This window comes from Ceratotherium simum, chromosome 19 (assembly GCF_057802395.1).
Source record: "Ceratotherium simum simum isolate JZ-2026a chromosome 19, ASM5780239v1, whole genome shotgun sequence".
Lineage (NCBI taxonomy): Eukaryota > Metazoa > Chordata > Mammalia > Perissodactyla > Rhinocerotidae > Ceratotherium > Ceratotherium simum.
The window spans coordinates 37,700,683-37,841,018 of NC_141918.1; the positions used below are offsets into that span (position 1 = coordinate 37,700,683).

The 140,336-nt window shown below is 39.2% G+C and overlaps 2 protein-coding genes, 1 long non-coding RNA gene and 1 pseudogene across 5 annotated transcripts; 3 read left to right on the forward strand and 1 right to left on the reverse strand.

Annotated features, from left to right (window-relative positions):
* Positions 1-3,838: 3,838 nt before the first annotated feature.
* Positions 3,839-74,088, forward strand: DSE (dermatan sulfate epimerase). 3 transcript variants are annotated; one of them, XM_004422241.3, is made up of 6 exons: positions 3,839-4,114; positions 30,096-30,564; positions 62,986-63,239; positions 65,964-66,203; positions 69,068-69,275; positions 71,407-74,088. In XM_004422241.3, the coding sequence occupies exons 2-6, from the start codon at positions 30,149-30,151 to the stop codon at positions 73,166-73,168; spliced, it is 2,880 nt and encodes a 959-aa protein (XP_004422298.1). In that variant the 5' UTR covers positions 3,839-4,114; positions 30,096-30,148; the 3' UTR covers positions 73,169-74,088. The 3 variants fall into 3 exon arrangements, with proteins under 3 accessions (XP_004422298.1, XP_087300152.1, XP_014636670.1); XM_087444026.1 differs by lacking the exon at positions 3,839-4,114 and adding an exon at positions 12,955-13,058; XM_014781184.2 differs by lacking the exon at positions 3,839-4,114 and having other exon boundaries at positions 30,469-30,560.
* Positions 74,089-81,800: 7,712 nt separating this feature from the next.
* Positions 81,801-95,642, reverse strand: LOC147914532 (uncharacterized). Its single transcript, XR_015555184.1, has 3 exons — positions 95,454-95,642; positions 92,400-92,639; positions 81,801-82,054 (listed from the first exon to the last, which is right to left on the reverse strand). It is a non-coding gene; the product is annotated as an uncharacterized LOC147914532 (long non-coding RNA).
* On the forward strand, positions 95,459-97,173 carry CALHM6 (calcium homeostasis modulator family member 6). The gene is made up of 2 exons (XM_004422386.3): positions 95,459-96,008; positions 96,688-97,173. The coding sequence occupies exons 1-2, from the start codon at positions 95,460-95,462 to the stop codon at positions 97,102-97,104; spliced, it is 966 nt and encodes a 321-aa protein (XP_004422443.1). The 5' UTR covers position 95,459; the 3' UTR covers positions 97,105-97,173.
* Positions 97,174-118,165: 20,992 nt separating this feature from the next.
* Positions 118,166-120,082, forward strand: LOC101400755 (calcium homeostasis modulator protein 6 pseudogene; annotated as a pseudogene).
* The last annotated feature ends 20,254 nt before the right edge of the window (positions 120,083-140,336 follow it).

The window sequence follows — 140,336 nt, forward strand, 5'->3', positions numbered from 1 at the left end:
CTAAAATCAGCACAGAGGGAGAGGAACACTAAATGACTGGAGATGGACAAATGGAATCCCAGTTTCCAAGAAAGAATCAGCTTGATTCCTGAAACCAAGACAAGGAGCTTTTCACAGATCCTGAGCAAAATTAATAAACCTATTATTAAAGTACTATCTGTGCACTTAGAAAAGGAAGAAATTCAGAAGTTAAGAATTCAATAATCAAAAAATCAAGGTTAGAACTACCATATGATCCAGCTATTCCACTGTTGGATATTTATCCAAAGAACTTGAAAACACTAATTTGTAAAGGTACATGCACCCCGGTGTTCATTGCAGCGTTATTCACAATAGCCAAGACTTGGAAGCAACCTAAGCGCCCGTCAAGGGACGAATGGATAAAGAAGCTGTGGTATATATACACAATGGAATACTACTCAGCCATAAGAAACGATGAAATCCAGCCATTTGTGACAACATGGATGGACATTGAGGGTATAATGCAAAGTGAAATAAGTCAGAGGGAGAAGGTCAAATACCGTATGATTTCCTTCATTAAGTAGTAGATAATAACAACAATAAACAAACACATAGGGACAGAGATTGATTGGTGGTTGCCAGGGGGGAAGGGGGGGGAGGGGGGTGAAGGGGATGGTTCGGTACATGTGTGTGGTGATGGGTTGTAGTTGGTGTTTTGGTGGTGGACATGATGTAATCTGTGCAGAAGTGGAGGTGTAGTGATGTACACCTGAAATTTTTACAATGTTGTAAACCAATGTTACTGCAATAAACAAAAAATTAAAAAAAAAAAAAAAAAGAATTCACTAAGTAGTCATTTCCTTTTTTTGGGCAGTGTTGCTATACCAGTAGGGCAAGCACGTCAAACAGACAAGGCACATCTGGTGTTTAGGGCTGTATCTGCAAGGAAGAGGTTGCGTTTTCCTAATCCCTCAGCCTGGATAAGGATGGTGTACCTTTTCTAATTTCTACAAAGATGCCTACACCCACGTCTATTAGCTGCTGCTCTGGGACAAGGAGAGAAAATATGACTAAGTAACACGTGAGTCCTAAGTTGATGAGAATATTCATCAACAGCATGCTAATTCAGTGTCAGTTGGCAGTGGAAAGCCTCTGACAACGAGAACTTGAATGATGACATGGCATACAGAGAAAATTAGCATAAGACATGAACTTGGGTGGTAGCATTACTCAGTCACATCAATAATATCCAACATGTTGACAAGCTAAAAGAAGAGGCCTAACTTAGCACAATAAAATTTAATCGAATTGTATGTTAAGTGCTGAATACTAAGTGTAATGAGTGTAGGTTGGGAAGGCATGTTTTGGAGCAGTTGTGGAAAAGGCTTTCCTGCTTCAGAGTTTCAGTAGATTGTAACATAGGAGTCAATAGGGTAGTATTGCTGCCATAATAGCTCCCAGGATTTACTTGGGGAAATACAGTAATTAGAACAAAGTCATTAAACATCCTTTCCTCTGTGTTATTTGGATGAAACCTTGAATTCAGTTACTGGGATCAGATTTTGAGAGGGATGATGGCAAAGTAAATCACCTCCCAAGGGCTTTCAGAAAGGATGAGGAAAAGCTGATGGAGTTGGTAGGTACTCAGCAAATTGAAGCACTCTTCTGTGGAATCAAAGCTAGATGCATCCTGGAAGACTCCAGAGGTCAGAACTGACCATCTTTTTTTTTTTGCTGAGGAAGATTAGCCCTGAGCTAACATCTGCGCCAATCTTCCTCTATTTTATATGTGGGTTGCTGCCACAACATGGCTGACAGGTAGTGTAGGTCTGCATGTCCAGGATCTGGGCCTGCAAACCCGGGCGACCGAAGTAGAGCATGCTGAACTGAACCACTAGGCCACAGGGCCAGCCCCCAGAACTGCAGATCTTTGAGGCTTACTGTATGAGGGCCGTTTGCAAGAGGTGGATGTTATCCAGAAGCATATTTTTAGGTCAATCGAAGGCAAAACTGAGGGCGAAGCAGAGCAAATGACAATGGGTACCGTCTCCTTTGAAGAGTTCTCAATCCTGGTTGCACATTATGATCCCCTGGGAAGAAATTTTAAAATGCTGATGCTTAGATTCTAGCCCTAGAGATTCTGAGTTATTGGTCTGGTGTGGGGTCCCCATTAAAAAGTATTTTATCAAAGTTCCCCTACTAATGTAATGTTCTAGGTTGGAAAATCACTGAGCTAGATGACTACTTGTTGGGAGGTAAGATAAATCAAACCAGATGCTTTTTCTCAAGTCTCTTCCAAATTTGAGAAGATAAATGGAAATCAACACCTATGGGTTACATACTACAGCTAGGCACTTTCACAATTAATTTTCTCTAATAATTGAATTAATACATGTAAATCCCTTAGCACAGTGTCTGGCACGTAATAACTCAAATATTAGCTATTTTTATTTTATCCTCTATAACTGTTCAATGGAGGTATTGTGTCTCTACATTACAGATGGGGAAACCGAGGCTCTAAAGTTAGTTTTCCAAGACCCCTAGTAGTAACTTGCAAAATAAGGATTTAAACCAGATTAAAGCTAGTTCTAAACTCTAGAACCCCCTCTCCTCTCTTCCACAGGCCACCTCTAAAACACTGCTAAACATCCAGTTTATGCAATCAGTGGTTTACCTGGGTGAACATTAAAAAAAATTTAATAAAACCACTTCCTCTTGACTTATTTATTTGTAAGGAGTCTCTCTTCAAACGCAATTTCTGAAAAAGAGAAGCATAAAAGTAGACATCCACATTTTTTTCTAACGTGGCCTGATAGCAACTCCTCTGTAAGTCTTGAGAACCGCTGAGGACAGGCGAAATGGATGGAGGGGGGCCCTTAGAACTCAAACAAAGCACTTTGAAGCAAATGGAGAAAAGCCCTGCTCTCAGGTAAAACATGTCCAATCCTAAGGAATGGGTAAACATCTGTCACTTCTGTACCAGGGCGAGCTCTGGTAGGTTAATTACATGCTAACACAAAGGGAGGTGAAGTTAGCCCTCAGGTGATGGCCCTGGCCACCTCTGACACCTCCCTGGAGCCAGGTTGGACCCTGCTGTGTGCAGTGGCTGCTTTAAGAGAACGGAGGAAACTTCTCCAAGGCGACTGTGACTACTAAGGTTGCAGATCCTCCACCTGAAGAACTCAGATGGATGAGGGGTCTCTTCCTTCTCCCTCTGCCTCCCACCCACACAGGCCTAGGAGATAAAGTAATGAAATTTCCTCTTGTAAGCTGCAAACATCAAATGCTCTGTGCCTGACCATTTCCTTTGATGATTAAAATCCGTTCAGATTGCAGGGTTTAGTGCTTTTGGATTTAGTGTATTTCGTTAGTACAGCTGAGGCTAGAACTGCTTCTAAATAGGTGATTTCCTCCCTTCTCTCTGAGGAGAGAGTAAAACCGAATGTGAGAGAAAAGGAGTAACTATCTTGGAGAAGGCGAGGGGAGTGGGCAACAGCCCCGGTTGTAAGGTTCTCCACGTTTTCCTTCCCCGGGCTGTACAAAAGCATCAGCTCCTCCCCCTGGGCCTCCAAAAGTATCTTCTGATTGGGGGCGATTCCAGAGTTGAACCTGAAGCGAATGGGTCACTAGAAACTAGAGCAAGTTAGAGCCAAAGAGGCCTGGCAGGGCAGGGGTGCGTGGAGTCGGGGCCCGAGTGGAGAAGGCCGAACGCAACTCCGAGCCGCGAGCCGCGAGCCCCGGGAGAGGAGGAGGGGGAGACAGCCGGGCGGGCCAGAGGTCGGGGTCGGGCAGGGGGAGAGGGTCCCGGTTTCCCCCTCCCATCCTCGCCTCCCCGGGCTCTGGTGACGTTGCGGTTTCCTCCTCTCTCCAGCCGAGCCTCAGCGCCCGCCGCGTCCCGCCCTCCTCCCCTCTGCCCACACCCCACCCGCCCGCGCCGGCCCGGCTCGCAGTAGCGCCGCCCGAGGCTGCAGCGGCGCATCCCGAGGCGCGGCGCCCACCGGCACCCATGGCGCGGCGGGCGCGCTGAGGGCTGGGCTCCGAGGGCGCCGGGGGCCCGGGCGCCCTGGAGTGAGGGGGGCCGGGAAGGGGCTCCAGAGCCTGGGCCGAGGCTGGGGAGGCAACGCCCGAGAGGACGAAGCCGCGGCGGGGAGCGGTAAGCCGAGGGGCGCGCGGTGGGCGCCGCTCTGGGCCCCACACGGCGCAACTTTCTTCCGGAGACTCGGGCGGGTCGCCGGCCGGGCGCGGGCGGGAGGCGGAGAGCCACGTCCCCCGCCGGGTGCGGAGCGCCGCGCGCCCGGGCCCGGCTCGGCTGGGCTCCTGCACGGCGCGCGAGGCGTGAAGCCGGAGCCGTGGGGGCCAGCTTTTAGTCCCTTCCCAGCCCTGGAGCGCCCAGCCCAGAGCCCGGCGCACCGCGAGAACCCGGAGGTCGCTTTCGGTGCGTCGGGTCTGGCCGGCCCGGCCGCGATTTCCCGGACGGCCCGCGGGGCTCTGGCTTCCCTCTGCCCGGTTGGGTGCCACGGCCTCGCGCTCTCCTTTCCCTGCGTCCCCGCACTGATTGGGGTGGTGGTGGTCGTGTGTGCCGATCCCGGCGCTGGCAGCCAGCCTCTGCGGCTGCGGCAGTCCGGGAAGCACGTCCCGAGCCTCCCCCAGACGCTGGATTCCAGCGCCGCTTGGCTCCACCGACACTCGGAGAAAGTGTGGGTATACCTCCCTCCGAGGCAGTCCCTGGTGGTGGTGGGGGGGGGGGGGGGCGGGGGCGCTTGACTCACAGGCTGGGAAGCTCTGTAAGCAATGCCACATGGATGGGCTCGAGATCTGTCGCGGCTGGAATCTGAGCTAAGTTTGTGACCCGAGAACTTGCTCATTTTCATCGCTCATGTAAGGCAGCAGCCTCCGTTTAGGCCGGCTGGCATTAAAGGTTGAAACCGAATCCATTGCTTAAAAGCAGGGGATCAACCTCATTCACCTGGAATTCCTTAGATCAGGAAATGACACTTCTAGTTTCTGGGGATCTTCATGTAATAAAGGTCTTTACATTTTTTTTCGTTAGTCATGGTTTAGAAAGTCATGGTTTAGTTAATGTTACGTTAAATTTGAAAATGGACATTTTCACTTAGAATTAGTTTCAAAATAGTTTTCAGTATTTTGTTTTTCACATTATAGAATTTAATCTTTAAGGAATTCTCTTTTCTTCAGTTTTTTTGATTTCCCAATAAATGATAACCTCTATGAAATGATGAGCAATATTTTGTAGAATATTCAGACAGTACTACTAAAATGGGATCACAGAAATGTTTGTATTGTGCATGGAAGAAATAAAATACAGGATTATCTGAGTATTTGTCTATCATGTGCCACTTTTTCTTTTCAAGTCACCATACAGATATAAGTTCTTCTATGAGGTGTGTAGATAAGATGTGTTCTAGTAAAAATGGATGAGGAAAGGTTGAATCTGATGCCTCCATCCTCTGGTGACCCCTCTGTGTGGGTTCAGCAAAAAGAGCAAGACAGTGCTGGTTACTGAGGAGACATGTAGAGGTGTAAGCAACTGCCCGAGCTCCTTGGAGCTGCTCATGTAGAAAGGGAGAAAACATGAATAAGCAACACCTGAGAGTTTGAGTTGGGAAGCATCATATTTCATTGATATATGATGTTAGTATATGATGTTAGTTTCATCAAGTTTTAATTAAATAAAAACAGTGGCCTACAAAGTACATTTTTACATTCAGGTTAAAAAATGTTGATAGTACAGTCACCAAGCAAAAGGGAGTTCTTGAAAAAAGGAACTTGGACCAAGAGTTCCAAGTTGCAAATTTCTGTTGCAAATTTCAACAGAACACAGGATAGGCCTTTGCCATGGAGCGGATTAGGACCCTCCTGGTCCTGCTGGGTAGAGGCTGCTTCAGGTTCCTGCCTCTGAGGTTAGGGGCCTGGTTGTGGGAAGACCTCTTGTAAGCGGTCAGCTAGGTTGGCCACATGAGGTCAAGACCATGATTTGTGTGAGCATCTACTTTAGTATTCATAAAATTAGTCCACAAATTAGCTGACACAGAGTTTCAGTGAGATTTGTGGTCTTTCCAGTCCCGTATCCTACAGTACTGCTTTGAGAGGACTGGTGGTTATCCACCAGGTGAGGTTCTTAACTTCACTGATGTTGCCCTGCCTTTCCCAATGGCTCATTATAAAGATTTTTTAATCTCTGGAAAAGTGTTTTAAAGTCATAGATGAAAATGCACTCTGCAGTTAAACAATAAAATATTTGTGGATACATTTTTAGATGTTATTTGTGATAGATTAGTTTGGTATTTATTTCTACTGCCTTGGTTCACACTGTATGGTGTGAAAGAAATTATGTGATTCTCATTCAGTATTATGATTTCAACAAATGACTGGAGGGGAATAAAGGAAGATAAAATATTTAAATTTGGGTTTTTATATATCACTAATCTTTGTTTTCAAAAGGGATAAAGAAACTAGTAATAAAAGACTAGCATTTTGTAGTTGCAGCGTATATTGAATATTACTTAACCATTAGCGTGTTTGAGTCCTAAATATAGTAAATATTCTTATCCTTTTTCACCCCCCTCCCAATAAAAAGAGAAATATCGTTACTATCCTGCCATGTGCTTGTGGCAGGCCTTTGAGGAGGTCCAGGACTTGTGTAGAGGGAACTTCATTATTATAGTGGATATTGTTAGTCCATTTACTGAGAGGGCCGGGATCTTTACTATTCTGAAGGAATGGGGCAGGCAGCTGCTGAGATTTGATGAACAGCAGCCTTCTGAAAGAATGTGTCCAAGCAGAGGACAGGACAGTTCTTATTACTAATGCCTTAGGGTTTTCTCATCTTGGAATTACGTTATCTTCCCTTATAGTGATTTATAGAATAAAACTCTTTGGGGATTCATAAGATTACCAGCAGATGTTTGGATGACACAATAAAATCCTCTAAACCTAAAGTCGGTGCCCAACATGGGAAATAGGCAAGTGTATAAACCCAGAGTACCAAAAAGAAAAATTGTTTCCCCGTGGAATTCATATGGTGGATTAGTGGCCGAATGGAAGGTAGAGATTAAAATCCCAGATTCTCGTGCCACTGATTCAGGCTTCCATTTGGTGATAGCAATAAGTAGAAATGGATGAGTTTCATAAAGTCGTGCCAACTCTAATGCCCAATTCTAATAGGAAATTCCCTCCACCCTTTTTTTTTGTGAGGAAGATTAGCCCTGAGCTGATACCTGTTGCCAATCCTCCTCTTTTTTGTGGCAAAGATTTGCCCTGGGCTAACATCCATGCCCATCTTCCTCTACTTTATGTGGGACGCCTGCCACAGGCGTGGCTTGTTGAGTGGTGTGTAGGTCTGCGCCTGGGATCCAAACCTGTGAACTCTGGGCCACCAGAAGTGGAGCGTGTGAACTTAACCACTACGCCACTGGGCCAGCCCCAGGAAATTCCCTTTTAAAAGTTCAAGTTTGCGTTAAGTGGATACTATTTTTAATTTAAATAATTGTTCTTTAAAGAAAATCTTTTTATATAAGTTGGTAAATAAATATAGTCCCAAATTCTGACCCACCTAAATTTAGTGTTTCACAACTTCTAGTTATGTATAGAAGAGTGGCTTGGTTAGCTGATGGTGAAGTGTTGCGGTAAAGAATCGAACTAGAAAGAGAAATAGAAAATATTGTGGATAGGATAAAGGGAGGTCATTAGGATTAATAAACTCTTGCTTACAAATTGATATGTATTTAGACGATTGAAGAAAAGGAAAAGTCCCTGATACCCAGCTACATGAATACTTGCATTTTAAAATTGCCTAGTACTTTTTAATTTTTTCAAATTATTCTAATATTTCCATATTGTAGCCTAGAGGAAATGGAGAGTGATGTAGAACTGGTGTCTTATTTTCATTTTAGGGGTGTGGAAATGGAACTACTGTGAAGGTAAGTGACTTGTTTATCAGTTTACGAGTAAGTGCTGGCCTACCTTAAATATGAGATGAACCTAAACTGCATATTTAATTTTACTTTTCTCCTTCATGGCTCCAAATTCATGTTATTAAAGACTCTTATGTTTCATTTTCCTACAGATCTAGTGTCTTATCCCTTTTACTACTCACTCCTGTCCATGAACTGTCAGCTCCCTAGAATGTTATGTGCTTCCCAGGCTGCTGTAAACTGGCCATTTACAGACACCCTTCCCCCCAGCTCCCTCCCCTTCCACTCTGCTGTATCTCCTCCCAGGCCCTGTAAGGATTCCATTGTGGGGCCTCTTCTAATTCCTGCCGAGTCCTAGGCTCCTTACTCAGTTCTCATTAGCTGGCTTCAGGTCTTGGATGCTTTAGCTTACTTCTGCCTGTGTAGGCAAGCTCCAGCCTGTTAAGGGTGTGGATTCCAGATCCTCTTTCAGATGCCCAGGAGAGTATAAACCTGCAGGAGGCAGAGTGTTCAGAGAGCCTGTTGGAAATCACAACGAAGAAAAGAGAGTGATTTTAATTTGGAAAGGGAAGACACGATTGTTGAGGCCATCTGTTTATTTCTTGAATGGAGTGGTTTGTTCAGTCCTTAATTCAGAATAATACTGTGAATTTTAATGTGCATTAAGGTTACCACTGGATTTCCTTCTATGTGTTTCAACTCTCTTGGGATATTCCATAAACTTGATCTTGGTAAGCGTTGTCATCAAATGTTAGTAAACAACTCCTGAAAGAACAGAAATTTTCTCTTCGGTAACACATAGAAGCTGTAAACATATTGATAATAAGCATGATTTGTTTTGGCGTTTCATGTTTGGGCATAGTTATAACCATTAGCTAAGTGTAGTCTGTTTTGTATGTAACAAAAGACATATATGCAGTTATCTCTCAATTCCGCATATGTGATATATCCATTGTAGGTTATTTAAATCCATTTGGTTTGTCCTAGACAAGGTCAGAGAGTTTGCAAGCAAGGGTATGTGTCTACTGTCATGATTTTTTTGGTGTTGTTTACGGAATAAATAGTGCCTCTCTTCTCTCCAATTAATGTGAAAAATAGCAGGATAATCATAGTAAAATTCCCTGTGTGTGTTTAAATTAGCGTACATGCTCTTTTAGTAGAAATGGAATAGTTCCACAGTCAGTTAAAAAGCTGTCATTTAAATCTTTCCATTTGAAATATTTTTTGCATTCCCAGATGCCATAAAGTTGTAAATTTGTACTTGTTGGTTAAATCAGTGCTTTTGCATTTTTTTCATGTGTAACAAACTTAGCTACTAAAGCAATAGGCATTTAAGCCTTGCGGATGTTACACCACAACAAAGTTGAATCAGCATTTCATAACTATTAAAAGGAATTTGTAAAGGAAATGGGCTCACCAAGCTTGTGGGTCTATAATGTTTTTATTGACGAAATATGCAGGCAATATACTGGCTTTACTGTTGGAGTCTAATGGCTATTGCAAGAAAAATGAGAATATTTGTTAGCAATTCCTGAAGTGGGAGGTAACAACATTAGGTTGGTAATACAAATTTTGGTGTAAAATGTAGTAATTTGCAGATTATGCTGTGAATCTAGTAGAGATTATTCATTTAAAGAAATAACAGAGTAGAAATGAACCCTTTCATTTAAAGCAGTCTTTTTAGATTAAAGTATTGAAAGGGTTATTGCATTTCTAAAGTTAGCTTACATCCAGAAAGTTGCGTCAGTGACAAAAAACTCAAGAATTGCATGATAAAAATCACTAAGTAGTGTAAAAATGTTGCATGCCAAGATGCACTCAACGTGCTGATGCAAAGCATAGAGCAGTAGTGAAGACCAAGAGGGCCTGGCTGCGAGACAACACTGCTTACCTTCTTTACAGTTCTGACTGTAAACTTTTCTTCTTGAAACTGTGCTATTTTTGTTGTTTGAGTATATCTGAGGACAGACTATAAGCAATGGATTTCTAGAATTCCACAAATACTGGTAAAGAACTTTCCTTGGGGCCTTTGCAGTTTAATGATATCATTCTAGGAAGTAGGAATGGGGCCAGGCTCCCTAGCGCCATGGATAATCAGCATGGGCCAGCTGGATTTTGGAATCACCTGCAGTGTTTACACTTCTCCCATGGGGGGAGTGAGCCTGGCAGGAAGGAAAAAGTAGCCTGAAAGGGAATGTTGAACAGCTGTTTTCCATCTTCCCTGAAGAAAAAGAAGAGGAAATCGACTTACAGCAAGCATCAAGGGGGATTTATACTAAATACAGGGAAGTTTTTCTGAATGTTTTAACCTTTAGAATGGATTTCTGAAGGAGGCCTTCGAGTTCTTCTCTGTTTAGAAAGGTTTAAGTGAGGATGTCTTGAAGGGATGTTAGCATTTGTCTTCTGGGGCTCTAATTTTATGACTTCTGCTCATCTGGATTTGAAAGTCTTAGAAATTAAAAATGATTTAATTGTATGAATGTAGAAGAAATGGCCAGTTTTAGTGTTTGAAATACACACTGCCTTTATAGTTTCTACTTAGCATTTTAATTTATTAGAACAGAGTATTTGCTAACTGGTTAAATATTGACCATATATAGGATTACTCCAACCTTTCATTCAGGTACACATTGCAATATCTGAAAACTCCTCTCCTCTATGCTTTATCTGTTTCTCCCCAAACAGGTCACTTTTCTCCACTTTTTTTTTTTTTTTTTTTTTCTAGAAAATCTTAAAGAAAAGGTCTTGGCACCAGACTATGGCGTTCCATTGGACTTTGAATAATATCTTTTACATTTCTCTGTTCCATTTTTTATAGTAGAACTAGACTAGCAACAGTGGTCACATGAACATATGGGGCATTCATCAGCCATGTGGTCAAAATATAGAGGTTGCCCGTGTCAGAAAGAGTCTGGAAATTTCTCTCATATACCAAACTTCTTGTAACAATATTTATGGCTAATAATGGTGTTTATAGAAACAGAATGTGAACTTTGTTTCATTTTTGTTTAGGAAGATAGAATCTCCAGGAGAACTGATTCTGTGGTTTCAGGCCAGTGGTTCTGTTTTTTCTCAATATTAAAATTAGGCAGTACTCACGATGTAATTATCTTAAAAGCAGGTTTATTTTGATGCTGCAGAAGATGTTGGAAAATTCACTTTAGGCCAATAATATTGGGTCACTGGGCTTAGAAGATGCCAGGAAGTGGTGCCCAGCAAAGTCAGTGTCTTAGGCCATTGGAATTAAGTGTTTTGACTTAGTTTTACAGCCCATAGTTTTAAAGTAGTTGTGAAATGTTTTTCACAGTTACTTTTCTCAAAGGAAATTGGTTCTTGGAAGCACTGAAAAACCTGCAGAGTTATCTTAGGTAAGAGTGTCTTTTGCTGGCCCCTTCAGTTGTGAGGTTAATTTCTTCTTTTCTTCCTCTATCTTTACCATAAGTTTTCTACAAATTAGAGCCTATTGGTTCTAATGAAAACCCAGGAGAAGTAGAGAGTGAAATAATCGATCTGTTGCTTTTATGCAATACTTCACTTTTTCCTTTTTTAAACACTAGTGGGAAATTTTAAGATCTACTTTTTTTCCCTAAGGAAACCAATATTGTTCAGATCGGATTTATCTTGTTGACTATGTGTTATGTTAGGGTTCTAAGATTTTCACCGTTAAAATTTTTAGGCTAATTGTGACTTGCGTAGAATTATCCTATATAAAATTCAAATTAGCAAATGGTATTTGAGTATCTGCTTTGGAAACTCTAAAAATTCAGTTTCACCTTTACTTGTTAAATTTCATCTTACAAGTTTTAGGTTAAGTTGGACCACTTCCAATATCTCTTTCTTGGGGAAGAAATGTGTGGGAGTATTTACACTACTAAGTTGCCATAAAATGATAAATCCTGTGCCTAAAGAAGTTGAACTGAGCTAGCAGTGTTAGGGTGGTTATATAACAGATCCTTCTTTGTGTGCTTTGCATCTTTTTTTTCTTGTTGGTGAAGCCACTGCAGTTTGGTTTAGTGATTGCAAGTTTTAGCAAAGATAAATCTGTGTTACTTGGGAATGAATGCTTTGATATTTAACTTTTTCCAATGTCCTTTTGAACCTGGAGAGTCAGATGAAAGAACGTTATACTTTAGTGATACAAATACTGAAAGGATTTAGTCATTCAGTGAGTATTTGCCAGGTACTTCTGTGTTTGAGGGAACTTCTGAGTGGAGGTGAAGAGGGGAGGCATGCAAAATAAATATGACGTGGTTTCCAGTCTTGAGGAGCCATAAAATCTGGTTGGAGAAGGATAACTGAGTATGAAACCTCATGAAAACAGTTAAGTGTGAACGCTGAACGGAGACCAATGCATACAGTAGGATTGCAGGAAGGAAGAGATCTGTGAGGGTTCCATGGGCAGAGAATACTCAACCAGGAGGGGAGAATGGATTGGACCTCAGAGGATTTTATGCCAAAAAGGGGAGGGGAAAAAGAATTGCAAGTAAGCAGCCACCTGAGCAAAGGCACAGGAAGAGGCACGAGCAGAGAAATACAGCGGCTGCCAGGTTGAGGAGAACTTCTTGGAAAAATCATAGGAATTCACATACCTCCTTTTATGATATTCTCTTTTCTTTCTTCCTTCCTTTCTTCACATATTCTTTCATATTTTCCACAAGTATTTTTTGAAGCCCTGTAATTGCATGTAATCAGTGGTACATGACACCGTAGGACAAGATGAGACCTCAGCCTACCAGCGGCTTATACCCAAGTAGGTGAAACAAGTGTGAGAAAGTCAGATAACATACACCCTCAAATAACTGGTGTTAATTAGCACTGAATGCCAATTAGTACTAAATTAGTAGAGACAGTTAATGCTGTAAACATAAACATGCTTATTGACCCCTTTTTAAGGCCTAATTCAGTTACCACTTCCTCAGTGCATCCTTCCTTCTTGACTCCAGCCAGAAGTGTTAACTTCTGTAAATTTTAATAGTACTTTGTCATTCTCATGCAAACTTCCTTCCTTTTATTTTGTGTAAGTATTTTCTTTCTTCTGCAGTCTTATAAAATGGTATAAGCACCTTCTTGGCCGGCATCTTCCCTGCGTTCTCAAAGAAAAGTGAGCTTATATGTGACCCCAAGGAGACCATTTATGGATAGAGTTTGTGTTTTTTGAAAAAGGTAAGAGGTTGGGTGTGGAGTAGGTAGAGGGAACCCCAGGGAAGGGAGTAACCATGGGAATAAAGGACAGAAATGTGAGTTGTGCTCAGGTGAGGATGAGCAGATAAGTGCGAAGGGGGAGTTTGTATAGGGAGGAAATGAGTGGTAAAATGGAAAAGGTAGGCCAGAGCTAGACTGTGAAAGCTCTTGGATGTGGAAAGTTGTCCATTTTGCTGTGGGAAGTAGAGGCTCTTGAGTAGGAAAGTGATATGATGATGGTGATTTCTTTATTTTGTGAGGAACTTTATGGTTTATAAAGATAGTTATTTCATGGGTAGTATTAGTTAGAATGCTAGGTTTGTATCTTTGCTCCTTCACTTTCTGTGTGACTTCAGGTAACTTGCTTAATCCATCTATGCCTCAGTTTCCTCAGCTGTCAAAAGGAGATGAGATTACTACCTACATTATGAAAATGTAGGTGCTGTGAAAAGGAGATGAGATTAGTACCTACATTACGAAGCTATGGTGAATATTAAATGAGTTAATCCATGTGAAGTACTTAGCATAGTTCCTGGCTTCTGGTAAGCATGAAATTTATTGTTTACAGCAGCCTCTGATGTAGATATAATAAGAATTACAATCCCTACTTTAGCAATGAGAAAAATATAGAAGGAGGACTCTCTATTAGTTTGGTAGGGCTGCTGTAACAAAGTGCCTCAAACTGGGTGGCTTAAACAACAGAAATTTATTGTCCCACAGTTCTGGAGGCTAGAAGTCCAAGATTAAGGTGTCAGCAGGGTTGGTTTCTTCTAAGGCCATGAAGAAGAATCTATTCCATGCCTTTCACCTAGCTTCTGGTGGTTCCTGTCAATCTTTGGCATTCCTTGTCTTGTAGGTACTTCACTCTGATCTCTACCTTCGTCTTCACATGGGATTCTCCCTATGTGTGTGTGTCTCTTCAAATTTTTCCTTTTTATAAAGATACCAGTCATATTGGATTAGGGGACCATTTTACTCCATTATGACCTTGTCTTAACTTAACTATATCTGTGCTGACTCTATTTCTAAATAAGTTCACGTTCTGAGGTATTGAGGATTAGGACATATGAATCTTTGCAGGACACAATTCAGCCCAAAACAGACTCTAGGTCAGATCTTTAGAGTCTACCACACTATGGCCATGGTGTGCCAAAAGGATTTTAGAAAAGAGGAGGAACCTGTAGGTTTATATGAGAAACATTTAATGAGCTGTCCTTGGCTCTTCTCTCTCCTGTTTGCCTGGACCTGCACCATTCTCTGAAGAGCCACAGAGATGGGCATGTCACAGAGGGCCTTGGGATATTGGTGTGCTCTCTGTCTCCTGAAAGGATCTTTGGCCTTTCTTCCTTCTTTCCAGCATGGCACTCTTGGTGACTTCTTTCTATTTGGGATTGGAGGTAAAAATATTAAGATAAGTTTAAGACATTATACTTGTACTGGATAATTTCAGTATTCTCTATAAAGTTGGATGATATATCACTCTTCCAATGTATAGGTAATAAGGGAAGAATTCAATGCTTTTGGAAAGAGAAAAATCTAAAGTATCAATAGTAAGGATTTTACTAAGGAGTCAATTGGAGATGAATAAGTGGGCAGCTGTGCAGCTGTGAGGTGAGATAGAAGTTGATGTCTCCTAGGTTTATAGTAGGGATTGAGGTGGATGGGCAAATATGATTGAGGTTCCTAAATCACGGAGGAAGTTAGAAATATCCCCAAAGCAATAGAAATTACCTGTGAAGCTTAAAAAGAGTACGTAGACAAATGGTGACTTTAAGTCATGAAAATGCCAGGAGAGTCAGTCCTAGAGAGCCACTGAGAGAATGAAGGTGGCCCAGGAATTGAAGAGGCTGGCTCCATCTTGCTTGTGGGTTGGGGAGAATGTGAGATTCGGCCTCCATGGGAGAGCACAGCAAGAGCTAATGTGTCACTGAAAGAGTCCAAGTTTCTTCTGGAAATCTTTAATTTGGAAGGATCCTAAGTGACATCTGGTATCTCTCCCCTGCCCCATTTAACTCAGAAATCACATGACAGGTACTCATCTAAGTCTCCACATCCATTTAGGACAAGACATAGGAAGAGAGTTTAAAAGATAAGATTACTACAAAAGGAGTTTTCTCCTGCATGGATGAAGAAGCATTCCACCAGTTTTGACCAAAAGAAGGTGGAATCTGGCTGTGAGCAGAGATGGGGTGAAATGGGTAGGGTGGATATGAGAGGTGTATGCCTAGATGAGGAGATGCACGGAGTGGGGCTAACACCCCCATGTAGGATACTGTGAAAGACAGAGTGAAATATAGACAGTGGATTCACTAAGACAAGGATATAGACACTGAGTTAAACACTCCTGACCTTGGACACACACACAGACATAAACATGAAATATCTGGCCATGTTTCAGGCCCTGAATTGGAGTATTTCTGGCAGGAACATGTTTTTTGTCCTGTGGATCTGTGGCCAACAATTCAGAAATCATTCTCTTGTTCTGCACAGCGTGCGTAGTCTCCAGCAGTCTAGTAAAGCTTTTCCTCAAAAATTGTTTCCTGACCAGTAACACTTTATAGATAGATCTATAAAAACTCCCATAATAAGTTTTTTAGTACAAAATAACAGGAATGATATAGGTATAAAATAAATAATAATTCATTAGAAAGCATCCTTATTTTTTTGAATTCTCTAGATAAATGCCAGCAGTATAGAAAGATTTTTTAAAATTTGCAAATAGTAGTGCTAATAAAGTCCTTATACCAAACCTTCAAATAATACTAATCCTTGGGAATATAGATAAAGGTGGGGACCTGAAGAGAATCACTTTCAATTTCAAAAAAGAATAACCTCAATAAAAATCTTAGCGTCGAAACAATCATCCAGCAGAAAGGGAGACCTGGCTGGACTGGGCATGAGTAGATGGGAGGAGTAGCAAGGTGTCTAATCCTATGTGAAATGGGCTGAAAGTTTTGAGGTGGCATTTAGGAAAAGACCCTAAGAAAATCCATGAAAACCAGCTGTGGAATGTTGAGAAACAACAAGGGATGCTCAGGGAGTGGACTGCGGTCAGAGGCGGGCCAGGCACGTTAATGAGGGCTGGGGGAGATTTGGGGTGCAGCAGCCAGCCAGCACCCTGGGGCGGAGATAGAGCTTTGTGTCTGAGAGAAGGTTGGGAGAACGCTGGCTATGGCGGCAGCTCTCAGTAACAGTAAACTCTGGTAATCGCCCTGAGCAACCTTGAAAGTTGCAAGCATTGTAGCACATTTTACCTCCAAATGGTTTGTCTTAGTGCATGAAAATTTTTTTTGCTTCTTTCTATGTAGTTATATTTATGTAGCTATATAATTATGTGTATAGTTATCTCTGAGTTTTTGAAGGTTTACATCTTGACACCTTAGTTAAATTCATCTATTCAGTTAATATTCTCTGAATGTTGATTAAAAGCTGGGCACTCTTCTGGGTGTTAGGAGATAGCAGAAAGTAGGGTGCCCTCATGGAGCTTATGTTCTAGAGTGGGGAGCCAGGCACACAAAAGAAATAAGTAAACTATATAGTAGATGAGAAGGTTATAAGTGCTACGAGGAAAAATAAAACCTGAAAGGGAGTTAGGGAATGGTGATGGTTGTGTGTGGTAAGGATGTAATTTAAATAAGACACTTGGTCACGGCTGGCCTCACTGAGAAAGTGACATGTGAGCAAACACTTAAAGGAGGTGAGGGAGCAAGCCATGTGGATGTCTGGGGGGGAAGCATTCTAGGCAGAAAGAACAAGCACACAAGCGCTGAGGAGGGAGCATACCCCATGTGTAAAAGAGTAGCACGGAGGCCACATGGCTCGAATGGGGATAGAGTTGGGAGAGTTATAGGACGCGAAGGCAGAGAGGTACATGGCCAGGCCTTGTAGTGCCCTGAGAGCTATTGTCAGCACTTTGGTTTCTACTAGGAATGAGATGGGAAGGCATTGGAGGGTTTTAAGCAGAGTGGTGACATAATCTGAATTATGATTGAATAGGATGGCTCTGGCTCCTGTGTTGAAAATGACCATCAGGAGGTAAGGGTGAAGGCAGGGAGATTAGGTTAAAGGCTATTGCAGTAATTCAGGCAAGACATGGTGTGGCTTAGGCCATCTTGGTCGTGGTGAAAGTGGCTGGATTCTGGATGGATTTTGAGGGTAGAGCCAACAGAATTTGCAGATGGTTTGGATATGGAGACAGGGGGGAAGAGAGGGAGGGGGAGTTTCGGCCTGAATTGCTAGCAGGAGTGGTTGCCAGTAGCAGAGATGGGGAAGTCTGAGAAGGCAATGCCTGCATCTTTGGGTTAGTTATGTCTGTGCATCATTGTTTTACCAACCAAGTCTGTGGTATTCTGAGTTTTCATTATGATTCATAAGAGGACATTTGGAAAGTAGTCAGGGCTTTTGTTGCTAAAGACCTATGATGTGTGAGACAAAAATGAGAATCATAAAAAGTGCGTATAAAAATGTTTGAGAAAGTGAAAGGCAGCAAAAAAAGTAAATTTTATCATTGGTATTTGAAGATTGAAAAAACGGAAGAATGCTTGAATATGCATAATGAATGAAAAAGAGCTGCATGTTTAGTGGTGAAAACATCACTCCATATATATTCATCCAATAAATGAAATTTCCATTTCAATCAAATGAACTGGAATTGTAGGTTTAATGCCAGCAAATTACTTTCCCATGAAATTCTTTTAAGCTTTTTGCCTAACATCTATGTATTTCATTTTTAGACGATATCTAAAGCTTTTAAACAATCTGTAAGTCCAGTATATTCAGCTGTGTCCTTTGCTTCAACTGTAGCATCCTTGGACAAAATTGTTTTTTCTGAGTGTAAGAGAAAAATAGCAAAAGTTATGTAAAGAGAAAGATTTGGTGAAAAGTATCATAACATTTTCTTTTCTAATGGGACAAAGTATTATGGCAAGACTCTCGTAATTCTAACAGGAACTTAGATGATTGGACTAAAATGAAGGTTGGGGATCCTCAAGACCATTGTCAGGCTCAGTGATTCACTAGAAGGCCTCAAAAAAGCTGCTATAATCAGGGTTATGGTTTAGTACGGCCAAAGGATACAGATTAAAATCAGCAAAGGGAAAAGGGGCAAGGGGTGAAGGCCAGGAGAGACCAAGCACAGGCTTCCAGGAGTGCTTTCCTAGTGGGGTCCCCCCCCCATAACAATATGCGACAACGTGTACAAAGTGTTGCCAGCCAGGGACGCTCACCTGAGCCTTGGTGTGCAGGGCTTCCATTGGGGTTCTGTCACGTAGACATGCATGACTGACTTCAGCTATTCCGACTAGCCCCCCAGAGCAAAGACAGAAGTTCATCATAAGTCACATTGTTAGTATAAACTGTCTGATCAAACTGGTACCACATGGCCCAAGGCCTCAGCCATACAAAAAACTCTTGTCAGGTGGAATATTACAAGGGCTCAGAGCTCATCTCCTATGAGTCAGGCAAGGGGCAGTCCTAAAGACAGGCCTTTCTTGGAAATGTGTAGGGTTTGAGCAATAGGTCTGCTGAGTTAACCCTTTCCTGCATAGCATGGCAGGGCCTTAAACATGGTATTAGTGCTTCTTTGAGTCATTATTATTAGAGGGTGAACTTATAGGACCTGATCCTGGAGGAGATGATATAAGCACATAGTCAAAATATGCCTAGTTTTAGCTAAATTCGTGAGAGAACCATAGTAGGTTACACACAAGAGGTTAAGCATGTTTTGTGGTGCTTTACCTGAAAATCTGTAATTGATGTCAGGACTCATCCCATAGAAGTTTGCAGATACTGGGCTAGAAGAACAGGGACACTGACCTGCAAGTATATGTGATATTGATTGGAATCAGGAAAGAGGTGGAAAGGAGGAAAGGTAGCCTGGAAGTTGATGTTGAGGCAGAGGAATTGGCTTATGTGACTATGGAGGCTGAGAAGTCCCATGATCTGCTGTCTGCAAGCTGGAGCCCAGGAAAACTGGTGGTGTAGGACCCAGTCCAAGGGTGGGAGAAGACTGTGCCCCAGCTCATGCAGTGAGACAGAGAGAGAGATTGAGAGAGAGAGAGAATGGATTCTCCCTTCCTCTGCCTTTTTGTTCTATTTAGACCCTCAATGGATTGAAAGAGGCTCACCCACATCAGAGAGAGCGATCTGCTTTACTCAGTCTACCGATTCAAATGCTAACCTCTTCTGGAAACCCCTTCACAGACACATCCAGAAATAATGTTTAACCACATATCTGGACACCCAGTGGCGAGTCGGGTTGACACATAAAATTACCATCACCACTGGTAAGAAAAGAAGGCGCAGATCTAAAAATCAAAGGGGGAGAGTTGGTTACAGAATTAGAAATAGTTTTATCCACAAATTCAAGGAGTTCCATTACCAACTGAAAGTTAACATATATTGCCATTTATAGGAAGTAGAAAATGTATTTCGATCAAACATCAAATTTTATAAAATTATATTTAAATTCAGAAGTAATTTTTTCATCTTTTAAATTTCATCAAGACTGATGTTTCTATATTTAGGACATTTTTATGTTTAAGCAGATATATATCAGTATGGTGTATCAGTAAGCTTTATATCTCTCTATAAATTTTGGTTGATGAAGAAATAGTATTAGATTTAAAGACTTCTTTTCTCCTCAGATGTGTTCAGTTACTTGGAACATGTAGCCTGAAAGTTATAAATGTGTAGTTGAGCAGGAAGAAGGAGAAGCCTCTTGGCATCAAATACTTTATATTTGTCAAAAGATTTGATATTTTTAGGATCTTAGGTCTGCAAGGTTATGGACACACAGTGCATTGTACCTAAAAAATCACTTAATGTGAGTCATGGTTTTGTGAGCACTTCCTCCTGGTGTCATGGCACACTTCCTCTCAGTGGGACTGACCTGGAAGTTCTCCTTGAGAAGGTGATGATGCCTGCTAGCATTTATTGAACACCTTTTAAATCCTAGGCACCCTTTTAATGCTTTAAAGATATCAGCTAATTTAAGATCACAGAGACCCTGTGAGGAAGCTATTCTTATTTTATCTATTTTACAGAGGAGGAAGCAGGTACATCACTAAGGATGTGGTGACACTGGGATTCAAACCCAGGAAGTCTGGCTCCAGCTTGTACCCTCAACCACTAACTGTGTTCTGAGGTGAACAGTACTAACTAGCATTTTTGGGGGACACTTACCAGGAAGTGGTAAGTGCTTTATAGGTGTTATCTCAATCTCCCAACTAGTCTATGAGCCAGATACCATTTTATCTTCATTTTAAATGAGGGACTGAGTTTAGATAATTAGTTTGTTCAAAGTCATAGAGTGGTGAAAAAAGCCACTCTGTCCCCGGGGCCAGCCCTCTAAACCATCTCACCTCACCGGTCTGCCCTCGTAAATCCATGGCAAACAGAAAAATTTTACTTTAGATTTTCATGAGCATTTCATGGTTTAGTTTAACTGTTATTTGAAACTGTCTGAGGTTATATTTAGCTATTGGCTTCATTATCTTTATTCATCTTCTTTTCTGTGCTTTATTTTTTTAGTTAGTAATACCAGAAAAGAGTGTTTTCATGGTTAAAGCTATAGCTGGTTTTTCAGAAAATCTTTGGTTACTTACTGTTGAGAATAACGTTGAAAGAAAAGATTGCTAATTTTCTTTGGGGGCCAGGTGCAGTAAGTTAAATAAATTGCTTTGGTCTAAGGGAGAATTCCTATTTATCTTTATAGTCAGACAAAGTAATACAAGTACTGCAGTTAAAAAAAAAAACCTCAGAAACTCCAGCTTCTTAGATTTTTATCCTATAGTTGTTTAGGGCAGAGCATAGATTTTCTTGTTTGCTTTGTATCCCCATGCCTACCATATTTCTTGGATTTAATAGTTGCTCAATGTGTAGCTGAATTAATTTATTAGTATTTATAAGAAATTCTTACCCCCAACATGGATAGGGAATTGATACTCCGATTCTGGGAAACAATGCATTGGAAAACTTAATACACATAAATTTCTACTTTTTAAAAGATTTAGAATACCAAAAACAAATACACTTAATTGTACTCAACAGTAAATTATTCTGAAAATAATATCAGAATAAAAAATTCTAAATATACTTTAGGATATTGTATTCCAAAACCATCATTAAGAACATCAATTAAACTTATAATAGAGAAGTACCAATCAGAAGATATCCAACTATTAGACTGCTAAATAAACTAGAATTTACTTATAGCTTATCTTAGTATAGTATAACCATTTCATTTTCTCTTTTAGCCTTTTTGTAAGCAAAATTAAGTACTCCAGTATTCTCATCAGTGACTTTATAGACCCACCTCTACCCTGCTTTCTCTTTGCCTCCATGAAAATGATACAGATTTTACTTCCTTTCTACATTCTATGAGACAACCACTCTCTCAGAAGCTGGGTCTTAGTTTTGTAGTCATGTGCACTAGGGAAAACTCTACTACTAAATTATGCCTTAGTTTGATAGCCACTAAATTACTCATTCAACTAGTCTCTGATGAACAGGAGACTTGACATCAGAAAATAACTATGGCCATTTTATTTGTTGAGGAAGATTCACCCTGAGCTAACATCCATTGCCAGTCATACTCTTTTTTTTTTTGCTTGAGGAGAATTATCCCTGAGCTAATATCTGTGCCCATCTTCCTCTACTTTGTATGTGGAACACTGCCAAAGCAGGGCTGGTGAGTGGCCTAGGTCTGCTCCCGGGATCTGAACGCATGAACCCGGGCCACCGAAGCGGAGCGTGCGGAACTTTAACCCCTCTGCCACGGGGCCGGGCACTCTATGGCCATTTTAAACATAATTTAGATTAATTTAAACATAATTAAGATTAATTATGCTTCTCATATAAGGAAGTTGTACAATTATCATTGTTGATATAGGAAAGAAATGAGCTTCAGATTATATTATGAGAAAATGTATCTTCTCAGAAACTTTCCTAGGGACAATGTAGAAATGTTCTTTGCACAGACCTGCACTTAACTTACAAACCTAACCTAGAGTTTCTCCAGTGTTGAGCATGAAGATGGTGAACACCATTATTATACACAATGTGGTTTTGCTCTGTGGGTTCAGAGTTATAATTACTCCCTCAGTAGTGTGTATAAATTCTTGGGAGTTCAATATGCTATAATTTCATATTGTGGATTTTTGTTTGGAAATGACTTTTTGGGGAGATATTTTTCATTTCACCCTTAAATAAGGAAACAATAAGTCTTCAGTAAAAGAAACTTTTATTTTCATTAAGAGCCCTTGGTTTTTAAAATTTTCTTTTTTGGCTGAGTCCACAGGCTTTACACATCAGGGAATATAATTTTAGGGAATGATGGTATAGTACCAAAACCATGTTTTCTTAGGATTTGATGTATTTAAGAATAATGTTAGATTTATTTCACTACAAAAATTTACCAAGGACATGTAAGGTTTTAATTTAATAGTAAGGAAAAATTACTTTTCAAAAAATCAACCTAATTATATGTTTAATAAAGTTGAAATAGAAAAATAAAGAGAATTCTAAAAATATGTACATTCCAGTAGTTAAAATATGTGGAAATAGTGAAGTAGTTAGGTGTGAGACCATGGCAAGATGTTTCTCAAATACTTGGAAATAGGTTTCTCTGAGAGTTAAATCCTAAAATAGACCAAAGAAGGAAATGTACAACTCTGTTAGGATATGTTAGTGCTCTCAGGGCATCAGAGTTTGCCTAAATCCTGACTGGAGGCCTAAAGAGGCAGGAAACTTGAGTTTCAATTGAAGCATGAACAAGGAAGGGTCGTAGTTGCTAACTTCTGCAGTGTCTGCACATTTTTCAGGGGAGGGAGTACGACGTCAGGGGCATCCAGTTGTCTGGTCTGCGGGACTGTTTAAGCCCTCCGTGAATATGGGCACATCCACTTCTAGTGTGGGAGGTATTTAACTGTCCTAATCATATAACTAACTACTGGGCCCATCCATTGGGTTGGGCAAACTGGAACAGCTACTCTTGGGCTGAGCTTGGGGGTGGTGGTGGCAGGAACTGTGGGGGATGTACATTTTTGCTCTTCTTTCCTAAATATTACAATTCAATTAAAAAAAATTTTTCATGCTATCCCAAGGGCATCTGTGACAGAGACTGACAACACAGCCTCCTCTCAAGTGCAGTTATGGCGATGATCTTGACTGGTTGAGTTGCCCCAAGCTCAGGGCCCTTCCTCCTCCCTTTGTTCTGATTCCTTGTGCACCAGGCAATTATCTAATAATTTTACTTTCCTGTGTAGTTTTCCGATGAAGCCAGAAAATGTTTCCCAATCTACTTGATAGTTGTATTTCTTGTAAATGAATGCACTGACATTCTGGTTTTATATATGTTGGGGGAGGAGGGTTTTAGTTTTATTAACATCAGATAGCATCTCCCAGGATGATCAGCTGAGATACTGATGACATTGAGCCAAGACTAGACCCCGGACCGAGGTTAACTCATCAACTCTGGCAGTGGCAGCAGATGTCCCCTCCAGCAGAAGGGGTGTATCTTGTACCCCTTCCATAATATAAATTTGTTCCTAGGAAACAGCACCCAAGCCAGAGATTGTATTTCCCAGCCCCTATTCTATCACCTGGCCTTTCTTTTGAAAGAATAGTAAGAAGGAGTCACCTTTTGTACACCAAGAATTACTGGCCTTGGGAAGCAACCAAATTCATATAATAGTTTATTTAATCATTATTCTTTTCTTTTGGGGCACAACCTCCAACGAATACTTGAAAAATTTCAAGGGTCATATGCTTTTCTTTCCAGTGCGTGTTGAGCATACTATGAATGTTGTGTCAAAGAGTCAGGAGCCTTATATTTCCAGGTTCAGCTAAATCTCTAACAAGTGGCTTGACCTTACCCTAGTCAGTTAATGTCTCTGGTTCTCATTCTTTTGCTTGTAATATTTAGTTTTGTTCAAATAAAATATTTTATGGATAGATTAATATAATCTTGCATGTCTGAAACTTCGCTTTTATTAAAAATAAATATTTAATGAGCTCTTACTTCATGTCAGGTTCTATGCTGAGTGCATCACATAATGTTTAATCACCCCACGATGTTGGGACCATTTTTTTGTGTGTATGTGTGGATGATTAGCCCTGAGCTAACGTCCGATGACAATCCTCCTCTTTTTGCTGAGGAAGATCGGCCCTGGGGTAACATCCATGCCCATCTTCCTCTACTTTATATGGGACGCCACCACAGCATGGCTTGACAAGCAGTGCATCGTGCCAGGGATCCGAACTCCGCGAACCCCAGGCTGCCACGCTGCTGAAGTGGAGCGCGCGCACTTAACCACTATGCCACTAGGCTGGCCGAAATTGGGACCATTTTATGGATGAGAGAATGGAGGCTTTGAGAGCAGAAGTCAGTTGGTCAAAACTAGTAGACAACAGCTGGGACTTATACTCATGTCTGCCCAACTCCACACCCATGATATTAATCATTATTCTGTGCTCCTGAGACTTGGCACATATTCTAAGAGAGTTTTTAATCCATCTTAATTTGGGACATGTTTTACTTTCTACAGGGTGATTTCTCTCTTCCAGACTTACACTTTCTATATTTTCTAAAGCCAGAGGGATTGAAAGAACTTTTGTACGACCATGTGTTTCATTTATAAACAGTCTCAGACCATTTGGAGACCCACTTCGTTTTTGAACCTCAGTGTGCTAGTATAGTTTTCAATTCTTTTTCTTTTCAGCCAGCTTACTCTTTCTGTGCTTTCTTTGTGTAGGGATGGCAAAAATGGAAACTTTATTGTTGTTAAAAATTTGGCTGAAAGGTGGCTGGCCTGGTGGCATAGTGATTGGGTTTGCACGCTCTGCTTTGGTGGTGCATGGTGCGTGGGTTCGGATCCCAAGCGTGGACCTACACACCGCTCATCAAGCCGTACTGTGGCAGCATCCCACATACAAAGTGGAAGAAGATAGGCACGGATGTTAGCTCGGAGCTAATGTTTGTTCCTCAGCAAAAAGAGGAAGAGTGGCAACAGATGTTAACTCAGGGCCAATTTTCCTTACCAAAAAAAAAAAATGGTTAAAGGAAAAAAATTTAGCTGAGGATTTAGGAGATTCGAGTTCTAGTTCTGCCTCTGAAGTTTACTCTAAGATACTGTGAGAGTAACAGTATCAATAACTCTTGATACTGTTTTTGCCACATTAAGTTACTGTAAATAAAAGATCAAATATGTGAAAAGCATTTCATACAAAATATCTCTGTGTGTCAGCAATCATAATAGTTGGAGTGGATTGCTGAAATCAGAATTAAGGCAAAATAATTTTAGGCTTATTATTGCTTTGTGAGAATCTACTTAAGATAATTAGAATTCAGGCATCTTATTAAATGCTTTTTGTATCATTTGTTTTGGCCTAAGAATAATGCCAAACTTGGACTGCTGCAGATATAAGTAGGGCATAGAGGCAGAGAGATGATCAAATTGCTGTTTGAATTATCTTGTGGTGACAGGTTATATCTTGTATCTTGTAGTGACAAATTTATACTTGACACTAAATGACTATACTTTTCTTAATGACTACACTTGTCTTAAATGACTATATTGTATTCATTGATTATGTCAAAATTTAGGCATGTTTTGCTCTCTAAGCTGTGCAGAGTGAGACAAAAGAATGAGAAGGAAGACTGGATTAGGCAAGTTAGTGTATTACAGTGGAGGAGAAGAAGAAAGACAGACTTTTAGGGGAAATGAGGCTCAATAGAGTCATTGAGAAACATCCTGAGAATTGAATTACAGGGAACTGTGTATTATTAGGGGCAGCTGCTGAGGGTAGCCCGTGATTTTGCCATATTGAAAATGCCATGCTCTTGAACTGGGCCAGGTGCAACTTAGAGATTTAAGGGAGCTGGCAGTGCTCTGCTGTGTCTGCAACACAATGAGCTAGGGGAGAATGGCTTGGGAGATCATCCACGGACGTCTGAAAGCACTGACTTATTTGCCTAAGGTGTGTGTGTGTGTGTTTTGTGATGGGGGAGTGGGAGAGTCAGAGACGGCCATTCTAGTAAACTCATTAGCCTTTAGTGGCCATTGTTTCCCTTAGCATTTTCAGCATCTCCCAAACTTTAGTCATTTAGGCACTGCCTTCAACAATTTTTGTGTTATCCACTTACTTTTTTTTAAAACTTACTTCTAAACTTAAATGTATTTTATTTTATTTATTTATTTATTTATTTTTGTGGGGGAAGATCAGCCCTGAGCTAACATCCACACCAATCCTCCTCTTTTTGCTGAGGAAGACTGACCGTGAGGTAACATCCGTGCCAATCTTCCTCCACTTTATGTGGGACGCTGCCACAGCATGGCTTGGCAAGCGGTGCGTTGGTCCGTGCCTGGGATCCGAACCCAGGCCGCCAGTAGCCGAGAGCGCACACTTAGCCGCTACGCCACGGGGCCAGCCCCTAAAGTTACATGTATTTTAAATGGGAACTTTACATATTTGTTGAAATCTCAGGTTTGATGTGCTAGTTATATTTTTTCCTAACGTACATTGAAATAAATACATAAAATTAGCATAAAATTCGTATCTATTGTCCACCTAAAATTATCTTGAGAAATGGTCCTTTCATCTAATTTTAGCTCTTCTCTTTGCAGAGATGCGGAAGGTGGAAGGTGAAAGGGGAAACCCAAAGACTGGAAATAGAGGCTTTTTGGTGAAATTTTCTAGACAGATTTAAGATAGTAGATGGGAATTAGGTCTCCCTTTAGATTATCAGCTGAAAGCAAGGTCGGATTAGACTTCAGTTAAGTTTAATTTCTTTCTTTCTTTTTTTGGAAAAACTACCAAATAGTTTTTAGGCTACAGGAGTTTCTAGGCCTTGTCAGTGTTTTCCTCCATTAGTTTCCTAGCAGAAATTTTTTCTGAAAAATTATAAACTTGCTTTGGCTTCAAGTAAGGTTTCTCCTTGCTCATTTCAGTGATGGTATCTGCCAGCTCCTAAGCCCGAGAGGTAGTTCAGTGCTCAGAGGAGCATCTCTGAGCTGCTTGCTATATGTCAGGCACAGTATGAAGCCCTGTGATGGGAAGAGGAAGCTATGGTCCCACCTTCTGTGAGGCATGGCATATAAACAGCCGAAACAGTCCAGTGTGATACAGGTATGAGCCAGATACAGGAGAAATGAACTCGGGGTAGATCAACAAAGGCCTCAATTAACAGCTGGGAGAGCAGTAGGGGCTGAGCACATTGAGTGTGATATAAGGAAAACAACACACAATTTGTGCCACTGTGAATGCCGTGGTCCTTTCTCCTCCGGCGTCCTTGTAGATGATTGTTCTGCAGAATTTCTGTGGGTCCTGCATTGGCCCACATGGTGTTCCAATAAGAATTAATGTTTTAAATGTGTGGTAACGCACGGCCTTGCTGCCCTGACACCCTCACATGAATTTGAAGCAATAACTAGGGAACCTTCAATAACAGTTGGCGTATTGGGATGGCATCATTCCCAAAACAACATCTTAATGAGGTTCTGTGCTTGAGGAGCAACCTTTCTTGTTTAAATACACTCAGGCACATCCGACGTAACTGGAAGCAATTTGGCAGAAGTGCCTGGGATCGTAGGATGAGTCCCACATTATGAGGGGCGCTCTGGAGCAGCCCTGACCAACTCCGTGACTCCAGACCTGGGCAGGAGGATTCAAAGGAAGAGAAAAAGAGTAAAACAAATCAGCCTTAGCCACCTTTGGGGAACGTTTACACAGAATCTGAGGTAGAGAAATTCTAGTCTTCACGTAGCTTTTTACCCATCCCCCCATAACCCGAGCCACCCCCTACCCACCTAGAACTTGAGCTACATATTCAAAAACCAATAGTGGAGAGAAGATCTTCAGTTCTATGTATGTAGGGGTCAATTAAAGGAGAAACTTCCAACCTATCCTCACTCTGGGTACCTAAAATTCCCTCAGTGTTAATTGCATTGATGGCTGCATCCATCTTAGATTTTTGAGGATTCAATATGTACAGGCTTTTTTTTTTTTTTTGGTGAGGAAGATTGGCCCTGAGCTAACATCTGTTGCCAATCTTCGTCTTTTTTTGCTTGAGGAAGATTGTCCTTGAGCTAACATCTGTGCCAGTCTTCCTCTATTTTGTATGTGGGTCGCTGCCACAGCGTGGGTGATGAGTGGTGTAGGTCTGCGCCCTGGATCCAAACCCAGGAACCTGGGCCTCCAAAGCAGAGCATGCAGAACTTAACCGCTTCGCCGGGGGGCCAGCCCCTATACAGGCTTTTTAAAAAGAAATTTTTAGCACAATTGTTCTCTGAAAAGAGCAAGCAATAAACCCCGGGGATTAGGGGGTGACTGAACATTACTTCAGACCCAGCCACGTCTCTGCATTGCCAGAGACCACACCTCTCCCCAGATATAACCACAGAAGACTATTTCTTTTGGCCAAGTCTCTGACCTTGAAGGATCTAGCCAGCCGCCTTGAAGCTTTGGGTGCTAGACAAAATATGAGTAGAGCCCAAGAGTTATTTCTATTTTATATAGTTTATTTAGCATGGATATACTAATTATTTTTATTCATCACAAGTTCTACTCTTGAAGTAAATCTAAAATCCTTCATAAAATGGCTGCCATTGAGTTTCATATATATGGTCTAAGACACATTCAGAAATATAAAGAATACAAGAATTTATGGCAGCATCCACAGTGATGCCACATTGCCGTTCCCTTGGAGATACCGCAAGTTGAGAATGTGGATTGATCTCCAATGTGTGTGAAATCCTTAGTTTTCTTTCTTCTAAATGAGGTGAGACAGTTTTTCCTTGGAAAAATAGTTTGTGTTCAGCTGGGGAGGTTGATTTTTCTCCATAGTTTCTCCCTTTAATAATTGAAAACTACTGTTCATTATTTACATAAAACTGTCTTTTTCTGGTCTGCTTTCTATAACCTTTCCCCTCTGAAGAATTTTAAGAATTCCCTGACTTTCCTCTGGGGGATTTTATGCCTGCTTTATCCCAGATGTGGGACATAGACTCGGCTGTGGTTTTTTTTTTTTTTTAATGTTCCTACATTTGAAAGACATTCTTTTAACCTGTGAGCAAAGCTGCCACTGCAAAAAGGATTTTTGAGAAAGTTAAGTAGTTAAGAAAATATGTGAGCTTGGTTTAAATGTCTGACTTACTGAATGACACCAAAATCCCATATGCAAAATGAAAAAGTAGACAGTAGTTTCAAATAAAAAGGGGAAAATGCACATGTGTTATTTCAGCCTTTTGATTCAGAGATTTTATTTTTTGAATGAAGGCATGTCAGTTTCTAGTCCCAGCAGCCAGTGTGTGATCTCGCACTGCATGCTTGCTGATGTCAGCCAAGGGATCGCTCGGGCTTGGCAGATCTTTACCCTGCTTTTGTCTTCTCTGTCCCCACCTTCTGCTGACACAAAGCAGATATTTAGCTTAATTCATAATGTTTTGTTTGCTTACATTCCTATGGATGTATTGATCCCAACCCCTCGTTCAGAATGTAGAATGTTAGGGGAGAAGTGAGCGTGAAGGAGGCTATTTAAGAAAGACAGGATTTTCTTTTCTTTCCTAATATCCATTCAGATTCCCAGTCGACATTTCACCAGCAGCTTTTGGCTATTGTGGTTTTCATATTAATGTCTAAAAAAATACCTAATGACTAAAATGTCTAAAAAGTAAAATCGAAACATTTTTGTGTGATGAAATATGAGAAGGCAGCCAAGGGCAGATTTTCTTCCCTACTTGAGCAAATATTACACTGTTTCCCCAAGTCTGAAGTTCTATTTTCCACAATGAATTTGTGTCTGATGTATCATGTTTAATTAATTAGTCAATTAATTAATTAAATTATTAGGTTTTAGTAAGTTTCTTCCTGGTTCAAATTTTTGTTATATTTTTAAAAAATCGAAATTCATAAGCTGTATTTTTCAATATATAGGCCTTTTCCTAGTAAGTGAGGTTGCTACATACCATGTGTCCTACTTTGCCACGTTCCCTTGGTTGACATATCCTTTTCCTCCTGTAGGATCTTTCGAAGATGGTTTGGCTGCCTTGGAGATTTGGAGATCTGATGCCACGATGAAGACTCACACACGGGGGGCTCCCAGTGTGTTTTTCATATGTTTGTTTTGCTTTGCATCAGCCTACATCACCGACGAGAATCCGGAAGTCATGATTCCCTTCACCAACGCCAACTATGACAGCCACCCGATGCTGTACTTCTCCAGGGCCGAGGTGGCGGAGCTCCAGCTCAGGGCCGCCAGCTCACACGAGCACATTGCCGCCCGGCTCACCGAGGCGGTGCACACCATGCTGTCCAGCCCCTTGGAGTACCTCCCTCCCTGGGATGCCAAGGACTACAGCGCCCGCTGGAATGAGATTTACGGCAACAACTTGGGTGCCTTGGCGATGTTCTGTGTGCTGTATCCTGAGAACATTGAAGCCCGAGACATGGCGAAAGACTACATGGAGAGAATGGCAGCTCAGCCTAGTTGGTAGATTTTTGTCTTTTTCTTCTTACTGTATGAACTCTGCAATTTAAAGAAATGAATTCATATCTCGATGAAATCTCAGAGGCCAGATTTTCATATACTGGTGTGTATGTGTGTGTGTGTGTGAGAGTAAGTGAGTAAGTGAGTGAAGGGGAGGGGTTATTTGTTATTTGTGTTCCCAGTGGCTTATGAATGGTCCATAGTTTGAAAAGACCTAGTAACTTCCATGTTTAGCTTTAGAAGGAAAATATTTAGATACAACCTAACCAAAAAAAAAAAAAAAAAATTTGCTGAATTGAGTAAATAGTATCATCTTGATTGTTGAGAATTCTTTCCCCTTGTTTAATAAGCATGTATTACCATCATCTGGTGTTAGGTTCTGATTGACCCCCAAGTGGCGAAAACCTTTTGCCAGCAAGAGATTTCAGTCAATTAAGACTTATTTGCATCTTATGACAGTAAGGAGCTAAAAGTAAAGTGATGGGATTAACTGGCAATTTATAAACAGGAGCCTATCCAATAAACAGCAAACTGCCCAAACCTGTAGGAAAACCAATGTTGTAATGTAATTGTGTGAGGAATTCTAATTATGTAATAATTTACTTCCAGAAGTTCAAGATTTGAGAACAAAATTCCTGTCTCTTTTTGATTAGCTTAAATTTATCTTATTTGTTTATAATTAATGTGTCTACCTGCTTCCAGAAAGATATGGGATGGATTGATTAAATTAGGGATCCTATGGGTATTCTTGCTTAAACTGTGTTTAAATACACATTCATGGTTCAGTTGCACTAAAAAAATTTACAAACTATGTGAAATATCCTTTTAAAATTACATAAGCTGCTACTTGTCATAGGGCTAGAGAAGAGCTCATTTTTAAATGCTTAGAAAATTCAGTGAATGCATTTAATGCTGTGATGAATTACATCTCGCATGAATTACATCTCCCATATAGCGGTGAAGAATTGTAGTTTGCAAGCTTCCTGAATTCTGCCACTGTGGTAAAGAAGTTTAATTCTTCCTAAATTTCTGCCAATATGGTAAAGAATGCTGTTCGCTTATAGAGTGTGAAGCGTTTTCTGGAATTTCTTAATGAAAAAGATCATGAGAGAGTTGGCATTAAATTCATATCAGAGCTGATCTTTAAGGCTTATTGTTAGGTATGTATAATCATTTTGAAGCTTATAATATTGTAGGTTGAAAAGAACCTTTTTATTTTGTTTATCTCAAAGCTGAGCCATGTATACAGTAGTTTCTGACTTTGACTCTATTTAATGGATATTATTCTCTCTGACACCAAGAAAGAAAATAAAAGACAGATGAAAATTTATTTGATATTTGAACTACAAGATTATGTTATCAAATGTTACAATTACTCACTTGACATTGTGCAATTAGTTAAAAATGGCAACCATATTTACTTTATTTAGAAAAAAACCTTTGTTGTCTATAAGAGTGCTTTTTCTTTTAAAGCCCTTTTTGTATTAGATAGATAAGTGAAATTTGACAGGTTAAGATACTGATGAAAATGTTCCATGGAGATAGTTACTATAAAAAGCCATCTATTTCATCTCTTAAAAGCACAGCTGACTGTGAAGTAATATTTTTTCATGGAGATTTTTTAAGCACAAATACAATAACATTAAGAGAATTGCACAAGACTGGTATAATTTTATTATTAAAATATAAAACATTCAGGCGTATAAATACCAACTTGAATAATGCTGTCATTAGAGAGAAATAGTCTCCTATGATAAAAGAAGGAAAATAAATAACTTGAAATAAAAATGATTAATTTTCAGTTTCTACAAGTTCGGATTTACTGGTTATTGGAGATGTGTATAAATTTGTGGGAGGACAGTACTTTATCTGTGGCAGTATTGATAAAAATAGCTATAACTCTGTGTCATTATCCAGTAACCCAGAAGACAGTCTGTGACTTAATAGGGCTGGACAGTTGACTTTTTTTCTCCTGACCTCCTAGAAGCTGAAGGTCAGAAATTAAGAATTTACCTTTTCATCTGGTTTCTAGTTCGAGAAGTGATCCCAGCATAAAAAGTTGAGCTACTGGAACATTTTGTCTTGGCAAGTACTGTTTCTAGGTGTGCTTTTCAATGATTTTATGGAAATTTTAACTTTTTAAAAGCCACCACACCGAATCCCTAGACTCTTAAATTTTCATTTAGGTTTGTAGTTGAACATAATGACTTTTTGACAATTTAAAACACTATTAAATGTTTTTATAGTTCAACTATCTCGGTTTAAATCAACTAAATCATATGTCCCCACTATGCACAAGGAAGTATATTTTGGGTGTTGTCATTGTCTTAGGATATAGCTCACCTATATTTGGTTTCAGAGGGGGAAAAAAAGACTAGCTTTTATTTACAAAAATAGATAAATAATTAATATGATGGAATTAAAAAAAAAAGCTTCCTACAGTGGCTTCATCAGGCTGATAGATTTGCCATTTTCCTTGAAGAGTAGTTCTGCTCTTTTGAAAACCAGTAACTAAACTGTGTTCATTCACTTATTCAATCAACAAACATTTTATTGAGCATCTATTGCCTGTCATGCACTGTGCTAGAGATTCAAAGATGAAATAGCCCAGTAATTTTATAATTTACACCTAGGGTAAAAGGTGCAAACATTGGATGTTTGAAACCTCAGCTAGGAATATGCCTCAGCTCAGAAATGAGTGTAAGGATCACTTAATAAGGGGTTTCATTAGTTTTCGTTCATAACTTACTTAAAGGTTTGTATCATGCTGCTCTTTAGTGCAGTAGAAAAGTGCTAACTTTGGAGTCATACTGCATGGATTTGAATCCCAGCTCCCAACTCTTTTGTGTTACTTCAGACTAATTTACTTAATTTGTCTGAGTCTTAGCGTCCTGGAGTATAAAGTGGCAGTAACAGCAGTATGTACCTCATAGGGTTGTTAAGAGGATTAAATGAGATTATGTGAAGTACTTAGCACAGTTCCTGTCACTTAGTCTTCAGTAAATAAAAATAATAATTATTGTTACTGTTATTTACCTAGTACTTTGACTCTGGTTTATAATTTGGTATTTGTAGGCTCTAAGGAAATAGTATTTGTTTGAAGTTTATTTGGAGGTTTTACTCATCTTTGTTCAAATTGCTCTCAAAACTAGAACATCTGTTTAACTCATTAAATTTTACTTTTGGCTTTGTTCCATTAAAACTTTCAGTGATGCTCCCTGGGCCGTTTTTTCTGCATTCAAGAATCTGATGATAACACCAACGAAGGAGGCCTGAGGGAAAGTAAAAATGATGTGTCTTTCGTCTGGTGTTAAAAAGATGTACATCTGAGATATAGATGCATACAAATTTATTAATGTGGTTCATTTCATTTGAGTATTTTATAAATGAATAACAAAAAATCGCATCTATAGATTCACTTATTTAAGAATCTTGAGCCATTTTAAAAGGAAAGTTAAGTGGAAAATATTATGTAATTCTACTGATCTTGTTATGTGTCCATCTGATAAAACAGACTTACAAAGTAGAAAGGGGATCTGATAGATAATGTTACAGTGGTGATTGAAAAATCGCAGCATACAAGCACCTTTCTTCCTTTTGCATTATGATTGTGTGTGTTTCCTATTGCCTGATTGGGCACCACAGAAAGATGAGACATATCTACGCGCTTTATCTGCCTTTGCAGAAATGCCACATCCGTCCTCAGAAGCTCTCTCTCCTTTGTTCTCCTCCCTTCTATGAATGCTCATACAGTCTTTATAATAGTGAAAGTAACAGAATAATTTAAGCTTGTTGGTAACTTAGTTCTAAAAATCAAATTAAAAAAATATTATTTTGGGGCCGGCCCCGTGGCCTGGCTTAGTGGTTCAGTTCGGTGCGCTCAGCTTCAGTGGTTCTGTTCATTGGTGGACATCCTGTGGCGGTGACCCACATACAAAATAGAGGAAGACTGGCACAGATGTTAGCTCAGGGCCAATCTTCCTCACCAAAACAAACAAACAAAAAAGATATTATTTTAACCTATATATATAAAATGGCAGATTATTTTCAGCATCACCAATAATGTTTTTAAGCTTTGAATTAACCCTTTTTTTCCCTATAGATCTCATCCTCCAAATGAGAGCTAGGATTTGGGTTGTGGTTGGCTCTGTATTGTATAAAAGCTTGATTAGAACTTAATATTCAACCACTTTAAGATGGCTTGATGAGCTGAGATCATAAATCTAGGGCTGGTAACAATAGAAAATGCATTTTATTACACTTCAGGTGAAATCATTTTTTAGATGATATCACCTAGTCACTAGAGCAGGTTCTATGTATGCCAATTGGTATACACAGAATACATGGGGTATTCTCATTTATAAATGGTTGCTTTCTGCATTCAATCCTTACATAGTTTAAAAAAAAAAAAAACACAATTGGACCCCAAATAACTAAAAATTCTTCATCAGTTGTTTTTTTCCTCAAGAGCTTAAACTTCAACGTAGGAAAAATAATAAAAGCAGTTCTTAGTGGAGATTTAAAAGATTTCCAAAAAGTCAATTTTTAGGATGTGTTTTTGGAGTCACCGCATATTGCTCTACTTTCCTAAAATTTTCATGATATGTAAGTATATTTTTATTTATTTATACTTAATTCTACTATACCTTTTCCCCAAAAGATTAAGGAAACATAAAATACAAGATTCAGATTAAAAGTAGTTGAGAGGGGCTGGCCCCGTGGCTTAGTGGTTAAGTGCGCACGCTCCGCTACTGGCAGCCCCGGTTCGGATCCCGGGCGCGCACTGACGCACCGCTTGTCCGGCCATGCTGAGGCGGCATCCCACTTACAGCAACTAGAAGGATGTGCAACTATGACATACAACTATCTACTGGGGCTTTGGAGAGAAAAAGGGAAAAAAAGGAGGACGATTGGCAATAGATGTTAGCTCAGAGCCGGTCTTCCTCAGCAAAAAAAGAGGAGGATTGGCATGGATGTTAGCTTGGGGCTGATCTTCCTCACAAAAAAAAAAAAAGTAGTTGAGAAAGTAAAGATCCGAGAAAAAGATTGGGGACATCAACTGTACTAGGAATGAGAGAATTGCTGAAATGCATCTTATACATCACGAGTGGGCCACACGTGGACCCAGAGTTTTTTCGCAGCAAAGAAGGTAGGCTCAGTCCGTTTGGAAGTATACGGTGTCCCTGAGATCAAATACAGATCAGTTACTCTGTTGAACTACTACCCTTGACCTGGGATCAGAAAGAAATTTCTCCTGGGGTTTTCATGAAGAACCTTCACAATACTCATGAACATCCTTATAGTTCACATGTGATGATTTGCACAGTGCCATTTTTTTATACCAGGCTGGGCTGAGGGCAGGACTGTGTCTGTTTTGCTCAAGTGTGTACCACCAGCACTTAGCAGGGCATCAAGTAGATTTTCGTGGAATGTATGAATGATTGATACCGGAGCATACCTGGATGGAGGAACTCCAAAGCCAAGTTCACTAAAACCGTGGTGGAGGTGGAGGGTGTGCACAGAGGGTTTATCCCCAGGCCACGTTTTCTTTCCTAATCTAGCTTAATCCTTCGGTAGCATTTTGTATATGTAGAAAAAATGAAATGACTGCATATCAGGCAGCCTCCCTATACATGTGTATCTCAGTCGAGCTCAGGATAGGTGGGTTGTGGTGACCCTGACATTACACTCCTCTGCAAGTTCTTACAGTGATCTTCTGTAGCTCAAAGCAAACAAAAAACTCTTTCACTGGTTATTGGAAAACACTACAGATCTGAGTCACTTAAGAAAGGTTCAGTTGAGTTGACCATATTTTACATAGTAATATGAAGAGATGAATACATTTAAGAGATTTAAGATCCGACTGTAACAGAAAGGATTTGTTGTTCAAGCTCTAGTGGATGGCATAGTTTTCCTGTGTGCATTTCTGAGCAGCAGGCTTTTTGTGGCTTTTGTCTAAGCATTGTAAACCCTGGGAACGGGCCTAGCATAGTGGTCTTTGGAGGCAGAGCTGCGCTTGTATCTTGACTCTGCCATTTTCTTAGCTATGCGCCCTCTGGCAGGTTCCTTAACCTCTATAAACCTCAGTTTCTTCATCTATAAAATGTGGATAATTCTTCCTCTGCAAACAAGGTTGTTCCAAGGATTAAATGAGACAATGCATGTAAAGCTCTTAGCACTATGTGCTTGACACATAGTTTTACTAAAAAGTTTACTATTATTACACAGAAATAGTTATGAACATGTAGCTTTATTCTTAAGTTTCTTGATACACAGTACTCCATTTTACCTACTCTGTCACTCTGGAGTTGTGTTTGTGAGAAGTATTCGTTGTGAATCATTCTTTCACCATTTCTTTATAGTATTTTTTGCTTACTTATCGTCAGAAAATAAATCACAGAGAAAAGAAATTACTTCACTCTTGGCGTTGGAGCCAGTTAACTACAGGAAATCAGAATTGGTGAGGGAAACAAAGAAAATTGAACTTTTGGACAGAGAAGTAATTGTAATTCTTTTCGCAGCAGACTGTATTAAATCCTTGCCTGTGGATTGCAAACTTCTGGAGAGTGACATCTGAGGATGTATTTGCAAAATAAAATATAATAAAATAATGAAATAAAGAGAAGAAAAGAAAAAAGAAAGAAAAGCCTCTGGCATGATGAATGATCAGTCTCATTCCCATACTTTCCAAAATGAAGAGTTTGCCTGTCTTTCTCAGCAAGGCCTGCTGGGCTCCAAATACAGTTCCCTACGGCTATTTTGCAGGCTTTTTACTTTTCTAAATTGCACGTGAAGGCTGGGAATTAAAGGGGGGAGAATGTGACTGGACCCCCACATGTGGAGCCACAGCACTGTGAATAAAAAGATCAGGTTTTCCTCATGACCTTACAGTGGTGAAGACTGGGAGGCCTAGCCCAGAATGCACCTGGAATCCATTGGATTCGAGGAAACAAATCCAGTGGACTCGTGGAAACAACTCCTGGGCTCTCAGAAAAGCCAGCCCCCAATTCCCCTGGTTTTTTCCCATTCATGTTTTTTCTTCCTGTTGCCCTTTCTCCTCCCCCTCTCTTTCTGCCTCTGTTTTTCTCTGATTGAAAGAAAATTATCTCCTTTTACCCTCTTCAAGTCTTTGGAACTAGAAGGCTAAAACTGATGACTACAAGGCTTTTTATGATGATCAGATTCTTTAAAATTTACGGAAACACATTTGTTAGGAACATGGCCTTTGGGAATTCCCTTCTTGAACGGCATTTAATAAGCAGGTTGTTGCCAGCATTGTTCCAAATGAAGATGTTGGGCAAGGACTGAGGTCAGGTGACCGTGGCAGGAGGAAGCATATGAAGAATTGCTCAGTGAGAGATGAGGTCAGATGTGCAGGTTACCTGAGCATCTCATTTACAGTGTGATTGTTCAATACATAACAAGTAAACGGTTCTCCATCTATTTCAAATGCAAGTGAGGATAAAGTAGTTTTAATAATGCTTCTTTCTAACAATAAATTTAAGATATTTTATAACAGCTGTACTCACACAATTGAAAAGAAATCCAAAGTTAATTTTCTTTATGGGATCTGTTTTTGTTTGACTCTAGGATTCAGTATCGGTGCGACCTTCAACTCATCTCCATGATGAGTGAGACCCTAATCTGTCTCCATGATAAGTGACTTGCTGTCTCCTACCTCCCACCCTTTTAGTGTCATTTGTTGCCTTTTTAGATGCAGCATGGGCTTCAGAGTTGCCAGAGGGAGCTGTACTTAAGGCCAGAGGAATCCTTACCGCTATTTTGATGGAGTTCTAAGTCAGTGCCCCTCACCCTGTATATACAAACAGAGACACAAATGTATTAAGTTCCACATAGTTTTTACAATCTGGCTTTTAAATTTTTCTAATATTAAAAACTTGCCAAGCATGGTGTTTAAATTTTGTGCATTCCTTGCCCGATATCTTGAGGGAAAATATTACTTGGCAAGTGCTACATATATATCTGCATTCTATTTCAATAATGTTTCATAATCATTTTTTAAAAGTTGGCTTTATTTATTAAGTGAAATAACTATTCAATTCTAACACCACTTAAGATGTAGGATCTTGTGGACATTAAGTTCTTACTAATGCTCTATAGAGATTTATAACTACTAGAGAGCGATAATGACATGAGTATGCCCATGGAGTCTCTTGTAAGGTTGGGTAGTTCATTTTACCTCAGTTGTCTTCACAATGGCTTTTTACTTCTTCATCTCCTTCTGCCATATCCATTAAGGGAACAAGTTTTAGCCATGTTCAACACAGTCTCTCTCATCCATCTTTCCTTTTCCTTTCCAGTGTCAACAAGCTGGCTTAGGACAGCAGGAGGAGACATAGTCAGGGGCCAGATCATTGCTTATCCCACGTAAGCCTGTGGTTTAGAAGCTTTATGTGTGGGATGGCTTAGAGGGGAGAAATTAAGAGGAGGGGAACTAGGTGGAAGCTTAGAATATTAGTCTAGGAAGGAAATGAGACCACAATTAAGACAGTGAGGGTGAGAAGAAGGAATGAATTTAAGAGACATTCAGGACAGAGAATCTACTCTGAGATTGGTTGGCTATGGGACACTTTCTCAAAGTGTGATTCATCAGAATCATCTAGGTATTCCTGTAAAGACTGAATCCTGGGCCCTATCCAGCCTCAGTGAATACATCTCTTGGAGTAGGCCAAGGAACCTACTCTTTTAACAAGTACCCCATGTGATTCTGAAGCACGCTGAAATTTAAATAGTACAGGAAAGGGGGATGTAAAGTATGGGGCTTGGTTTTCGTCTTGGGTGAATGGCCATACAGTGATGCCCAGATGAGATAGGGAATATAGATAGGAGAGAGAATATAAGTTCACTTTTTTATGTGTCTTTTTGTGTCACTATTTCTTCTCTCCACTTTATCTGTCTCACTTTGTCTCTGTTGAGATCACCAACTGTGTGAACAGATGACTTTCAAAGCCCTCTGCTCCTGTTATCATTACGAGGGCTCATAGATACACTTGGCAAATACCTTGGTGTATATTTATTACCATAATTTTAGGACCTCCTGGCCATATCTGTTAATTCTTATACGTTCCCCATCTTCCACTTTCACCTGTTCTGTGGCTTTTGCACTGCTCCTGCTACACTCTTTGCCTCTAGCCATTTTTCTCCTCTCTCCCCGTTCTTCAGTTCTTCACTCTTGCTACTCTATGAATGCGGTTTGCTGTTATTGTTAGTGTCGTCGTTGAATGTGAGTGAGCTCTTCAGGAAAAGGTATCTTTAGGTGCTTAAAAAAAAAAGATCAGCCTGTCATCACTACCATAAAACATGGCGCCATCCAGAGCCTATGGATTTTTTAAGTCTTTTCTTTTCCTAAACTGTCGTGATTTTATGTTTTAAGCTTTTCACTGACGGGCATTGACATGCATCTCCCCAGTGGTCCACTTGGGCCATGTGCACTGGCGTTCTCAACTCTGCCCTGAGTCTGGTGGCAATAAGTTAAATACTAGCCCTGAGCTGGCCTTTCTACCTGCAAAGATCCCAGACTCATTCGTCTCTTTTCTTCCTCCTTTCCCTCCAACTCTACCCAGACTTACGATCCAGTTTAACTTCTTCCTCTATAACACTTTCTATAGAGCCTCATTTCTCTCAATTCCCGTAGTTATTATTTTTCATGTAACTCATTGGTTTGCAGTAGTAACTGAGTTACTTACCTGGTTCCATGATCAAAAGTGTTTGTCTTCGAGATGCAGCCCCAAAGAAACTTCTTTGTAGAAACCTGCTGGACTCCAACTTCTACCCCTACCCTAGCCAATGTGATTCAGATGCGCCAAGGAACCCATGCATAACTCTTACAAGATATTTTGCCTCCACTATAATTCTTGGTTTGTTTGTTTGCTTCCTCCATTGGCACATAAGCTTGTTGAGGGTAGCGCCATCATCGTGTTTTACTTTTGTGTCCTGAGAGCCAAATATGGTATAGCAGCCACAAAGTCACTAATAAGTCATATTGAATGACTGAATGAATGATCTTATTTTGACTGAGAGTTTAAGCTTACAAAGAACAGAAGTCCCGGATCTATACATAACTTTGAATCTGGTGCACTGTGGATGCTCACCTTGACTCTGAAGACCTGCCTGTTGTCAGCCTGTAATCACAGAGGTATTGTACCTTTGGCCCACTTGGAGGCCGGGAGGAGATATGTCAGGATTTGACATCTCGGTGCATAGTTTACCGAGGGTCTCAGATTACCTGCTCTTTGAAGTGCTCCTCCTGCACCTGGAAGTCTCTCCTCCCTAATCCCTTGAATTTTGGCATCCGTCATCTTAACATGTATGTAATATTCATGGGTGCTCACTATCAGGTAACCTCAATAGAATTTTGTTTTTATTCACTTTAAAGTCACCTGCTTCAATCTTTGAAATGAAGGATAGTGACATTAGGTGGTGGGAGGTGATACTTCACTGAAATTAAGAGCAAGGACTGTGGAGCCAAACTGCTTGAGTTCTAATCCCATTTATGAGCTGTGTCACCTGGAACATGTTACTGGGCTTCTCCATGACTCCCTTTCCTCATCTGTAAATTGGTGATAAATATAATAATACTTACCTCATAGTGTTTGGAGGATTAAATGAGTTAATGAAACAGTAACTGGCATAAGATGTTAGCTCTTATGGTTATCTTTATTACTTTTCTTATATTTTGTATTCTTATAAATTGATGCCAACAAAGGCAATTTTCATTTATAAATAAATGTATGCACCTATTCATTTTATGTAAATTTATTGTGTACTTATTCTGTTCTAGGCATTTTGCTAGGAATTGGGGATATAAAAATTTGAGAACAAATTATACATCTTGCCTGGAGTTGTTGATCTATGGAAAGATATGAACTAATAGACAGTAGTAATGCAGCCGATAAATGGTGTGATTGGGAAAGTACAGTGTGTAATGGGAGACAGAGGGGTACTTCGCCCAACATTGGAGCGTTGGAGAAGGCTTTTCGTGCTGGGGTCTGAAGGACAGATAGGAATCAGCCAAGTGAAGGGAGAAGAGAGCGTGTTTGATTGTTCCAAGCGGAAGTAACCGACGTTCAGAGGCTGTGACATAAGAAAGCAGAGTGCTTTTGAGGAACTGAAAATTTAGTGTAGGGAGGAGGCTAGCAAGCATTGAGGCTTTGAGTAGGGAGCCAGATGCTGCAAGGCCTTGTCTACCATGTGAAGGTGCTTGGACTTTTTATTACAAGCACTGGGAGGCCATTGAAGTGTTTTAACAGGGCAGGGACATGATCAGATTTGTGTGTGTGTGGTTTTTTAATTTCTTCATTGTAAAATAAAAGTAGAACACAATGCAAATAAATGTGGAGCCTAGTATTTTAAAGCAAACGCCCTGGTAACCACAGCACAAGGAATAGAACTTTGCTAGCCACCCTGAGAAGCCCCTCCGTGGGTCCCGTCCCAATCACAGCTCCCTCTGTCCCCACAAAAAATATCCTGACGTCTACAGTCTTCACATCCTTGTGTTTCTTTCTAGTTCGTTCAGGTGTGCATCCCAGGAACAAATTTAGTCTTGCTCATTTTTTTTTTTTATGTCTTTTAAATCTTTTTTATCTACGGTTTCCCCTCCATCCCTTTATTTCCGTTACAATTTATCTCTGGAAGAACCTGGGCCTTTTGACCTTCACAACTTCCCACAGTCTGGATGTTGCTGATCGCGTGTTCAAGGTGCAGCTCAGGGAATTCCTCCACCCCTAGTATTTCCTGCAGACTGACAGCTGGGTGCCGAAGCTTGATCCAACTCAGTTTTGATCACTTGGACATAAGCGTAGGTGGTGGCTGTTCTCTCATCAGGAGACATAAAATGGCTGCTGGTTTCTCCATGTGACAGATTTGTGTTCTAGGGAGAATCTCTGACCACATGTGGAGAGTAAACTGTGAAGGTCAAACCGGGAAGACCTGTTAGACTTTTTGTGTTTATCCAGGTGAGAGCCTGACATAGGGGCTCTGAGAATGGAAAGAAATGATGGGTTCCAGAAAGGGTTAAGAATTAGCGTGTATTAAGACTTGACAATTGTGTTTGAGGAAAAGAGGACAAAGACATTTCTTTATGGATGCTGAGAGGATGGTGGGACCTTTTCAGTGAGACTGTAGCGCTTGGAACTCTTGGAAAATGCTAGTAAAAGTTTTGGTTTGGGATGTACCTAGTTTGAAGTGGCTATGGACCCAAAAGGAGATAAGTTCACATCTTTCAAGCATTATTTTTAGCTACTTCCTGTTTGCCAGTAGTGTATTATGACTTAAAAAAAAAATGTTGTCACCAGAAAAAAAAGTTTTATCCAATATAAAATATGCTTTCAAGTATAGCATACATGACTTCTGTTGATGATAGAAAAATGTAGAAGGAGAGTTCAAGGAAGGTCGGATTTAATTAAAGTAGGCCTGCCACAATAAATAAATGAATAACAACCAGAAGAATGAAAAGAAAAGTCAAGATGCTAATAGAGCATTACAGCCAATGAGTGTCCTCAAATCACTTTCTGGAGTTGAAGCCAAATTGAAACATTGCGCAGATGGCACTCCAGAAGAAAAGCATCATCTTAAGTGAATTGCGCTGTTTCTTCTGAAGTTAAAAAAAAAAATGGAAAAGAGAAAAGGTTGTTGATAAAGCATGGATAGCAATTTAGGCTTTTAACAGTGTAGTGAGCAATTTTTCGTTCATTTCTGTGATTCATTTACAGTGAATTCACTATTACAAGAAAAAATCTGGGGAAAGGAAGAGGTAAGAATAAATCCACACATATTACTAAAACTTTATATTAACTTTAATATCTTCCTTTGGGCTGGCCCTGTGGCTTAGCGGTTAAGTGCGCACGCTCTGCTACTGGCGGCCTGGGTTCGGATCCCAGGCGCGCACTGACGTACCGCTTCTCCGGCCATGCTGAGGCCGCCGTCCCACATACAGCAACTAGAAGGTTTGCAACTATGACATACAACTATCCACCGGGGCTTTGGGGAAAAAAAAAAAAGGAGGAAGATTGGCAATAGATGTTAGCTCAGAGCCGGTCTTCCTCAGCAAAAGGAGGAGGATTAGCATGGATGTTAGCTCAGGGCTGATCTTCCTCACACACACACACACACACACACACACACACACACACAACTGTTTAAAAAAAAAAAGTTTAATATCTTCCTGCCCTAAACTTTTGGCCATAGTTTTGAAAAACCACGTGGAGTTTACTATTTTACCTTTTTTGGAGAGCCTGTGGTCATGGGAAAGATTTTCAAGTATTACTGAATCCAATTTGAATCTTTTGCTCTCTGCTTTTCTACCGTGGCCTGTCACTTGGTCAGGGAAGAGGGAGAGAATGTGATCACATTCAGCCTTTGGGGTGGGATCAACTTCTATTTTCAATATGACAAGATAACTCTACATCTAAAACTTGGGAGTGTTTAAAGCCCACGGCATGTTGAAGATAGCTAACAAGTTTGGCTCGTAATTTAATTTAGTGTATTCATTAATTCTGTTTTGTGGCAACATGTGAGACAGCACATCCTCCAAATTTTTTATGATTCACAAAGAAAAATCCTAAAATGACTTTTCCCACTTTCCTGCCAAATTTCTTTTTAAGAAGTACTCTATGAAACTGTCCCCAGGACATGAAATAAAATAAACATTATTGGCACAGGGTGCTGTTCATAGGCATTATTTCATTATCTCTCTTGAATGTAAATGGCTTCAAAGCCAAGCAAAATTGTTTTGAGGGGAAATGAGACATGTTTTCTTGTTTTTCCGCATAGTGATAAATTATTTTCCGTTCCTGAATTGTCTGCCTGGGCCCGTTTGATGTTCCACATCTGCCTCTGTCCTACAGTACCTTCTGCCCTCTACTCTGAACATTCTGAACTTATCTGATGTGCTGGGTTCCTTCCTGATGATCTCACGGTGGGAGTTTCCCTCCGTGCTGGCTCCAGACCCTGTGTTGGAAAGTTCTCTGGGCAGCCCGGGCCTCAACCCAGCTGCATGCACTGAAGCAGGCCCTGGACCTGGGTCCTCTCTGCTTGCAGAATGTATCTGATGGGCTAGTTGTTTGCTGTCACATTTACTCTCTAAAACAGTGGTTTTCAAACTTTTTTGACTGTGACCCATAGTAAGAAACAAAGTTTATATCACAACCCAATATACACATAACTTTATCTCTACATATGTAAATATATAAGTAAAGCTTGCACAAATCAGCCCTTGTATTTAAGTCATGCTTTGCACTCTACTATTTTCTATTCTGGTTCATTCCATTAAATTCCACTAAAAATGTGCTGGTTGTAACCCATTATATTCATTTCACAATCTATTAATAGCTTGTGATTTATAATTTGAAAACTCTGCCTAACATTCTGATAAACACGTGATTCCTTTTCAGAGAATCCCTTCTTAATATCCCACTTCTTGAATGTCACCAGTGAGGGGACTGCTTCTTTTTGAGGTGGCCTCTTTATTCCATAATTCTAGTGTTTAGAGTACTTATTCCTAAAATATGTTAGAAAGCATCTTTTTTTCATTAGGAAACAGTGTAAGTCTGTGGTTAATGATTGCATTTCAGGTTTCCAGGGCTGAGTGGAATAAATTCTTCAGCACATTATTTCCTATTGGTGCCCAGAATAAAATCAGCACAGTTCATTTACTGCTTTAAAAAGGTAGTTTCAGCAAAACCTTTGGAAAGCATATTGTAGAAGAGAAAAATTTTGATAAAACATTAAAAAGTGGGAATCTTGGGTAAATATGAACCTTACTGAGGAGACCATAAGAGAAAGTAGAATACTGTTTCATGTATCCTCGCACCTTAAGGTCTGCCTCATTTGGGTTTCCATATTTTCCTACCATTAGGGCAGCAAGATTTAGCAATTTGAGTACAATTTTGCCATTGTTCAAGTGTTCTTCACTTCTTAAACTTTGTATTTCTTAGGTAATTTTTAAATTTAAAATTTTAAAATACTTGAGGTAATTCTTTGCCCTTTTGCATGTTGTGTTGTCAGAATATTAAAAGATCGCTCTTTAAAAGAAATGGGAATAACCACACATTCAGGCAGTGGCAGGAAGAGGGTGGATACAAGATGGCAGCCATGGCAGGTCAGATTCTTGAAGGTCAATGTATTCATTGCTAGGGCAGCCATAACAAAGTACCACAGACTGTGTGGCTTAAAACAAACAGAAATTGATTTTCTTACAGTTCAGAGGCTTACAGAGGCTAGCACTCTGAAATCATGGTGTCAGCAGGGTTGGCTCCTTCTGGAGACTCTGAGGGAGAAACTGCCCCAGACCACTCTCCTAGCTTTGGGTGGTTGTAGGCAACCCTTGGCATTCCTTGGCTTGTAGATGCATCCCTCATTCTCACACACACCAACCACTACCAACACCTGTATACTTCTTATCCCTCCATCTTTCCAGTATAGATATGCTGTAATTGTCATTAGATGAATGTTGTTTCATATTTTAACAAGGCAAAAGCTATTGACAACTGAACCATATCATATACTATGATCACTTTTCAATTTGTGTACAACTTTTGTTTTCTTTAGGATTAATAACAGCTTTCTTGTTTTTTTTGCTTAGTTTCCTATACATTTGTCACTAATTACCAACCAGACTTTCACGTAGTTATATAAATCTTCACTCAGTCTTTTCACAAAGACATTCTTAATATTGATGATTGGATTTAAATATACTATCTTGGTATTTGTTTTCTAGTTATCCCTTCTGTTTTTGTTCCTTTTTCTCCCCTCTCCTGCCCTCTTCTGTGTTAGTCAAGTATTTTTTTAGTATTTCATTCTATTGTTTCTATTGGCTTTTAGCTATACTTCTTTGAGTTATTCTGGCAGTTGCTATGAATCACAATATTTACAATATGTAAATGATATTATACTACTTCAGAAAAGATGTGGAAATCTTATAGCAGTATAATTCTATTTACTTCTCCTCACTTCTTTTTTTGTTCCTGTTGTATATTAAATACTTCTACATTTGTTTGACCTACTTCATTATGTTTGACCTCATAATGCATTGTTATTATATTTGCTTTAAAGAGACATTAAACTTTTTAAAAGGTTTGGAATGAATGAATATGCACACATACATGTATAAATACAAATATTGAAGTAAAAAAGCCTGTTATATTTGCCCACATAGTTATCCTTTTTGGTATTCTTGATTCCTTTGTATAGAGTCTGGCTTTCATTTTGTATAATTTCCATCAACCTGAAGGAATTGTTTTAGCATTTCCTGTAGCACAAGTTTGCTAGTAACAAGTTTTCTTTGCTTTTATTAATCTGAAAATTAAAGCTTTATTTCACATTCAACTTTTTTCATCTTTATTGAGGTAAAATTGACAAGATTGTAATATATTTAAAGTGTACAACATGATTTGGTATATTTAAAGTGTACAAGATGATGATTGGTATACATATACATTGTATAAGGATTCCTAGCATCAAGTTATTTAACACATTCTTCACCTCATGTATTTACTTTTTTTTAATGAGAACACTTAAGTTCTACACTCTTAGCAAATCTCAATTATACAATACAGTATTATCAACTATAGTCACCATGTTATACATTAGATCCTCAGACCTTATTCATCTTACAACTGAAAGTTTGAACACTTTTACCAACCTCTCCCTATTTCTCCCACTCCCTAGACCCTGGCAACAACCAATCTACTCTGTTTCTGAGTTTGACTTTTCTTTTTTTTAGATTCCCAATATAAGTATTTGTCTTTCTTTGTCTGACTTATTTCACTTATCATAATGCCCTCCAGGTTCATCCATGTTGTCACAAATGACAGGATTTCCTTCTTTTTGTGGCTGAATAGTATTCCATTGTGTGTTTGTGTATAGATATAGATCTATATATACCACATCTTCTTTATGCAATCATCTGTTGACAGACAGTTAGGTTTTTCCATTCCTTGACTACTGTAAATAATGCTGCAATGAACATGGGAGAACAGATATCTCTTCAAGATATTGATTTAGTTTCCTTTGCATATATACCCAGAAATGGGATTGCTGGATCAATGGTAGTTCTGTTTTTAATTTCTTGAGGAGGCTCCATACTGTTTTCCATAGTGGCTGTACCAGTTGACATTCCCACCAATAGGGTACAAATGTTCCCTTTTCTCCACTTCCTAACCAGCATTTATCTCTTATCTTTTTTTTTTTTTTTTTTTTTGGTGAGGAAGATTGGCCCTGAGCTAACACCTATTGCCAATCTCCTCTTTTTTGCTTGAGGGAGAGTGGCCCTGAGCTAACATCTGTGCCCATCTTCCTCTATTTTGTTTGTGGGTTGCTGCCACAGCATGGCTTGATGAGTGGTGGAGGTCTGCACCTGGGATCTGAACCCATGAACCCAGGCCACCAAACTTAACTACTATGCTACCAGGCCGACCCTCTTGTCTTTTTGATAATAGCCATCCTAACAGGTGTGAGGTGATAACTCACTGTGGTTTTAACTTGCATTACGCTGATGATTAGTGAGTTGAGTACCTTTTTATTTACCTGTTGGCCATTTGCATGTCTTCTTTGGAAAAATGCCTATTCAGATCCTCTGCTCATTTTTTAATTGCGTTATTTTTTTTGCTATTGAGTTGTGTGAGTTCCTTGTATATTTTGGATATTAACACATTATCACATATGTGGTTTGCAAATATTTTCTCTCATTCTATAGGTTGCCTTTTTTTTTTTTTGTGAGGAAGATTGGCCCTGAGCTAACATCTGCCAATCCTCCTCTTTTTTTTTTTTTTTGCTGAGGAAGACTGGGCTAACATCCATGCCCATCTTCCTCTACTTTATATGGGATGCCGCCACAGCACGGCTTGACAAGCAGTGCATCGGTGCACACCCGGGATCCGAACTGGCGAACCCCGGGCCGCCGCAGCAGAGTGCATGCACTTAACCGCTTGTGCCACTGGGCCGGCCCTCATAGGTTGCCTTTTCATTTTGCTGGTAGTTTCCTTTGCTGTGCTTTTTTTTTGGCTGAAGCTTTTTAGTTTGATGTAGTCCCACTTGTTTATTTTCATTTTTGTTGCCTGTGCTTTTTTTGTCAAAGCCAGAAAATCCTTGCCAAGATCAATGTCAGGGTGCTTTTTTCCCTGTTTTCTTCCAGGATTTTTATGGTGTCGGGTCTTATGTTCAAGTCTGATTCATTTTGAGTTGATTTTTTTGTATGGTATAAGATAGTTGTCTAATTTCATTCTTTTGCCTGTGGCTCTCCAGGTTTCCCAATACCATTTATTGAAGACATTATCTTTTTTCCATTGTATATTCTTGGCTCCTGTAACAGAAATTAATTGACCATACATGGGTGGTTTTATTTCTGGGCTCTCTATTCTGTTCCGTTGAGCCATATGTCTGTTTCTATGCCAATAACATACTATTTTGATTACTATTGCTTTGTAATATTGTTTGAAATCTGGAAGTGTGATACCTCTAGCCTTGTTCTTCTTTCTCAAGATTACTTTGACTATTCTGGGACTTTCGTGGTTCTATATAGATTTTAGGACTTTTTTTTTCTATTTCTGTGAAAAATACCATGGGAATTTTGATACAGCTTGCATTGAATCTATAGATGGCTTTGGGTAGTATGGACATTTTAACAATGTTAATTCTTCCAATCTGTGAGCACAGAATATCTCTCCATTTATTTGTGTCCTCTTCGATTTCTTTCATCAGTGTTTTATAATTTTTCGTGTATAGATCTTTCACCTTGATTAAATTTATTCCTAAGTATTTTATTCCTTTTGATGCTATTGTAAATGAGTTTTTTTCTTAATTTCTCTTTCCAATAGTTCATTGTTAGTGTGTAGAAACACAGCTGATTTTTGTATATTGGTTTTTTATCCTGCAACTTTACTGAATTCGTTTGTTCTAAAATATTTTTGGTGGAGTCTTTAGGTTTTCCTATATATTTTATCATGTCATCTGCAAATGAGTCAGTTTTACTTCTTCCTTTCTGATTTGGATACCTTTTATTTCTTTTGTTTTGGCCTAATTACTCTGGCTAGGATTTCCAGTACCATGTTTAATAAAGGTGGTAAGAGTGGGCCTCCTTGTTTTGTTTCTGATCTTAGAGAAAAAGGTTTCAGCTTTTCCCTATTGAGAATGATGTTAGCTGTGGGCTTGTCATATATGGCCCTTATTGTGTTGAGGTATGTTCCTTATAAACCCACTTTATTGAGAGTTTTTTTTATCATGAAAGGATATTGAATTTTGTCAAATACTTTTTCTGCATCTATTGAGATGATCATATGATTTTTATTCTTCATTTTATTAATGTATAATATTACATTTATTGATTCATGCATGTTGAGCCATCCTTGCATCCTGGAATAAATCCTACTTGATCATGGTGTATGATCCTTTTAATGTATTATTGAATTTGGTTTGCCAATATTATGTTGAGGATTTTTGAATCTGTGTTCATCAGGGATATTGCCTGTAATTTTCTTTTCTTGTAGTGTTCTTCTCTGGCTTTTATCAGGGTAATGCTGGCCTCATAAAATGAACTTGGAAGTTTTACCTCCTCTTCTATTTTTTGAAAAGAGTTTGAGAAGGATTCGTTTTAATTCTTCTTTAAATACTTGGTAGCATTCACCAGTGAAGCCGTATAGTTCTGGACTTTTCTTTGCTAGGAGGTTTTTGATTACTGATTAAATCTCCTTGCTAGTATTTAGTCTGTTCAGATTTTCTCTTTCTCACGACTCATTCTTGGTAGGTTGTATATTTCTATTAATTTATCCATTTCTTCTAGGTTATTTAATTTGCTGGTGTATGATAGTTCATAGCATTTTCTTGTGATCTTCAGTTTTTCTATGTTATCAGTTGTAATGTCTCCTCTTTCATTTCTGATTGTATTTATTTGAGTCTTTCTCTTTTTTACTTAGTCTAACAAAAGTTTGCCACTTTCGTTTTTCTTTTTCAAAAACCAGCTCTTAGTTTCATTGATTCTTTCTATTGTCATTTTAGTCTCTATTATATTTATTCCTGTCTTTCTTTGTTATTTCCTTCCTTCTACTAACTTTGGTGTTTATTAGTTCTTTTTTTCTAGTTCCTTGAGGTGTAAAGTTAGCTTATTTGAATTCTTTCTTTTTTCTTAATATAGGCATTTGTGACTATGAACTTCCCCTTTAGAACAGCTTTCACTGCATGCCATTGGTTTTGGTATGTTGTATTTCCATTTTCATTTGTCTCAAGATATTTTTTATTTCCCGTTTGGTTTCATCTTTGACCCATTGGTTACTTAGGAGCATGTTGTTTAATCTCCACATATTTGTGAATTTTGAGTTTTCTTCTTGTAATTGATTTCTAGTTTTATACCATTATGGTTGGAAAAGACGCTTGCTATGATTTCAATCTTCTTAAATTTATTAAGACTTGTTTTGTGACCTAACATATGATCTATGCTGGAGAGTGTTCTGCATGGACTTGAGAAGAAGGTGTATCTGCTGCTGTTGGATGGAATGTTCTGTATATGTCTGTTAGGTCCATCTGGTCTACTGTGTGCTTTAAGTCTGATGTTTCCATATTGATTTTCTGTCTGGAGTATCTATCCATTGTTGAAAGTGAGACCTTGAAGTCTCCTACTATTATTGTATAGCTATTTATTCCTTCAGATCTGTTAATATTTGTTTTATATACTCAGGTGCTCTTCTGTTGGGTGCATAAATATTTACAAATGTCATATCTTCTTGATGAATTAACCCCTTTATCATTATGTAATGACCTTCTTTGTCTCGTATTACCATTTTTGGCTTAAAGTTTATTTTGTGTTATATAAGTATAGCTACCCCTGCTTTCTTTTGGGTTCCATTTGCATGGAATGTTTTTTTCCATACCTTCACTTTCAGTCTATGTGTGTCCTTAAAGCTGAAGTGAGTCTCTTGTAGACAGCATATAGATGGGTCTGTTTTTTTAATCCATTCAGCCTCTCTGTGTCTTTTGATTGGAGAATTTGATCCATTTATATTTAAAGTAGTTATTGATAGTTATGGACTTACCATTGCCATTTTGTTAATTGTTTTCTGGCTATTTTGTTGTACTTTTGTTTCTTCCTCTCTTGCTCTCTTACTTTCTGAATTGATGATTTTCTGTAGCAGTATGCTTTGATTCCTTTCTCTTTACTTTTGTATATCTACTATAGATTTTTTGCTTTGTGGTTACCATGATACTTACATAGAACATTTTATAGTTATAACAGTCTATTTTAAGCTAATAAATTCTAACACATACAAAAGCTCTATTTTTATACCCCTTCCCACCACATTTTATGTTTTGATGTCACAATTTACATTTCTTATATTGTTTAGCCATTAACAAATTATTGTAGTTATAGTTATTTTAAATATTTTCTTCTTTTAAAATTTGTACTAGAGTTATAAGTGATTTACTCACCACCATTACAATATTAGAGTATTCTGAATTTAAGTATATATTTACTTTTACCAGTGAGTTTTAGACTTTCATATATCTTCATGTTACTAATTAGCATCCTTCTATTTCAGCTTGAAGAACTCCCTTTAACATTTCTTTTAAGGCCAGTTAGTGGTGATGAACTCTTTCAGCTTTTGTTTGTCTGGAAAACTCTTTCTCTCTCCTTCAATTCTGAAGGAAAATTTTCCTGGGTAGAGTATTCTTGATTGGCACTTTTTTTCTTTCAGCACTTTGGATATATCATCCCACTCCCTTCTGACCTGTAAAGTTTCTGCTAAAAAATCTGCTCATAGTCTTATGGGAGTTCCTTTGTATGTAACAAGTTGCTTTTCTTTTGCTACTTTTAAAATTCTCTCTTTATCTTTAGTTTTTGACAATTTAATTATGTGTCTTGTTGTGGGTCTCTTTAGATTCATCTTTTTTTGATACTCTTTGGGCTACCTGTATCTGGACATCTGTCTCTTTCTCCCCAGTTTAGGGAAGTTGTCAGCCATTATTTCTTTGAATAAACTTCTACCCCTTTCTCTCTCTTTTCCTTCTGGGACCCCAATAATGTGTATATTGATCCTGTTGATGGTGTCCCATCAGTCTCTTCAGCTATCTTCACTCTTTTCCATTCTTTTGCTCCTCTGATTGGATGAATTTCACTGCCCTGTCTTTAAGTTTAATGATTCTTTTTTTTAACTTGATCTAGTCTGCTGTTGAATCCCTCTATTGAATATTTCAGTTCAGTTATTGTATTCTTCAGCTCTATGATTTCTGTTTGGTACTTTTAAATATTTTCTATCCCTTTATTGAAATGCTCACTTTGTTCATTCATTGCTTCCCTTACTTTGGCAAGCATTTTATAGTCATTATTTTGAACTTTCTATCAGGTTAATCACTCATCTCCATTTTATTAAGATTGGTTTCTAGAGATTTATCTTGTTCTTTTGTTTGGAATCTTCCGTTATTCATTTTATTTTGAATCAAATCCCAAATCATTTCATTTTGGTATTTATTTCTGACTTATATTTAATCTTGAATATTTGAAACATATGCACAGTTCACGATATGCCATATCAGAATCATATTACAAATAATGCCATGGTAAATAACCTTATGCATATGTGGTTTTGTATTTGCAGAAGTATGTATTTGAGGTAGATTTGTGTAAGTTATATTACTGGTCAGAAGATAAAATGTTTATATAATTTTGTTAAATGTTGCCAAACTCCATAGGATTTATACTGTTTTGCACCCCTAACAGCATTTTAAGAATGTGCCTATTTCTCCACAGTTTTTGCTAGAGTGTTTGTCATACTTTGATATTTTCACTAATCTGGACATTTTCACTAATCTGTTATGGATTTAATTTACATTTCTTTTATTATAAATGGAGATGAGAATTTTGCTGTCTTGTTTGTCCTTTGTTCATTTTTCCAATGAGATTTTGATTTTTTTTTCTTAAATTTTAAGAGCCTTTTGTATATTAGGATAAGTATAACTGTATTCGAGATATATGTTGCAAATATTTTTTCCCAGTTTGTTACTTGTGTTTGGCTTTGCTTGTGGTGTCTTTTTGCCGATACAAAAGTGTTGTTTTTAAAGTCTCATATGGCCAAAATGATCTGTCTTTTCTTCTAGTGCTTCTTGTTTTTGAGTCATAGTTGGAAGGGCTTTCTTTTCTCCAGGTCACAAAGGAATTCATCCATGTTTTCTTTTAATAGTTGTATGATTTAATATTTTACATTTAGCTGCCTAATTCGTTTAGAGTTTATTTTGTTGTATTCTGTGAGGTTTGGATTCATTTTTATCTTTTTTCAAATGACTATCCAGTTGTTCCAATATAACTTATTAAAAAGTGCCTCTTTTCTCTATTTATTTTTGATGCTGCCTTTATCACATACCAAATTTCCCTGTTTTGCACCTCTTTCTGTTTTGCTCCATTGGTTTGTCTGTCTATTCATATGTCAGTACCACTCTGTTTTGATTAGTGAAGTTTTACAGTATGTTTTCTTCTCTGGCAGAGCTAGCCACTCTCCATCATTGTTCTTCTTTTAATTGACTTCCCTGGCTATTCTTGCTTGTTTAATTTTTTTCTTACAATCAAATTGACTAGTTCCAGGCATTGTTTCTCACATGATCACTGGAGGCTTGCGTAGTCATTGACTGAAGCAATGGCATCAATGAGTTGTCCAACTGAACTTTTTGAAACATATTTTATATTTTACACACGTAAACATAAAGCATGTTAAACATATAAAATACCAAGCTACTTTTTTAAATGGGCAAAAATAATTTGATTAAGCTTTTGTGAACAATATAGGCAAGTCTTTGTTATTCTCTCTTAGCACCTTTCTGGGTTTCAGAATTTCCCCATTATAACAGATTCTTTCATAATTTGTCTTAAGAATTTGGTAGGTAAGCCTGTTTTTAATCCCAGTCCTTTGAGCTCTGCCAGTCCAACAAAATAGAAGTCTTGTTATCAAATTTGAATCATCTTACCCATCCCGTTTCTCCCTCTTCCCTTTTCAGTCTGGACACTAGCCCAAAGCACACTTGGTCAACTAAAAGGGATTTAAATTATAGATGCTGTTTGATTCCATTTAAATAGATTATGCTTGCATAGCATACTTGGATATTTGGGTAAGACTTCGTGTCAGTGAGTTAAACACTGGAATAATGATGTGGCAGTGCCTTTTCCCGTTTAATAACACCACTCTACATTTTATTCACATTAGCTTTGTGTATTTTAACATTCAGATTAATTCATTTTCTCTGAACATCATCTGGAATATTTTTTTTAATTAAAAAAGAATATTCTCTTTAGTTTCTGCTTTTGCATAATTGACTCCTCACTATTCTGCTTGAGTGGGGCCAAGCTGACCTAAATTTTTGTATTTTAGAATTTAATACTTGGGATATTGAATTCTTAGCTTTAAAATGAAATTAAGTGGTAGTGTTCTGCTATATTGAAGCCAGTGATTTAATGAATATAGAAATCTAGATTGTGGGAGAAATTGGTCTTTTACATTTCAGGGCTGATAAGTTATTTTCCTTTAAGATGTCTTAGTATACAGTCAATTCTCATTCTATCACACTGTTATCCTTCTAGCAATTGTTCCCAAGTAGAGAGTAGATGTTGAAAAAGGAAAGCTCATTCATTGTCCATTTCCGTGTCTTCTGGGCAGCCAGCTTAAGGAACTGAAGGTTCCGAGCATCCATCCAGGTTCAGGTCCACGAGTCCCTGGACCAACTCTACATGGAGTAGTACATTAGGAGCCCCAGGCTCATTAGAAGTCTGTGGGGAGAGGAAGAGTTGTTTCAGGAATTCTACATGATTGATATCTCATGTGCCTTGGGTGGGCCCTGAGCAACCATCTGAACACAGAAACGTGCATCTCTTCTTCTGATGTCTTCCCCCTCTCCCATATCTCTTGCCTTGTATCTGTCTTAGTGTCATGAATATGGCAGGGCTTGGAACCCTGTGTCGTATTTCAGCATAAGTGTCCTTCTGCCTAGCTCTTTGTAGGTCTGCTACCTCTATCACTTTTTTCTGGTTGGGTTCTTATTGCAAACTTAGTGACTTTCTTTGAAAGCACAGTGCATTTCCTCACCAGGAGGAAGTAAAAACAATTCTAGATTTGGATAGTCCTGGATTCCATTCTTGGCTTCACCATTTAACTTAACTAGGTGATCTTGAACGGGTAATTTTCTTATCTAAATAGCACTTTTACAATCTATAAAATGGGCATATAATACCTAAGGTGAGTTTTGAAGATTAAATGAAAGTATATAAAGGGCTTGGCATATACTATGTACTTAATTAATATGAAGTACAACTTCTCTCTTTCCTCCCAACTATAAATAGTGAATTTTGCTTGATGATGCAAATGCCACCCATTTACCACCTAATCAAACATTTGCGATATGGACAAAAAGCAAGGCCAGAGTTTAGTTGAACTTGCCCGTTGGATAGCTGGCCACCCACTCAGAGGCCCTTAGATCAAGTTACTCTGCTCTTTTTGGCAAATCACTGTCAAGGCCCCAGTGCACTTCCTAGGCAAGGCCACATGAGTTAGAAATCCACTTCCTTTGGCTAAATTTTGTAGGAATTACTTACAAAATTTAGCATATTACTGACATTTAACGTTCATGGTTAGTTTTCACATTTAACTTATGGAGGGAAAAAAGGTGAATCACAACTGCCATTAGTCATATTTTTAAAAGTAGCGGTAATCCATGACTCTCCTAACTTATTGAAGTTGTTTCCAAACACACAGAGGCATTTGGTTGAAAACTGAATGGCTTTCCATCAGGTTACTGTCTTCAGGAGCCTTTAAAAATGAATAGACTAGTTTACATTTTAAAAATAGAATTGACCTTATTTTGGCGTATTTTGGTGGTGTGACCAAGTACACGTTGTAGGTAGAGGTGTGGCTTATGTACAGGAGACACAGCTGCAGTGAAGCTGGCAAAGGTGAAGTTGGTGCCATTCCACCCTGTCAAGTCTACACCTGGGAATTTCTAAAGAGTTCATTGCTGTGTTCTGCACTTCAATTCATAATTCTTTTAAAGCTTGTTTCATTTTCTCTTAAATTTATATTTACATAAATATCTAGGTGTCTAAAATAAACCATATTTTTAAACATGAATCTTTTACTTTATGAATTTACTAAGTAAATAATTTATAGGTTAATGAAACTATATGTTATTTCAAAATGAGAAAAAGAAAAAGGATTGATTTGAATTCTGCTGCTTTTTGGAAAGGTTCAACAAACAGCAGAGCCTCATTTAAACATACTTTTAAAGATTTTATTTATTTTTTGCCCCCAAAGCCCCAGTAGATAGTTGTATGTCACAGCTGCACACCATTCTAGTTGCTGTATGTGGGACTCGGCCTCAGGCTGGACAGAGAAGTGGTGCCTCGATGCGCACCCGGGATCCGAACCCGGGCCACCAGCATCGCAGCGCGCGCACTTAACCACCAAGCCACAGGGCCAGCCCTAAACATACTTTTAAAAATATGTAGATTTGCCTATATCATGGATCAAATCATGACCTTCAAAATATAGTTACATATGGAAAAGGCTGGTATAAAATTGTTAGGCTGTGAAAAGTGCTAGGAAACAGTACTAATAATCATAATAACATTATAAAGGGAATTATGAGTTGTCCTGTTGTTTCTAGTATTTATTTTTTGTATATTATTGATTCATTTAAATAAATATCAGTGATCTCTTGACACCTGTTAAATTTTAAATACTGAATTTCTGTTATTCCATGTATTTATTTTAACAGTATTTGTGTAAATGAAATAGTATAAAACTTTAAACAATGTTATGCAGGGTATTCTGTGAACCTTATAGTGCTAAGTATTAATTTTTTCACAGACAATTATTTTCTACAGACTATATATATCTATTAAAATATATGAAAAAATTTAAATATAATCATTTGAAACTCAAATCTGTACAAATAAAAATAGTTGCCGACATTGTTATTAGACCTCTTTTTATGATTTCATCAAGTAAGCTGTCAAATTTTAAGACAGACAGACTTCTTAGATTGCCTGCTGTTGTACTCTGTACATAATAGTTCAGAAAGCATTTGTGATAATGGAAGCAGTCTCTCCATATAAAATTGTTATAAAAATTCAGTTTAATGAAGCTACTAAATTTTGGAAAGATTTTTATGCCTCTTTTCTTCCTTTTACAGTCACAACTGTATTCATGGAAACAGCACATCACGACAAATTCTATGTGTTTTCCCGCCAACACCCTACCCTCAACCCAGTCAGTTAATAGTTTGTTTCCGTGTTCAATTCATTCTGTTTCACATAAATTCCCCTTTGAAAATATTCTAGACAGCACTTTTTAAACTTTTTGGACTGTGAACTCTTTTACACTCTTTACAATTAATGAGGATGTCAAAGAACTTTGTTTATGTGGGCTATATCTATCAATATTTACCATACTACAAATGAAAACTTGGAAATTTAAAAAATATTTATGCATTCATTTGAAAAATAAGTCCATTTCATATTAACATAACATGTTTTTAGGAAAAAATAACTATTTTTGAAAACAAAAAGTAGTGTGAAGGAGGTCATTGTTTTACATTTTTGCAAATCTTGCATGTCTACTTGTGTATTCAGTCTGTTGCAATGTGGTGTTTTGGTTCAAGTATGAAGAAAATCCAGCTTCACATAGATATATGATTAAAAAGGGAAGAGCATTTTAAGAATATTTTCAGATAATTATGTATATTCTTTGATAATGTACTAGAACTTGACAAGTGGTAATTTCAAAAAAGTTAGTTTTATGTGGAATCTGTTTCATAAAAGTTAGTTTCAGTGTGGAATCTGAAACTGTGTTAATGAACTCCTCATATCTTTTAAATGGTAAAAAATCCATTGGTATATTTTGCACTTACAATGGCTCTTTTATCTATGCATGGTTTTGTAATATCATGCCTTTTTATTTTGAACGTTTGTTCGCTGAGTTATTCCAGTCTTCCAAATGTTGACACATTTAGTTATACAATATAAAAATGAATCACATTTGTTATCACTGACCTCATCAGAAAAGTCTTTAAGTATTGGTAAGCTCTTAAGTTCATGGTAGCAGGTACAAGTTTTCCAAAATTCTTATTTTTGCTTGAAAGCTCCAATTTTTTCATTAGCAACGAAGGCTTTCAGTTATCCTTGAACTGGCAGGCTTCCTTGTTCATTTTCAGAAAAAATTCCACTTAAATACCCAAGTCTAAATTAAACTATAATTTGTCACTTGATCATTCTCTCATGTAGAAGTGATGTTGCATGAAAAAAAGCAGCTAGTTCAGCTCCCAGCTCAACGCACAGTGTTTTTTCCTCATGACGGTTAGCGCACTTTGGTAACCAGAGTGCTGTATATATTTCATCCCACAGAATATTAAAAAGACATATCTGAAAAGAGTTGAGATTTTATAAAATTAATCCTGTTTACTGCTTTATCAAGGATATTCTTAAGTGAAACTGGCTTTTTTTTTTTTTTTTTTTTTTTAACATAGCGTGCACAGCAACGTGCAGAATCATACAAGGATTACTAGAGCAATTCGGTGCCTCTGCCTGGATTCTTGCTAAGGTGCCAGCATTTTTAACCAATTAGTGCTTTTGCACCATCAGTTCAAATATCAACATATAATATGTTGATATTATTAAAAACGTAATTTTTAATCGAGGATCCCCTAAAAGAGTCTCAGAGACCCCAGGGGTCCATGGACCTTACTTTAAGAACGGCTCTTTAAGGGGAGAAAGTATAGCTTATACAAGGAGGAATACAGTAAAAATTTTCCTAACTAACTTGCTCTTAACTGACTTGCCAGTGAAATTAACCTCCGTTCCTTGGGTAACCGGGCAGCAGCTCTTGTAGAATGCTGAATGTCAAGGCTGCTAGGCTGCCCTCCAGTACGACAGTTCATTGCTCTTTCCACCAGTAGAGGTATGTGCTTAGTAGATATCAGTTGTATTTGTTCTCAAACCAGTTTTTTCTAGTTTCACTAATACCTGTAATTACACAATTTTAATAATAATATATAAATAGAATAAATGTGAGTTCAAAAAGAAAACGAACTAATGTTTCTAAAACCAACTTAAATGCCTTGGAATGACTTACTGTAAAAAATTGTCATAATGTAATGTGGATGAGGTTTGTAAAAGTTTAGGGAAAAATTCACAGAACTCTGGAAGTATTCTACATTCCTTCACAAATATCTTTAATTTCTTCCTATATTATAAAGAAACCAAAGCTGGAAATTGTGATGCCATGTTATGTGTGTTCTTTGTAGGAAATAACAGTGAAACTCCTATCTGTAGACCCATATTCAAAGAAAAGGCATCTAGCTCACCTTCAAAAGATTGGTGAATCTGTGTACATATAGATATTTTAAGTTTAAATAAAATTCATAAATTAATACCTGTATCATTTTTTTATGATTCCACATTTAACCAGCTTTTCCGGTAAATTTATTAACCACTAGTCAGGATCACATTGAATAAGATGGTTTCTTTGCTGCCATCCATGTGCTAGAAGCAAATTCCCTTTGGTTTCCATGACAGTAAAATATGCTCCACTTCCCTTCTAGGCTGGGTGAGATTGTATTGGTAAAGGATTTAGATAACCTTTAATAAATATAGCTATTACAGATCAGGTTTCATGATATAGTGATCAAACTGATGGTACCATAAACTTTTTTTTTTAATCAACGTGCTAGTATTTTGTTGAATGGAGAACTGCTTGGAATAAGCAACTGTATGTGGGAGCTTGGAAATTTTCATGGAAATTGCGTAGTAATATTTCCTGAAGGACGAGAATTATATTAAATGTTCTTTTATCTTTAAAAATAAGTTCATTGGTTAATCAGATGTGTGAGGGTTCAGTAGATGGCAGCAGTTCATTGATGTCAGCTTTCATGGCTAGGTGTATATGCTGTCATTTATAGATGCATCATAACCTGGTGCAAAGATACAGGCTGGGAAACAAGTGACTTGGATTCTCTGCCTGGCTTACCATTCACCACAAGTCAGTGAACACTGTTCCTAATTCCCTGGCAGTGAGTGTGCAGTATGAGTTGTTTTTTTCCTAAAAGTAGGGAATTTATTCACACTCTTCACAGCCTGTTTACAACCAGTACACACACTGGCAAGCTGACTGGCAAGGCATCTTTGTCTGTGACCCAATGGTTATGAAACTCATCAACCTTAGTCATTTTAGCACCAAGCTGTATCATCAGCACAGCTAACCAAACCCTGACATTGTTATCAAATACCAAGGGATTCTTCCAAATTCCTGATTTCTTTAATGATCACTTATTCATTGTCCACAGTGTGGCCTAGTTTTATAGACTTTTTCTTCCATTGTTTCTTTATTGAGAGTCTACTGTGTGCCAGACACTGTTGTAGGATTGGGACCCAATGGTGAATACAACAGAGGAGAAAAGAAAACCCTGCACTTGTAGAACTTAGATTCTAGTAGGGGATACATATATGTATATGTATGCACGTACTGATACATTTACATACATAAAGGCTAAGAGAACAAAAAATTGAGGAAGGGAAACGAGATATTGTTGCTTGGGGAGTGATGTTGAAATTCTGACAGGGTGACGAGAGAAGGCCTCATTAAGATAATGTCTTTAACTCCTGGGCCGGCCCGGTGGCTTAGTGGTTAAGTGTGCGCATTCCGCTACTGGCGGCCCGGGTTCGGATCCCGGGCGCGCACAGACGCACCGCTTCTCCGGCCATGCTGAGGCCACGTCCCACATACAGCAACTAGAAGGGTGTGCAACTATGACATACAACTATCTACTGGGGCTTTGGGGGAAAAAAAAGGAGGAGGATTGGCCATAGATGTTAGCTCAGAGCCGGTCTTCCTCAGCAAAAAGAGGAGGATTAGCACGGATGTTAGCTCAGGGCTGATTTTCCTCACACAAAAAAAGAATAAATAAATAAATAAATAAATAAAATTAAAAAAAAAAAAAAAAAAAAAAAAACTCCTAAAGGAAGAACACAGTCTAGAAGAAGTCTCTTGGAATATTTTTAAGTATTCTTAACCTGGGATCTGTGGGGTTTGTTTGGGGAAAATACTTAATTTTCACTAACTCTAACTGAAATTTAGCATTTCTTCCAAATCCTGAACGTAGATAACCAACTGTAGTAAAATTTAGAGAATCTATAACTTTGTCACAGATATTTTCATATCACATTACAGTTATGTATATGTGTCAAAATATTGTTTATGCTCATCGCTACTTATAAATTATGGTAGTTACTATCTCTGCTATTAAATCTTGTTATTTAATGCCTTAATAAAGAAACACGTATATCACCATTTTTAAAAATATCTATATTGATAGTTATATTTCAAAGTAATAGATTTACTTGTATCCCTAGGTATTATATCTTATGAATTTTGAAACATATTGAGAAAGAAGCTAAGGCTTCACTACATTGCCAAAAGAGGCTCCTGGCGTAGAAATGTTAAGCTTTAGTTAATCCCTACTTGAAAGCTTTCTTCCACCTCCCACAAGTACAGCACACTCTTCATTTGTTTCCCTCTCTTAGAGATTACTCAAATACATCCTGAACAGATGGGGAGGGTTTTCTGGATAATTCCATAGAATTGTGATTGTGAAAGATCCTTTTTAGCTTCCTGTTTAACGCAGGCCACACACTATTAAAATACTTGCAGAATAATGTAGCAAGTCAAGCAGAAATTTGGCTTCCTAGAAAATGACGGTTTAACACTTCACAGATCAGCTTTTATACTTCTCTGAAAAATATCCAAAGGACCTTAAGGCAGTGCAGTTCGTTTTATGAGAAAGAGTGAGATGGAGAAATCTGAGCTACAATCAGCTCATTTTACTCGCTTATATCAGCTTTTTAGCCACTCTCTTCATGGTGTTGACCAAGTGGGTCTGTCCAGACTGAGAGATCATAAACTATAGACCATGGTACCTTCATCTTGACCAGCCTATGGGAAATAATATGGATATACATATTTGACTGATTTAGCAAAGTAGCCATCAGAATAGAACTGAGAACCTCTTATGCAGGTAAAAAGGAGAGGGTGAACACTAGTTAAATGGGTATCCAGAGAATTTTTCCCTGCCACTACAGGTTATGTGCTTTAGATCTCTTTGAATATATTCTTCTATTTCTCATCAAGAATAAAAAATCAAGCGTAAAAATTCTCAACATCTTAATGTTGCCAAAAACCTGAGAGAGAAAAGTGTTAACTCTGTAATTTTCACATTAGACAAACTTTGTGCTTTTGTCTCATGTGGAAGGAAGTCGATTCTGTGTCATTAAACCTCTTGGATTATATCTTCAATTGTGCCCTTTACTTCTGAGAAACAGACACTTAAAAAGTGTGATGAAATCTGTGAGCTTTGTTTGCACTCATTTCCATGGTTTATTTTCCTTTACAGGTTGGTGAAAGATGCTCCTTGGGATGAAGTCCCGCTTGCTCACTCCCTGGTTGGTTTTGCTACTGCCTATGACTTCTTGTACAACTACCTGAGCAAGACACAACAGGAGAAGTTTCTTGAAGTGATTGCCAATGCCTCGGGATATATGTATGAGACTTCATATAGGAGAGGATGGGGATTTCAATACCTGCACAATCATCAGCCCACCAACTGCATGGCTTTGCTCACAGGAAGCCTAGTTCTGATGAATCAAGGTGGGTGTGGACACGGCCGAGGGGAGGCCCAAGCTGACATCAGTCTTAGTTGCCATGTTGTAAACAAAGCTTTTTTATAACTAGTCTTAGCACATGTTCATACTTGGATCCAAACTAAGCCCATGAGATGAAGTAATTATCTAGGGCATCTCTTAAAGAGTTGAGAGACATCTCTTTCCTCATTTCTGCTAGTTATATTAAACTGCAGGTTGTTTAATTATGGCCTTTGATTTTGCCAAGGCATATCCTTATAGCACAGGATCAGTGGTGAATATTCATTTTTACAGAGAATTTTGACAGTGAAGACAGGCAGCCTAGATACATGGAGTTTTTAAAAGCTACATAGGTGGTTTATTATTTGAAATGAATGTTCCTCGAACACAGATGTGTATCCTCACACCACTACTTTTTTTTTTCTCTAAAGACTTAGACATTTTTTTCTCTAAAAACAACCAAACTAGATCATTTAGGTCAAATTTGGAAGTGATTTTTGTGGATTACATAGCTGCTTTGCCTTAATGTATTATGTAATTGCTAATATTGCATCTTCTTTGTTCTTGTAATTCTGACTTAATTACAACTCCTATGGAAGTCTGTAAATGATTGAATAAGATTGCATTTAAGAAAAGCAACCCTAAAATCACAGTGAATTATTAGAATATTAAATATATACTTGGAGCTGCCAAATCTAAAATAATTTAACTCTTGATTATATTCCCCATAAGAATTAGTAGGCATTTCGTAGATTATTCAGCATCGGATTTTACCCAAGTCTAGCTTTCTTCCTTGTCATATCAACCAAACATCACTTTTAATTAGGTCTTAGAGGAAAAGAAACTAACATTAATTGAGCATATGACATGTGCTAATCCTTGTCCATATTTTATTTAATTCTCACATCAACCATATAAGGTAGGTGGGATTTGGATCCAGTTCTGGCCAAACTCAAAGTTCAGTCTCTTTCCACTATATTTTGTTGCCTTTCTTGGAATAGAATTTAATTGGTAGTAATTTAAGGGAAGCTTAATTAAGAAAGTGAATTTTCATCCTAGCTCCCTTATCCTAGGATATGGATAAGTGGGATAATAGAAAACATTCCAGGCAAGGTGTATGGATGGTGGAAAAATACAGGACATAGCATGAATAACAATATCAATACCTCGTATTGACAGATTTGAAGTTTACAAAGGTGGTAGGCATTGCCTCGTATCTCCTGAACTGGGTTGCTGTAAGGAAAAAATAAGGAAAATCAGGTAATGTGATAGTTGGGCAGCAGTGCGCAGCAGGCCTGATTTTAAGCATCAGTCACATTGGTATCTAGTTGGAGATGGAGGATACAGAGAGGAAAAAGATGAAGATGATTGGAATTTTAAACCCTAATGATTAGAGAATGGAAATTGAAAACGATCCAGAAGACTGGCAGGTGTGGAGCTGGATGGGAGAAGGAACCAGGGGACAATTAACAGTCACCTCTGCACAGCTGAGGCTGAGAACCATGCTGCCCCCAATGAGGTGGGAGCTGGGTCTTACTTAGCCTGGGACCTTGGATTTAGGCTGTGAGCTGGTGGTACCTGAGCCTGGGGAAGCCCCCACACCAGCACACCTAGTAGGCTGGCGGTGGAGTGTTTAGCACTGATGATCACACACATCTGTGGGAGTGAAGCAACAAAACTCCACCCACATTAGGAGGCAATGAGCTTAATTTTATCCTCATAGGTTGTATGTTTTAAATACAAGCAAACAAAACAAACCTTAAATCTAAAGACCTAGTTCAGATCAAAGTTCCGTTCATTTTTAGTCATGTGCCAGGGGTCTTGAACAAGTCAACCTTTCTGTAATTTTGGAGTAATAATGCATAATTAAGTTGTTAAAAGGATTAAGTAAGATTGTGTTCAGTGCTGTGTAAATTATAAATGTTATAGAAATATGAGGGGTTGTTGTTACTTAAATGCTAGTCTCGCAAGAATTATAGAAAGCTAGCATTTCTGAGTCAAAAGGATTTACAAAAATTTTTAGACCTTTAATTTTCAGTTGAGGAGGTTGAAAAATGTGACAGGTTGAAGAAGTGGTTGAACAAAATCATGTAGCTCATTTTTGGCAGATTCTGGACTCCCAGTTGATTTTTTTTACCCTTAGATTGCCGCGCCAATGGTCTCTCCACCCCACTGTGCTGCGTTTTCACATCCTAGCGAATCTAAAAGCACATAAAGGATGAGAAATTGTCTTCGAATGACAGAGCAAATTGAACACTGTCCGTTTAGCCATTGTAGTATTTACAGCTTTATTACCAATCCTATAAAATAATGGTGGAAGTTTTGTAAAGTGATAAACTTCAAAAAAATATTTTCAAGGAATAGTTTTTATGAAAATTGAATAAAAGTCTCAATTTACAGATATTTTTCTGAAGACATAAAGTTATGTGCAATTTGTGATCTCAGATGTGATGTGGTTTCAGTTTATTAATGATTGGAAAATGACTGATACTCATTTAAAGGTTTATCTTTAATTAATAAATGACTTATATTCAAGAACTTCTTAACTTACATCATGGACCCATCACAAACCTGGATAAGCAGGATATTATTTATAATGTTGATATGTGAGAGTTTTACAAAATGCAATTTGTAATATAAACTAGTCAGATAACTCAGGGTTTTGTTTGGCCATATTTTTGTTTATGCTTATTTACAGCCTCGGTCATTGTTTCATGTTTTCATCTTTCAGGATATCTTCAGGAAGCCTACTTATGGACCAAACAAGTCCTGACCATCATGGAGAAGTCTCTGGTCTTGCTCCGAGAGGTGACTGACGGCTCCCTCTATGAAGGAGTTGCATACGGCAGCTACACCACTAGATCTCTCTTCCAGTATATGTTTCTCATGCAGAGGCACTTTAACATCAACCACTTTGGCCATCCATGGCTTAAACAACACTTTGCATTTATGTATAGAACCATCCTGCCAGGTATAGTGAAGAATCAGAAGTGGGAAAACATTAAGCTATTGGAATTTTTTTCTGATTATGAAAATGGGCTGGATTAGGAAAATAAATGTGGGGTTTGCATCATATTGAGCTTAAAGATTTTTTTAAAAAATCATAGAAGAATTTAATTCAAGAGTTGTAGATAGCCAGAACATTTTGAAAGCTAACATGTGGATTTGTGATTTAGGTATTGTAAAGTTTGGAGCATAATGGTTCAAATATAATTTGTAGCCCCACAATAGTTTTATTTTTGTATATGTACAAACTTGGGTACATATACAAACTAATTTTCATGAGTCTAAGCAGAATGTAAACATTTATGATTACATGTTAATTTTTCTTTTTGTGTGATCCCCAATCAATACTATTTTATTTTTCAGTTTGTAATTTTTTCTTCCAAACTGTACAGACTTGATTCAAAATGAAAGTTGGAGCTTTACTATTTTCTTTAAATATTTTATTGAAATAAATAGTATAAAGTATAGAAAATTAACCAAAAAATGAATTGCTATAAAACTTCTAATTTCTTGTTGCTGTGTAGCTTAGCTTTCTAAGAGAACTGGCTCTAAAAGAAAATATGTATAATTTGGGAACTTATTCATTTCTAGGAGAGCCTTGTAAGTTTCTTTATTTCTAAACAGGACTAAGATGTTAGAAAAAGTTTAGGTGGTAGATTTTTATCAATATGGGTTTTTTCCCCCAGTGAAATGCAATTTTTAAATGATGATTCTAGACCTACAGCAAAGAATCCAGTATTTAAATCTTTTTCCTACAATTGTATACCCATGGATTGGACAGAATCTCCATTATTGGATTGGTTATCCAAAAAATACTTCAGAGCAAAAGAACTATATTGAGATTTAGTTTAGACTTACATTCAGATCGCTGTTGTTTTATTGCTTATTTCTTAGACATGCAGGAGAGGCCTGTTTTGTAGTTTATCTTGGTAAACAAAGGCCAGCTAAAGCAAGGGACTTCTAAGAGGTCTCAGAGCTTTGTAATTTGAGCTGAGATCTCACAGCCATCCACATCAGGGCTTGGGTGTGCTGTGAGCTGTGTCTGTGGCTACTTCCTTAGCTGGAAAAGACAGTATAAACATCTCTAATAGGAAGATTCACATATTTGTGTCAATTAATCCAACAAACCTTTATTGAACATCTCTGTGCCAGTCACTGTACTAGGCAGGGATTCAAAGACGAATAAAACATATCATCTGCTTTCATAGGATTCAGAGAATCACATTTTATAATAATATTTACTTGGGAGAGCCTTTACTAAACTGGTAGAAGCAAAAACATTAGCTGTAAATTATGTAAATGTGGTCATTTTTAGAAGAGATTCTGTGTTAAGTCAGTCTCTTCTCAACGACATTTCTCATTTTTCTCTACAGTTGCTATTCTAGTAGTGATTACAGTCGTGCCTCTCTTAACGACAGGGATATGTTGTGAGAAACGTGTTGTTTGGCAATTTCCTCATTGTGCAAACATCGTAGAGTGTACTGAAGGGGAACAAAATTTGCTGCCCCAAAATGTGTCTCTTTAACATGAGGATTATTTTAGGATGATTATTTTTAAGAAACAAAAGACTCAGAAAGTTTTTCTTGTTATCTCCCCCTTAACTGCCTAAAAGAATTCAGATTAAAAAACCTGTCTCAGGAAGAGAGCTATCACCTTAGCATAACGTGAACTAGCTGGTAGACAGGGAGGAACCTCGAAAAGCCTGTTTGTTGGGCTCCCCTCTGTGTTCTTCTATTTCTGTGTAGCCAAACACACTTGTTTTCCAAATGTTTCACCTACCTGTGAATTGCCTTCTTGCCCTTTGAAGGCCCTGACTCTCCCCACCTCCAACATCTTCTTTTGTCTTTAGCTGAGGATAGTATTTAAGGTGAGGGCTTTGGCCATTTTGGTGAGTTTACTTGGTTTTCCTGGGTTTCTCTCATGTATGCATGTTATTAAACTTTCGTTTGTTTTTCTGCTATTAATCTGTCTCATGTCAATTTAATTCTTAGACTAACCAGAAGAACCTAGAAGGGTACAGGAAAATTTCTTCCTCCCCTACTGTCTTTACACAAACCCAGAGGTATAGCCTACTAGACACCTAGCCTACTAGACACCACCTATTAGTACATGGTACTAATCTTATGGGACCACCATTGTACATGCAGTCCATCATTGACGGAAACGTGATGTGGTGCATGGCTGTATATAACTAACAAGAGAGCATCAAAATATGTGATACTGATATCCAGTCTTACCTGCTTTTGTTTTTCTGACCTATTCCAGTATGATCTTTGTATTTGCTCTCTTTTCTTTAACTTCCAGCAGTATGTACTGGCAGGATCTTCTCTGGGAATTAAGTATTTTTCCTATAGAAACTCAGTTTCTCCTCTTTCTTCCACTTTCTTGAAGCACTTTATGTTATTATCTTGGCCTAGGATGTGGAATGAGTTGGTGGGAGAGCTAGTGCTCATTTCAGGTTCAGGAACTCATCATGCACAATGCGATAGCCCATGTATCTGTGCAAATATAATGCCATTTAGCATGGACACTGGAAAATTAGGAAGATAGCCAATATACATAGGCATTAGTAGTTGTGGCATTTCCGTTACCAATGACAAGTTGCCACATAACAAATACAAACTTGCACACAAGATTTGTGGAAGACCTTCAAAGATTCTGATTAATTGGTCTGGGGTAGAGGATGGGCATCCTAGTTTTGTTTGTTATTTTTATCCAAGATACACAATTGATTCTAATTTGAAACCAGGATTGAAAATCATTGTTTAGACCTTTATGGGAGTATGCAGTTTTAAACTTATCTTAATTCTGTCAAACTTCTTTCCCCAGGGTTTCAAAGAACTGTGGCTATTGCAGACTCAAATTACAACTGGTTTTATGGTCCAGAAAGCCAATTAGTGTTCCTGGATAAATTTGTCATGCGTAACGGCAGTGGTAACTGGCTGGCTGACCAAATCAGAAGGAACCGTGTGATGGAAGGTCCAGGGACACCATCCAAAGGGCAGCGCTGGTGTACTCTTCACACGGAATTTCTCTGGTATGACACGTTGGGCTGGCTTTAAAGAGAAATTGTACCCAGGGGTACAGTGTGCTAGATTTTTGCATTTAAAAAGAAAAACTAACCTAAAGCACTTTTTATCCCTTTCTCCATGCCACCTAAGTACTTGCAGCTTCAATTCATATCGCAGTGTTTGAAAATCTGTCAGAAACATTTCCTTACATTTAGGATCTAATTACTGTTGGCAGTTTTTGGTGTTCTTGTTTTACAAATGTCCTCGGCTCACACTATTTCATAGATATGCATGTTTTTATTTACATCATTTTTGAAATCACATAAAGAAAAAACCACAAAATTTAAACTGGGTTATTCTGATAATCACACCAAAGAAAAAAAGGTAGTAAAATATTTTGTTTTGTTTTGGTAAATGGAGCATTATAATTTTCTAATAGCAAAGCTGTTACTAAATTTTCAAAACTATTTAAAAGTGTTTGACAATATTTGACAGTTTTACTTTGATAATAAAAGAACCGTGTAATTTTTTTGCCTTAATCTTTTAAGCCCAGAAGGAGAAGCCAGGGTCTCCTTTTTAAGTACTGCCAAATGTATTGTTGGCATCCAATAAATTAAAATAAAAATTACAGGGAACTGGTTAATCATTAATTCCTGATGTCTTTTCAAGCTCTTGAAATTTGCATTCAACTCCAAAATAAGCTTCTGTGGTTTGATTGCTTTTCTTCATTGTTTTTTTTTTTTAAATTTAAACAATTGGGGGAAAAATTAGTAAAGTGGTAGCTGTCTATAGTTTAACCAGCATTTTTTAAAACTATTTTCACAGATGAACTAAATATATTAATATGCAACCATTATGACCCTTTTTAGAGATATGAAGTAATTATTTAATAGTGTTTTCACTTACTCATAAATAAGCAACGAAGAGAGTTCTGTAAAGCTGACTGTAGGAGTCAGATTAATGCTAAACCTAACTCGATTCAAAATTTGCCTTTACAGGAATATGACCAAAAACTGAGAGAAGGATGATGGCCAATTCAGCTTGTATCTGGATTTGTTAAATTATAATAATTAAGCCAACATTATACTATATCTAAGTAGAGATGCAATTTCTGATGTCCTGATACGGAGACTCTAGAACAACAGACAAAACAACCAAAATCAAACACCAATAAGATTAAGTCTACCATACGTGATTGATTCACTTTAGATAAAAGTATCTAAGAGCTAAGAATAGGGGTCTGCCTTTCTTCTCTTGAGCAGCAAATCTCAAGATCTATGAACAGGTTCAAGATCTATGAACCTATCGAGGCTATCTCAAATCATCAATGCAAACAATCATCTTCATTATTATATTTTGAGCCTTTCTGAATCAAAAACCTGTGTTCTTAATGACTGTGAAATGTTAATGTTAACTATTGTATTACTTTGATGCAAACATTTGTCCTAAATAAAAATAAGCCATTTATTGTCCCAACAGTATGATATCATCTTCAGATTAAAACAAAACAAAACCCTTGGATCTGGGCTAGGCAGTGGTAGCCACAGTTACAAATTTTCAAGTATTACATAGTTTCCTGAATTTTATGCATTTATAGTCTTAGATATGGTATTGGTAGTAAATTTTATCTAATATGTGAAATTCAACTCTATTTAAATTATTTTTTTAGAGGGAAAAAGTGCTCTACCAAACTTGCAATAATATCACTTGTTGCAGAACAATACTTCATTACAACTCGAGGCTTGTTAGAGTCCAGATCCTAACATGAGGCTCCCTAGGATAGGAGCCCCTCAACTAGAGGTCTGGATGAAGTGCTTAATTCTATGAGCCCCAGTTATTTGGTGGCAGCCCTGAAATCATTAAGTGAAGAAGGTCCATGTAGTAATTAGCAGCCAGCAATCATTTCAGGCTCAAACCCCAGGATCACTTTGTAAAGATATACTCCTCTCCCATTCACCAAGGGTGTTCCTCTGTGCATGCTGATGGTCCGTGGGTGTTTTCAGAAATGTCTCTGATCCGTTCTTCACTGCCAGTGCTCTGGGTGGCCTTGTGTGTTGTTTTCTCCAGCCACATTACCATGTGGCATCACAGTTCTGATGTGTTATTTTCACTTCCATGAGAAAACTGCTTAATTTCTTAAAATTAATTCTTTTTCAGGTATGATGCCAGCTTGAAATCTGTTCCTCCTGCAGATTTTGGCACCCCTACATTGCATTATTTTGAAGACTGGGGCGTTGTCACTTACGGAAGTGCACTGCCTGCAGAAATCGATAGATCTTTCCTTTCCTTTAAGTCAGGAAAACTTGGGGGACGTGCAATATATGACATTGTCCACAGAAACAAATACAAAGATTGGATCAAAGGATGGAGAAATTTTAACGCAGGGCATGAACATCCTGATCAAAACTCATTTACTTTTGCTCCCAATGGTGTGCCTTTCATTACTGAGGCTCTCTACGGGCCAAAGTACACCTTCTTCAACAATGTGTTGATGTTTTCCCCAGCTGTGTCAAAGAGCTGCTTTTCTCCCTGGGAGGGTCAGGTCACAGAAGACTGCTCATCAAAATGGTCTAAATACAAGCATGACCTGGCTGCTAGCTGTCAGGGGAGAGTGGTTGCTGCAGGGGAGAAAAATGGGGTCGTTTTCATCCGAGGAGAAGGTGTGGGAGCTTATAACCCCCATCTCAATCTGAAGAATGTCCAGAGGAATCTGATCCTCCTGCATCCACAGCTTCTCCTCCTTGTGGATCAAATACATCTGGGGGAGGAGAGCCCCTTGGAGACAGCAGCAAGCTTCTTCCACAATGTGGATTTTCCTTTTGAGGAGACAGTGGTAGATGGAGTCCATGGAGCTTTCATCAGGCAGCGAGATGGTCTCTATAAAATGTACTGGATGGATGATACTGGCTACAGTGAGAAAGCAACCTTTGCTTCAGTGACATACCCTCGGGGCTATCCCTACAATGGGACAAACTATGTGAATGTCACCATGCACCTCCGAAGCCCCATCACCAGGGCAGCTTACCTCTTCATAGGGCCATCCGTAGATGTTCAGAGCTTCAGCATCCACGGAGACTCTCAGCAACTGGATGTGTTCATAGCTACCAGCGAGCATGCCTATGCCACTTACCTGTGGACAGGTGAGACCACGGGACAATCTGCCTTTGCACAGGTCATTGCAGATCGTCAGAAAATTCTGTTTGACCGGAGTTCAGCCATCAAGAGCACCACTGTCCCTGAGGTGAAAGACTATGCTGCTATTGTGGAACACAACCTGCAGCGTTTTAAGCCAGTGTTCCAGCTGCTGGAGAAGCAGATCCTGTCCCGAGTCCGGAACACAGCTAGCTTTAGGAAGACTGCTGAGCGCCTGCTGAGATTTTCAGATAAGAGACAGACCGAGGAGGCCATCGACAGGATTTTTGCCATTTCACAGCAACAGCAGCAGCAGCAAAGCAAGTCCAAGAAAAACCGACGGGGAGGCAAACGCTATAAATTTGTGGATGCTGTCCCTGATATTTTTGCACAGATTGAGGTCAATGAAAAAAAGATTCGACAGAAAGCTCAGATTTTGGCACAGAAAGAACTGCCCATAGATGAAGATGAAGAAATGAAAGACCTTTTAGATTTTGCAGATGTAACGTATGAAAAACACAAAAATGGTGGCTTGATGAAAGGCCAGTTTGGACAGGCGCGGATGGTGACAACTACTCACAGCAGAGCCCCGTCACTGTCTGCTTCATATACCAGATTGTTCCTGATTCTGAATATTGCTATTTTCTTTGTTATGTTGGCAATGCAACTGACTTATTTCCAGAGGGCCCAGAGCCTCCATGGCCAAAGATGTCTTTATGCAGTCCTTCTCATAGATAGCTGTATTTTATTGTGGTTGTACTCTTCTTGTTCCCAATCACAGTGTTAGCACGGAAGCTATAAATTGCTTGATCGTTTTGAGGTCACAAGTCTATGCAAAAAAAAAATTATTGCCCTAGTTTGTTACTGGATTTTTTTTCTCAGATTCATTTTAACAAATTAAGGAGAAGATATTTTCACACAAGAAAGCAGGGACATGGAGAAATCAGAATTGGAACAGGCAAAGAATTTATCAAAGGAATAAGAATAGCTCGGTTGTCACACAGTGTTTCTGAAAGGGTTTGGCTTGGCTAATTCAGCAGTCCGTATAATACTACTCTTATAAGAAACAAAGAGTCTGGTTTTAAGTAATATTTTTTTCTTAAGAGAAACAAAAAGGATTTAGATAGAATTGGATTTTATTAATATTAATTTAATGCTATTAGCAATCTCCAGGTACTATTTTATGAAAAGACTGAAGCACACAATTCTGAGAAATACAGAAATTTTTTTAATGGTGTAGTCATGTTTAAAAATAAATGTTGCTAAGTTGAAAAATAAATGTTGCTATGTTGGTGTCAACTTCCTTGGAGAGCAGTTTATCTGCATGTTGGATTACTATTCAGGTAACGTAGTAAAATGATGGCAGAAGATCATTAAAAACTTAAAATGTATTTCCAGTAGAAAACATATATCTATGAATGAATATTTCCTTGATGATGTTGGTCTTTGCACATGCATAATTGATTGCTTTTATGAATCCATTGGTTCAATAAATAAAACAATACAGGTAACTTAATTTTCTATTTTCCTTATATGGAAAACTGTTGTAGACCCAATGACTAATCTTCAAAGTAAAATATTTTATATCCTAAACGTTGATTCAATACCAAAGAAGATGGGGAATCTAAAATTTGAATATGATTCTTATGTTTATTAATAGAAAACTTTCTTCAACTTTATTTTGCTAAATAAATGTCATAATTGTGATTTTTCTATAGTGTCTTTCTTCTTTGTTTCATTACAGTCAACACATATGCAACAATTTCAAAAACTTTGAAGAGAAATGTTTATTTGGACATGCATTAATTAAACTTATAATGTAGTGTTTGAATTGAAAGAAGTAATTTCTCTGCTTATTTACCTTTTTATTGTTTAAACATATTTTAAACATTTAAAACAAAAGTTTGGGGCTGGCCCAGTGGTGTAGTGATTAACTTTGCGTGCTCCACTTCAGTGGCCCGGGGTTTGCAGGTTCGGATCCTGGGTGCGGACCTATGCACCGCTTATCAAGCCATGCTGTGGCGGTGTCCCACATATAAAGTAGAGGAAGATGGGCACGGATGTTAGCTCAGGGCCAGTCTTCCTCAGCAGAATGAGGAATATTGGCAACAGATGTTAGCTCAGGGCTAATCTCCCTCGCCAAAAAAAACCCAGAAAAACAAAAGCCAACTTCTGATATTTAAGGAATACCAAACTTAAACATACAATTTTTGTATTTATTTTCAATCAAGTCCTCAGGAGGTAGCAGCACAGAGTACTGGAAACATATTCCACAGTTTATACTTCAGCATAAGAAAATGAGATACTTAAAAGGAACTTAAGAATAAATTATCTTACATTCAGCATACTTGAGTCTCATATATTTCTCCCTTGAAAAGAGAAAATATGTTGGTCTCAAATTTTACAGTAAGAACACATTCACTGATTTATAGGTATAAAGTAATAATGGCGATCTTTTCCTTTTTCTTGTCCTTTTTGTTCATGGAAATACCAGTAGGTAACAGAAAATAAGAATACCGAGAAACTCTTATGAGTACCTTTTTGCAGTTCTAATTTTGAACCTTCTGACATAAAAAAAGCACAAGTTTGACTTTTTACTGTGCTTCATTCATTATACTTGGAATCTAGAAAATGACTTCTGAGGAAGTATTTTTTTTTCTTTCATGGGAAAGGTCTCTAGGGAGGATGTCATTACACACTGTTTAAAAGAATAATGTTTTCAAAAGAATAATGCTTCCGTTTGTCCTGCGTGGATGCTGTTACTGGGATTTAAACTTGCTTTATGTGACAGATTCTCCGTTTACTTAACCTCATTCAACATTCCTCTCTTCTACTCTTTCTCATTCAAAAGGATGAATTGTCTGAAATGATCAAAAGAATTTTGAAAAAAAGGGAAAATTGCTCTGTGAGGCTACCAAGCAAACCTGATCTCAGATCCAAAAACTCAGGCATACTTTCTAATAGAGATGAAAAGTGCAAGCGAGTGCCAAATCCAGCTTTCCTTTTGTTTTCACCAGGTTAGGGCAGACAATAAATTAGTCACCTTAGCATGATCCCATCTAACACATTAGCTCATTTTTTAATTTTTAAAAATATGGTAATCATGTATCTTTAAGACAAAATTAATTAGATGAATTTTTTCCCTTCTAATGAACCTCGTATTTCTTAAAAAGAAATTTCCTCAAGCAGTGACTTAAGTGCTTACATAAAAAAAAAAAAAAAATCTGAAAGAAGTCACAGCTCTTCATAATGAGGCATGTTTTATATCAGGGATAGTGCATATTTGAATAAAACTAAGGAACTTTTTGTATCTTCAAGAAAACCAAGCAACGTTATATCTCTCTCGAAACTGAGTAATCAATTATGGAATCTGTTTTAGTGCTGCTCACTTTGAAAGGAGTGTTTCAAGTTCATCGGGTAATATGTGAGCTGTTGTTCAGAGGATTGGCAGGACTTTTAGTCCTAGCCTTAAAGAAAATTTGGGAATCATTGGTATACAGAGCTTGTCTGTGCAGTGGAAGGGGCGTATTCCCTGATTGGTAACTGATTAGCTTATAAACAGCCATGATGATGGATGAGACCTATGTATCATCTGCTGAGAGAACATTTTTTTTAGGTCATTGTTGTAATTGTTAATAAAGTCAGGTGGAAGACATTCTGGGAGTGTTTTAATAATTAAAATTTATTGTATCATCTAGAATATTGAATTAATTCTTCCACAAATATTTTAGTTATAATTTTAAAGAAGGTCCAAATGTTCTAAGGTTACTATAAAATAGTTTTAACAGCATATTATGCACACTGAATGTTTTTAAAAAGAAAAATTTACGTTATGACTTATTCTGTTTAAAAAGAATTCTTGATAGTTCACAAACTACCCACAAAGGAATCAGAAATTTCTCCAAATTTTTACGAGAAAGCAAGTTATGAAATGTTCTATTTGTAAGTTAAGTGAATTCCTGTTTTCCCTTAGGAATATAAAACAAGATTAAAATGGATATGGTCATGGGTAGGACAGTCATGTAATTTATCTTCTAAACTGGGCACTTTTGAGAGTTAAAGGAGGAGCAAACCAAGATTGACGTAAACCAAGACTGTCCTAGGAGAACTAGAACATGTGGTCATCTGTGTCAGAGATTAACTCAGGAAATAAAAGGGGTTAGGGAGCTGTGTGAAGGTCTAACTTGAAATTTAGTGCTAAAAAGGAACTTGAGATGATCTGATCGAGCTTCCAAAATCTGCAGATGGAGAAACTGAGGCTCAAACAAAGGAGGCTACCCTCTCTCCCCACATCCTGCCCTGTGCTTATTTCATTTCTCTTGGCAAAGCCCACTGGCTTGAATCTCTCCTCTTTACATTCATGTTGAGAAGAGGTCTGTTTCTGCAGCTCATTTAGCTTATTGGCCAAGATGACGTTTTTCCAGCACGTTCAGCCAGATATTTGCTTTATGCTATGTAACGTCAATGAAATACTGACAAGTTTTCAGAAAATGACTGAGAGAAATCATGCATCCCACTACACGGTCTAAATATTTAATTTTTGGTCATCTATTTTAATAGACAGGTTCAAACTCTGTTAAACAAGATGTGTAGTCACGATGTGAAGAGTAAAGGTCAATAAAGTTGCATTATGACTTTTCTTTTCTTTGTATTGGGTATATGGTTTCTCTTTTTTTTGTTTTTGGGGTTTCTTTTGTGTCTTTTTTTTGTATAAGTTATAAACATACATGATTGAAAAGGTAAAATAGTACTAGAAGACTTGTATTTTTTGTTGTTGTTTTTTTGTGAGGCAGATTGGCCCTAAGCTAATATCCCTTGTCAGTCTTCCTCTTTTTGCTGAGGAAGATTGTCCCTGAGCTAACATCTGTCCCCATCTTCCTCTGTTTTGTATATGGGATGCCACAACAGCATGGCTTAACGAGCAGTGTGTAGGTCCACACCCAGCATCCAAACCAGCGAACCCCGAGCCCCCGCCGAAGTGGAGCATGCAAACTCAACCACTATGCCACCGGGCCGGCCCCTAGAAGACTTGTATCTTTAAAAATCTCCTGCCTGCTCCCTTCTCACTCTTGCTTCATGCTTCCCAGAAGTAACCAGTTACTGATTATCTTAGCTGTTGTGTCCACGGTGTCCTTGTTTATGCTAAGGTCTAAAACTTCCTACCAGTGAAGAAGAGGGTTTAGCTCCCTTATCCATCTCCCCTTTCTCCAGATGTGTTTCATTCACCCCCAACCTTCTAACAGGGCTATCATAATTTTTGGCTAGGTCAGTCTTCAGTGTTTATATGTTATAACTATGTAAGTATGGCTTGCGGGTTAGCCATGAAGAGTACTATCTTCCTTTCGTATTCTTCCTTTCATATCAATCCAGAGTTAATGATTGTTTCTTTTCTTCGTTATGCTTAGTTGTCAAGCAATCTCATTTTATCGCAGAACTTTCCAACGTTAAGTGTGAATCTCCTTGCTCTATGTTTAATCACATCTATGTAACCGGGAGGTTGTCTTTATTCTTGGGGCCAGCCCTCCTTTCCTCTCACTCTGATCTGAACTAGTCCGTGTTGGTTGTCCTAAGATCTCCTTTCTCCGTCATTCTGAGGATTCTCTATGCCTCTCTTCTGTGTAAATCTTCTGTTTTCTCAATCCTATGCTTTTTCTTCATTAATGCCTCATTTTGGTGGAGCATATCCTCCCTGAGATTTCTGAGAAAGGATACATGGGGAGTAAATATTTTGCCTCCTTCTATTTCTGAAAATATCTTTATTCTCCCCTTCATTTGATTGATCACTTAGCCGACAACGCTAGGTTGCAAATAACTTTCCCTCAGAATTGTGCAGGCCTGGCTCCATGATCTTCCAATTTCTGGAGTTGCTGTTGAGAAGTCAGTTACCAAGTTTCTCTTGAACAGAGCAATTTTCACCAGAAAGAAAAATCTCCAGTCTCCTCCCTGGTTAGTTCAGTGGAGAGATGCTGGAGGAGGGAGTTGCTTAATAGTCACTCATTTATCCTCTAAGTACAGTGCCTCCTCTCTCAGCTGGGCAGTGTCTTTAAGTCAAAAATCTCTCTTCTTAGTCCCTCCAGGGAGTCAAAGCCTCATCTTCTGCCGGAGTCTGAGTGCACTCTGCCTGCTGTGGTTCCATTTTCCACTCAGGTGCATTCCCACTTTCAGAGATACTTGCTGCCAATTCCTGAGCCTCCTTGTGGTTCTGCCGAGTGAACTGGCTTGTTTCTGTCAGCTCCAACCCCATTCTCCTGCTGCCTTGGATTTCAGCCTCCTGTTTAGTTACCATTCATCCATCTTCTCTCAGCTTCCATGGTCTTGTTCTATTCTTCATGCTACAAATGTTTTTTGAGCACCCACTAAGTGCCAGGCACTGTTCTAGTACCTAGAAAACTACATTAGGGAATAAAATAAAGATCTTGCTTTCTTGGTGCTTATGTTCTAGGGATGGGCCTGACAAATTAGTATAATTTATAAGTAAATGACATAATCTATTGAAAGATAACAGGTGGTATGGGGGGCAGGCAGGATATGGAGACTGAGAAAGGGAGGGTATAATTCTAAATAGGGTGATCAGCATAGGCTCTATTGATATCCCCACTTCGATTCTCTTTTTCCTTTTTAAAATCTCTTTACTGTCAATTTAGTGGGGTTTTAGGAAGAAATAAATAAATTCATATATTGAATCCAATATGTTTAACTGGAAGCCCCACATCACTTTTCAGGTGAGTTGACAAATGACAAGAATGACAATAACACATGTTTACTGAGCTTGCTATGTGCCACATCTTTTTAGGAACTGGAGATTTGGTAGAGAACAACAACCAAAGAAAACCTGGTCCACATGTAGTTCATGTTCTGATACGACCAAGTGGATGGATGGGAGGGACAAATAACAACAATCCCAATAAAAATGCAATATGTCAAGTAGTGATAAGTACTATGGAGAATAAAGCAAGGGTAAAGTGATGGTAAGCTGGTACTATTCTATAAAAAGCAGCTTCAGATGTGATGACATATGAGCAGATACTCGAAACAAATGAGGGCATGAGCCATAGGGACATCTAGGAGAAGAGCATTCCAGGGAGAGAGAACAGTGGTTGCAAAGGTCCTGAGGTCAATATGTGTTTGGCGTTTGGGGAATAGGAAGCCAGTGTGGCGGGAGCACAGTGGGTGAGAGGAGAGTGTTGGGAAGCAAGATCGGATCATACATGCCTCATAGGTTGTAGCAAAGACTTGGATTTTGAGGTGGCAAGTCAGCTGGAAGAATGAAGTTGCAATTAACTGAGATGTGGCCAGCTGCAGCAAGAACAAGAAGGGGGAGATGAGTCCAGGAGCTTCTGTACTTTCTAAATATCCAATTGGAAATGTACAAGCCTGGAATCCAGGAATGAGCTCTGACTGAAGATATAATTATTGGTACCTTCTTCAAGGTTAAATGGAAATCACTAGCTGTAGAAGAGGAGAAATGCATTCTGGGTAAATGAAATAGCATAAAGAAACAGAAGCATGAGGCCAGCCCAGTGGTGTAGTGGTTAAGTTCGAGTGCTCTGCTTCTGTAGCCCAGGGTTCCAGGTTCAGATGATGGGCGCGGACCTACACACTGCTCATCAAACCATGCTGTGGCAGCGCCCCACATACAAAATAGAGGAAAATTGGCACAGATGTTAGCTCAGGGGCAATCTCCCTCAATCAAAAAGAGGAAGATTGGCAACACATGTTAGCTCAGGGCCGATCTTCCTCACCAAAAAAAAAAACAGAGAGAGAAGTATGAAAAACCAAGTCTCCTTCAAGAATTCACCCAGATTAGTACAGCTGGCTCACAGGGCATATAAGGGAGAGTGGTTGAAGATGAGACTGGAAAGGAAAGCAGGGAGGATATTGTGCAGGACTTTGTACGGAATGCTAAGGAATTTGGACTTGATTCTGCAGTGAGGGCTCCACCACCTTTTTTATGCTGCAGCAGAACTGAGGGATACAGCCGATGTCCATGACTGAGCTGGCACGGCAATGATTTTCACTAGGTGGGATGTGTGGATGGGGGACAAAAGGGACTTGGGTAAGGGGAGGTGATGATGTCACACATCGCTGTATGCGTGAGTGAGGTTTTGAAAAGTCCTTGAGGTGGTGCTGATATGCCCCCATTTCCCACATGTTCACGCTAGGGGATGGTTTCTTTCTAGTTGGAAATCACTGCAAGCAATCGGGAGCCATTGAAAGATTTTCTTTTTAAATAATCAGATTTGTTAGAAAGACAACTTTAGCTTCAGTGTAGAGGAAGGACTCATTGGGGAAGAGATTGGGAAGCTATTTCCATAGTCTAGGTAAGAGATAATCAGCTCTTGAGTAAATCTAGAGAGGGGATATTTAAGGCCCAGCTCACAGGCAAAACAAGTGACCAAAGGAATGTATACTTTGTGGGCACATTGGTCAAAAGAAGATGAATCAAGGAGCCCTTGGGTTGTATGTGACTCTGAGTCCCATTTTCTGTAGAAGAGCATGGTTGCCTGCCATGGCTCTGCCCCAGTCACCCTGACTGTCCTTTAATAAACTTAGGAAATTGTCCAAATCTTCCTGCCATTTCTATGTTCAGCCTGCCTGGTTCAGGGGCTTCACCTAGATTGGTGTGGCTGGAGTATAGGGTATGTAAAGGAGGGTGGTGGAAAACTAGATTGGAAAGATAGACAGTGTGGGGTGGAGGGGATGTCCCTTTTTTCCCCCTTCCATTTAATTTTTAAAAAATAGTGTCAATTATATGAGCACTTTGATTAACCCAGGCAGTTGGAATACCTTCTGAATGGGAAAAGTAAAAGAGCTGCTCCTTCTGTATGTCTCTAGAAATTAGTTATTGGGAAGTCTTTGTCACAGAAGGATCATGTGATTTTAGTGGTGAGTCCTGAAGGAAACACTAAGGATTCGGGATGGGCCTTTGAGGCTTTGGTTTAAAGTAGAATTTCTTAAGGCAAGAGCTTCTAAAAACATTTCAGTCAGCCCAGCACTTTCCAAATTAAACACTGAAAAGTGATTTTAGTATATATTTAGGAATTATTTTCTGAACAAAAATATTTTCAGTGGTTTAGGCACTTTCTTTTTCTTTCAAAGAAACAGTAATAACAGGATACTGGAAATACCTTTCTGTGTGAGGGGAACATCTTGTTGGTTTTCCCTACTTTGGACTTTTCAGCATTTGTTGTTTATCACAACACAGACAACGGTAAAATAAAAGAAAGTCCCAGTTATTACTTTCCTGTACAGATAATCTTGATTTCTTAGCTCTTTCCCCCCAGTCTCTAAGGAATTTGCTTTACCAAAAGAAGGATTTATCCCTACCAATTATTAGAGTTCTGAGGAGAATTCTTGGAGCAGTGGATATATTTAAAACTCTGCACTTGATACAAAAAGACTGAAAAAAGGAAAATGTGATTATTTTAAAAGGTGAATTCACAGAAATTTGTATCTAAGTTGAAATACAAATTGCAATAACAATTTAAAACATCGCTATTACTGAATATTGTCCTTGGGTAGCTCACTCTTAGGAGTCAAAAGAGATCATAGGGGCTGGCCTGTGGTGTAGTGGTTAAGTTCGGCATGCTCCTCTTCAGTGGCCTGGGTTCATGAGTTCGGATCCCGAGGGCGGAAATACACCACTCATCAGCCATGCTGTGGCAGCAACCCCCTACAAAATAGAGGAGGATTGGCATAGATATTAGCTCAGGGCAAATCTTCCTCAGCGAAAAAAAAGAGAGAGATCATAAAAATTGCTACTCCATCTGACTTTCCCACAAATTACACTCTTTGAGTGCAGGGATTGTGTCTCTTGCTCATTGTATGTACATGGTTCTTACACAATGCCTGGTACATACATGGTATTCAAAAAATATTTGATGAATTGACTAAATACCTGAATGGAGCACAGAAGACTGTGGTCCCAGAAGACCTTAACATATAGACCTCCAGCTCTTACCATGAGCTAACATCACTAACCTCCCACGTATCTGTGAACTTTGACCCTGAGAGATGCTCCAACTAGATCCTGGAGCTGTTTCAACACTGTCACCTCTGGGCTATGTGGTGACCTTAAAATTCAATCTCCAGGACAGGGCACATGAGAAAGACAGATGTTAACAAAGTATACTTGGAGCTGCTCTATATCTGTTATGCATGTGATGGTCCCACAGGGGATAGAAAACCCAGATGCCAAAGCACATCCTAAAATAACACACCATTTGTGTGGGATGTTGTAAACCGCCAGTAATCAACAGACTGTTGCTAAGCTTCAGCAATTGCCCATGAGAATGCCTTTTAAGTTCACGACATTGTGCAACCCAGCAAGCAAGGCTACGCCAGCACAGCTGACTTTCTAAAGAACAGAGAACAATGTGGTATGGGTGCAGGGCACGTGGGCGGGCGGTGTGGCTGGGAGGGTTGGTTATTCAGCTGGCTTTGCAGGCACACCAAAACACATGGAGAGTCACACCATGGCATCTTGGAGTACACTGGACTTCCTGAGAAAGACTCTGGCAAGAGGAGGATATCATATAAGTTACTGCATGTTTTCTCTACTTCTAAATAGAGTGTCTGTGTTGCCTGGTGAATGTTTTAAGAGCCTTATAGATGATGAGAGGACCTTTGTGAATTCACTGCTGAGAAGTCATTTTTTATTTAAAAAAATACTTTTGATGCCAGGGGAAGAAATAGGGAATGAAAGAGTATTTGATAATTCTGTAAAACAAATTTTATTTTTTAAATAGGATATAAAGAGCCCACATGCTAGGCTTATTTTATAAAATGTGCTAAAATTCATGAAAACATTGCCCAGTTTATGTTTATGCCATTATTATGTTAAAACATACTGAATAGCAATGATAATAATAGCCATCTTATGGAGGCCTATAAAGCAAGAACTTTGCACACATCTGCACACCAATTCTGCAAGGATGTAAGGAAGATACCAGCTACAGCTCCATCTTATAAATTAGGAAGCTAAGCTCAGAGAGGTTAAGAATTACGACCAGAGACACACAGCCAGCAATTATTAAGGGCTATTGCATGAAGCTCAAAATAAAACAATGTTTTAATATTTGCTCTTCATTATTTGGAATGCTCAAAATGCCACATTATAATCATTTAAACTATTAATTGAGTTATGAGCATAGTTATATCAAAACTATGAAAGTCTCATTGTAATTTTTTACCTTTAATCTTGTGAAACTGAAAAGAACAAGCAAAAATTTTTTTGTCAAAGCAGTTCGTTTTATAAATAAGAAAGACGAAAGGACATCCCCATATTTTAGAAATTATTACAACTATTTGTCATAGTTTAGGATCCTGCAGCACGGCTTACAGAGAGCCTAAGATATACCATCAGTGCAAAATCAGACTTCTGCTTCTGTTTTCTAGGCTCATCTTGCACTCAAAATGAGAGTCACTTTGATTCTTTTAAAGTAGAAGAGTTTCATAAACATAAAAGCAAATTATTCACTAATTTCTTCATATCCATCTCTTAATTTAGTATTGTTCTCCACACTTTTCCCTCAGTCATGTTGTGGTTTTTCAGGTGGTTGAAATGAATGAAATCATTGTAAAACTGTAATGCTTTCAATTGGCTGGCAAATACTTTATGTAAAATAAAGTAGGTATTTTATCACCTTTTCCTAAAGAAGATAAATATGTGGCTAAAATAATTATTAACAGGTGTGGAGATACAGAAGCGGCTAGAAAATATTTCACAATCAATGCATCTTTCAGACAGTCAAACACTTGTCATTCACATTGCTTTTTAAACCCCAGCATTATATGGAAGGAAAAAATGGAACCACAGGGTTTTTTTTTTAATTCCTGTTTTGGTAGATTTTAAAAATTCTTTTTCACTTTTGATTGAATTTTGTCACTTCTTGGTTGAGTGTCTGTATTTTTGGAGATAATGCCTGTTTCTAGAATTGTTTATTACTGAAGATGATCTAGTCCAACTCTCCCGTTTTACAGTTGAGGAAACACCTTGTGTGGCATTTCTTCACTTTAGGGCAGGTGAGGGCATTGCCCACATCCACACTGCCTGCTTTGACTTTTCCACTGCAAGCTGGACCAACCCACGGTGGGGAATAAACAAACAGGGACGAACACAAATTTATGATGCCATTAATCTGGCTGTTGGATTGTTCTTCCCCCAAATAATTCAGGTAAGTGATAGACTTAAATTCTTGAATTAAAATATTAATGTATTTCATGGAATAGAGATGGCTGATATTCTGTTTACTAAACATCTGATTCTTTGTTCTCGGTTAGATGAGCAAATCAAGCGTTAACACCCCTTAGAGTACAATAGCCTTTTATGATGGTGAACTAGCGCCCTCTAGCATATCTCTGAGTCGCCACTGTTAAAAAATCTTTTAAAAATGTAACCGTGAAACTAAAATGTTCTCAATACTGTGCTGGCTTCTTTATACCATCTCACTTTAATTCTCACAAAAATTGTATGACTTCGGTTGAGAAAGCTTTGTAAGGAGATAAAGCTAATAAGCAATGTAGGGAGGGCTACTTCAGGTGTGAGAAGAGAGTTGTGGACAGGGAATGACGGACTTTATTGAGGGATGCAATGATGAATAAGTCCTGGCCCTCTGGGAGCTCCCAGATCAGTAGGGGAGACAGAACTCTGGAAAAGAATGTTGCAATAGGCACTTTAAGAACTATTGCAGTGTTATTCCTCCCCCCAATGCATTTATTTTATTTTATTTTTATTGAGGTAACATTGGTTTATAACATTATATGAATTTCAGGTGTACATCATTATATTTTGACTTTTGTATAGACTACATAGTGTTCACCATCAAAAGTTTAGTTGACATTTGTCACCATACAATGTGTCCCTTTCACCCTCCCCCCACCCCTTCCCCTCTGGTAACCACCAATCTGTTCTCTGTATCTATGTGTGTGTTTGTTGTTGTTTTATGTTCCATATATCTGTGAAATCCTACAGTATTGGGCTTTCTCTGGCTGACTTATTTCACTTAGCATAATACCCTCAGGTCCATCCATGTTGTTGCAAAAGGAAAGATCTCATCTTTTTTTATGGCTAAGCAGTATTCTGTTGTGTGCGTGTATATATATATATCAGATCTTCTTTATCCATTCATCCATTGATGGACGCTTACTTTTTTTAATGGTGTGGGAGCAAAGAAACAGAACCACTGACTCTGCTTGGGGGTTCTGAAGATGACTTCAATGAAGAGACGACATAGAACTGAGTATTAAAGAAGGAGAGTAGTGTGCCAGGTGAAGAAAAATGTCATTCAAGGCAGCACTAAGAGCAAGTGAGAAGGCATGGAATTGAGGAAGACCATGGGATGTAAGCACAGAAAACATAGGGGGGTCAGTGCTATTGGAAACTGGGTGCCTTGAATGCAGTGGGGCAGAGATGGTTGGAGCAAGACTGGGAAGAGCTCTGTGCCAACATAGAGAGTTAGGAACTTGTCCTCTTGACAGTTGGGAGCATTGGAGGTTTTCAACTGGGAAATAATGTAACTGGATTTCTTTCTTTTCATGACCTACAAGTTGAGAAATATAACCCATAGTCAGGAAACTATTAAAACAAATATAGTGTATAAATCATATATATAGCAAACACTTCTTTAACCCTTACTCTGGTATAGAAATATAACATTGTGAACACCCCGCCCCTCCTCCCTACCCCAATCATAACCCCATCTAAGTCCAAAAGATAAGAACCACTGTCTTTGTGATTTTTAATCACTACATATTTTTCTTCATAGTTTTATTACTTATGTGTCCATCCTCAGAAAATAAAGATTATTTTTGCCTATTTCTGAACATTTTTTAAAGGGAATCACACTGAATATTTTGTGTTTGATTTCAGGTGCTCACCATTGCATTTTTACGATTCGGCCTCATTGTGGATTGTTGCTGAGGCAGCATTTATTTATTTACGTTGCTGTATAGGATGCTCTTGTTTTAATATTTTGCAGTTTATCTTGTCTGCTGTTGTTGGATATTTTTTCTTTGTTTTTTAATCAGTTCTTGCCTAATGCAAACAATATTGCTATGAGCTTTTGTACCCTGTATCCTGTTCACACACACATAAGTTTCTAGAGCATATTCAGATTCCTTTTTCAGCAAGTTAACTCTGATAGGACTGTGTGGCATAAGTAGAGTGGGGTTGAGATACCCTGGTCTACCTTCGTTGAAGGTGGAGAGGAAAGGTCTATCTGAGGGATGGTCCTGAGGCAGACGGAGCTGCATAGGAAATGGAGTGACACCCCTGGGTGACCCCGAGTTTTCTAGCTTGAAAGACTGATATCCTTAACTGACATCAAAATTCTGGAGGAGAAATATGTTTTAGGGGAAAATGAAGTTCTCTCTGGGGTTTGAGGTGAACGCTGGACATACAAGTGGAAATACCTGCTAGGCAATCAGAAATGCCCATCTAGAACTTAGGAAAGGGAGGGACTGGAGAGGAAGATTTAGAAATGGTAACACACAGTCAGTTGTCAAAGCCACAGGAAAGGAGAATAACGATAATTGGCAATACTTTTTGAGCATTTTCTATGATTCTAAGAATGCTACATGTATCAACTCATTCGATCTTCACAACCACCCGATGAGGCAGGTAACATTATTATTTTCATTTTACAGAGAACAGAACCGAGGCACAGAGAGGTCGATTAGCTGGCCCAAGGTTATACATCTAGTCAGTGGTGACACCAAGTGGAGGTTATTCAGGAAGAGACTGTGGAAAGGACTGAACTTTAGGGAGTACCAATATTAACGGTTGGAAGGAGGAGGAGATGGAAAGAGACTTAGATGAATAGTCATGGAGTTAGGAGAAGAGCCAGAGAGTGCCATTAATAGCCAAACTTGAATTAACTTAGTAAGGTAAGTACTGCAGGTGCCTGGCACTACTGGAGGAGGTCAGGTAGCGTGCCAAAACAGAGTCACAAACAGTCAAGGTGTCAAGGGGAGTCTAGGTGTCAACAAAACCTATTCAGGCTTGGTTCATTACTTCCAAGAAAGGATATGAAACCTCTTTAAGGAATCTAATAATAAAATGTAGAAAAATAGTTATTTCCCTTTGGTTGTTGTCAACACCTAAAGTAAAAAGAAAAATCTCTCCCTTGAGTAATTCACTTATGTGTGGGTTATGGGAAAATGGTGGAGAAATGGGGAAGGTAGTGGTGGAGATGAGTGCTACATACCAGACAACTCTGCTGAGTAAACACGCTGAACTGGGTGGGAGGGAGGGCAGGAAGAAGTCTTGGGAGAGGGCCTGCTCTGCCAAGGCCTGCAGTTCCGCCATCCCCCACTGTGGTTTGGTGACTCTGATGAAAGTGGGTGGCAGTGGATGTCCAGGTGGCTCTTCAGCTGTACCTGGAACCTGCCCCATGGCCCTATCTTCTCCCTGGTGTTGCCCTGTTCCTCTCTGGATAGACTTATCTACCGTTTGTCACAAGGCTGGCAATTCAAGATGCCTTTATGTTATTCTGAGCTGGGTAGCATGCTCAGACAGGCACGACCTCTGCAGAAGGGCACAGGTTCTGAGCTGAATAAAGCAGGCATGGGGTTGACTCTGCAATAACAGAAGAGAAAAATCCAAGTCTGCTTCTCATTCATTCATTCATTCATTTATTCACTCATTATTCTCACAGATATTTGCTGAACACCTATAATGTCCTCAACACTACGCTAAGAACTGTGTCACCAAAAAGGGATTAAATCAAGCATGATCCCTGCCTTCGTGAAAGTTATAATCTAGTTGGGGAGATGAAAAAAAAAATAGTAAGCAGCAAATAAAAGATTATAAAACTGTCACGTGTAATAAGGAAACAAATGTGAGGCAAAAAGAAATTACGGGATAGATGGAGGAATTTAGAAAGACTGGTCATAGCGGACGCGGTAGAGACTCCTGTGCTCAGCCATGTCCAATTCTCTTTGCTTTTAAGATCTGGGAGAGGACCCTGCTTCCCCTTTTCCTTGCAATTGGGTGGAGCCTTGTGACCAGTTCTGACCAGATATTGGTGCCTGAAGCAGGGTGCTTCCATAACAAAACCCATCTCTCATCTTCCCCAGTACCTTCCCCATTTCTCCACCATCTTCCCACACCCACACATAACTGAATTACTTAAGGGAGGGAATTTGCTTTTTACTTTAGCTGTTGACAGCAATCAAAAGGAAATGACTATTTTTCTATATTTTATTATTAGATTCCTTAAAGAAGTTTCACTTCCTTTCCTAAAATATGTGGCATTAGTTTAGCCGTCCAGTGGTGAACAGCACGGAAATTGACAATGGAAGCTAGGGAGATGGCAAGTCCTCTGTGTGGTTGTTGATAAAACAGCATTACTTTGGAAAGAAGATTATATAGCTAAAGAAATGTGGCTCTAGGGAGAAAGATTGGAAAACAATGTTTCTAGTGTGTGTTGGTTCCTACTAGCTATGTTTTGGCAAGTCTTTATAAGCTCAAAAAAGAATTGGTTGATTTGTAAGCAGAGTGGAAAAGGAATAGAGATATTTCAGAGAACTGGGGACTTGCAAAATTGGAAAGCCTGTCAGGTTTTAGACTCCAAACATTAAGAGAGAGAAAGCCTTGAAAGACAAAGTCCATTAAAGTAAACCTGTGGAAAGTCCAAATTAAATGTATGGCCTCTACACCAATTGGTAATAATACCTCTCAATACATTAAGGAACTTTAGGGCAAAGGTAAAATTCAGGTATTCAATTAGATAAAGAGCCAGGACAAAGATCAAATTATGCTTTTCCATAGAAAACCTTAGTTTCATGTTTACTCAGGAGAGTAACCATAAGGCCATAGTAATGGCAAGAGAGAGACAGATTATATGTATAAATATATGTGGGGAGAGAGGGAGAGAGAATGAATGTGACAAGAAAGCAAAAGAAGATACTAGATCTGACAATCATGCTGTGAAAAGAACTGGAAGTATAGGTATTGGCAAATATAGTTTACTGAAGTCAAAGAGACAAGAAGCTTACTAAATTTTGAGAGAGATTTACAGTCAAAGGAATCACAAGTCCAACTGGACAGGTAGTCTTCCAACATTTAACATTAGCACATGGACAAAAAAACTACTCAGCCCCCAAGAAGATGCCCATTAAGTATGTGGCCAAGGAAGATAACAGAAGAAGCCCCTCCAGAGGGTGGAGTCATGAGAATCAAGGAACATTTTCCACCCCCAGGGTAGGCGCCTTTATGGTGTTTGCCCAGGAGCAATTTCAGAATTGAGCAGGTCAGTCAGTGCCTGCTGAAAGCTTCCATTTTTCCATTTCAGAATGGAGTGTTTCCTGTGGTTGTGCTGGCCTTGTTCCTCCATGTACATGGTCTGTGGGGCACAGATTAATCCATCACTGTTAGTTCAGAGCTCTGTAGACCACGAAGACCTGATGTAGAGACTACCACACACCACCCAGACATCTGGACTGTGAGCTCCATGTTGTGACTGATTTAGATTTTTGGTTTGTTTCTTTTGGGAAGAAGATTAGTGAGTTCTGGTGGGGGAAAGAGAGTGAAACAGAAGAGTGGCCTGTAGTAGACACTCATTATCACTCCTTTCCTTCTGGCAAATGGGAAGATTGCATGTCCCTGTCCCCTTGCAGTAAGGTGGACCACAGACTGTGCTGAAGCATTTATGGCCCCTGGGAGACCCCCCATGCCCCACAGCACTCTTCCGGCCCTGGCAATCATGGAGGAAGCTGTGCGTTGTGATGAAGGTGCTAAATATTCAAAGTAGTATGGAAGACAGGTGCCCCGGAGCATGTGTTTTGGAAATGAGAAATCAATGTATTGTATTAAGCCACCAAGATTTGGGGGTGGTTGTGAAGACGACACAGTCTAACCTAATGCAGTAGTCTGTGAGTAAACGAATGGAGGCTAGCATGGGGACAAGTGAGAAGACAAGTAGAACAGCCTAGAGGCTGGATCTAATAAAACTACTGAAAGCTGGTGTCTTCGTCCTTGGATTGCTGTACCAAAATACCACTGACTGGGTGGCTTATAAGCAACAGAAATTTATTGGTCACAGTTCTGGAGGCTGGAAAGTCCAAGATCAAGGCGCCAGCATTGTCGCCTTCTGGGGAGGAGCCTCTTCCCGGTTCATAGTGCCTTCTCGCTGTGTCCTCACATGGTGGAAGGGGCTGGGGAGCTCTCTGGAGCCTCTTGTATAAAGCACTCATTCCACTCATGAGGGCTCCACCTTCACGACTTAAGCACCTCCCAGAGGCCCCACCTACTAATACCATCACCTAACCACGCTAGTGATCACTCCTTTAGGGGTTAGCATTTCAAAATATGAATTTTGGAGACACACCTTCAGGCCATAGTATTGTCTGTAGTGAACAAGAAGAAGGAACAGGAAATGCACTGGGGACAGGGGGTTATAGAGTCAGCCAAACCTTCCTAAGATGCAAATGTCGCCCTGCAGAAGAATGTAAATAATAATAAAACTTTAAAGGTATTTCCTTTCCTTTCCTTATAACAGCAGACCCCAGGAAAGCGATACTGGGATGAACTGGAATTCTGTCTAACAGGAACAGTCCCTTTTCTTTCCCTAACTCTCTGTTGCTCAGTCAGGAGCAGTTCTCAGCATACATTAAAGAGTATCTTATCTCACCAACACACTCTTCCTTTTCTATACTTTTCCTCATGCATAGTTGGTTTTTAATGAAGCTAGACTAAAACAGATAACCCCAAGCTCAGGAAAAACCTGTCTGGATCAACATTTAAAAGAGGTGATGGTGGTTTCTAAACTGCTGGATGCTGAACTCCCTGCTCCCTTCTTCAGGAGCTCCACAAGCCAGCCACCTCCTTTCTTCCCCACTCGCCTTTCCCCTCTGCCTTGTTTCTATTCTAATAATGGGGGACACAGAAGACTCTGTAGAGCACAGGTGGAGGCTTCTCTAAAGGAGGAAGATGGGTCTTTGGATAAAAGCCACCCAACCACAACTCCATCTAGTCTTTTCCTCTTAAATTCCTATTGCTTTTTGTCAACTTTCAGTTCTCAAACACTCAGTTCTTTATCTACTGTATTCTTCACAGTTTCTCACTAAGATTTTTCGCTTTTGGCAACAAGAAGTGAGTTATTACGATTCCAGGTTCGAGGAGAAGTCCTTGATATAAACTCTATGTGCAAAGAAGGAAGGAGAAAGAAGAGACTGTGAAAAAGCCTCTTCCCAGACTCGTTCTTTAGAGCTTCTCCATTAGATCAAGACAATTGATGTTAATATTTTTTAGTTGTAGAAGTAATATATGTATGTTTTAAAAAATAAAATACTAAAGAAAGATATACAATAAGGCTCTCTCCCTACATTCATTCCCAACCCTATCCCCTACTTCTCAGAGGTAAACACTTGACAATATTTTTGAATCTTGCAGAATATTGTATGCATCTGCAAGGAATATATATTTTTTTCTTTTTTTTACACAAATGTATGACATGCAGTTTTTTTGCTTATCTTCTCCAAGTAACATGTCTGCTCTGTCTAATTTACACTCTTACTGGCACATACAGATCTATCCGAATCATATGGACCTACTTTGTATTCCATTGCACAGATGCGTCATAATTTCAATAAATTGTTCTCTACAACTGGGCCTTCCCTTGATTGTAAATATTTTAAATATACTGCCTATTTCAAGTGATATATTGTTTTAAGGAAGATCTTTCATGACACTTTAAGTTCTCCATGGAGTTAATTTAAATTTTTGAGATTTTGCAACAGTGTTGTTTATAATTTGAAGAAATCAAAATTTCCTCCTAGTAAATTATTTTTATTTTCTTTATTATTATCCTTTTATCTTATTTCCTATTGATTATTATTATCTTTGGAAATCCAAATCTTTGATCATAGTTCATAAACTAGTAAACCAAATTTGAGTTCACAGGAACTGGGCTTGTGATGAAGTGAAGTATAAGTGGTCATTGACAATGAAGCTCTATTACACATTAAAATCACCTCTAAAATAACTTAAGTCAATAAGAAATCATAACTTAACTTACCAAAATTCCTAATAGACATAGGTTTTAAGAACCGTGGAAGGTAAACCAGGACCTTTAATAGCCTTCTGGTGCCAAATGATGATGATGATGATGATGGCAACAGTGATGACAACAAAAACAGGCCACATCTGGGTTCTCAGAGTTAAAAGAATCATCTTCAGTAAGAAAAAAATATTTTTAGTGTGCTGGGAGGAAATTCAGGCTGGCAGGCAGAACCCGGACTCTCACGGTTGTGGAAACCTGGAATAAGTGCAGAATGGTCATCAGTACCTGGGAAATCCATGATTGGGAGAGCACTGTGGTGGCAACTCCAGGAGGTGGTGTTTGGAGACACAAGCTGACAGGACAATAGGTCAGGATGTAGCCCAGTCTGTAATGAGTTTCAGGGACAGGATTGTAAACCACATAGTCTGGTCTATCAAGCCCCTAAACCGGACCACACACCTATAGCTCTGCCCTCATGATGTGCCACCTTCCTTCTCACCCTCAATGCTCCCACCACTCGGGCTTTCTTTCCAAGCACAGAATACCAAGCTCCTTGCACCTCAGACCCTTGGTCATTCAGATTTCTGCCTAAATATCCTCTCCTCCCAGAGTCTTTCTCAGGACACTCTCTACCACATGGTTCCATTTAAATTATCTGCATAATCTTGAGGACCCTCCCCTCATTATCTATCTCCTCTCCACTATAACATAAGCTCAATGAAAGCAGGCTATCTGTCTTGTTCCTTATTGTATCCAATAATCTAGGCACTTTTATAGGTACCTAGAATATTCTAGGTGCTTATTAAACATTTAAATGAATGATTAAATTAACAAACGAACTAACTAATAAATTCGTTAACGAACGAATTACTCTAGTGGGGATAGTGGACCAACAAGATAAAAGTTTCCATGACTAAAAATATTTGAAACCACATCCTTGACTAAATAACAAGGGCTGGGAGAAGAGGAAGGCTGTCACCAGATGCAAAACTCTTAATAAATGAAGAGAATGAAAACACATGGCAGGAGTGAAGTAGAGGAGGAGGTTGTGCTGAACAGCTTCAACCTCAGTGTAGGACAAACTATTAGAGGGTGGTGAAATGCCCTGGTTTGGACGTAGTAATGGGAGATGGCCAGCCTCCCTCTTGTTTTGAGAAATGGGAGAGAGTAAGTAAACCTCACTCATCAGGATGAAAGGGTACCTTTGAGTTAGGTTACAGTTAAGAGAGATTTGGATAGAGCCATCTGCACAAAGGTTGTGGATATAGTGGGATTTGTTCATGATGGTACATGGGAAGTGGGGAGGCAACATCTTAGAGGAGTGGGGAGGGGGTGAAGAAGAGTCCAGCAGGAAGAGGAGGAGAGTCACCCAAGGGACAAGGGAAGGAAGATTTTTTTGGAGATGTAGAATTACAGAGTTGATAATCATAGCAGAAGTGATTTGCCTCAAACATGCAACTCCAATGCAAGTTCACAGGGAGCCTGGCAGTACCTGGTCTACTCTCAGAGAAGAGGGCCCCAACTGTCCTGCATGACAGTGAGGACCCTGATTTGGGGACAGCTTCTTAACACTCACACAGGGAGAACAGCTAATCAGCAAAATGCTGTGGAACGGTGGTTTTGCGCCAGGCACTCGTGGTGGGAGGTAGCTAAGAAGAAAAGTTGGACTAAATAAAGAATAATACGTTTCTTGCACCCTCTCTAACTACTCACTCGGTTCTGTAGGCTACTTATTCTTCCCGGAGAAATAAAGCCAACCTAGTGGATGAGCACCAACAGCATCCAGTTCACTGTGACCTGCCCACCCAGACTCCATGTGCAGACACTGTGCTTGTAATGAGGTGGACAGCTAGGGGCACCCCGATTCTCTTAAGGTAGCGGAGGATCATTGAGTCACTACATACCATCCTTGGTCTAAAATTGAGCATTCATTTGGATTCTTAAATTACGTACAACAGTTATTTGTTGTCTATGCTCCAGGTTGCAATGTAAGAGGTATTCCCTCACATTGAGCATTCAGCTAATAAGCACACTCTATATGTCAAGGTGCTTTAGATAAGCTATTCAATGTACTGGTCTCAACAATCTCGAAAAGTGAGCACTATAATCCTGCTTTTACAAATGAGGACGCTGTCTTAGAGGGGCTAACTTGTTAGACACACACACAGACACAGTGCACTGACCCCCAAGCCCAAGCTCTTTCAAGTACACTTCCCTTCACTCTAGAGCCACACGGACTAAGGCTCAGTTTCACAGAAGTGGTTACAGTTTGTGTTAGAGCGATGCTGCTTTGAGAAAACTGAAGGTGGAAGAAATAAGACGGTAGTTAGACGTAGCTGCAGTTTGCAATTTTTTGGTTTAATTAGGATTTTTTGGACAAACGTAGCCTCCACCCCCATTAACTTGGTGCTCACTGGTGACACTGGACAGTGTCACGACATACCTGGGGGGGAAAAGAGGCAGAAGTCAGTACAATATATTCAGTCTAGCGTCCTGTGGGAGATCAGGCAGAGGAGAGAACAGCCAGTGTGAATTAGGCTGGTGGTTCTGTCCAGAAGGGGGACAGAATATCAGGAGGTACTAGAACTTGACTGTTTTTGTGATTGTTTGGTCTTACTAGGAGTCAGCTTAGGAACTGGGGTGGCTGCAATAGAGGAAAATCTGGCGTTTTCCCAGTTTGCCCAAGTAAAAAGTATTCTTTCCATTGGGTGGCTGCATTGGGTCAGGAAGGGCAAGGAGGGGTCCACTAGTTATTTGTCAGTTGGGTGGAAACAAAGGTAACAGTGGAACATTGTCTGCCCTCTCTGATAGTGCCTGAATTGGGAGAGAAGGGCCACCAGTGCGGGTGCCTCCGGAAAGGGGTGGGTACTGGGCAGGTCAGTGGTATTTGTGCTCGAGTCTGTTTGGCAGCCAGAGCTGGGTTGGTTGAACAAGAAAGCAAAAGCCCACGAAAGCCAGAAAGCCCTTCTGTTTCTGGAAGCTGCTGCTTAGCAGAGTGTAAAGCCCCAGCCCCCGGCCCACCCAAACCATTCGAAGAGCAGGGCAGCGAAGAGGCAGAAGCATCGGCACCTGTCCATGGCGTCCTGGGGTAGGACCGTGGAGAAGTTGTGGACGGTGCTAGCTCTGCACCTCAAGCACCACAGCAAGATGGGCTGCTGCCTGGTGACGCTGCTGACCGCGGGCGGGGAACGCATCTTCTCCGCCGTGGCGTTCCACTGCCCCTGCAGCGCCTCCTGGAACCTGCCCTACAGCCTGGTCTTCCTGCTCTTGCCGGCGCTGGCGCTCTTCCTCCTGGGCTGCGTGCTGAGCGCGCGCTCCTGGCGCCTCCTGATGGGCTGCCGCGTCTGCAAGGGCTGCTGCGCCTCCAAGGGCTGCTGCGCCTGGTGCGAGTTGTGCTGCCAGGTCAGCGGAAGCGCCTTGCTCGCGTCCCTCACCTGGGTGGCGGTGGCGCTGCTCGGGGGCGCCTTCTACGAGTGCGGCGCCAGCGGGAGCGCCGAGATGGCGCGGCGCCTGTGCGCTGGCCGCAACTCCAGCTGTGCTGCCCGGCTGCCGCTGGTGCCCTGCCAACAGGCCGGGGAGCCCGACGTGCAGGACCTCCTGAGGGAGCTCAGGGCCCAGTCGCAGGTCAGGCGCTGGCGCTGGGTGGGGTTGGGAGGAGGGGAGAGGGACGAACGGGGTGAGGCAGAAATTGGTGCCCTTTCTCCAGACAGATTACATCCAAAGACAAACTAAAATGGCTGTTTACGTTTAATGAGCCGACAAGGCAATATTTAAATAAAACAAATGAAGAAGAAAGGCACTCAAATGCTGTCAGGCACCTGCTCTGTGCCAGATACCGCGCTAGGCCCTTTACTTCTATGTTATTCTCTTATGTCTTCACAGCGAATATACTAAGTGTGGTCAAGTTGTTTGTCCAGCCAGAAGAATTTTTGCAGGAAAATGGGTCGGCTTGGCTCTAAAGCCACCACCTCACGCTGCTTCTGGGCTTATAAAGCTCAGAGGTTCTTGAAAATGAATGCTTGTTTCATTGGATTTGCCAGAATTCGGCGTTTGGAGTTCTAGAGGAGTAACATACAGGCTCTTCCCTGCGCCCTTGACATGACTGGGAAAATGACTGACTTGTCAAGCAAGCAGTTGTACAGAGGGGTTCGGGAGGGTGCTGCCACTTCTTTCTGTAAAGGGATTAAGACCTAAAACTGTTGCTTGTTCATCATCATAACCATGAGTAGTTCAAACTTTATCTGATGATTTCAAAATTTCTTATAAAAAGTGTAATTAATTGCTATTTTGTTGTTTTCCTAAGGTTTGCGGCTGGAGCCTGATAATAGTTGTTATCATCTTCGTTCTGATTATGACGTGCATCTCAGAATGCCGAGCTGCAGGTAAATTCCCGCAGCTGAAATTTTGGAAAATCTATTCAGAACAGGAGAAGCAGATTCTTAAAACACAAGTCACAGAGCATGCAACTGAATTGGCAGAAGAGAATGTTAAATGTTTCTTTGAGCACTCACATCCAGAAGAATGCAACATCCCAAGCATTGAAGACTGGCAGCAAATTTCATTGCCATATACTTTCAATCCGAAGAACAAGTACTATAGCCCGTTGCACAAATATGTTAACACAAGAGAGAAGGAGCAAAATATCAGCTCTTCTAAAGGAGGCGAAGAGGTTTGTTTTCTTGGCCGTGTAGATTCCCCTGATAAGGAGAACACTGTTTAGTTAACACCCTATTAATGAATAAGAAAAAAAATTCTTTTGAATGAATGCTTCATTTACAATAAAATAAACATTGGTATTATTTATGACTGCTTTTTTTTTTGGTCCTCCACATTGTGGAAACATAGAACTTTAAATCAAATAAAAATATAGAACTTTACCTCTTTATTATATTAATTATAAAAAAAAAGGAAGGAAGGTTAAATGATTCACTCAAAGTGACAAACTGGAGCTGAATCAGAAGTTTTATATCCCTAGTCTAGAGTCCTTTCCACTGAATAATAATGCTGCCTTCAGATAAAAGATTTTAGTCGCAAAAACAGTAAAAGAACAGTTGAACTTCAGACCTTTCTTTTAGGTTATCTGATATTAATTTCAAATTCACTCTCTTGCAGACAACACATTGTTTAGAACTTAAAAATACTGGCATTTTATGGCTCTACTATGGTTACTAAACAAAAATACAAAAAATCATCATGAAAGGGAAAGTAAATTCTTTTTTCTTTGCTGAAGAAGATTCACCCTGAGCTAACATCCATTGCCAATCTTCCACTTTTTCTTTTTGCTTGAGGAAGGTTACCCCTGAGCTAACATCGGTGCCAGTCTTCCTTTACTTTGCATGTGGGAAGCCACCATAGCATGGCTGACCAGTGGTGTAGTTCCATGCCCGGGATCCGGACCGACAAACCTGGCCACTGAAGCAGAGCGTGCAGAACTTGAACCACTTGGCCATGGGGCGTGCCCCTGAAAGTAAATTTTTTTAAAATACAAAATTTGAAAAACTAGGACAATTACAGGCATAGGAGTTGTTTTTAGTTTGTAGTATCAGAAGGAAAATTTTAAAGCTGCTTATTATAGTAAATTTAAAATACGTACAAAAGTAGAGAGGGTAGTACTGTAAACCCCATGTAGTCATTACATAGCATCAGCAGAGTGCAGAAGTCAGATAAAACGCACACTGTACAAATAAATATAGAACGACAAGTTGTGACCTGATATGGATTAGGGGAGGAGGGGGTTGGGGAAGTCTGTGAGAAACTGAAATCTGTAGAGTAGAAAAGAGCATTTCAGTTTGCAGGAACAGTGTGTGCAAAGACTGAGGTGAGAAATAGCACAGTCGGACGCCTTACAGGCAGGTGGAAGAAATGAACAAGGGACAGATCATGCAGCCCCTCGAAGTCATGCAAAGGATTTTGGTTTTTATCCTATGAACAGCACAGTTATTTCCTGGTGGGAACACGGTCAGCGCTGTCTGGTAGGACACACCACTCCTTTGAGCCTGGTCCCAAAGAGGCCACATGACGGGTTCAAGAAGCATTTCTAACTCAGGTTGTATTTATTAGCTGGCTCACCAAATGATTCCTCATAATCACCCTGGCTTTATGCTGCCCTAAAGCCTTGACCTTAGAAGAGATTCAAACACAGCATCTACTATTAATATTTGCTAAAAACAGCCATATTGTTCTAAGACGTGATTCCACAATGTATTGAGTACTGGCAAGATGATACAATTTATAGAACATAAGATTAGGCATGGTGCCTTTGCTCCATTCAAAGCCATGAACAGAAATATCACTATTCAATGAACTGGTTAAATTATCAAGTCCTGAGGAAAGCATCAGAAAATAGAATTAGCCAGGTACGCATATGTCTCTGGCTGAGAAACATCTCGGAACCCTTAAGTTTCACAGCATCTTGCATCTTATCTACCAGATGGCCTATTGTAAATAACTCTTCCTAAGACAAAAGATGGAGAGATGCTCCCTGTCTGAGTCAGCCCCAGCACTCCCACTGAGTGCCTACCATGTATCAACCCCGGGGCCTGCCCTGAGAGCTAAGCCTTTGGTTGATCTCATTTTGTCTCTTCCTCTTCTTTACCTACTTATGAAATATGCCTTGTGAATGTCAATGGAAGGCTGTGGAATTGATCATATCATATTCTCATTTAAGGAAACAGACCTGTATCCAAAAATGGACATGGTCTGTCAGACGCTTTGCCACAAGGAACAGAATACTAAAAACCTCCAAAAGAAAGAAAAATTCTGCAAGATTATGAAATTTATTCTCATTTGAAAAATTGTGAGATATCAAACATAGAGGAGTATCTGAAACATTTATGTACAGTTTAAAGAATAATGTCAAAGTTCTATGTAACCACCAGAGAGGAGAAAGAAATAGTACATTTCCAGCACCCCAAAACCCCCTGCCCCATGTGCCTCTTCGGAAAACCAACTCTCTCCACTTGGAAGTGGGGGGTGATCATTTCCTTACTTCTATTTATAGTTTTACCACATATGTATGCATTGTTAAAATATTAATGTTTAGTTTTGTCTTTTTTTGAACTGTTTATGAATGAAATCATCCTCTAAGAATTGTTTTATTATCTTCTTTTTTGTTTGGTTTTGCTTGACAGATTCATCCATATATGTCTAGAACAACTTATTTATTCTGATTGCTGTATAGTATTCCACTGCATGAACATACCACAACCTAGTTATCCATTTAACTGCTGATGGACATTTGGGTTGTTCCAGTTTCTGGCTCTTAGGAGCAATGCTGGACTGAATCTTCTGGTACACATGTGCAAGTGTTTCTTCAGGGTATGTTCCTAGGAATAGATGGAAGCACAGGGGCATGTGCATATTCCAGTTTGCCAGATAATGTCAAATGCTTACCATAAAGGTTGCACCAATCTACACTATTACAAGAGTCCCATTGCTTCTCATCTCTGCAACACCTAGTATTTCCAATTATTTACCTTTTGTCACTCTGGTGAATATGTAATGGTATTTCTCATTGTGGTTTAAATTGGCACTTCAATAACCACTGAAGACTTTTGGCATCTTTTCATATGTTTACTAGCCATTTGGGTATCCTCTTTTATGAAATGCCTATTCAAGTCTTTCCCCCACTTTTAATGTTTGGGTTGTTTTTCTTTTTTCTATTGATTTATAAGATTTCATTATTATTTCATTCACTTAAACCAACAAATATTTACTGAGTGCTTGCTCTGTTCCAGGCATGTTTTAGGTACTTGGGATCTCTCAGTGAACCAATATCAAAGACTCTGACATAGTGGAGCTTATATTCTAACAAGAGAGAGAAAGATAATAAACGGTAAGCATAATAAATAAGTAGATAATTGGGTATGCAAGGAGAAGAAGAATACTATGAAAAAAATGAAAAAGGAGAACTTATATATAAGAAATAAGATGTAACCTCTACTCTAAGAGGCATTAGAAATGCTGGAGCTTGGAGAACTGTTGCCCTCCTTGAGAAGTAATCTTTGAGCAGAGACTTCAAGGGGTGCAGGGTTAGCCAGTGTGGTCAGTGAGCAGTGAGCTAGGGGGTAAAAGTAGGCCAGGATGTCAGAGTGGTGCAGGGGACAGATCATGTTAGGCTTTGGGGCCATTGTAAGGACTTTGACTTTTACTCTGAGTGAACTGAATAACCACCTTACGCATTTCCTACAATACCTAAATCATCTGATGACTGAGTCAGACCACTGGACACTTTGGGTTAATCAACAGAAGGCAACAAACCGATTTACAAAAGAAGAAACAATGTTCCCTTTCAGACTATGGGTGGCCATAGCCCTGGAACTAGGAAAGAGATGCCTAAGACCTAATAGAATATGTTACTGTGGAAATAAAGTCACATGAGAAGTGTATTTGTATGTTTGTGTTTGTGTGTATCTATACGTGAGTTCTCTTATGGTGTCTACAGTACATTTTTGATAGTTTGTTTGAAGGAGAATATTACTTAAGAAAACTTGGTTTAATAAGGTTATTAACAATGGTGAGAAATGAACTTGTGTATTCAACAGTCATGGATTGCTTTTAAAACTCTGCAGCTCACCTTTCAGTGATTCTCCTTGTGAAGGTTTGGGGTCCATTTAACCAATGCCCTCATGTTCATCATCAACGCCTTAATAGATTCATTTTCAGTCATTCGAGAAACATCCAAACATGTACTGAGAATACCTACTGTATGTGGGAGTCTTTATAATACCATGATTAAGAGCTTAGTCACTGGAGACAAAGTACTACAGACTGGGTGGCTTATGAACAACAGAAACTTATTTCTCATAGTTCTGAAGGCTGGGAAGTCCAAGAACAAGGCACCAGCAGATTCAGCGTCTGATGAGAGCTCATTTCCTGGTTCATAGATGGCTGTCTTCTCACTGTGTCCTCACATAGTGGAAGGGGCAAGGGAGCTCTCTGGGGTCCCTTTGATAAGGGCACTAATCTCATTTATGAGAGCTCTGCCCTCATAACCTAATCACCTCCCAAAGGCCCAACTTCCAAATACCATCACAGTGGAGATTGGGTTTCAAGAGATGAATTTTGGGCGGACACAAACATTCAGTCTATAGTACTGGGTTCATGTTCTGACTCTGCCTCTACTAAGGCCATGACCTTAAACATCTCCCCCAATCTCAGTTTCAGCATCTAGAAAATGTGAAATAATCATATTCCTTACATGAAATTTGTGAGGGTTATGTGAGATAATGCCTAGAAAATGCTCAGTAAACAAAATTTAGCGTTATTATTGTTAAGACAGTAGGCAAAATTGATTGGAGAAAAAGCAAGAAATAAGATGTAAACTCTACTCTCAAGGAATTGATAGGCAAATAAGTAAAGAATTATTGTAATAGAAATAAGAGTAAAAAATACTGTAATAGAAGTATAAGCAAAGTGTTTTGAGAAAAGAAAAAATAAATTCTGCCTAGGAATATTTGGAGAAATTGTCATTAAAGAGGAAATATTTTAGCTAAGGCTTGATAGTGAGTTAGATTCCACTCATCACAGGAGACTGAAAAGTCAAGCCTACTGAAGACAGATAAACTGCGAAGCTACCCGGAGCCTCCCAGTGAAGGCCCCTTTCTTTACATTTCATGTAAACATGAAAATGTTTACATGGTGGTGAGCATCAAGTCCTAAAGGATGCCCCCTGGAGGTGCCATTTCAGGATTTCTCCACAATAGCTCATCTCCTTGGACTGTTCTTTTCTTGAATTCATTCTCTTTTTGGAGGGTGGTGATTATATTTTTCAGTGTAATGTTTCTTTCACTATTTGTAGCATTTTTTTTTTTCAAACAGTAGCAGCTTAAGAAACTATCTAATTCAAACCATTATTGCCATGGAAGACTATCTCTCTCAGAACTCTTCCCAGTACGTTCGCAGTGTCTGGTCAGCTTATCTCATGTATTAAATAGCACCTGTCACAAAGACCTCAATATCCACAAATATTTTGGTTTGATGTTCACTGTGGATCAAAACAACCCACCCCTATCTATATTTAAAGCTCTCAGGGGCTCCTTTCTCTTTTGTCTCCTTTCCTCAGCAATTTGCTTCTTCTTAGAGCCACTTATCTTTTCTTCTTCAGTGATGTTTGATGCTCTAGCTTAATGCACTGAACCACTTTGTATGAGGGGTCTGACATAAGGTGCTGAGATTAATTTCAAGCTTCATAGATTCTGTCTCCTCTGATCCTGGATTATTGTAATAGTCTTTTACCTGCTTTACCTGTCTGCACTTTCTCCCTCTTCCAATCTCTCTTTCCTGCTATTGCATGATCAATTTTCCTAAAACACTGATTCTGTCACCCTGATTGAGATATCAGGGTGATATCATCTTACTGTTATCACCCTAACGAATCACCCTATTGTTTGTCCCATTGAATCTAGACTCAAGCTCCATGTATCAGAAAGAGGCTACCATTCAATTTCTGAGACAAGAAGCTCAATTTATTGCTTGTTAAGCAGAAGCGAGCTGTGCTTGTAGGGCACAGCCTACTTAAAGAAACCTGCTGATCTTATATAAGATTTTGGGAATGGTAGATTTCAGGAATTTGTGGACTTTCAGAGTGGGAATTGTTTGAGAATTGGTGGATTTTAAGTTTGGAAGTGCAGTTATTGGGGTGAAGCTATTGCTGATTGGCTGACTTTCAGAATTATGGGACTGTAACTGATCGGCTGACTTGCAGAAGTGTCAGACTGTCACTGATTGGTTGGCTTTCAGAATCATGGTTATTGAAGAAAAAGTTGTCACTGGTCAATTGGGACGGGTTTCAATTTGATTTTGGTAGTTTCTTACTCAAGGCTTGGGAATATGGCCATTTCTATGGCCCAAATCGCTTTCTTGAATTCAGGACGGGAACATTTTATTTTCACATGAGTAGAGAGACTGTGTCTGATTTTGTTCCCAGCTGTATGCCCAGTGCTTAATATGGTTGACTTAGTCAACAGATCTAAATTCCTTTGCCTGTCAGTCTTAGTGTGTTTGGGCTACTATAACAAAATACCATACACTGGGTGGCTTATACACTACAGAAATTTATTTCTTATAGTTTGGGAAGGTTAGACCAAGTCCAAGATCAAGGCACCAGCAGATTCAGTGTCTGGTGAGCACCTGCTTCCTAGACAAACCTCTTTCCACTGTAACTTCACATGGCACAAAGGGTGAGAACCCTTGTGGAGGTTTTTTTTATGAACACTAATCCCATGCATGAGGGCTCGGGCCTCATCACCTAAGCACCTCCCAAAGGCCCTACTTCCAAACATCATCTCACTAGGATTAGGTTTCAACATAAGAATTTTGAAGGGACACAAATATTCAGTCCATAGCACTGTCCCTCACAGACCTTAAAATTTACCTGTCTTCCACTCCATCCCACCTAGCTACCCTTATCTTTCAATATTCTCCAAGATATAATCTCTGATTTAATCAAGCCTCTGACCGTTCTCCCACACCCATTAAACAGAATGAAAGGCTCAGTTGCTCTTCTTCCCTCCACTTGATTCTCTTTTCTGTCGTTACCCCAATTTCTTGTCTGATTTCACCCTATTTTCAAGCTAATAGTTAGTCTGTTACCATATCATGGAAGCTGGCAGAAGAGATGAAATTTCTGAGCCAATGACAAAAAGCTATATTAATCATAGCAGAGCAAACTGCATGAGCACCATGTTTGCATTGGTTCCCCTTGTCCCCAAGTCATCCAGGGACAACACAGAAGGCTAAGATGGGTACCTGCACACACAGTAGGTTGTGTTACTGGAGAGAACACTGAGCTTGGGGCACCACCACTTTCGAGCAGGTAGTAATCAAGCCTGCTCTTTGTCTAAGAAGGAGACTACTTCATCCCTCAAGGTTGCTTGCTGTAAACACAACCCTGAGAAATGGCCTGGGTAAAAAGCAGTCAGAGCTTTGCATTCTTGGCATACTAGCAAGACATAAAAGATCATGAAAGACCCATAGAGGACTATGTCCCAACACACAATATTTCAGTCTCTCAAGTCCCAATTCAAATCGTACTTCCTTCTCAATGCATTCCCCAGCTACATCAGTACACAGTAACTTTTGCCTTCTCTGAACTCTTAGGACGTCTCCTCTCAAACTCACGGTAGCACTTGATCATGTACCTCTTTGCGTCATATTAAAACTCCATATTTTCTCTTCCCAGCATGATTTTATGCCTTCTGAAGACTTTTTTAAAAAAAGGTTATCTTTCAAATGCTACAAAACAGCAACAAAACTGATAAAAGCAAGTCAGAAAGATTAAATTTTAAAAATTTTATTAAGAAGAAAAATTTTTAAGTAACACAAACATTTGTCAAAAATTTAAGACACAAAATACATAACCATAGATAATAAGTTAGCAACCAGAGGCTGAATTTTGGTAAATGTGTTATCACTCCTAGACTTGCAAACCATGTGTTTGTAAATCAGGTGATTTCTTAAGTTATTTGTTGGTCTTTTGTGTATGGCACTCCATTTCTTTCTTTCTTTTTTTTTTTTGCACACAAACATTCCCCCAAGCTAAACTCTGTTGCCAGTCTTCCTCTTTTTGCTTCAGGTAGGTTCACCTTGAGCTAACATCTGTGCCAATTTTCCTCTATTTTGTATGTGGGTCACCACCACAATGTGGCGGCTGACGAATGGTGTAAGTACATGCCTAGGAACCAACTGTGGGCTGTCGAAGCAGAACGTGCCAAACTTAACCACTAGGCCACAGGGCTGGCCTGGCATTCCGTTTCTTAAAGGCAGATTGTAGCACAAGAAAAATAATTATATAAATATATTTAATATTTTTCTTATATATAGTAAAGAAACAAAATTTGAAAGACAAATTTTTTTTTCTTGAAGTACCCACCAACAACTTGGGTTATTGAGTTCCACAGAACACAGTTTGGAAAACAGTACTTCAGATAATCAGAGGCAGATGGAACATTAACAGTTGTTCCGCTTACATCACAATATTCCTAAATCGTAGTCTATCCAAAAATACCAACCTGAATAAACTCTGGTCTGAGATATGGTCAAACTGTGGGACAACTTATTTCAATGGCCAAGCAAATAGAAAGATATATAAGGGATTCATTAAATCATAGTTTATCTCATGGAGACCAGACCATCATGTGTCTAGGTGACTTTACAGGTACTTAAAAGCACTTGGAGAGAGTGAGTGTGTAAAGTCAAGAACAGATGTTTTTCCTCTTAAAAATCACATTCTAATCCCTTTCTTATATCCCAGCTCTGTTCAACATTTCTTGATGAGTGTATAGAAATGCAATTGATTTGTGTATGTTGATGCTGTGCGCTGCAACTTTGCTGTAGTTGTTGATTATTTCTAATAGCTTTCTGGTGGATTCTTTAGGGTTTTCTATATATAGAATGATGTCACCCACAGACAGCGACTTTTACTTCTTCCTGTCCAATTTGGATACTTTTTATTTCTTTTTCTTGCCTAATTGCTCTGGCCAAAATCTTCAGTACTATGTTGAATAGGAGTGGTGAGAGTGGGCACTAATAATGAACTAGCAGAAAGAGAAGTCAAGAATACATTACCATTTACAATTGCAACAAAAAGAATTAAATATCTAGGAATAAATTTAACCAAGGAGGTGAAAGATCTATACACTGGAAACTATAAGACATTATTGAAAGAAATTGAAGAAGACATAAAGAAATGGAAAGATATTCCATGCTCATGGGTTGGAAGAATAAACAAAGTTAAAATGTCCATATTACTTCTAGCAATCTACAGATTCAATGCACTCCTAATCAGAATCCCAATGACATTCTCCACAGAGATAGAACAAAGAATCCTAAAATTTATATGGAACAACAAAAGTCCCCCAAATAGCCAAAGCAACCCTGAGAAAAAAGAACAAAGCTTGAGGCATCACAATTCCTGACTTCAACATATACTGACAAAGCTATAGTAATCAAAACAGCATGATACTGGCACAAAAACAGACACACAGATCAATGAACAGAACTGAAAGCCCAGAAATAAAACCACACACCTACATACAGCTAATTTTCAACAAAGGAAGCAAGAACGTACAATGGAGAAAGGAAAGTCGCTTCAATAAATGGTGTTGGGAAAACTTGACAGCCATATGCAAAAGAATGAAATAGACCATTATCTTACACCGTACACAAAAATTAACTAAAAATGGATTAAAGACTTTAATGTAAGACCTGAAACCATAAAACTTCTAGAAGAAAACCTCGGCAGTATGCTCTTTGACTTTGGTCTTAGCAGCATCTTTTCGAATACCACATCTACTCAGGCAAGGGAAACAAAAGAAAAAATAAACACACGAGACTACATCAGACTAAAAAGCTTCTGCAGGGCAAAGGAAACCACGAACAAAATGAAAAGACAACCCACCAGCTGGGAGAAAATATTTGCAAATCATATATCCAACAAGGGGTTAATTTCCAAAATATCTAAAGAACTTATACAACTCAACAACAAAAAGACAAATGACTCAATCACAAAATGGGCAGAGGGGGGCTGGCCTGGTGGCGTAGTTGTTACATTTGTGTGCTCTGCTTTGGCGGCCCAAGGTGCAGACCTATGCACCGCTTATCAAGCCATGCTCTGGCAGGTGTCCCACATAAAGTGGAGGAAGGTGGGCACAGATGTTAGCTCAGGGACAATCTTCCTCAGCAAAAAGAGGAGGATTGGCAACAGATGTTAGCTCAGGGCTAATCTTCCTCACACACAGACAAAAAAGGCAGAGGATATGAACAGACATTTTTCTAAAGAAGATATACAGATGGCCAATAGGCACATGAAGAGATGTTCAACATCACTAATTATTACAGTAATGCAAATCAAAACTACAATGAGATATCACCTCACACCCACCAGAATGGCTATAATTAACAACACAAGAAATAGTAAGTGTTGGAAAGGATGTGGAGAAAACAGCACTCTCATACATGGCTGGTGGGAATGCAAACGGGTGCAGCCACTATGGAAAACAGTATGGAGATCTCTCAAAAAATTAAAAACAGAAATACCATACGATCCAGCTATCCCACTACTGAGTATTTATCCAAAAAACATGGAATCAACAATACAAAGAGATCTATATACCCCTATGTTCATTGCAGCATTATTCACAATACCCAAGATATGGACATGCCCATCGACTGATGAATGGATAGAGATGTGGTATATATACATATATATATATATGTACACACACACACAATGGGATACTACTCACCCATAAAAAAGACAAAACTGTCCCATTTACAACAACATGGATGGACCTTGAGGGTATTATGTTCAGCAAAATAACCCAGACAGAGAAAGACAAACACTGTATGATTTCACTCATATGTGTAAGATAAACAAATACATGGATAAAGAGAACAGATTAGCACTTACCAGAGGAGAATGGGTTTGGGGGCTAGTTGAAAGGGGTAAACAGGCACATATGTATGGTGACAGATAAAAACTAGACTATTGGTGGTGAGCATGATGCACTCTATACAGAAACTCATATATAATAATGTACACCTGAAATTACACAATGTTATAAACCAACATGACCTCAATAAAATAAAATTTTACTTTATATATATCTGCACTATTTATTCTAAAAAATGCATGTACTACTTCAGAAATTAATAAAAGTATACATAACTGACAGCTTTTCATATCAATTAAAATTGTTTATGTCATCCAAAAAAAACACAAGATTTCTTGATGAGACCACTGTTCCTGTTCAATTCATATGCAATTTAAGAAGACTAACTTTAATGGGTCCACATTCTTTAACTTTAAATCTGCTTGCCACTGTTCATACCAACAGAATTCCACAACTTTTCCAGCCTCATAAGCATATTTATCCCACCTAGAAGCTGCCTAACTCTCCCTGCAGATGTATGGTGAACTTCTCTCTATAAATAGTCTTTTTTATTTTCCTGAAATCTAAACCTTCATTGCAGGTCCTCTATACATATTCCCACTCCAATTTGGGATTCAACAATTCACACTTATGAAAAATAATGCTTGATAGGGGCCGGCCCAGAGGAGTAGTGGTTAAGTTTGCGTATTCCGCTTCAGCGACCCAGGATTCACAGGTTTGGATCTCAGGCGCAAACCTATGCACCACTTATCAAGCCATGCTGTGGCAGGCATCCCACATATAAAGTAGAGGAAGATAGGCACCAACGTTAGCCCAGGGTCAATCTTCCTCAGCCAAAAAAAAAATAAATAAATAAAATGCTTATAAGTCAGAGGGAGAAGGTCAAATACCGTATGATTTCCTTCATTAAGTAGTAGATAATAACAACAATAAACAAACACAGAGAGAGAAATTGGATTGGTGGTTACCAGAGGCGAAGGGGGTAGGGAGGAGGGTGAAAGGGATAATTCGGCACATGTGTGTGGTGATGGGTTGTAATTAGTATTTGGGTGGTGAACATGATGTAAACTATGCAGAAATAGAAGTATAATGATGTACACCTGAAATTTATACAATGTTATAAACCAATGTTACTGCAATAAACAACAACAACAACAAAATGCTTGGTAAATATGATTATTGGCAGTGAAAGACAACTGGAAAAGGTACTTCTGGTTAACATGACTTCTGGTTAAAATGGTTGGTTTGAAAGTGTATATTCAAGCACAATAAACAAAAGCAAACGGATCTTTTTTCACGTCATAAAGCAACCAGAGAGCAAGAGAGGAAAAAGCAAGACAATTTTTGGAAGTTGGAAAGCAGATGATAAGTGGTAATTATTCTAACAGACCTGAGAAATCTGAAGCCTAAGCCAAACTGGATAAAGAGAAGAAGCAGTATGACTTGTACCAAGGAATTGGTAAAAAAGGCTTAGGTATTGTTACTGCAATAAACAAAAAATTAAAAAAAAAAAAGAAAAAGGCTTAGCTATTAGCAGGACCACTGGCCTCTGGAAATGGGGCTGGAGGCAGGGCTGACAACAGGATTGGTTGAAAGATTGTTTAGGAAGAATTGGTGCCTCAGATCTCTGTGCCAAGCAGTTTGGCAACTCCTTCTCCCTACCCTACCTAGAAATGGGAGTTTTAATCTCTAGATATGGTTTTTCAAAAAGATTTTTGAACTGAGGGACACTAGACTAGGTAGTCGAAAGCAGGGAGACTATATTGAGCAAACGGAAATTAAGTTAAAATATACATACTGAATTTTTATTTCCCCTGCCTTCTTCCTCAACCTGGCTCCCAGAATGCTGGTGTTCAGACGTGTATTCTCCAGGCAGTAAGTCAGAAGAGCCATATGTAGCAAGTCTGACTGCCCAAGAGAAGAGACTTCAATAAAAGGACACATTTTGAGATTCACATTTAAATTCCCCAACTTATCGTCCTATGTTGAAGCCCATAATCTACAAGTTCTACCAAAGTTCATATTTTATACAATATGAGTGTATATCCAAGGAGCTCCAGAGATTTGAGAAAAGTATGAAAGACAGAAGCCAAAGCAAACAGAAAAAGTTATTTGGAGGAACCAGAAACAATGTTCTTTTTAGAAAACTTAAAAAAAACCCTACCATCAGTGACTTTAGAGATATAAGAGGAGACATTACATGTATGAAATGAGAATCGAATGGTATTAAAAAACCTTTAAAGGACAAATGAGTTCTTGGAAATTAACAACATGATAGCAGAAATTAAAAATGCCAATAAAAATGCTATGATTTGGCAAGGCTTTATAAGCTCAAAAAAGAATAGGTTGGTTTGTAAGTAGAAACAAAAAGGAAGAGATATATTTTAGAGAACTGGAGACTTGCAAAATTGGAAAGCGTGTCAGGTTTTAGACTCCAAACAGTAAGACAGAAATTGAGAAAGCCTTGAAAGACAAAGTCTGTTAAAATAAACCTGTGGAAAATCCAAATTAAAACTATGGCCTCTACACCAATTGGTAAGACCTCTCAGTAAATTAAGGAACTTCAGGGCAAAGATAAAATTCAGGTATTCAATTGGATAAAGAGCCAAGACAAAGATCAAATTATGCTTTTCCATAGAAAACCATAGTTTCATGTGAACTCAGGAGAGTAACTATAAGACCATAGTTACATGTTTACCTGTAATGACAAGAGAGAGACATATATATATATACTTGTGTGTGTGTGTGAGGAGAGAGGGAGAGAGAATGAATGCGACAAGAAAGCAAAAGAAGATGGATCTAAGAACCGTGTTTTGAAAAGAGCTGGGAGTATAGGTATTGGCAAACATCGTTTACTGAAATCAAAGAGACAAGAAGCTTACTAAATTTTGGGAGAGATTTACATTCAAAAAAATCACAAGCCCAACTGGACCTGTAGTCTTCCAACATTGAACATTAACACATGGACAAAAAAACTACTCAGACCCCAAGAGGGACATATGTTCATTATGTGGCCAAGGAAGATGACAGCAGAAGCCCCTCCAGAGGGTGGAGTCACGAGAATCAAGGAACATTTTCCACCCCCAGGGTAGGGGCCTTTATGGTGTTTGCCCAGGAGCAATTTCAAAATTGAGCAGGTCAGTCAGTGCCTGCTGAAAGCTTCCATTTTTCCCTTTCAGAATGGAGTGTTTCCTGTGGATGTGCTGGCCTTGTTCCTCCATGTACATGGTCTGTGGGACACAGATTAATCCATCACTGTTAGTTCAGAGCTCTGTAGACCAAGAAGAAGACCTGGTGTAGAGACTACCACACACCACCCAGACATCTGGACTGTGAGTTCCGTGTTGTGACTGATTTAGACTTTTGGTTTGTTTCTTTTGGGAAGAAGATTAGTGGGTTCTGGTGGGGGAAAGAGAGTGAAACAGAAGAGTGGCCTGTAGTAGACACTCGTTTTCACTCCTTTCCTTCTGGCAAATGGGAAGATGCATGTCCTTGTCCCCTTGCAGTAAGGTGGACCACAGACTGTGCTGAGGCATTTATGACCACTGGGAGACCTCCACCTGTCACAGCACGCTTGATGCTCCGGCAATCGTGGAGGAGGCTGTGTGTTGTGATGGAGACGCTAAATATTCAAAGGAGCATGGAAGACAGGTGCCCTGGAGCATGCGTTTTGGAAATGAGAAATCGATGCATTGTATTAAGTCACCAAGATTTGGGGGTGGTTGTGACGACAACATTGTCTAACCTAATGCAGAAGGCCTTTCTGAGGATGTGACATTTAAGTTGAATCTTAACAGATGAGAAGGAACTAACAGAGAGAACATCCCAGGCAGAGGACTATTTATATGTAAAGGCTTTGAGGCAAGAAAGCTCATTCTGTTTGAGGGGTTGAGACAAAACTGGTATGGCAGGAGTGTAGTGCATGAGTAAACAAACGGAGGCTAGCATGGGGATGAGTGAAAGAGGACAAGTAGAACAGGCCAGAGGCTGGATTGGATAACACCACTGAAAGCTGGTGTCTTAGTGCTTTTGGGCTGCTGTACCAAAATACCACTGACTGTGTGGCTTATAAGCAACAGAAATGTATTGGTCACAGTTCTGGAGACTGGAAAGTCCAAGATCAAGGTGCCAGCATGGCCGCCTTCTGCTGAGTAGCTGCTTCCCGGTTCATAGTGCCTTCTTGCTGTGCCCTCACGTGGTGGACGGGGCTAGGGACCTCTGTGGAGCCTCTTTTATAAGGCACTAATTCCATCCATGAGGGCTCCACCCTCATGACATAAACACCTCCCAGAGGCCCCACCTACTAATACCTTCACCTAACCATGCTAGTGATCACTCCTTTAGAGGTAAGGATTTCAAAATATGAATTTTGGAGAGACATATTCAGGCCATAGCATTGTCTGTAATGAACAAGAAGAAGGAACAGGAAATACACTGGAGACAGGGAGTTATAGAGTCAGCCAAACCTTCCTAAGATGCAAATGTCACCTTGGTGAAGAATGTAAAGAACAATAAAACTTGAAAGGTATCTCCTTTCCTTTTTTAATTGTTCTTGCAACCTTATAACAGCAGACCCCAGGAAAGGGATACTGGGATGAACTGGAATTCTGTCTAATAGGAACCAGTCCCTTCTCTTTCCCTAACTCTCTGTTGCTCAGTCAGGACCAGTTCTCAGCCTATATTAGAGAGTATCTTAACTGACCAACACACTATTGTTTTTCTAGATTTTTCTCCATAAACAGATGGTTTTTAATGAAACTAGAATAAAACAGTAAACCCCAAACTCAGGAAAAACATGTCTGGATCAACATTTAAAAGAGGTGATGGTGGGTTTCTAAACTGCTAGAAGCTGAACTCCCTGCTCCCTTCTTTAGAGACTCCACAAGCCAGCCACTCACCCACCTCCTTTCTTCCCCACTCATCTTTCCCCTCTGCCTTGTTTTCGTCCTAATAATGAGGACACAGAAGACTCTGTAGAGCACAAGTGGAGCCTTCTCTTTATAAAGGAGCCAGGTGGTCTTTGGATAAACGCCACCCAACCCCACCTCTATCTAGTCTTTTCCTTAAATTCCCACTGCTTTTTGTCAACATTCAGTTCTCAAACACTCAGTTCTTTATCTACCATATTCGTCCCAGTTTCTCCCTAGGATTTTTTACTTTTGGCAACAAGAATTGAGTTATTAGGATTCCAGGTTCAGGGAGAAGTCCTTGATATAAACCCTGTATGCAAAGAAGGAAGGAGAAAGAAGAGAAAAAGCCTCTTCCCAGACTGGTTCCTTAGAGCTTTTCCATTAGATGAAGACAATTGATGTTAATATTTTTTGCTTGTAGAAGTAACATATGCATGTTTTAAAAAATCAAAAACTAAGAAAGATATACAATAAGGCTCTCTCCCTACATTCATTCCGAACCCTCTCCCCTACTTCTTGGAGGTAAACACTTGACAATATTTTTGAATCTTGCTGAATATTGTATGCATCTGCAAGGGACATATACATATATATATATATTTTTTTAATTTTCTTTTTCTTTTTACACAAATGTATGACATGCAGTGTTTTTGCTTACCTTTTCCAATTAACTTGTCTACTCTGTCTTTTCACCCATACCAGCACATACAGATCTATCTCAATCACATGGACCTACTTTGTAGTCCATTGCATAGACGCACTATAATTTACACAAATTGTTCTCTACAACTGGGCCTTTCCTTGATTGTGAATATTTTAAATATGTAGCATATTTCAAGTGATATATTCTTTTAGGGAATATCTTCCATGACACTTTAAATTCTCCGTGGAGTCAATGTAACTTTTTGAGATTTTTGTAATAGTGTCATTGATAATTTGAAGAAACTAAAATTTGCTTCTATTATTTTATTTTTATTTCCTTTATTATTATCCTTTAATCTTATGTGTATTCATTATTATTATATTTGTAAATCCAAAACTTTGATCATAGTTCACAAACTAGTAGACCAAATCTGAGTTCAGGTGAATTGGGCTCGTGATGAAGCAAAGTCTATGTGGCCTTGACAATAAAGCTATTTCACACATTAAAATCACCTCTAAAACAATTTGGGTCAATAGGGAAACATAATTTAACTAATCAAAATTCCTAATATACATAGGTTTTAAGAACCATGGAAGGAAAACTAGGACCTTTAGTAGCCTCCTTGTGTCAGATGCTGCTGCTGCTGCTGCTGCTGATGATGAAGAAGATGATGATGATAATGGCAATCACACCAACGATGATGACAACAGTGATGACAACAAAAACTGGCCGCATCTAGGTTCTCAGAGTTAAAATAATCTTCTACTGTAAGAAAAAAATATATTTTTTAGCATGTGAATGAGTGAATACTTAAAATTTTGTGATAGGTTTAGAAAATTCATGCTAAGAAAAGGTGAAATAATCTGTAAAATGGTTACTTGAATTGTCACGGGATTGCCATTTAACAAATGACACTCCTGTGTCAGGGAAAGTGTCCGATCTTTCCCTCCTTCTGCTTTATACTTTCATAGGAAAAACTTTTATAACCATTCAAAAATCTTAAGATAATAATACGTTCAGACTTTCAAATACATTACTTAACATAAATATATATTCATAAATTATAACATGCAGAAAGATATTCTTTAAGGGTGTCAGACTTTCTAAGTTTACTTGTTAATTTTGGCATCTGAAGTCGTTGCATGTGGTGGATACTTGCACATGGTGGATACTTAAAAGATACATGAATCTTAATTTGATTTTACTCTCTGGGTGAGTCTTGGGGCCAGTATTGACACTTTGCTAGAATCTAGCAGTCATATTCCAAGCAGGGTCATACCATCAGTCTGGGTTCTCATGAAGACTACAGAGAATAATGTTGGAGAACTAGCTCACTTGAAGATGCCTGCAAGGAACTTTCAGATTCACAGTGTGAATGTGTTTTTCCTTTCAAGAGTTCTCTTGCTTTCTTTTCTGAGAGTTGTTTTGTGGTTTCCAGGAGCCATTCTTGACCCTGATAACAATAGTGCTAAGAAACAAAGTACTACAGTTAAAATAAAAGAAAACAAACCCCATAACCATTGGTTTTCCAATGTGCTTAACATGAGAATCTCTCACTTATTTCTTAAAAGCAAAAGTAAACTGGTGTTAAATTATAGATATTTAAAAGTGAAAAGTTCTTTCAAATATTATTCAGTCTACTCTCAGAAAATTTTTGAACCCTCTCCACATTATTAGCATGTTACTCTATTTCCAGTAAGGGCTGAACTTCTGAGCAATGTCCTCTCAGAACAGAGCTGGGTATAAAGGGCTGGGAGATCTTCAATAGACCCAGAACCAGAACCACCCACTGCTCCAGAGGTGGTGGAGGTGGATGTCAGGGTACTAGACTCAACTGCAGGTGCTGGGAGGAAATTCAGGCTGGCAGGCAGAACCCGGACTCTCACGGTTGTGGAAACCTGGAATAAGTGCAGAATGGTCATCAGTACCTGGGAAATCCATGACTGGGAGAGCACTGTGGTGGCAAGCCCAGGAGGTGAGGTTTGGAGACACCAGCTGACAGGATAATAGGTCAGGATGTATCCCAGTCCGTAATGAGTTTCAGGGACAGGATTGTAAACCACATAGTCTGGTCTATCAAGTCCCTAAACCTGACCATCCAGCTGCAGCTCTGCCCTCATGATGTGCCACCTTCCTTCTCACCCTCAATGCTCCCACCACTCGGGCTTTCTTTCCAACCACAGAATACCAAGCTCTTTGCTCCCCAGAGCCTTGGTCATTCAGATTTCTGCTTAAATGTCTTCTCCTGCTGGAGGCTGTCACAGGACACTCTCTACCACATGATTCCTTTTAATTACCTGTATAACCTTGAGGACCCTCCCCTCATTATCAAAATCCTCTCCACTATAACAAAAGCTCAATGCAAGCAAGCTGTCTGTTTCTCTTGTTCCTTATTGTATCCAATAATCCAGGTACTTTTACAGGTACCTAGCATATTATAGGTACTTATTAAATATTTAAATAAATGATTGAATGAATCAATGAACTAATTAATACATTGGTTAGCAAATGAATTACTCTAGTTGGGATAGGTGATTGACAAGATAAAAGTTTCTGTGACAAATAATATTTGAAATCAGGGGCCGGCCCTGTGGCCTAGTGGTTAAGTTTGGCGCACTCCACTTAGGCAGCCTGGGTTCACAGGTTTGGATCCCAGGCACAGACCTACACTCATCAGCCATGCTGTGGTGGCGACCCACATAGAAAATAGAGGAAGACTGCCAACGACATTAGCTCAGGGCGAATCTTCCTCAAGCAAATACAGGAAGATTGGCAACAGATAGCAGCTCAAGGTGAATCTTCCTAAGCAAAAAAAAAAAAAAAAATTGTGAAACAAAATGCTGGACTAAATAACAAGGGCTGGGAGAAGAGGAAGGCTATCGCCGAAGGCACAACTCTTTAAAAATGAAGAGAATGAAAACATATGGCAAGAGTGAGGTGGGGGAGGAGGTTATGCTGAATAGCTTGAGCCTCAGTGGAGAACCAACTATTAGAGGATGGTGGAAAAACCTGGGTTTGGACAGGGCAATGAGAGAATGCCAGCCTCCCTCTTGTTTTGAGAAATGGGAGCGAACAAATAAACCTCACTCAAAAGGATGAAAGGGTACATTTGAGTTAGGTTACTGTTAAGGGAGATTTGGATAGAGCCATCTGCCAGGTTGTGGATACAGTGGGATTTGTTCATGATGGTGTAGGGAAACTGTGGAGGGGGAAGCAACATCTTAGAGGAGTCGGGTGGGAGTGAAGAAGAGTCCAGCAGGAAGAGGAGGAGAGTCCCCAGAGAGACGAGGGAAGGAAGGTTTTCTTTGGAGATGTAGGATTACAGAGATGATAGTCATAGCAGAAGTGATTTGCTTCAAACATGTAACTTCGCCTCAAGTTCACAGGAAGCCTGGCAGTACCTCGTCTAATCTCAGGGAAGAGAACCCCAACTGTCCCTCCCGCATGACAGTGAGGACCCTGATTTGGGGACAGCTTCTTAACACTCACACAGGGAGAACAGCTAATCATCAAAATGCTGTGGAACGGTGGTTTTGTGCCAGGCACTCGTGGTGGGAGGTAGCTAAGAAGGCAAGTTGGACTAAATAAAGAATAATACGTTTCTTGCCCCCTCTCTAACAACTCACTCGGTTCTGTAGGCTACTTATTCTTCCCGGAGAAATAAAGCCAACCTAGTGGATGAGCACCAACAGCATCCAGTTCACTGTGACCTGCCCACCCAGACTCCATGTCCAGACACCGTCCTTGTAATGAGGTGGACAGCTAAGGGCACCCCAATTCTCTTAAGGTAGCGGAGGATCATTGAGTCACTACATACCATCCTTGGTCTAAAATTGAGCATTCATTTGGATTCTTAAATTACATACAATAGTTATTTGTTGTCTATTCTCCAGGTTGCAATGTAAGAGGTATTCCCTCACATTGAGCATTCAGTTAATAAGCACACTCTATATGTCAAGGAGCTTTAGATAAGCTATTCAATGTACTGGTCTCAACAATCTCGAAAAGTGAGCACTATAATCCTGCTTTTACAAATGAGGACGCTGTCTTAGAGGGGCTAACTTGTTAGACACACACATAGACACAGTGCATCTGACCCCCAAGCCCACGCTCTTTCAAGTACACCTCCCCTCACTCTGGAGCCACATGGACTAAGGCTCAGTTTCACAGAAGCGCTTATAGTTTGTGTCAGAGCAATGCTGCTTTGAGAAAACTGAAAGTGGAAGAAGCAGGATTGTAGTTAGACGTAGCTGCAGTTTGCAAATTTTTGGGTTAACTCGTAATTTTTGAACAACCATATAGAAGCCCTCCCCACCCGCCATTAACTTGGTGGTCACTGGATAGGAATTTGACACTTCTCCAGGTATGGACAGTGTCATATACCTGGGGGAAAAAAGAGGCAGAAGTCAATACGATATATTTAGTCCAGTGTCCTGTGGGAGATCAGGCAGAGGAGAGAACAGCCAGTGTGAATTAGGCTATTGGTTCTGTCCACAAGGGAGACAGAACATCATGAGGTACTAGAACTTGACCGTTTGTTTTTGTGATTGTTTGGTCTTACTGGGAGTGGGTTTAGGAACTGGGGTCGCTTCAATAGAGGAAAATCTGGCATTTTCCCGGTTTGCCCAAGTAAAAAGTATTCTTTCCGTTGGGTGGTTGCATTGGGTCAGGAAGGGTAAGGAAAGTCCACTAGTTATTTGTCAGTTGGGTGGAAACAAAGGTAACAGAGGAACGGAGTCTAACCTCTGTCAGATTTCCTGAACGGGGGGGAGAAAGGCCACCAGTGTGGCTGCCTCCGGAAAGGGGTGGGTACGGGGCAAGTGTGTGCTTGGGTCTGTTTGTCAGCCAGAGTTGATTTGGTTGAAATAAGAAAGCGACAGCTCAGGAAGGCCATAAAGCCCATCCTTTTCGCCAAGCTGCTTCTTAGCGGAGTAGAAAGCCCCAGCCCGGAGCCCACCCAAACCATTTGAGGAGCAGGGCAGCGAAGAGGCAGAATCATCCGGACACGGACAAGACGTCCTGAGGTCAAAGGACCATGGAGAAGTTTTGGACGGGGCTTAAACTGCACCTCAAGTACTCCACCGTCCCGGGGTATGGCTTGGCGACCCTGGTGACAGCGGGCAGGGAGCGCATCCTCTTCACCGTGGCGTTCCAGTGCCCCTGCAGCGCCTCCTGGAACCTGCCCTACAGCCTGGTCTTCCTGCTCGTGCCGGCGCTGGCGCTCTTCCTCCTGGGCTGCGTGCTGAGCGTGCGCGCCTGGCGCCTGGTGACCGGCTGCTGCGCCCGGGCCGCCTGCACGGGCTGCGGCGAACTGAGGTCCCGGGCCAAGGTGTGGACGCATCTCACCTGGGCCGGCATGCTCGCGTCCTTCACCTGGGTGGCGGTGGCGCTGCTCGGGGGCGCCGTCTACGAGTGAGGCGCCAGCGGGAGCACCGAGGTGGCGCGGCGCCTGTGCGCTGGCCGCGACTCCAGCTGTGCTGCCCGGCTGCCGCTGATGCCCTGCCAACAGGCCGGGGAGCCCGACGTGCAGGACCTCCTGAGGGAGCTCAGGGCCCAGTCGCAGGGCAGGAGCTGGTGCTGAGCGCGGCTGGGAGGAGAGGGGAGGGACAGACGGTGTGGGGTAGAAATCGGTGCCCTTTCTCCGGGCAGGCGACACCCAAAGGCAAACTAGAATGGCTGCTTGCGTCTAATGAGCCCATAGGCGAATATGTAAATAAAACAAATGAAGAAGAGGAGAGGCGCTCAAAGAGTGTCAGGCACCTGCTGTGCCAGAAACCGTCTAGGCTCTTTACTCCTCCATTATTCTCTTACATCTTCATAGCAAATACACTGAGTCTTGGTTATTCTTCGTCCATCGAGAAGAAGGTGGAAGACTTGTTAGAATAAAATGGGTCGGCTTAGCTCTAAAGCCACCAGCTCACGCTGCTTCTGGGCTTATAAAGCTCAGAGGTTCTTGAAAATGAATGCTTGTTTCATTGGATTTGCCGAGAAATTCCACGTTTTGAGTTCTAGAGGAGTGACATTCAGGCTCTTCCCTGGGCCCTTGACATGACTTGAAAAATGACTGACTTGTCAAGCAAGCAGTTGTACTGAGGGGTTTGGGAGGGTGCTGCCACTTCTTTTTCTAAAGGGATTAAGACCTAAAACTGTTGCTTGTTCATCATCCTAACCATGTGTAGTTCAAACTTTATCTGAGGATTTTACAATTTTTTATAAAAGATGTAACTAAATTGCTATTTTGTTGTGTTTTCCTAAGGTGCTAGGCTGGTTCGTGATAGCAGCTGTTATCATTGCCCCTCTGATTTTTGTATGTGTCTCCCGATGCCTGGCTACAGGTAGTTTCCTGCAGCTGCAATTTTTGAAAACGTATTCGGAACAGGAGCAGGAGATCCTTAAAAGACAAACCACAGAGCTTGCAACCAAATTGGCAGAAGAGAATGTTAAATGTTTTTTTGAGAGCTCACATCTAGAGAAATACGACACTCCAAGCGCTAAAGACTGGCAGCAAATTTCACTCCCACGTACTTTCAAACCGAATGAGCAGGACTACAGTGTGTTGCACAAATATGTTAAAACAAAAGCGAAGAAACATCTTCTGAGTTCTTCTGAAAGAGATGAAGTCGTTTCTTCTCTCTCTGTAGATTCACCTGATATGGTGACCACTGCTGAGTTATGACCTTATTAATGAATAAGAAAAAGAGTTCTTTTGAATTATTGCTTCATTTGAAATAAAATAAACATTGGTATTACTTATGACTGCTTTTTAAATTTTTTTTTTTTAATTTTCCCCCCAAAGCCCCAGTAGATAGTTGTATGTCATAGTTGCACATCCTTCTAGTTGCTGTATGTGGGACGCAGCCTCAGCATGGCCGGAGAAGCGGTACGTCAGTGCACGCCCGGGATCCGAACCCGGGCCGCCAGCAGCGGAGCGCGTGCACCCAACCGCTAAGCCACAGGGCCGGCCCTATGACTGCTTTTTAAATTTTTGGTTCTCCAAATTGTGGAAACATAGAATTTTAAATCAAATAAAAATTTAGAACTTTATCTTTTATTAAATTAATTATGAAAAAAGGAAGCAAAGTTAAATGATTCACTCAAAGTGACAAGCTGGAACAGAATCAGAAGTTTTATATCCCTAGTCTAGAGTCCTTTCCACTGAATAATAAGGCTGCTTGCAAATAAAAGACTTCAGTAGCAAAACAGCAAAGGAACAATTAAACTCCACACCTTTCTTTTAGGTTATCTGATGTTAATTTCACATGCACTCTCTTGCAGACAACACACTGTCAGGAACTTTAAAATACCAGCATTTTGTGGCTCTAATATGGTTACTAAATAAAAATACAAAAAATCATCATGAAAAGGAAAGTAAAAATATTTTTAAATACAACATTTGAAAAACTAGGAAAATTGCAGGCATAGGGTTGTTTTTAGTTTGCAGGATCAGAAGGAGAATTTTAAAGCTGTTTATTATAGTAAATTTAAAATACACACAGAAGTGGACAGGATAGTATTATGAACCACCAAATAGACATTACACAGCGTCAACAGAGTGGGAAGTCAGATAAAACCCGTACCATACAAACAAATATAGAGATACAAGTTGTGACCTGATGTGGATTGGCGGGGGTAGGGGGCGAGGGGGGGGTTGGGGAAGTCTGTGAGAAGGTGAAATCTGTAGAGTAGGAAAAGCATGTCAGTTTGCAGGAACAGTGTGTGCAAAGACTGAGGTGAGAAATATCTTACAGACTGGAAAAAATGAGCAAGGGACAGATCATGCAGCCCCTTGAAGTCATGCAAAGCATTTTGGTTTTCATCCTATGCGCATTTTAGGAAGATTGATCTGCTTCTCTTCTTGAAACAGGAATGACAGGGGGAAGTGGGAGAGCCAAGGTGGAGATGGAGAAACTCATCAGGAGACCACTGTGGTGGAAAGAGGCAGGAGTGAACTTGAACTGGGTGGATAGTGATGAAGATAGAAGAAGTAGATAGATTCAAGGTAGATTTTGAATGTAGGCATGACAGGATTTGTTGATGGAAAGGATGCAAGGATTTATTGAGAACAACGATATCTATAGAGAAAATTCTGTTTGATAATGCCGGGACTTTTCAGGGGATGTTAGATTGTCATTCCTGCCCATCCCCCAAATTTATGGCTGTTCTTGCAGTTTTAAACATGAGATATGAAAACTTTAAGCTGAAACAATTGAGCACTGATCATAATTATCCTGTTCCTGTCTTGGCAGACCCTTGTGCCAGCTTCTACTTGCTTCTATCTGCCCTTTGCTGCACGGGGCCATTAGAAAGAACTAGTCTGCAGGGTTGAATATCCTGTTGTTGAGAGTCATATATAATAAGAAAGTTGGCAACAGTAACTGCATGATCAGTTCTTGCCTATTCCCTGATGAATAATTTTGAAATCATATTATACCTACTTTCATTTTTGCTTCCTTTATTTCATTTTCCAATTTCTCTTGTATATTCCTCCTTTTCAATACATTTTTTCTTCTGGTCTACCGTTTACTATACTTACACTTTCAATAGTATTGTATTGCCTCCATTTTGTTGACTTATGCTGCATTTTCTCTTGCAGAGTCTTTACTAATTATTGTGAATATATGCTTAAGATAAAAAATGATAATGGTAGAGAACTGGATGAAGTAAAAAGTAAAATTACCTCATTCCTCTGAATATATCCTTCCCAGAGGAAGCCATACACTCTGTGACTACACAAATATTACCATACTATACATGTGGCTCTGCAACTGAATCACACGAAATATCATTGTTCTATGTAGATATATAACAATTTACCTCACAAAAAATTACTGCATAGTATTCTACTGACTAGTAGGATAGGCTCCCTTTTTTGTTAAAAACAATATACACACATGAATATACACAAACATTCATAAAGTACATCAAGGTAAGCACCAAATGGTCAGGTTTGGTCAATTCTGGAACTAATAATGGGCGAGGGGATTTTTCTTTTTAACCTCAGGCACTTTTGATCTTTGGGTTTTTTGGTAATGAATAATAAATATAACTGTGTAATTAGGAAAGATTACAAAGAACCCTTACACTGCTGTAGGGCTTTACAGTCAACCAAGCAGTTTTGCATCTTTCACTTCATTTCATTTTCACGAGTATGTGGGACACCTGTGAAACACATCACTCACACTTACAAGTGAGGAATTGACGGTTAGAGAGGTGACACTACTAGTCCAAGGTCACGTGGTCAATGAATGCAGACCTGGAGCAGGGGGACTGATCCTCTCTGCATCCTGTGGTTCAAAGTGGTCACTTGGCTGTTTTTATTAGTGGGCCAGAGTTCTCCCTTTTCAGCCCAGGTGCCCTTGTGAGCAGAAGAGATACGGATATCCTTAGTGATCCCCAATATTCTTCATCTCATTCAGAAAATTGGCAACTGTTGAGAGCTAAGACCTCTTTGAATAGACGGAGTGAGATCAGGACACAGCACAGTTATTTCATGGTGGGAACACGGTCACCACTGTTTGGTAGGACACACCACTCCTCTGAGCCTGGCCCCAAACAGGCCACATTACGGGCTCAAGAAGCATTTCTACACTCGGTGTATATTTATTTGCTGGCTCACCAAATGATCCTTCATATCACTCTGGCTTTATGCTGCCCTAAAGCCTTAACCTTAGAAGAGATTCAGACACAGCTTCTGATATTAATATTTGCGGAAAACAGCCATATTGTTCTAAGACGTGATTCCACAACATATTGAGTACTAGCAAGATGATACAATTTACAGAACATAAGATTAGGTACGGTCTCTTTGCTCCATCCAAAGCCATGAGCAGAACATCAATATTCTATGAACTGATTAAATTAACAAATCCTGAGGAAAGCATCAGAAAATAGAATTAGCCACGTATGCAAATGTCTGTGGCTGAAAAACATCTCGGATCTCCTAAGTTTCACAACATCTTGCATCTTATCTACCAGGTGGCCTGTTGTAAATAACTCTTCCTAAGACAAAAGATGGAGAGATGCTTCCTGTCTGAGTCAGACCCAGCACTCCCACTGAGTGCCTACCATGTATCAACCCCGGGGCCTGCCCTGAGAGCTAAGCCTTTGGTTGATCTCATTTTGTCTCTTCCTCTTCTTTACCTAATGAAATATGCCTTGTGAATGTCAATGGAAGGACTGTGGAATTGATTATATTATATTCTCATCTAAGGAAAGAGGCCTGTATCAAAAAATAGGCAAGGTCTGTCAGACGCTTTGCCACAAGGAACAGAATACTAAAAACTTCCAAATGAAACAAAAATTCTACAACATTATGCAATTTATTGGTATTTTAAAAATTGAGAGATATCAAACATAGAGAAGAGCATCTGAAACATTTATGTACAGTTTAAAGAATAATCACAAAGTTCTATGTAACCACCAGAGAGGAGAAAGAAATAGTATATTTCCAGCACCCCAAAACCCCCTGCCCCATGTGCCTCTTCAGAAACCCAACTCTCTCCACCTGGAAGGGAGGGTGATATTTCCTTACTTCTATTTATAGTTTCACCACATATGTATGCATTATTAAAATATTAATGTTTAGTTTTGTCTTTTTGAACTGTTTATGAATGAAATCATCCTCTAAGAATTGTTTTATCATCTTCTTTTTTGTTTGGTTTTGCTTGATAGATTCATCCATATATGTCTAGAACAACTTACTTATTTTGATTGCTGTATAGTATTCCACTGCATGAACATACCACAATCTAGTTATCCATTTAAGTGCTGATGGACATTTGGGTTGTTCCAGTTTCTGGCTCTTAGGAGCAATGCTGGAGTGAACCTTCTGATATACACGTGCAAGTGTTTCTTCAGGGTATGTTCCTAGGAAGAGGTGGAAGCACAAGGGCATGTGCATATTCCAGTTTGCTAGATAATGTCAAATGTTAACCATAAAGTTTGGACCAATCTACACTACTACAAGAGCTCCCATTGCTTCTCACCTCTGCAACACCTAGTATTTCCAATTATTTACTTCTTGTCACTCTGGTGAATATGTAATGGTATTTCTCATTGTGGTTTAAATTGGCATTTCCTTAACCATTGAAGACTTTTGACATCTTTTCATATGTTTACTAGCAGTTTGGGTATCCTCTTTTATGAAATGTCTATTCAAGTCTTTCACCAATTATGTTTGGGTTGTTTTTCTTTTTTATATTTATTTATAAGATTTCATTATTTTTTCGTTCACTTAAACCAACAAATATTTATTGAGTGCATGCTGTGTTCCGGGCATTTTTCAGGTACTTGGGATCTGTCAGTGAACCAACAGCAAAGACTCTGACATTGTGGAGCTTACATTCTAAGGGGAGAAAGAGATAATAAACAGTAAGCATAATACATAAGTAGATAATTGGGTATGTAAGGAGGAGAAGAATACTATGAAAAATAAGAAAAAGGAGAACTTGTATACAAGAAATAAGATGTAACCTCTACTCTAAGAGGCATTAGAAATGCTGGAGCTTCCAGAACTGTTGCCCTGCTTGAGAAGTAGTCTTTTAGCAGAGACTTGGAGGGGTGAAGGGTTAGCCAGTGTAGCCTAAGAGTAGTGAGCTAGGGGATAAAAGTAGTCCATGATGTCAGAGTGGTGTAGGGGGCAGATCATGTTAGGCCTTGGGGCCATTGTAAGGACTTTGTCTTTTACTCTGAATGAACTGAATAGCCACCTTACACATTCCCTACAATGCCTAAACCATCTGATGACTGAGTCAGACCATTGGCCACATTGGGATAATCAACAGAGGACAACATGCTGATTTAAAAAAAAGGAAGTGATTCTCCCTTTTAGACTATGGATGGTCACAGACCTGGAACTAAGAAAGAGATGCCTAAGACCTAATAGAATAAGTTACTGTGGAATTAAAGTCACATGGGAAGTGTATGTGTATGTATGTGTTTGTGTATGTGTCTATACATGAGTTTTCTTATGGTGTCTTGAGCACATTTTTGTTAGTTTGTTTGAAGGAGAATATTACTTAAGAAAACTTGGTTTGATAAGATTATTAATAATGGTGAGAAATGAACTTGTGTATTCAACAGTCATGGATTGCTTTTAAAATTCTGCAGCTCACCTTTCAGTGATTCTCCTTGCCAAGGTTTGGGCTCCATTTAACCAATGCCCTCATGTTCATCAGCAACTCCTTAATATATTCATTTTGAGTCATTCTAGAAACATCCAAACGTACTGGGAATACCTACTGTATGTGGGAGTCTTTATAATACCATGATTAAGAGCTTAGTCACTGGAGACAAAGTACTACAGACTGGGTGGTTTATAAACTACAGAAACTTCTTTCTCACAGTTCTGGAGGCTGGGAAGTCCAAGATCAAGGCACTAGCAGATTCAGTGTCTGGTGAGAGCTCATTTTCTGGGTCATAGATGGCTGTCTTCTCACTGTGTCCTCACATGGTAGAAGGGGCAAGGGAGCTCTCTGGGGTCTCTTTGATAAGGGCACTAATCTCATTCATGAGAGCTCTGCCCTCACAACCTAATCACCTCCCAAAGGCCCTACCTCCAAAGACCATCACATTGGAGATTGGGTTTCAACATATGAATTTTGGGGAGACACAAATATTCAGTCTATAGTACTGGGTTCATGTTCTGACTCAGCCTCTACAAAGGATATGACCTTAAACATCTCTCCAAATCTCAGTTTCAGCATCTAGAAAATGTGAAATAATCATATTCCTTACATGAAATTTGTGAGGGTTATGTGAGATAATGCCTAGACAATGCTCAGTAAACACAATTTATAGTTATAAAATTTATACAATTGATTGGAGAAAAGTCGAGAAATAAGATGTAACCTCTAATCTCAAGGAATTGGATGGACAATTAACTAAAGAGTTACTTGTAATAGAAATAAGAATAAAAAATACTATAATTGAAGTATAAGCAAGGTGTTTTGAGAAAAGAGAAAATAAATTCTGCCTAGGAATATTTGGAGAAATTTTCCTTAAAGGCTTGATAGTGAGTTAGATTCCACTCATCACAGGAGACAGAAAAGTCAAGCCTACTGAAAGTATGTAAACTCCCAGGCTACCCAGAGCCTCTCAATGAAGTCCCCTTTCTTTACATTTCTGCTGCACAGTGCTGCTCTAGAACATGGTTGTCAGCATCAAGTCCTAAAGGATCCCCCCTAGAGTTGCCATTTCAGAGTTTCTTCACAATAGCGCGTCCCTCTGGAGTGCTCTTTTCTTGAATTCATTCTCTTTTGGGGGGTAGTGATTATATTTTTCGATATATTTTCACTATTTGTAGGATTTTTTTTTTTAAACAGTGGCAGCTTAAGAAATTATCTAATTCAAACATTATTGCCACGGAAAACTCTCTCTCTCAGAACTCTTCCCAGCATGTTTGTAAAGTCTAGTCACCTTTTCTCATGTATTAAATAGCACCTGTCACAGAGAGCCCAATATCCACAAATATTTTGGTTTGATGTTCACTGTGGATCAAAACAAACCAACCCCTCTCTATATTTAAAGCTCTCAGGGAGTCCCTTCTTCTTTGTCTCCTTTCCTCAGCAATTTGCTTCTTCTTAGAGTCAGTTATCTTTCTCCTTCAGTGATGTTTGATGCTCTAGCTCAACGCACTGAAGCGCTTTGTCTGAGGGGTCTGACATAAGGTGCCGAGATGCATTTCAAGTTTCACAGACTCTGTATCCTCTGATCCTGGATTACTGCAATAGTCTTTTACTTGCTTTACCTGTCTGCACGTCTCCTTCTTCCAATCCCTCCTTCCTGCGATTGCATGATCAATTTTCCTAAAACAGTGATTCTATCTCCCTGATTGAGAGATCCCTATCGTTTGTCTCATCAAATCTAGACTCTAAACTACATGTGTAAGAAAGAGGCTATCACTCAATTTCTGAAGAAAGAATTATGTGCTTGTAGGGCACAGCTTGTAGGGCACAGCTTGTAGGGCACAGCTCCTTAAACAAAGAAATCTGCTGATCTTATACAGGATTTTGGAAAATGGTAGATTTCAGGAATTTGTGGACTTTTAGAGTGGGAATTGTTTGAGAATTGGTGGATCTTAAGCTTGGAAGTGCAGTTATTGGAGTGAAATTATTGCTGATTGGCTCACATTCAGAATTATGGGACTGTAACTGATTGGCTGACTTTCAGAAGTGTGAGACTATTACTGATTGTTGGCTTTCAGAATCATGAGTACTGGAGCAAAAGTTGTCAGTGGTCAACTGGGAAAAGTTTCAATTTGATTATAGTGATTTCTTACTCAAGGCTTGGGAATATGGCCCTTTCTATGGCCCAAATCCATTTCTTGAAATTTAAGAGATAGGAACATTTTATTTTCATATGAGTAAAGAGAGACTATGTCTGATTTTGTTCCCCACTGTATGGCTAGTGCTTAATATCATTGACTTAGTAAACAGATCTAAATACCTTTGCCTGTAAGTCTTAGTCTCTTTGGGCTGCTATAAAAAAAAACCCATAGAATAGGTGGCTTATAAACAACAGAAATTTATTTCACACAGTTTGGGAAGCGGGAAGTCCAAGGTCAAGTCACCAGCAGATTCAGTGTCTGGTGAGGACCTGCTTCCTAGACAGCCATCTTTTTACTGTACCTTGACATGGCAGAAGGAGTGAGGGATCTCTGTGGACCCTCTTTTGTAAGGATACTAATCCCATTCATGAGGGCTCTGTCCTCATGACCTAATCATCTCCCAAAGGCCCCACCTTCAAACATCATCTCATTAGGGATTAGGTTTCAATATAAGAATTTTGAGGGGACACAAAATTCAGTTTGTAGAACTGTCATTCAAAGCTCTAAAATCTAGCTGCCCTCCACTCTATCCCACCTAGCTACCCTTATTTTTCAATATTGTCCAAGGTATAATCTCTGATTTAATTAAGCCTTCTGACCATTCTACCCCACCCATTAAACTGAATGAAAGGCTCAGTTGCTCTTCTTCACTCAACTTGACTCTCTCTTCTGTCATTATCCCAATGTCTTGTCTGATTTCACCCTACTTACAAGCTAATAATAAATCTGTTACCATGTCATGGAAGCTGGTAGAAGAGATGAAATTTCTGGGCCAACAATAAAAGACTATATCAATCACAGCAGAGCAAATTGCATGAGCATCATGTTTGCATTGGTTACCCTTGCCCCCAAGTCATCCAGGGACAACACAGAAGGCTAAGATGGATACCTGCACACACAGTAGGTTGTGTTACTGGAGAGAACGTGGAGCCTGGGGCACCACCATTTTATAGCAAGTAGTAATCAAGCCTGCTCTTTGTCCAAGAGGAAGATTACTTCATCTTTCAAGGTTGATTGCTGCAAACACAACCCTGAGAAATGGCCTGGCTAAAAAGCAGCCAGAGCCTTGTATTCTTGGCATGCTAGTAAGACATATAAGAGCATGAGAGACCCATAGAGGACTATGTCCCAACACACAATATTTCACTCTCTCAAGTCCCATTTCAAATCATACTTCCTCCTCAGTGCATTCCCCAGCTACATCAGTACACAGTAACTTCTTCCTTCACAGAACTCTTAGGACTTCACCTTTAAACTCACTATAGCACTTGATCATGTACCTCTTTGTATCGTATTAAAATTCCAGGTTTTCTCTTCCTGGCATGATTTTGCGCCTTCTGAAGACTTTTTTTTTTTAAAAAGGTTATCTTGCAAATGCTACAAAACGGCAACAAGCTGATAAAAACAAGTCAGAAAGGTTAAATTTTTAAAATTGTATTAAGAAGAAAAATTGTTAATTATCAAAAATATTTCTTGAAAATTTAAGACACAGGGTACATAACCATAGATAATAAATTAGCAACCAGAGGCTGCATTTTGGTAAATATGTTACCATTCCTATGCTTGAAAACCGTGTGTTGGTAAATCAGGTGGTTTCTTATGTTATTAGTCAGTCTTTCGTGTATAGCACTCCATTTCTTGAAGGCAAATTATAGCATAAGTAAAACCATTACATAAATATATATAATGTTTTTGTTACATATTATAAAGAAACAAAATTTAAAAGAAAAAAGTTTTTTTTCATGGAGTACCCACCAACAACTTGGGTCATTTATGTTCCACAGAACACAGTTTGGGAAACAGTAAGTCAAATAACCAGAGGCAGATGGAAAATTAACTGTTGTTCGGCTTTCTTCACAATAATCTTAATCACACATTCTATCCAAAATTAGCAGCTTGAATAAACTCAAGTCTGAGACATGGTAAAACTGTGGGGTAACTTATTTCAATGGCCAAGCAAGTAAATAGATACATAGGGGATTCATTAAACCATAGCTTATTTCATGGAGACCAGATCACCACGTGTCTAGGTGACTTTAAAGATATTTAAAAGCACTTGAAGAGAGGGCAGTGCATAAGATCAAAGGCAGATGTTTTTCCTCTTAAAAATCCAAACAATCCTAATCCCTTTCTTAGCTCCAGCTCTGTTCAAGAATTCTTGATGAGACAACTGTTCCTATTCAATTTATATGCAATCTAAGAAGACTAACTTTAAGGAATCCACATTCTGTAAGTCTGCTTGCCACTGTTCATATCAACAGAATTCCACAACTTTTCCAGCCTTATAAGCATATTTATCCCACCTAGGAGCTGCTAATTCTCCCTACAGATGTATGGTGAAGCTCTCTCTATAAAATAGTCTTTTTTATTTTCTTAAAATCTAAACCTTCATTCCAGATCCTCTATACATATTCCTACTCTACTTTGAGATTCATCAATTTAAACTTATTAAAAATAATGCCAATGATTATTGGCCGTGAAAGATAACCAAAAAAGGTACTTCTGGTGAAAACTGTTTGTTTGAAAGTACATATTCAAGCACAATAAAACAAAAGCAAAGGGATCTTTTTTCATGTCATAAAGCAACCAGAGAAGAGGAGAGGAAAAAGCAACACAAGTTTTGGAAGTTGGAAAGCAGGTGGTAAGTGGTAATTGTTCTAACAGACCTGAGAAATCTGAATCCCAAGCAGCACTGGAGAAAGAGAAGATGCAATGTGATTTGGACTGAGGAATTGGTAAAAAAGGCTCAGGAATTAGCAGCACCAGTGTCCTCTGGAAATGGGGCTGGAGACAGGGCTGACAACAAGATTGGTTGTGATCTTGTTTAAGAAGAATTCAGATCTCTGTCCCCGTTCTAAGAAGCTGGAAAATTGCTTCTCCCTACCCTTGTGAAAAGTGGAAGTTTTAATCTCTAAATATGGTTTTTCAAAAACAATTTTGAACTGAAGGACACTCAACTAGCTAGTTGAAAGCAGGGGCACTACAGTGAACAAATGGAAATTAAGTTAGAATATATATACTGAGTTTTTATTTCCCGAGCCTTATTCCCCAACTTGGCTCCCAGAATGCTGGCATTCAGGCCTATATTCCCCAGGCAGTAGGTCAGAAGAGCCATATGTAGCAAATCTGACTGCCCAAGAGAAGAGACTTCAATAAAAGGACACATTTTGAGATTCACGTTTAAATTCCCCAACTTGTCATCCTATGTCGAAGCCCATAATCTACAAGCTCTATGAAAGTTCATATTTTGTCCAATATGAGTATATATCCAAGGAGCTCCAGAGATTTGAGAAAAGCATGAAAGACAGAAGCCAAAGCAAACAGAAAAAGTTATTTGGAGGAAAGAGAAACAATACACTTTTGAGAAAACTTAAAAAAAAAAAGAAACTACCATTAATGACTTTAGAGATATAAGAGGAGACATTACATGTATTAAATGAGAATCGAATGGTATTAAAAAACCTTTAAAGGACTAAGGAGTTCTTGGAAATTAACAACATGATAGCAGAAATTAAAAATGCAATGGAAGGATTGGAAAATAAACTTGGGAAAATCTCCCAGGAAGTAAAAGATTAAGATAAATAAATGGAAAAGAAAGAAAAGTAAAGAAAATTAGAGGACTGGTCCAGGAGCTCTAGCATCCTGCTAATAAGACTCTAGGAGAAAGAAGGGCAAATGGATAGAATAGAATAAGAAATCATTAAAGAAATAATTCAATACATTTTCCCCAAATGGAAGGACATTGATTTCGAGATGGAAGGAGTTTCATCAGGTGATCTGCACAGTGGAAGGATACAGACTCACAGTGAGACGCATCACGGTGCAATTTTGAAACCATGGGGTTAAGGAGAAGATCCTGAAGTTTTCCAGAGAAAAAGAACAGACCAAGAATCGAAAATCAAATGGCATTGAGCTTCTGAAAAACAACTGGAAGCTGGATGGTCATATTTTCACAAACTTTATCTCCTATTCATTCTTCATCAAGAAGCTACTGGAGTACGAACTCTTCCAGAAGAGGGAGTACACTAAGAAAAGAAAGTCATAGGATCAAGGAAACAGGGCCTCCCATAGAAGATAGGGGAGAAGAGAATCTCTAAGATGGTAGCGAAAGGAAAGGACAAAAAATGATGGTAAAATCAGCCCGCATAATAAGATTAGCCCCATATGGATTAGTCAAGGGTTAGAAAGGAAGAAAGTTAAAATTTTAACAAAATTATGAGTTCCTAATATTTTACTGGAAAATCACTGCACCCTCTTTCAAATCGTGTGTGGTGTTTTTAAAACAGGTCCACAAATTCTTTGAAACTCTTTCCTTCAAGAGATAGAGATTAATTCCCTCCCTTGATTATGTGCTGGATTTAGTGACTCACTTCTACAGAATAGAAAAAAGGGGAAGTGATGATATGGGTCTTCAGAGCCTAGGTCATAAAAGGTATTGCAGCATCCTTTCTGTCTCTCTCTATCTCTCTCTCCTGGATTGCTCTCTCTGGTGGCATTCAATTGGCAGGTTGTGAAGATGATCAAGCAGCCTCTGGAAAGGCCCATGTGGTGAGAAACTGAACCCTCTAGCCAACAGCCATGTGAGTGGCCTGTCTTGAAACTAAATCCTTTAGCTGTAGTCAAGCCTTCAGATGGCTGCAGACTCTACTGTCATCCTAATTGCAGCCTTGAGAGAAATCCTGAACCAGAACCACTCAGCTAAGCTGTTTCCGAATGCTTGACCCACAGAAACTGTGAGAAAATAAATTGTTATAATTGCCCACTAAATTATGGGGCGATTTGTCCCACAGCAAAGGGTAATTAATACATAGCCTTTTGGAACTTGCTAACCTATGACTATAAGGTCCATCCTCCCCTCTGTCGCTGAGTGATATTACATCTCATTTTCCCTACCTGAGTATCACAGGCTTCTCTTCCCCTTCTGGCCATGAGGCAATTTTTGGAGAGAGTTTTACATTGTACTCATGTGTAAAACGAACTGTAATTTTGATGAGTTAAGGAACCAACCAGAATTTGTATATGCCCAGCTACCAGCTGGTGAACACCCTCTTCTTCCTTCCTGCACTGCAGTTCTCAGCAACATCAAAGTCTTGTTTTAAATTTTGAGTCAAGTTTTTTTCCCTTGCATTAGTTAAGCAACAAGACAACATCAGAAGACTTGGGAGAGACTTCTTCTTCTTCCTCTTTTTTTTTTGCTGAGGAAGATTGGCCTTGGGCTAACATCCGGTGCCCATCCTCCTCTACTTTATATGGGATGCTGCCACAGAATGGCTTGATAAGTGGTGCGGTGCGTGCCAGGGATCCGAACCTGGGAACCCCGGGCGGCTGAAGTGGAGTGCTTAAACCTAACCGCTACGCCACTGGGCTGGCCCCGGGAGAGACTTCTTTAAGAAGATTAATTAATAGAAAACTCAACATGCTTGAAAATACTGAGAGGAGATTTATGCAAATGTGGGAAGAGTTTGGGGATTAGTGATAAGAATAGAGAAAGCTAAGAAAATGTAAAAATATATTCTGTTACTAACTCTAGGGAAAACCAAAAGTTGTGGAGGAAAGGAAATCTGCTCTTAGCAAGCTACGTGGTCCAGTGGTCAACAGTTTTTACACAGTCATGGTAGTGCAACCACCGAATATTGATCTAACCCTATTTACACTATGAGAAGAGGGATGGGGGTCAGGAAGTTTGCCTATGTACGTGGTTAGAATGTGTGTGACAAAGCCTCATAGTTCTTATGTGGAAATAAAAAATAATGCCTCAAAATGAAAAATCAAGAAAAAGCTATATGAGCATATTATGTACAAAATTGAAGGAAATGCCAGAAGAATGGGTTACCAGAGTAGAAATGGGGTGCTGGTGTGAAGCAGGAAGTGGCAGAAGGCAGAAGGGGTGGAGGTCGAGGAGGGGAAGTGGGCGGAAGATTTCACTCTTTTCTGACTCTTTGAACTATGTTGCAGTTTTAAAAAGTAAATTATAAAAGAAAAGAAAAACAAGATAGTTACTAAAATAATCACTAAAATGTAGAGAAAGAATCTGTAAATGTTACCCATCAATGCTTTACATCTTTTGCAATGCCAAATTGCCTTCCAGGGGTACCCGGAATGTGGTCCTTACATGTACAGGGAGGAGTATCTACATGACATTAACTTCTGCTCAAGATCTTCTGATGTTTTCTGAATTGATTCAAAATAATCCTACGACCGGAGCCATAATAACCTACTCTTTGAAAACAATCTTTTGTGGACTGAGATGAAACAAAATTTCTAGTGACTGCTTTAATTCAGTTCTGATGACTATTTTGTTTTCTTTATTGATTTAAAGTATGAAGAACAATATTCTATTTATTGGGTAGATTTTCTTCATTTTAGCTTTTCTTTACCTTTGCAATGTCACTCAAAAAATTTTAAAGCAGGAGCCAGTTAGATTTAATAAGTATGAGGCATTCATTACATGATCATAGTCTAGTGGGAGGGGGCAGAGCTGTAATTAGATAATCATAATGCAATGGGATTTGTGCAAAGACTAATGTATGTACATTCCAGAGAAATAGTAGAGTGAAAATTTGCCTGGGAGCTACCTCAGATACTTATGGAATGAGGTGAGATAAATCGACTAACTAAGGATTGGGGAGAGGTGATAAGGGAAGGTTTTAGAGAACATAAGCCTTGAAAAGGTTTTTGGAAGATTAGTTTTTTACTGGGTGTACAAGCAGGGGAAGAGCTTTGCAGGGAGAAGGAATAGCATGTGGAAAGGCACAGGGGCGCAAACGGCATTGTGTATTTAGGAACCGAATTGCTTCAGCATTGCCTTGAATGTAAGAGCTGGAGAGGAAGGCAGAGGGCCAGTCACAGAGGGCTTCATTTGTCATCATAGGGGACTTAACGCTTTGCCCTGTAGACAACAGAGAGGGAGAAAAGAAACTGGTGATGCCATTGGATATAGATGGATCATTCTGGTGAAGGATTTTTTTTTTACTTGTTATTATGAAAATTATATAAACATACAGGAAAATAGAATAGTATAATGAACCACCCTAGACATAAATTTCACAATGGTTACCGTTTTTAAAAAAGTGTTTATTGCAGGAAGTTTCAAGAATAAACAAAAGTAAAGAAAATAGTATAATGAAGCCTGATGTACCCATAAGCCAGTTTCAACAATTATTAACTCATTACCAATCTTATCTATGCTCCAACACACTACCCTCCATTCCCAGATTATTTTGAGGCACATCCCAAATATCATATAATTTCATCTGTAAATATATAAGTGTATATCTCAAAGGAAAAAGATACTTCAAAAAAAAAAAAACCCAAACACCTGCAAAATGTATACCACCAAGAGTGAACAATAATGTAAACTATAGATGCTGGGTGATTAGGATATGTCAATACAGCTTCATCAGTTGTAACAAACGTACCACTCTGGTAGGGGATGTTGATAATGAGGAAGGCTATGCATGTGTGGGGGCAGGGGGTAAATGGGTGGCTCTGTACCTTCCCTTCAATTTTGCTGTGAACCTAAAACTGCTCTAAAGAGATGGTCTTAATTAAAACAAAAACTACCTTCTAAAACAAAAAAAAGCCTCTACAATACCATTAAAACACCTAAGAAATAACAATAATTCCCTAATATCATCAAATATCCAGTCAGTATTTCAGTTCCCATTTGCCTCATAAAGGTATTACTTGTTTGAATTGGGATTCAAATAAGGTTCATATACTGCAAAATTGATATGTCCCATAAATATCTTTTTTTAAAATTGTCTTTATTGTAGTCATTTGATTCATTATTATTTTTAAAATTTTTAATTGCGGTAAAATACACATAACATAAAATTTACCATCTTAACCATTTTTAGCAACTTAACCAATTCAGCAGCATCAAGTGTTTCACATTGTTGTGCAACCATCACCACCATCCATCTCCAGAACTCTCTTCATCTTGCAAAACTAAAACTCTGTACCCATTGTTCTCCTCTCCCCACCAGCCCCTGCAACCACCATTCTACTTTCTGTTTCTCGTGCATTTGACTACTCTAGGTACCTCATATAAGTGGAATCATACAGTATTTGTCTTTTTGTGACTGGCTTATTTCATTTAGCATAGTTCTTTAAGGTTCATCCATGTTGTGGTGTATGTCAGAATTTCCTTCCTTTTTAAGGCTGAATAATATTTCATTATAAGTATACACCATGTTTTTATTTATCCATTCATCCATTCTTTGATAGCGCTTGGGTTGTTTCCACTTTTTGTTTATTGGGAATAATGTTCCTGTGAACATGGGTGTACAAATTTCTCTTTGAGACCTCACTTTTGATTCTTTTGGGTGTATAGCCAGAAATGGAATTGCTGGATCATATGATAGTTCTACTTTTAATTTTTTAGGAATCACTATACTGTTTTCCATGTCAGCTGCACCATTTCACATTCCCAACAACAGTGCACAAGGATTCCAATTTCTCTACATCCTTGCCCACACTTGTTATTTTCTGAGAGTTTTTTTTTTGGATCATAGCCATTCTAATGGGTCTGATGTGGTAGCTCATTGTGGTTCTAATTTACATTTCCCTAATGATTAGTAATGTTGAGCATCTTTTCATGTGCTTATTGGCCATTTGTATATCTTCTTTGGAAAAATATTCAAGTCCTCTGCTCATTTTTCCATTGGGTTGTTTATTTTTTGTTGTTGAGCTGTAGGAGTTATTTATATATTCTGAATATTAACCCCTTATCAGATATATTATTTGCAAGTATTTTCTCCTTTTCCATGGGTTGCGTTTTCACTCTTGTTGTGCTCCTTGATGCACATAAGCTTTTAATTTTGACGTACTAAAATTTACCAATTTTTCCTTTGTTGCCTAGGCTTTTGGTATCACATCTGGATTTTTTTAACGATAAAAACACATCATAAGTTCATACTGATAGTTTCCAATTTAAATTCTGGACTACAAGGTTTTTTAAAATTAAATTTAACCTTACCAAACTGACCTTTTTATCGCCTTTTTCTCATGCCAAAAATCCCAGCTGGCACAGTCCATGCATAGAAATACCATCTTAATCAAATATTGGGCCTGGAGAAGTTGAATTCTTGGTCAAGACTTGCCCCTTGAGCTATCTAAACTGGAGCAACTCATTTTGGGGAACTAGTTTTCCTTTTCCTTCATTTTGATTTGACATACTCATGAAGAACTCCACCCAGCAGGTGTTCAGAAAAGCTTAAAAGGGCAATTTTTCACCTCTCAAGGGGGTTGGAAAGTACACTGTTTGGCCCTGGAGCTCTTCCACACCATCTGAAATGTCTTAGGCAGCCACAGGACAGTCGCAGCTTCAATTTTTAGGGACTGCTGGCAGTGGGGGTGGGGATTTTCTTCTTTCCGTCAGTTTTTAACTATCTGTGCAGCAGTAAAAATTATGTCTATGGACACTTTTATTTATTGGCTACAGCTTTTGCACTGCTTTCCGTGAGGTATTTTTTCAATAGGGGCATTTGTCAGCTTTTCGCAGGATTCTGGGTGAACTCTTGGAAAATCTTTCCCAAAGGGGGACAATGCCATTTCTTTTACATCTTTGGAAAAATCTCCTTAAAAGTCTTAGTTGTCCAGTTATGTAGCTTTCCGTGGTTTTCCTGAATGGTCATTTCTCTTCGTGTACCATTAGCAATTTCAGAATGCAGGAATACCTGTGGCAACTTTGTAGCCACAAATCTACTTGCTGCATGGAAGAACTAAGAGAGCCTGCAACAAAATCTCCCTGTCTCCTTCAGAGACAGAGGAAATCTTACCTATGATCCACGTAGTCTCAGGTAAGTCAAGGTGTTATCCCCATTGTGTTGGTGGGAGGGTGGCGGATTGTTCATGAGAGCACAGGGGAAGTAAAGGTGATCTGTATTTCCCCCCAGGCATGTGTATCATCTTTCAGCCTAAAGGCTGGGTTATCTTCTACTTCTGGCTGTGAGTGCAGAGAGTATGAGCAGTGGCCTACAGCAGAAGGTAGCTTCATCCAGCCTCTGCCCACCCCCATCTCCACATAGACCTTGGATCTTACTTCGCAGGGAGGATGGGAACAATGTTCAGGAGCTCTATCAAGGTTTTCCCTAACACCTCCAATCCCATCCCCATCTATGCCCACTCTCAATCTCATCATTCTTTCTCAGCGGAAGGGATAGGTAGTCTTTATGCAGTTCAGAGTCAAACTTTTCTCTTATGATCTGGATCCTATCTTCTTCCACCTCCTTACAGCCTTGCTTCGTCAGTCATTCCCTCTCTCCTATATTTTCAAATGCCTACATTATTAAAAAATATAAATAAAAGAGCAAACAGCCCAACTTTGCACGGAATATCCTACATCTCTTTCCATTTATAGTTAAGTTCCAAGAGTCATCTATTTGCAGTATCTCACCTCCTGTTGACTCTTCAATTCATTGCAATGAGGCTGCTGCCTCCATCTTGCCATGAAATGGCTCTGGGGCAAAGACATTCTTATCAAATCCATCGTGCCTTTCTGGCCTAACTTTTTTGGCTTCTCTGTGGCATCTAATACCTCTGACCACTCTATTCTCCTTGAAACTCTCTTGGCTTCAGTGTCACCAGTTTCTCCGTCTCCCTCTCTGACTGAAAGTTCAGCCCTCCTGTGTTCTTCTTTCCTTGCTGCCTCTTGAATGGTGGTATTTCTAGAGATTCTATCTTTACTTTCTATATTTTTTCAAGTCCATTCTCTCTCCAGATGTTGCCATCCACATCCATGCCTTTACTATTATCCATTTACTGGTGACTCCAAAGTCCATCATCAGTTCAGACTTTTCTTTTGAAGTTGTTTGTACATTTCAAAGGCACCTCAAATTCGAAATATTCAAAGCTTATTAGCTTCTTTCCTAAGCTAGCTCCTTCTCCTGTGGTCTCTCACTCAGCTTCCCAAGCTGGACACTCCGGAGCCATTGCCAACTCCCTTTACTCATTAGCCCCACATGTTAATGCGCTTACAGCACCGGCAAATTTAGCTCCTTTGTAGTTTCATATCCAACCCCTTCTCTTTGTCTGTTACTAACTTAATGCCTGACAGATTGTTGTGAAAATTAGGTGACATACCGCATAATTAATGTACCTAGAACCTGATAAAAATCTTAATTGGATTCCAAGACAAAACCAGCATTTCCAGATGCTTCTATTGTTTGGTATATACAGACCCTTGGGAATTAACATTTCCTCTTTTAAGTCATGAAAATCTAAGTGATTCACACACTACACTGAAATAGCAAGTCACTAAATACAGTCTGTTCACTTGAAAGATTTAGACTATGAGATGCTTCACAAATCAGAGATTGTTCTGACTTTGGAATTGTCAAGTGACTCCTGGTGTGTTTTAAGTTTCCGGTGGAAATAGTTGAAGCAAGGACCTGATTTTTTTTTTTTTTTAAAGAGCTACCACTGATTTAAAATGTCTTCTCCCCGTATGATTTCCTTCATTAAGTAGTAGATAATAACAACAATAAACAAACACATAGGGACAGAGATTGGATTGGTGGTTACCAGAGGGGAAGGGCGGAGGGAGGAGGGTGAAAGGGATAATTCGGTACATGTGTGTGGTGATGGGTTGTAATTAGTATTTTGGTGGTGAACATGATGTAATCTATGCAGAGATAGAAGTATAATGATGTACACCTGAAATTTTTACAATGTTATAAACCAATGTTACTGCAATAAACAAACAAACAAACAAAAAAATAAATAAATAAAATGTCTTCTCCCTATGGAATCTCCTTTTTCTGGGACTTGTGTGCTGGGTAGTTGCACACTCTAATGCAGGTTTCTATTCTCTCTCTCGTAATCCATTCCCCTTTGTGAGGAGGAAAAGCTATTGTAAATCCACACTTTATTTCATTGAGCATTCATTCAACCATGTGAAAAATGAAATAATAAACAGTTTATTTTCTTTAGTATTCTCCAATATGTTGCAAATTATCTGACTTATCACATATTTATCATGTAATGAACTTTGTTGCATTAGTATAACAGAAACCCACTCTACTCTCTTAAAGAATATTTATTGGAAAGTAAATTTGTTGGTTCATGTAACAGGTAGGTTTTTCTTCTCTTCAATCCGGTCATCCTTGTCCTCCTCCCTGTGTCAGCAGTAATGATTGTGGTCTGGGGAATGCCATATCCTGATTGGCTTTGATCTGGCTGGAAAGGGGTGGTATTAAATTGGGAAAGAGCCACTGTGCTCAGGTGATAGCAATGGAGCTGGGGATAGGGATGACTTCCCCTGAGGTAGATAGTTTCCTAATAAAATGGTGGGCACCTAAACAGAAAAATGTCATTCCGTTAGGAGGGGGAAAGATATAGGCAGCCAACAAGTGTCCGTTATGTGAAGCATAATTAAAATAAAGGAAATGGAAGAGGGAATAAAGGAAAAAGTAAAGGAGTTGCAGGAAGATTCCTTGGAAGAAAGAGAAACATATGTAGTGGCAACAGAGTTCCAAGAAGAAAAAACAGAAGACAAAAGAAACTAAAGGAAGAAAAGCAGAGGAAGATTTAACTGGGACAGACGGAGTCTGAGTTTAAGGGAGAACAAGGAATTATCCTAGGACATTTATTTAACTATTTTTAGTGAAGCATTTCCAACTTTTGATGCGTTTTGTTTAGCTCCTCCTCTCTTAATGAAACACTTGAAAAATAAAATTT

Bases quoted from the DNA above. Each gene is read 5' to 3' on its own strand.
- DSE (XM_004422241.3), top strand. From the start codon at position 30,149: ATGAAGACTCACACACGGGGGGCTCCCAGTGTGTTTTTCATATGTTTG. The intron at 30,565-62,985 runs GTAGATTTTTGT...TTTCCTTTACAG, and splicing joins ATGGCAGCTCAGCCTAGTTG to GTTGGTGAAAGATGCTCCTT. The intron at 63,240-65,963 runs GTGGGTGTGGAC...TTCATCTTTCAG, and splicing joins CCTAGTTCTGATGAATCAAG to GATATCTTCAGGAAGCCTAC.
- CALHM6 (XM_004422386.3), top strand. From the start codon at position 95,460: ATGGCGTCCTGGGGTAGGACCGTGGAGAAGTTGTGGACGGTGCTAGCT. The intron at 96,009-96,687 runs GTCAGGCGCTGG...TGTTTTCCTAAG, and splicing joins AGCTCAGGGCCCAGTCGCAG to GTTTGCGGCTGGAGCCTGAT.